Consider the following 106,733-nt stretch of genomic DNA (forward strand, 5'->3'; position numbering starts at 1 on the left):
GGAAACGTAAAATGATTGGCTAGAAGTGTATCACAGCTCAGGAAAAAAAAGCACCGAAATAAAGCACCGAAATGTGCGCTGCTTTTCGGTCTGGTTACTACCGTTTATGTCAGAACACCGGTACCCATCCCTAGTCACATTAGTTGAATGCTTACTTTTCTACTCAACCTGAGGGCTTTATACAGCATTACGCATTCACCCATTCATACAAGCATCTTCTTTCTATGCTTTTTCTACTTTTTCTGTCTAACATCCACATGTATTCATGCTCTGATGGATGCATTCAAGAGCAATTTGGGGTTATTAAAATAAAAATGGAGTGGTGAACCTTCCAACAAGTTGCCAGCCTACCAAAATCGGTCCAAGTTTTCTCCATTTGTTGATAATGAATCTCACTGTTATTCCCTTTTAACCCTTTACAGACTGATGCCAATGCCTTTGTTTTTCATCTTTTCTAGAGCTTCTTTCTGGCATGATGTTTTGCTTCATGATACCATTTATCATACAAATAAGTACCTGGAGTTGAGGAATCATGACTTTATAGACCAAAATGTATTCTAAACTTTTGACTCATCACAATGCAATGAGACATTAAACTACATAATTTTCAACAAAAAACTGGAAGAACTGGGTGTTCTAAAACTTTTGACCGATAGTGTATATTTAATATACAGTCCCAATCAAAAGTTTAAGACCACTTGATAAATGGCAAAAAAAAAAAGAACCAAAAACCCCCAAACATATTTGGCATGGTTGGATCTTAACAAGGTTTCAAGTAGAGCTTCAACATGCAAAAAGAAGAAATGGGAGTGAGACAAAACATTTTTTGAGCATGCAATTTATTAAAAACAATACTTCAACTGAAACAGGCTGTTGTACAGCTGATGAAAAGTTTAGGACAACATGCCTTCAAAAGTCAAATCTGCAAAAATGTGGAGTCATGATAATTTTAAGTAAGGTGGTCACACTGTCACGATGTTCTGATCGCAAATGCAAAAAAAGCTTTCCCTTTTTTAAACATGGTCGGATTGTTAAACTCCATAAGCAGGGTCTCTTGCAGCGCACAATTCTCCACCATGAAAAAATACGGTGTCTCATTAACGGATGCCTGTATGAAAATGGGCTGAACCTGGAATCAAGCTTCCTCTTTAATAATTACCATAGATCATTTGCAGAGAATTTCTCTTAGTGCTTTCTTCCCCCTATACTCTATGTGTTTCTGTCTAACATTTACAAGAATTTACAAGTAGTCTTGAGCAGACCAGACAGGGATTAAACCACCAACCTTCCGCTGAGTAGGTGCCCTCTTCTACCACTGGAGATACAGCCACCCCCAGAATGTGAATGCTACTGATTACTACCGAATGTGTGCTGGTATCTAGGCTGCCTTGATATCCCAGGTTCTGTACAAGGCGATGGTTAATGAAACTGTACTTATAAGAACAGCATTATTAAATGAACGGATTATTCTTATACCTCTGAGCCAGGGTAAAGGCCTGTGGTAGACTAGCAGTTAAGCATGCAGGAAAACATCCAGGTGAGGGATTACCAATCTTCCTTATTGCACTTGCATATACGCTTTCATCTTTGGGATATGTTTGACAGATTAAAGACCAAAAAGTCATTTTTAACAGCTTAAACACAGGCAGACAATCACTCTTGGCACCACACCAGAACCCTCAAATGATTATACTGGAGGTACTGTAACTCAGACAGCATTGGTAGTTTCCATAAAAAGGTCCTTGATTGATTTACTTTAGAAAGAGGACACTGTGCTACCTGTCAAAGATCCTTTATTTTTTGTTAAGAGAAGAGGATTCACTCTGGGTCTCCCATGGCAAATTGGTCCTGGGTGAGGGAAAAGACAACGAGCAATTCAGGAGACCCCTGTGGGTGAAAAATCTAGGAAACAGTTCACCCTCCCCGGGATAGGGTTACCGGGGCTCACTCTGGAGCCAGGCTTGGGGAAGGTGCCTGTGCCTATGTGCCAAATGACTGTTTAGAGTACCTTACCTTCATGGAGTTCCCAGGTGGGGTGCTTCAACACTAATGTGGGCAATGACAGTGAGACCTGCAGGGGTGTGATTGGAAGCAACAGCTAAATTGGATCTCTGTTAACACCATGTTCAAAACACACACACACACACACACACACACACACACACACACAGATTAATACATTTCATATATGTATATTTTATTCTTTATATAATTTGATATTTTAATGCCATGTGCTTTTCTTTTTTTTATGTTGTGACACATTGATCCTGGAAGAACATTACTTTATTTCAAGGTGTATTACTGTGGCTCAAATGACACTAAAAAGCAACTTGACTTGAACTAGCATGTTCAAGTCAAGTTCAAGTTCCGTTGCTATCTTCACCAATTAAAACAACACAGGATATCAAAAACAGTCCAAAATTCAACTCACTGCCATGTACTTCAAAGATATGTTTTAAATGAGCAAACAAGCAAGAAAACAAACAATTCGTCAAAAACATTTTACTCTTGACTGTGTCTTCTAACATCCAGGAGCTAACAATATTGGGCTTGGTTAGCCTCTTATATTCATAAGAATGAATAATCACCAAAGTGATATGATATTCCGGCTTTCATATTTTCAACTTAACCACTGGTGTGGCTACTAAAAAAAGAGAAAAGAAAAGAAAAAAAAAATCAAAAAATTTTTTTAATACCCAACACATACTTCTCAAGCATATCACATATCCTGTGATTATTAGTCACAGGTATTACTCGTGGTATTCTTGTTTTATTGTTAGCTTGTGTTTTTGTTAACAGAGAACTTGTGGAGGCCCATTGGTTTTTGAGACCTGACTTTACTTCTTAAGGTCAGGCTGCTCAGGTCTTCCCATTTCTGATGCTTTGCCATCATAGCAATTTTCTTTAGGTGATTATTTAACAGTCTTAGTTGCCTGTTTATGCTTAGCAGCTTCCTTTGGGAACTGCTTGGTGTACAGACGATGTGTGTACTGCAGTTCTGGTAAGATAAATCTCTGACATTTTGTTTTGGTTTGTATATCTAAGTTTGGGTTTAGGTTATAGCCCTGAATGACAGCTGTTCCATACTGAAAAGGCTTCAGCCTAGCATCCTTTACCAGTGATGGGTCAACCGCACATCTATCTTTCAGGCAAGTGTTTGCAAGCTTGACTTGTAGCTTTCTCAGCTGAGCTACTTCCCTCTCCATCTTCTGTCGTCCAACAAGACTATCAACTTTGTGCCAGAAGGTTGTGTTGAAGTGCAGGTAAATCCTCCAGTCTAAAGCATTCCACTTCTTGATTTTTTCTGCAGTGTTCGGTGAAAGTGAATGCCGAGTTTGTTCACTGCGACTATTGAGCCGAAAGGAAACCATATCTTCCAAGGACCAGCAGAGGGAGTACTTGAGCAAGACCATGGACTCATCAAAGTATTCAGAAATTAGTATAAGATTAAAGTCCTGTTCTATGGTTTTAATAGCCACAGTGGTTCTCTCCTCAAAGTCTCCAGCACCAGCTGCAATATTATTCTTAAAGCCAAAGTCAAAAGCCAGAATATTGTGAGCGTAGTGGTTGTTGGCTACCGATGCATTATAGTTTCTCCAGCTGTTGTCTAAGAAGTCCTCCAGGCTAAATGTCTTACGGAAGGCTGGGATGCTCTTATAATAACTAAAGATGGATTCCATCATAGCCACAGGATGTCTCAAGATGGAAAAGTAAAAGGTATCCTGAGGCATCACTTTTGCCACCTGGGAAATACATAGTAAATTGTACAGTCAGACACCTGTTGTTCTGAAGACCAGTAGTGTTATCACTATATTATCCATGTGCTATATATGTTTATTCTTGTCAACCTTAGCAAGTCATAAAAATAGATTAAAAAAAAACAAATTCAGATGAATTTCAAAATATGTCACATTATTTCAATAACAAAATGCAGTGTGTGAAAAAATAATACGTCTTTACTGCTTTCTTTTGAATTTAGAGGGTAAGTTTCAGCCAGGTGCTGCTAATCAAAAGCACTGATTAAATGATCATTAACAAGTGTCAGAACTTCTATAAAAGGAGACATTTTGGTCTCGAGCCTTCAGGTGCATTTTCACGCAATGCCAAAAAGGAAAGAAATTCTGAGTGATATTTGAACTGTTCCTGGCCATTAATCTAGGAAGGGTTAAAAGGCAGTGTTATGAGATGACTTTTAGAGAGAGGCAAGACGTGAAAGACTCCCACCCCTTAAAACTAAAAGTAAATGAATTAAATAAATAAATATTTATTAGTCTTCAATAAGATAAACTAGACCAGATACCATTCTGGAATCCTTCCTGCCTGTAAAATTATTTTTTTAAATGTGTAAAATTGTGACTGGTGAAGGATTTTTATTAGAACCAATTTGCAAAAGCAATGGGAGAAACACCTCTCTTATGAAAAGAGAGGTTTTTCATAAGATACTACAAGACACCTCTCTACACATGTAACTGTATAATAATGATAAAAGTATTTATTCTGCAGAAAAATGTTCCCCATCACTGCTATATGGATTAGTGTTACTGCTGCAGATGTTTAATGCATAATAGTCTATAAAATCACGGGTTTGTAGTACCTGTCCTATAAGGACCACAACAAAATTTAATCATCTCAGAAACACTAGCCTAGATCATAGATTCATAGATTCAGTCTAAAAAGTAACTTTTAAAAAAAAATCACTTCTCTCTGGTCAGTCTGTAACAAATGCAAGTATCACTGTGTTAGATTAATGTCTAAACGTTGCAAAAACTAAGAAGACACATACATGCATGTAGCACAGTAACATGGTAACCTGGTACCATCATATCATAAGATGTCATGATATGATGCTAAATAATGCTTTGTGTTCTCCTACACATTGTGCACACCTGCTGAGCTCTGGTAAATGGTTTGCAGTATGAGTTACCATGCCAATATACCCTTGTGATAATTTTCTTTTCAAACCCAGGGTTAACCTTTAAGGTACCTGTATAAGAATGAATCCTGCTTTGTAGTTTAGATAATTTGTACATTAGATAATATTTCATTAGGTCTTGATATGTGAAACTTTGTAACAGGGTGTACTGCAGCTTTTATTTTGGGCCAATTAACACATTTTGGTACTTAGTCAGGCTGACTGGAATACCAAACCATATCAAATTGATATAATTGCTGTGGTTGCCATGGAACTACATACATTTCTGATGAAACTCACCTCAGATTTTTTAAATCTCATGTGGTTACACATGATGTGGAACTCTTTCACACTTCTGCTGCTAACTCCTTCGACAAAATGTGGAACAAAGAAAAATGGATAAAATAACTGGCTCTGTTTGTTTAGAGGGAGAGCGAAGGTCAAGTTTCTGCTTTCGCCATAGCGATACAGGATGTTTAAGATAGTGCTGCTTGCTGTCTTGTGTGTCTTGAGGAAAACGATGTGAGACTTTGGATGGCAGGTTGCTTGAGTGTGAGTATTGTTCTGAGTCTTCAAAAAACTGGAAGGAGTGGGAGAGCGGGTGAGTCTTTTTTCTGTCCCTAGATTTATGTCTTTCCGGGTACTATGGGAAACCAGAGAAGATGGAAGGTCAACGTTTGGTTTGTTTCGGTCTTTTGGTAGAAGCAGCTTGCCCAGTGTAACTTTTCTCCCCTCCTGTTGAGAGCTTGCAAGCCTGCCGATTAAAGAATATGAAGGCTTTTCATGTTGCTCATGTTGATGATTACCATTTGCAGTTTGTTCCATTTGTTGTAATCTTGTGTCTTCAGGTCTTATGTGAGGAAACTCTTTTTCTTTCTTGATAGAGAACTTCATCTGCTGGAGTTGTACTAGCTTGCCATTCCTGGAAAACGTCATAAACACAATAAAATACCTCACTTTCAAATCTTATATTATTGATTCTAGGTCAGGAACTTTTGACATCACATTTTAATGCACTGGAGGTCCTTTACTGTGGCATTTTAAGGAACATTTCAATTTTGTTTAAACAAAAGTGAGGATGTGACTTTCTATATGCCGAAAACTTCCTGTGAAAGGTAAAGGACCACATGGTCCCAGAAATCAGGCAGCATATCAGCTTCTTAGACCCTTATGTAAAATCAAGCCTTAGAAACCTTGGCGTCATATTCGACAGCTCGATGTCACTCGAGCAGCATTCTAAGCAGCTGGTCCGAAACTGTTTTTATCATTTACGGAATACTTCTAAACTCAGACTAATGGTATCAAAGCTTGAACTTGAGATGATTATTCATGCTTTTATTTCTTCTCGTTTAGATTACTGTAACGGTCTGTTTACTTGTTTTAACAAATCAGCCTTAAATCGTCTTCAGACTGTGCAGAATGCTGCAGCACGACTCTTAACAGGCACCAAGACAAGATCTCATATCACTCCAGTTTTGGCCTCCCTTTACTGGTTGCCTGCAAATTTTAGGTTTCATTTTAAAATTTTAGTTCTAACCTTTTGGGCCCTACATGGTCAAGCTCCTCAATATTTATCTGACCTGCTGAAACCAAATTCATCTTCTCGGGCTTTAAGGTCATTAGATCAGAGACTGCTGGTGGTACAGCACACTCGTTTTAAAACTCGTGGTGATTGGGCCTTTCAGTGTGAACCTAAGGCTATGTTCACACTAGCCCGGATAGATTTGAAAACGGCATCTTTGTCTGAAAACGCTCCGCGTCCACACTATCGTTTTCAGTCATTTTCACAGAGTTGTGCATCCACATTGAAACGGCAGAAAACGCTTACGTTCCAGCACTGCGCATGTGTGAAATGGAAGACGATTCGACCGGCCTCATTTCTGCTCGCTGTTTATTGACTTTCCGGCTCTTTGAAACATTGCGGGAAAATGTCGAGGAAAAGCACCAAGTTTTTTAAATGGACTAACAATGAGGTGGGGTTGTTGCTGTGAGTAACACAAAAGTACAAAGTTGCAAAAGTGAGTGAGAATTAAAGAATTTGAAGAAAAGCTATCTGAAGCATGTACAAACTGATATTAATCTTTAATAAGCCTGTCAAAATTGAGAAACAATCACATGACTAAAATGTGTCATCGTTTTCAAAAAGTCTCCGTTTTTGCTGTCCACACTGCAACACGAAAGCACCGTTTTCAAATGTATGCATTTTCGAGAGCGTTTTCAAAATGCGAAAACGCCGTCCCAGTTTGGATCGGAGGCCAAAACGGAGAGAAAATTTGTGTTTGTGTTTGTGTTTTCAAACGATTGGTTTCCCCAATCTTAGAAAACAGTACATTTGCATGACTGAAACCAGTCCACTGAGGGAACAATGTGCTGGGAGGTCAGTTCCTTCATTATGATGAAGCTGAAACCTGCAGTCAGCTGAGACTGAAGAAGTCACTTGGATGAGTGACGAAACGTTTCTCCCACTGAAAACGCTACGTCCAGATGAACAGAATCAACCTTTGGAGATTTACTTACCTGGATGATTGAGCATGCATCAAGACGATACCATATTATATATTTTAAAGTTTATAATCGTCACATGAGTTATTTTTCACCAATGCTAGATTCAGTAAGAAATGTCCAAAAAAAAAAAATTAACGATAACAAAGTCCACTTGGTTTGAGAAAATTGGTGTTGAGAATAGGACTTTACCTGGCCTGATGGGTGACAAAGGTCTGAATGGCAATACAGACTCCCAGCAAAATGAACAGTATCCACAGAGAGTGATGCCTGCTGTGCAGCAATCTCTTCCTCTTCACAAACCTACAAAAACATATACACACACAGACACACACAAACACACTTTTAAATGGATAAAGTGACTGTTGCCACGTTGTATTGAGACTGGGTTATGAGAAAAAACTAAGTGACAGAAATTTTTTGCTGAAATGTGAAAAGCAAAAAAATTCTACTGAAAGGGGTAAAGACGGAGAAATTTTTGCTGAAAAGTGGTGGAAAAAAAAACGTTGTCCTGAGCAGGATTCGAACGTGGCCCTCCTGGTCTCAAGGCAGATACTCATCTCACTGAGCTAAACTTATTCTCACAAAGAAGAGGTGGAGAGACTGACAATTCTACTGAAATGAGCAGACGCTGCTGAGAATTGTGCTGATAAGAGGTGAAAAGGCAGAAAATTCTGCAGAAATAGGTGAATCAGCAGAATTTCCGCTGAAAAGAGACGAATCTTACTAAAGTATTGATATTTTAATGTGAGAATCGATTCTAGAACATAAATGACTGGTATCAGAGGAATCGATATTTCAGTATCGATCCGCACATCACTATCAATCAAGTCAAACTTCTGTTATTGCGAAGCTAGCCGCTCACAATGGCGAAGAGAAAAGTTGAATCTGAAAGCAGAGCCTTTCAGCGCCATGCAGTGGGTGACTGAATATATGTTTACAGACATTGCTGGTAATCCCGTGTGTCTTATTGGTGGAGCTAATGTGGCTGTAATTAAGGAATTTCATTTAAGACGGCACTTCGAGACAAAAAGTCAGGATAAGCTGAAAAACCTAAGTGCAGAGCAGAAACTAAAGAAAGTAGAAGAGCTAGAGAAGAATGTGACATTTCAGCAGACCTTTTTCACCAGAGCAAAATCACAAAGGGAAGCTGTTGTGAAAGCAAGTTTTATTGTAGCAGAGGAGAAAGCCAAATCAGCCCGGTACCACTCTGAAGAGCTGCATGATGAAGGTGTGCGACATCTTGTGTCCAGACAAAACGCAGATTTTGGCAAATGTGAGCCTGAGCAGAAATACGATTGCTGATCGGGTTTGTGAGATGGCCACTGATTTAAGAACACAGTTGTGTGAAAGAAGCAAAAACTGTCATGGTCCAGAGTCTGAGGATTTTTCTTTATGGCAACAGTAAACTTGTGCTTCATACCTGTTGTGTCCACACATACTATTGCATTTGTTCTGTAGATGCATTTACCAGAAGCGCTAGAGGGCGCTAGTGAGTATGTTGTTCTGGTTGTGGTTTTGAAGAAGAAAAAAAGAAAAATAAAGAAAGGAGTCAACTCCGGTAATCCTCTGTTCCTACCTGCGTGTGTGTGTAATGCTTGCTGAACTAACACCACACAACAAGTGGCGACGAGAGTAGTGGTGATTAAGTTATGGCTCTGCTCTCTTTGCAACCCCCGGCTGTGTTCCTGGATTGCCCGGGCGAACCGAAAATTCCATTTGCTGCGTGGAAAAAGTTGTTCGATAACTACTTGCTGGCGATCGGGGGTAATGACTTTGCTACGGAGAGGAAGAGGGCCCTGCTCATTCACTGCTTGGGAACGGAGGGACAACGAATCTACAGCGCCTTACCACTCGCTACGGATGATTACGAGGGATCCGTAAAGGCTTTGGAAACGTACTTTCATCCTAAAGTCAATGTTGTCGCCGAGAGATACCGTTTCAGGCAACGAGCCCAAGCTGTCGGTGAGTCTACAGATCACTACGTTGCAGCACTGCGTGAGCTCGTGAAACAATGTAAGTTCGGGGCTATGGAGAATGAAATGTTGCGGGATCAACTTGTAGAGAAGACAAATAATGCTCGTATACGTGAAAGACTGCTAATGGAGGAGGATTTGACGCTCGATCGAGCTTTGGAAATTGCTAGGCGTACAGAGGCTGCAATAGCTGATGCAAAGGCCATTGCTGTCGGTGAAACAAAGCCTGTTGCCGCTGTTCAAGTACAAAAGAAGATGCGCAAGCCAAAATACAAAGCAGCTAAAAAAACGGATACAGCTCCGACGTGCTACGGTTGTGGTTCAGCTGATCACAAAGCCAATGATAAATCCTGCCCCGCAAAAGACTGCAAATGTAATACGTGTGGGAAAATCGGACATTTTTCGAGAGTGTGTAAATCTTCTCATAAGCTTGTTAATGAAGTGACTGTTCCTGAAATGTGTGTTTTAACTGTTGACAATTGTGTCAGTGGTGATCCGGCTAAATTGATGTGCACTGTTGCTGTCACTGTACCAAATACTGCACAGGCATGCACTGTTAAGCTACTAGTAGACACAGGGTCTGGTGTTTCCATACTGCCTGAACATGTTTACAGCACAAATTTTGGCTCAGTTAAGTTAAGTAATCCAGCTGTTCAGCTTATTACATATTCAAAAGAGAAACTGGATGTATTAGGGTGTCTTAGAGCTGACATTACTTACAATGGCAAGAGTGCCTCCACAGATCTCTACATTGTGAGAACAGGAACACCCATACTGGGAATGGACTTGGTGACTGCCCTCCAGCTACACATAAAAGGGGGACAATTAGTTCTTAACAGTCCCAAGGTGTGTGCTGCACTCCAGCAAACCTCGGCTCTGCCCACTCAATGTAAACAGGAATGTGAGTCTCCAGTTGCATTCGGATGTGCAAAGGACTTTGTACATAAAGTGAAGGTGCGACCTGAAGTGAAGCCAATACAGCAGAAACTTCGACGCTTACCCCTGTCAGTCCGTGATGCTGTTTCCGCAGAACTTAAGAACCTTGAGGAACATGGCATCATAGAGAAAATTGATGCATCTGAATGGGTCTCCCCGATTGTAGTCACTAGAAGGAAGACTGGTGGCATACGCATGTGCGTTGATTTGAGAGAACCTAACAAAGCGGTGGTCGCTGACAGTCATCCCTTGCCACTGATAGAGGACATACTGTCTGAGCTGCATGGGGCTGTCATGTTCTCCACCCTGGATCTAAAATCCGCCTACCATCAGCTGAAACTACATGAAGAGAGTAGAGGGCTCACTGCTTTCATTACACATGAAGGACTGTACCAGTACTGCAGAGTTCCCTATGGGTTGAGTTCAGCACCTGCAGCCTTCCAAAAGATGATGACACAAATCCTACGCGGCCAGAAAGGGGTGCAATGCTACCTTGATGATGTCATCATATACGGAACGTCAGAAGCTGAACATGAGGCCAACTTGCGTGCTGTGTTACTCAGAATCAACAATGCAGGACTGAAACTCAATGTTGACAAATGTCAACTCCGTCAAACTACTCTGAGCTTTTTGGGTCAAAAGATCGGTCCAGAAGGTCTGCTGCCAGATGACTCTCATGTCACTGCCATCCTGCATGCTCCGCCCCCTACTGATCCTGCAACCCTGCGCTCATTTCTTGGCTTGAGTGCATGGTACAGCAAGTTTGTGCCAAATTACGCGACTGTTGTTGAACCTATGAGAGCTCTTCTGCGTAAGGACTGTTCATTCCACTGGAACGAAGCAGCTCAAGCAGCGTTTGATCAAGTCAAGCGGTTAATCGTGCACAGCCCTGCCCTGGTGATGTTCGACCCCAGTAAGCCAACCATAGTCTCAACAGATGCCTCAGACTACGGTGTAGGTGCTGTTTTGACTCAACTTGAAGGTAATGATGCAGAACATACTGTTGCATTTGCATCTCGCAGCTTGTCTGATGCAGAGAGGAAATACTCAATCGTTGAGAAGGAAGCTCTAGCTTGCGTCTGGGCTGCTGAAAAATGGCGCACATGGCTCTGGGGCAGAAAATTCCTCCTACGAACAGATCACCAAGCACTTACAACACTGCTGACTACTAAGGGCAATAACAGAGCTGGTCTACGCATAGCCAGATGGTCAGCTCGCCTGTTGGAGTTTGATTATGAAGTGGAATATAGAACTGGGTCACTGAACCATGTTGCTGATTGTCTTTCTAGGCTTCCACTTTCCGAGACAGACATGGCATGTGCAGAGGATGTGGAGTCAGTTGCAGCCATCCTCACTGATCTGAGTGCTGTGTCTGAGGATGACTTCCAGTCAGGGTGCAAAGACTGTCCAGTGTTCACAAAGCTCCGTGTGCAGATACAGAAAGGCTGGCCTGCTAGGAAGACGTCACTGGATCCTGACTTACAGCCGTACTTCCCAATCCGCCATGAACTCGCGGTCTTGAACGAGTGCATCATCAGAGGTACACATCGATTGCTAGTGCCTGAGTCGTTGCAGAAAAAACTCACTGATATAGCTCATGAAACTCACCAAGGCATCGTCCGTACCAAACAACGCCTGAGGGAAATGTACTGGTGGCCCAAAATGGATTGTCATATAGAGACACTGATAAAGAACTGTGCAACGTGCAGACAGAATGACAAGTCCGCTGTCACCCATGATGCTCCACTCCAACCCATTCCTTTACCAGCTGCTGCTTGGGAAAAGGTGTCTGTGGACATCATAGGCCCTTTTGAAATAGCCCCTTCTGACTGTAGATTTGCTATCACATTGGTAGACTACTTTAGCAAGTGGCCTGAAGTAGCTTTTGCTCCCCGAGCTGATGCAGCTACTATCATTCAATTCCTTTCTGTAGTTTTCTCTCGTGAAGGGAATCCAAAGACACTGATAAGTGACAATGGCTCTCAATTTCTCTCTGCTGAGTTCACTGACTTCCTGAAAAGCAGGGGAATCCAACACCTGAGATCCTCAGTGTATTACCCAAGAGCTAATGGGGAAGTTGAGAGATTCAATAGATGCATTAAAGACTGCCTACAGACTGCCTCGATTCAAGGACAACCCTGGAAATCGTTCCTGAGAACTTACCTGATGGACTACAGAGCAACCCCTCATTCAACAACTGGAGTTTCCCCTTCAGAACTGCTCCATGGACGACGAATGAGAACAAAGTTACAGGTAATGGATATGCCTGTTCCTCAGACAGAGAGGCATACCATGTGCGAAAGAGTTAAGAATAAGCAAATGAAAATGAAAGAATACACTGATGCTCGCAGACACGCCAAACCATCCAACTTTCAGCCTGGTGACAAGGTACGGGTTAGGAAGCCGTGGAAGGTAAAGAAAGGCGAGTTAAAGTTTTCCAAACCAAGGACTGTCATGACAAGGAAAGGACCAAACACTTATTTGCTGGATGATGGACGGACCTGGAACGCCTCACACTTATCGGCTCTGTCAGAGCTGAACGCAGGTACTGATTCTGACACAACAATGGACTGTCATAAACCAGGAACTGATCTAGCATCTAACTCTGAGTCTGATAGTAGGCTTAGGCCCACCAGGATGAGGAACCCACCTTGCTGGACCCAAGACTTTGTCATGGGAAAGTGAATGTTACTGAGTAATGTGAAATATGTTAAAAGTGTATTAGGTGACATACATCAGAATGATGAAGTCAGGTTCACATAAGAAATCCTTGTTCAAAGGGGGAGATGTTGTGTCCACACATACTATTGCATTTGTTCTGTAGATGCATTTACCAGAAGCGCTAGAGGGCGCTAGTGAGTATGTTGTTCTGGTTGTGGTTTTGAAGAAGAAAAAAAGAAAAATAAAGAAAGGAGTCAACTCCGGTAATCCTCTGTTCCTACCTGCGTGTGTGTGTGTAATGCTTGCTGAACTAACACCACACAACAATACCTTATTGTGTTTCTTTATATTATTCTTTGTTCTCTGTTATTCTGTTTTGTCTTTTGTTTAGGTTTGCTATGTGTTTGTCACGGACCCGGCTCTGGGGACTCGGGGTCCGTGGGCAGTGGGGACTGTGACTGTTATTGTTATTATTATTATTATTATTATTATTATTTGGTGTGTTGTCTGCACTGCCCCTATGCACATCTGTATGTAGGCAGGTATGTGTGTGTTTTGCCTTTCTGCTGTGGCCAAGTTACAGGCACCTTCAGCCCTGGGGGCGTGGTCTAACTTGAGGGCTGGCCACACCCGAAGTCCTGGCCGCACACCTGCTCCTCATCTGGGCTCGTCGGGGGAGCTATTTAGATGAGCGATGAGCTTCCACCGACGCGGGATTATTGCGTTTGACTACACGTCAGTCTTCAAACAAGTCAAGTGTGAGTGTATGCCTGCTGGGATAAGTGTTAACGGCTGCCTCTATTGTTTTCCCCTCAGGAGGAGTGTGGGACGAGAAGGAGCAGTAAGCACGGGGAGTGCAGGGACACTGGGGCAGAGAGCACTACACGGGGACTTTTGGGAAGAAGACACTACACGGGAGTCTGGGAAACTGGGGATTTATTGTTGTTTACTTCACCACCTTGTAAATAAACACTGTTGCACTGAAGAGTCCGGCGTTTGGGTCCTATTTCCCCATCTCCCCACGGTCTGCCAGCCAGACCGTGACAGTGTTAGTGTTTTTGTTTCATGCCTGCCTGTGTTCTCTCTGTCTGTCCATGGTGTTATTGTGTCTGCTCATGAGTCTGCCTGTCAAGTTCAGTGTCCTGTCTGGTTCTCTGTGTCTGTTAGTTTCCTGTTTTATTCTGAAAGTTCATGTCTCATGTCAGTGTGTTCACTTTTACCTCTCCCCTGTCTCGTTAGCCTAATTGCTCCCAGCTGTGTCTCCCTCCTGTGGCCCATTCCCTGATTACTCCCCGTGTATTTAAGCCTGTGCTCTCTGTTGCGTTGTCTGTTTAACTCCATGTCCGTTTGCATAATTCTGTGTAACCCGGTGTTCAGGCTGCGTCTCTCCGCCAGGTTTCTTTGTGCATTTTGTTCCTCCTCCCGTGCGTGTTTGGTTTAATTTGAGTTCTTTAGTTTTCCCCAGTTTAGGTTTGTTTTCTCCCCGCTCTGCTCCTCCTGTTTTTGTCACCTTATCACCTCTGTAATTAAACATTCACTCGCACCCCAGCCAGTGCCTGCATTTTGGATCCTTTTCTCAATTCACCACACGACTGCTGCGCAGCCGTGACAAAAACTTTATTGCATACTCTCTTGCTGTGGATGAAAGTGCAGACATGATGGACATTGTACAACTGGCCATCTTCATCCGTGGAGAGGAAATATTGAACATTAAATCGATGCACGGGACAACGACAGGAAAAGACATTTTTTAAAACGTACGTCAAAGGGTAACCGACATGAAACTGCCCTGGGACAAACTTGTTGGACTTACAACAGATGGAGCGCTGGTGTTGTGTGGTGAAAAAAGCGGACTAGTCAGCAGGATGCGAGTAAATATGCAGGAGGAAAACTGTACCGGTGAGTTAACAGCATATCACTGCATCATACACCAGGAAACGCTGTGTGGTGAAGTCCTAAAAATGGAGCATGTAATGATCACCGCAATGCAAACCGTAAATTTTATCTGAGCTTATGTGGGAAATATATTCAGAGTTTGCCGACATTCCATATCATACAGAGTTCCGTTGGCTGAGTTGGGGAAAAGTTCTCAATAGTTTTTGAGCTCAGCAAGGAAATCTGTCTGTTCGTGGACATGGCATGTATGATGCGGTGAAGGCATTTCAAGTGAAGCTGTCACAAATGCACCAGTGCAACCTGCCTCACTTTCCCTGTTGCCAAGTAATGTTGAACCAAGTCAGCGGACTTTGCTGAAGTGCACCTGTGCAGATTCAGATGGAGCTGCAGTGTAATGATACACTCAAGGGAAAGTACGACGCTGAATGGCCCGCACAGTTTATTAGTTCCATTCCTGAAGCAATGCCCAGCTCTGTCTACATGCGGCTCCAACCTTTCATTAACCTTTCTGGGGTTTTTGGAAGCTTATTTATATTTCTAACTTGCATAATTTTGACAGGATATATTTTTATGAAGAGCAAAATATTTAAAGTTAAAGTTTTTTTTTTTAAAGTTTATTTAAACTGGAATAATATTCCTGTCTGTTTTTATTTATGTTTAAAAAAACATTGTTTTAGTGTGTTCAATAAATGTTTATCTTGTTTGGCCCACGACCTAAAGTGTGCCTTGAGTTTTGGCCCCCTATGCAATTCTGTTTGACACCCCTGACCTACAGTAACATCAACTATACCTACCAACTATATAAGTTACTAATCTTAAGTTCATTGTTGTTATAGCAGCTAAAAAAAGAGAAAGAAATCTTCTCTACGCCTCATTTACATGGAGCTTAAAATGTTTTTTTGTATACTGGATATCCCCATGACATTCAAAGCACTGATGTAGTTAAACCGTACAGCAACTTTTTCCTGACTATCTTTATTGTGTGTACACACACACACACACACGGCACCACTCTGACTCTAGAATCTAATTCTAGTAAAATTTTACAGTTGAGCTAAGATCCTAATATTTTTAATCTGGATGTTAATTACAAAAACAAAGACGCTCATATCAAAACACATACATTATATTACATAATTTTTTTTTACCATTCTCCCAGAAGCACATTTGTGAAGTCAGACACTGATCTTTGATGAGAAGGCCTGACTTGCAGTACCTGCACTAATTCATCCCAAAGGTGTTGGTTTTTTTTAATGGTAGAATGAGAGGCAGAGCCTTTAACTTTCAGGTCTGTCTTCCTGTGGAACCATTTTGCTTTCTACTTTTAAGATCAGGTGTTTTTTCGTCACTTGCCTTTTTACTCATTATATGTTTATATTCCATTCTAATCATTAGCTGTTATAATTTTTTTCTCTCTTCCACAGGGTGTTCATTGTCCTCTCTTAGTAGCCAGTGCCCCAGGATGAGAGACTGGTGATTGGAGTAGACTTCCATGGGCATGTAAGTAAAGTAAACAGATGCTAGTGTTTTACAAAAAGGGGCGGAACTTGTTGTGCTGAACGTGTACTTTAAGAAGAGGGGGATGAAATAGTTTTTGTTCTGGGCCTGGTTCTGCTGGAGTTTTCTACTTGTTAAAAGGGAGTATTTTCCCTTTTTTCCCCCTTCCCACTGATTGTTTGGATTTTCTGTTTTCCCCGCATTATTGTAAGGTCTTTGTCTTACAATATAAAGCATGTTGTGATTTGGTGCTATATAAATAAAACTGAACAGAACTGAATAGGGTAACATATGTATGTGGAGGAAGGTACTCAACCACCCTAGTGTTCATTTCTTGTAGTACAATCCCCTCCGTTCTGACTACCTCCCTCTCTTTTTTACCATTCAACTACATGTCTTCAGTCCAAATATCATTGCTTCTAGTGGTTTAGATCAGTGAATCAATGTCTCATTCACTCTTGGCATACAGCTTCATGTCATCCTTATAGAGTAGGTGGCTGACGATTGCTGCATTTCGTACTTGGTATCTGCAGGGGGTTCAGGCCTATGCAGAACAGCAGTGGGGACAAGACTTGTGCTATTGGCTTGACGTTGGCCTCTAGTGTTGTTCGCCACGTCTCCATCGAATTTCTGATAAGGCCATTAGGGTCCTGTTTATCTTGTGTTGTTCTCTGCATTCCAGGATCCATGGGTTGAGGCACTGAGTCATAGGCTTGCAGTCAATCCAAGCGGTGTACAAGTTGGTGAGCTTGGTTTTACAGTCTTGGGTGACTGCTCTGTCTGACAGGAGCTGGTGTTTTGCCCCTGTGGTGTTTCTGCCTATTCCTATCTGTGTCCCACTCATATATAAAGCCATATGCCAACACTATTTATTTTTTTCCGATACTTACATTTTACATTTGAGTACTGTTCATATGTATATAGTGGCACAGAATTGTGCACATCACCCCCCTTTCTTTCCCACACTGCACTGAGTAGGAGATGCTCTATCTCATTGTACACATGTGTAAAGGCATTCTCTACTCTACTCTCTACTACTACTCTCTACTAACCGGGAGGTTGTTGGTTCGATCTGCTCCAATCTGCATGTCAAATATCCTTGAGCAAGATACTAACCCCAGGTTGCTCACCGATGCATTCATCGATGTGAATGTGAATGGGTATGAATGTTAGTTAGGTAGCACTTAAAACCTAGAGAAGTGTTTGTGTGAATGGGTGTGATTGGGTGAATGAACAAGTTGTATAAAGCGCTTTGAGTGCTCAGAGTAGAAAAGCGCTATATAAGAACCAGTCTATTTACCATGTGATGGTTACTGGATCCTGTTCAGGGAGTTTGCTTTATCCAAGGTCTGCTCTTAGATCCACTAGCAACTGAGCATTGTTTTTATGAGTTGTCCTTCTCCCATATACTCCCAGTATTGCTCTGTCTCCGTCTTGTGGGGCTGTTTTCATATTGTTCACCTCCCACTAGGGGTACACCTTGGATTATTCAGTGGAGTACAGCTGGTTTATTCTCCTGCCTTCTGTCTCTCTACAGAAAAACAAACAGAAAGCTCACAGGCTGTCCCAGCCAAGAGCAGCAGGATCCAGGGCATGTAGGGCCAAAGAGGGGCCACCAGGCTCAACCTCACCTCCTTGGTGTGGACTTAACAGAGGATCAACTGGAGGAGAGAGAATTGAGGGAAGGCATAGAGGAGACACTGGGGGCAGGGGTGCACAAGGGCAAAAGGTCGACCTCTGCCCTTCCAAATTTGCACCAGATCTGGTTGGCCACCTGAAATGGAGTCTCCACCCTCCTGGACTTGGTCGCTTACTTGACAGTGTCTGCCACCATTTTCAATGGCCCTAGCACATGAACTACTCTGAGCAAGCAGAGCAGGCGTTAGCCAGAGAGAAGCCAGAGAGCCAGAGAAAAACTCTTGCTCACTGGGCTAACAGCATCAGCGACAGTAAGAACCAACTGGTTGCATCGGTTGACAAGACCTGTATTCCAGAAGGATACAGCCAGCTGCAGTGACACTAGGTGACTAGGCGAGTGTTCAACTCGCAAGACCCCAAGAAACAGACCAGGTGCCCACAGCATCAGCTACAGCAAGGTTCCACTGGATTCATGAACCTGTGAGACCACAGATAATATACCAGGAGCAATCACAGCCACATATTAGAGTCACTACAAAGGACCTTTCCTTTCTTTTTTTCTCTTTTTAGGGCAACAGCAATTATGGGAACCAACCAACAGGCTTCACAACACAAAGGCAATGGACACACACTGTACCATGCAAAGCACACATGCACACTACATCTGACAGCAAGTGGAGATCAAAGAATCATAGTTTTCATATCTGCACAGATGTTTTATAGGACAAGCCAGAGTGTCTTAAAGAAGTATCCACATGTCCTGATAAAGGGGGTTCCTTCTCCATACATATGGAATATGTAAAGAGTGGAGAGACAGTCTCGATGTATAGTGAGCAAGAGTGTAAGGTTTACTGCCAAGATTCTCCACCCAGAATGTGGAGAAATTGAATAGCATCTCAGTTTGTGCAAATTTTCCCTGCTGTCGTCCTTGTATACAGTTTCTGATATTCTGTGCTGTTCTGTATGGGGATTCTGTACTCACTCAGAGATTAGAGTGTACACTGAATTATTATCACCATGGATTCAAACTATAAATACATAAATATATTAATTCAAGCCAACAGCACCTCCTTTCAGTGTAACAGCCTGGTGACCAGTGATGGGGTTTCCCTGGTGAGGAGGAAACTGGTGACAGCAGTCCATCTTTGGAGGGCCACGACATGGATGGAAGGACCCCTCGGGTGTCTTCCTGGAGGGGTCCTTCATCGCTGACTGAGGCGAGAGGCTACGTCTGGTCACCCTCATCACTGGAGCCTCAGACCGAGGTGGGGCAGCTGTCAAGCCCGATAGCAGCATTGGAGAAATCGGAGTGTGGAGCTGCAGCTGCAGCAGAGAGGATGAGGAAGCAGAGCTGACAGATGCCAAATTTAACCCCTAGTCTCGGTGAAACTGGCAAAATCCAGCAACCAGCATAAACCGAAGTCCATTACTCTAAATATGGGGAAACAGCAGGAAAGAAAATAAGATTACAATATGAAGGACCAGATTGTGACGATCGTCAGATTTGTTATTTTGAATGTGCTTTTTGTAATGAAAATCTATTTGTGTTTTTCCATTTATATGGACTTCACACCCCACTGGCAGTCAACCAGTAAGATCATGTTGATTTTGCGCGTTAGGAGTGTTCAGCTAAGTAATCCGTTTCTTATGTGGTCTAGGAGGAAGAGTTTCGAGTTACCGGGAAAAGTAGCAGCGTGGCAAATCTAGTAAATAAATATTTTAATACAGCTGAATTTGATTGTTATTTTATTTGGATGATTTGTTATTTGGTTGTTGAATTTGTCTGTTATTTTAAAGGTCTAACCCTTTAAAAATAAATCGCAATCTTCTGTGCTGCTATATCTCCATGGCTATCTGTCAGCTATGGCTATCTCTTTCTGCTACTAACATCGCAGAACTATTGCAATGCTCTGGAGTAAATAGAAAACCCATATTCTCAGTTTAAAGGCTCTAGAGTGAAAGAAAATATTTTTCTAGCTTCTAAAACAGCAGTGCTTGCTTTGAATGCTAGTGGGTGATTAATCACCATAAAACACAATTCAAAACCTGAGAAAAAAAGTGGGAAAAGTTCATTATTAACATCAAATATTGAAATCTACAAAGTCACAATGTCTGTTTTTCACAGCAATATATATTTCATCAAAACAAGGGCAAACCTCACAGAATGTTATGTTCAATGTTATTTATTTGACTTCATAACTGTATGTAACTACAATGAAAAAGATTTAGTTTTTGACAAATGTTTTTTATGAAGTTAAATGTTTATATAAGCGGCTCTCACAGACAATCATGAACTTTTAACCTCTCTGTGTAAGGAACAGAATTGCATAGCAGTGGCCCCTGCTATGCAATTCTGCCTTTTTGAAGAATTCTGCGCATTTCTCTGTTAGCAGTCAGCTGAAGCGCAGTCAAATCCATTGCCAATACAAGTGTAGATCAATATGTCCTGTTGGGACCAACATGATCAGCTACCCCTGCAGATAGGATTGTACTTCATGCAAAAGGTAAGTAAGTCAGTAAGGTTCCTTGGCAACTGTTACCCAACTGACATCAGATTGTTAAATTCACAACGAATATCATAATAAATACACAATTCTGATGTATGACTGTATGACAATAAAGGAAGCAAGGCCCCAGCAGGAGTTCAAACCAATAGCCCTCTTGCTGTAAGATACTGCATCACCAATGACCAGACAGTAGGTGATGATTTTGTATTCTTTATTAGGTACATAATAAGGCACAGAGCAGGTTAGGTGTGCAGCTTAATTTGCATGGTGACAAATGCAGGTGAGAAGTGAGAGAACCTTTGTAAAACAAAAAGACCAGGTCCAACCTGAAAAGATCTCAATAAGCACCTAATCCTGCTTCATATTACAGGCTCTGAAACGCTGGAAAGAAAACTCTCTGGGTCAGAATGTTGCCTTCTCTCACCTTGCACTGGGCTGAAAGGTAGTACCACATTCAGACAACCTGGATTACTGTTACACTTCTCAAGTACAATCAGCAGACTGCAATCTGATGCTTAGGCTAGTCCCTTAGATAGGATAGAGTTTCAGTTACAAGCTGTGTAATTTTAGCCAGCACATTCTAATGTGACCTTTAGAAATGGACAGTGTCCATTTTGTGGCGGATTCCTATGGTTTTATTGTGCATTTGAATTTTGTATTTTGAAATTTATCAAGAAGAAAGTAAACCTTGGAGCTGCACCACACTTGAAACAGACCACTTACTGAAGATCTTTTTTTCACAGGAAATGACATTACACTCTAACTATGTTTTATAAAATGGGATTAGAGGATAGTTACAAAATCTACAGGTTGGGTAAGAAAACAAAGTGCATCTAAAAAAAAACGCCAAACAGGACTGTGAACTCTAACCACATCTGAAATTGATTTGACCCAAACATGAAAACAGCTCTCTATCAGCAGCACACCAAATTTTAAACACCTTTCAAAAACACCCAGAAGAAGCATTTTTACTTCGCTATTCATATCTCCTTCATATCTCATCTGCAATGACTGCAGTCATAATGTGGCTGTAGTCAGTCTACTGAAGCCCACTTGATGTGAGTTTAAGTCAAACCCAGTTCCATTCAGAATACAAAGCAGAAATCATAAATTTCAAACTGGAGCTTCCTAAAATCTAAGTATATGTTTGCTAAAGTCACATTAAGCCATGTTCACACACTTCTACAGATAAAACCCATGCTGTAAAATGGCAATAACCACAAAAACAATGTATTTTTTTTCCAATGGTTTTTCAAATGTAAAAGTCTGACCAACTGAAAAATGTATCTCTAGTTAGATTTCTGTCAAAGAGGAATTATGTGAAGTCCTGAGACATAGCACACCATGTTTGCAGCTACGTGTGAAAACAGTTGGGATTAACAAACACACTTATAACTCATGTTAAAAGTGTGTAACAATCAAAACAACAGAAGCACCCTCCGGAACATACAACCAAAATCATATGTAACTGATTTTAGACTAGGCTTCTATTATTCGAATTATTCCGTGGTCACTGTAAAGCATTCACATCCATGATGCCAGGCTCCAGGAGGGCAGAAGTGCATATTGCCTGCTAACTCACTGGCAGGAGTGGACGAGTTAGTGAGACTACGAGTGGACTTACCTGGTCATGGAGCTCAGATGCTGCTCTCTAGTCCAACTTCTTGGTGGGAACAGCATCTTCCTGAAACTGAAACACACACAGCTCAGCTCACACACACCTCTGCTGTCTGTCTCACTCTCTCTCTACTGTCTGTCTCTATTAGTTTGTGTCTGCTTCCTCCAGCTCCTCCTGCCTAACCTACTTTGCCTTCACGTCCACAGAGACAGAGGCTGACAGATGTGAAGCACAAAGAAAGGAGCTGGGAGAATTACGGGCTCGCAACTGAAACTCTGGTGCACACAGAGTAAATTACTGCCTTTTTACCAGATTATATAGATTTTTGAAACTAATATAAGGTAAAAGTTGTGTTTTGGGGGTTTTTTTTGTAACAAAGGTGTGTGAAAGGGTAACCATGTGAACAATTAGAATAGAATAGAATAGAATAGAATAGCATAGAAATTATCTTTCTGTTACAAGAGTTTGGCATCTCGCCGTTGGCAGGATATAGATTTAAATTCCGATTCTTTTAGGGTAGGCGAAGAAGATAAAATAGAATTCAACAATTCAACAGAACACTGATTGCTCATTTTTCTTTATTCTGTAATGCAGAAGCTTTGCTGGACTGTAGATAGTGGTTTCACGTGGTGCAAGCATACAAAAACAGAGAAACTTGTTTACTCTTCAACTTTATTTTGTCTGTTCACGTAAGTATGCAAAGATTTCTGCTTTAGATGGTTGATCCCTCTCAGTTCTAGTTCAAATTCACAGTTTTTAATTTGCCTTCTATGACTTCCATGTCATTGTGGTTATGACTCAGTGATGCCCAAATTACCCCTGTGTGTGTGTGTGTGTGTGTGTGTGTGTGTGTGTGTGTGTGTGTGTGTGTGTGTGTGTGTCAATGTGAGAGAGAGAGAAAGTGCTCTATAGATAGAACAGAGGACTGTATTGTGGCGTGTTGTGGCGATGAGGTGTAGGGGAAGGGGTGGCACGGGGGGTTGAGGGAGCAGGGAGCAGTGCCAGGGAAGCCTCACTGACACAGCTGGCAGACATCAACCAATTATACCTCCCCATTTTAAACAAGTGTACGCTGGAGCCGGTGTATGTGGCAGCAGAATAGAAGCTGACAGCTTCTATTGGGCAAGTAACCGCACAACTATTGCGTAAAGTGAATAATAAAGAGTTATCCTGAGCTGGAAACTCTGCATCCTGTGTGTATGTATCGAGGGATCAGATCAAGACTTATATCACATTGGCACCCACAATTCCCCAACACTGAAAATGTCAGACCAATAACATCGGCCATGCATGACCCTCAAGTGCTGGAAAATCTGGTTTCTCGGCCTGGGTCCGCATTTCTGCCACCTTTGCCACTTCTCTCAGTCATCACGCTGCATAAGATTATTACCACCGCCACCACTTACGTCGGGAAAAGAGATTCCCAGCGGCTCGGGAACACTGCAGCCAGTGCACTTCCCTCATTATCCTTCTGTGTATTTAAGTCCTCTGTCATCCTCTGTTCATTGTTGGGTCGTCTGTTTGTCCCGCTACATGTTTCCATGAGTCTCAGCTCTTCAGGTCTCAGGTTCATGTTCTAATTATCTCACGTAGTAGTTTTTCATGTTCCTGTTCAGCCATGTTAATTTCACAGTTTCCATGTTTTAGTTTTAGTTTTTCTCAGTTTAGGTTTCAGGTTATTTTTTTCTCCAGTTTGCCTTGCTTTGTTTTTGTTTTGACATTAGCCCAAATAAACGGCTCGCTTGTTGTTATGCTTTGTCTGCCCTTGTTATACCCTTGTCTGCGTTTTGGTCCACATCTCAAACACAACGGCCAACCAAGCTGTGACAAATAGAGTTAAGGCCATGGTTATCTCCCTCCTTGTGCACTCCTTAATTCTTGAGACAGATTAGCCTGGTGGGCAATGTTTGGGTATTTGCTGATGACAGATAAGAATATGTACTATGTGTGCACGCAGATGACTAGCACAGATGACATGATGTCGAAAATTTCAGTGAAAAACACTAAACTTCTGAATTAATAGGCAATAATGAAATGCAAAATGCAATAATGGATTCAGTTGATCGTTCAGTTCAAACAGAACAGTTTACAGACAGGTATGAAGGGGTCAATGGCTTTTTCCTTTTCAAGTTCTTGCAGGCAGCACATAGTAAGATCAACTGACCCCCTGATGGACCCATTTCAGTTTGCTTACCGTGCACGCAGAGGCGTCGATGATGCAAAAATCTTCATCTTGGACTCCATCCACAAACATCTGGAGGTCCCTGACTCCTCCGCCAGACTTCTGTTTGCTGATTTTTTATCAGCCTTAAACAGTCTGCAGCCTCATATCCTGGCCACTAAACTTTCCTCCCGATTTCGCCTGGATGATCAGCTAATCCTGTGGATATTGGACCTTTTGACTAACAGGACTCAGAAAGTTCGGGTCAACAACTCTCTTTCTGGTCTCCATTCCACCTCCACTGGCTCCCCCCAGGGCTGTGTGCTCTCACCCTGCTGTTCATTTGTCCCACTCTGCATTTTAACTCCAGCTCTCCAACTCTGATAAGACCATTTCCCACACACATAAACAGAAACTACTCTACACTCTTTTTATACTGCCGACACTTTATTCACTTTTAATTACGTACAGTTATTTACGGGGGGGCACAAACAAAGGGGAGGATGGCACAAACACATCCTCCCCTTTGTATAACAAAGGGGGGCTTACCAAAAAAAGTTTGGGAACCACTGACCTACTGACTGACATTGCCAATATCCCCTATGCACGAGAAAATGCAAACTTCCTGTTTTAAGTCCAGATGTAGAGTTTCCGGTAGCTTTATTTTGCGGTCAATTGCTACTCCGAAGATGGACTCAAAAATCATGTCCAAAATACGAAAACGGAAAGAGCAGAAGGTGGGAACACTCAATAAATTTTGACGCTTGAAGAGTGTAGATCAATTGGTTGTTTACATCACTCAACACAATCAGAACTGCATTACAAAATCAGAAGACACATCATCCACATTCAGCACATCACTGTGTAGTGACAGTTCTCATGATTTAAACAGGCAAATGTCCAGCATTCAAACTACAGGTGAACAATAGTCAAAGGTTTCCACCGTTATGTTGATAGCAGCTAGTCAAGTACACACCTACACAGCATGTCAACAAACTGTGAAAAAGCCACATGATATAAAAAAAATGAATGATTTCCAGTAAGAGTCTCTATATATTAGTATTTATGAAGGGTATGTTCAAAATTACAGTGGTCCCTCGCTACAACATGGTTCACTGCACTGTTTCGCGGATTTTTTAGTGCAACTTTGCGTGGTTTTTTGGGTTTTTTTTTTTACAACGCATTCTGCGTGTCCTGATTGGCTGTGGACCATTGTCGATCTCTGTCCTGTCTCTCCTGTACAGTACAGAATCAATACATTGATCACTAGCAGTGTGTCTCTGAAGTGCTGTACTGTATGTTTGCAAGTTCTCTTCCCAACAAAGGCACCTGCGATAGCACCCAAAAGGCAGAGAAAGATGTTAATCATCACACAAAAAGTTGGACTTCTGATTCACTGATTCATTAATGATTAATTGATGTTGAATTCTCTCACAGCTGCTCTATCGCCATGTTCTGGAAATGAAAACAGGGTTTGATCTTTGGTTTCATTCTGTAATACTGGACTTATTTTTCTACAAAGGTTTGAACTTTGAGAGTGTTTAAAAAAAAGAGAGAAACATGTGAAAATGTTCATGCCTGTATGAGAAAAGTGTGAAGTATGCAGTGAGGGGGTTTACAGCCTTAAAACATTTATGATAATTGTAAAAAATAAAGTTGGCTACTTTGCGGATTTCACCTATCGCTGGTTCATTTTAGAACATAACACCTGTCAACCCGTGGTTGACTTGTTTTGGAAAACCCGACCATAAACAATGCACAAACATCACAGCGGAAACGCAGCGCTCTACAGGAGTCTCCCCACTGGAATTAGCATATGCTAAGGCGCATATAGTCTATTAGAATCAACTCACTAAATTAATCTCTCTCTATAGATAGATAGATAGATAGATAGATTAGTGCTGTCAAAATTAATGCGCAAATTAATCCGCCATCACGGTCAACGCGATTAACGCATCTGGAGTGCAGAATGACTCGAAATCCCTGAAATGTATCCGTCAACGCATTTTGTGCAGTTTGTCCAAGTAGAGTTACCTTCACAGTTGATCTGGTAGTGACGGGCAGCTGAACCAATCAACTCAATGTGGAAGATGAGATTTGAGTATTAAAAAAATAACAAGATGGAACAGTTGACCAACATAAAGTATGATACACATTGTGCAGGAAGAAATTTTATTTGCACCGAAGCACTTCCAGCTTAAAATATCACATTGAAGTGAAGCATATGTTAGCCGGGGATGCTGCTAGGACTTTGGCTAACGCGTCAACCGGTTTGCGACAAACCACTCACGGAGCATCGGGGACTCACTAAGTCTACCTTGGAGAGAATGACTGACACAATTGCCAAGTATATTGCAACAAACTGTAGACCTATAAGAACACGCGCTTTGCATAGCTTTGGTTCCTCGTTTAAAGGACATGAAGTGCCTCCCCAACAATGAAAGCGAGAGAGTGGATAAATGTTTACAGAGTTTTTTGTTAACATGAATGTTCAAGATGTTCAATAAACATGTTAAGTGCGTATATTTTCCCTTTTTTCTTGAGTCTGTTTGCTCATGCAAAATGAAATGTGATTAATATAGAATAAAAATTAATTATTTTTAATTGTGATAAATCAAAATTAATCCACAGTGATGAATCTGATTAAACATTTCAGTTGTTTTTCAGAACTAATATATATATATTATATAGTGTATACGTACCCATTAGTATATAGGTTTTTTAAAAAGTTTTATTGAAGAAAACTATTCAAATTCTTTTTGAATTTAAGCATAAATTATTTGCGTTTATTCTGCATTTACTTCATCATTTTGCATAAATGTCAGTTATAAACTTAAATATAAAGTTTAAAAAAATATAAAAGTATACTTTCTTAATTTAATCTCCTAAAACCCGAAATCTTTCATGGCATGCATTTTTAATTTCTCTTTGCTATTTGGGCTGATTGGGACCTGATGAATGTAAAAACAAAGAATTACATGTACATTTATACATACGGCGTACATTTATATCCGGCCTGCGAGATAATTTTATGTAGATGTACTATTAGTGTTATGCATGGCCCGGTGATATGAGGCGCTAATAATATACTAACTACAGATCCAATAATGCAGCGCTGCACCCTCCTTGCTGAACGCTGGACTAACTGGGAACATTCCCGCGTCAATCAAGTCAAACTTCTGTTATTGCGAAGCTAGCCGCTCACAATGGCGAAGAGAAAAGTTGATTCTGAAAGCAGAGCCTTTCAGCGCCAGTGGGTGACTGAATATATGTTTACAGACATTGCTGGAAATCTCGTGTGTCTTATTGGTGGAGCTAATGTGGCTGTAATTAAGGAATTTCATTTAAGACGCACTACAAGACAAAAAGTCAGGATAAGCTGAAAAACCTAAATGCAGAGCAGAAACTAAAGAAAGTAAGGCAAGGCAAGTTTATTTGTATAGCACAATTCAACAACAAGGTGATTCAAAGTGCTTTACAGAGACATTAGAAACAAGAACAAATAAAAAGCATGATTTAAAATTGATTAAAACAAGCAAATAAACTAACTAACTAATTAACAAACAAACAAACAAACAAACAAAACAGTATATAAAATCAAAACAGATAAAATCAGAACAGTAGATAAAATCAGTAGTTAAATGTAAGTTTTGAAATTTAAGCTTAAAGTGTGGATTTGGTGCTTTATTCAAATGCAGCTGAGAACAGGTGAGTCTTCAACCTGGATTTAAATAAACTGAGTGTTTCAGCTGATCTGAGGCTTTCTGGGAGTTTGTTCCAGATATAAGGAGCATAAAAGCTGAATGCAGCTTCTCCGTGTCTGGTTCTGACTCTGGGAACTGATAAAAGACCGGATCCAGATGACCTGAGGGATCTGGATGGTTCATACTGGGTCAGGAGGTCATTGATGTATTTTGGTCCTAAACCATTCAGAGCTTTATAGGCCAGCATCAGAACTTTAAAGTCTATCCTCTGACGGACAGGCAGCCAGTGTAAGGACCTCAGAGCTGGACTGATGTGGTCCACTTTTTTGGTCTTAGTGAGGACTCGAGCAGCAGAGTTCTGAATGAGCTGTAGTTGTCTGACTGATTTTTTAGGTAGACCTGTAAAGATGCTGTTACAGTAATCAAGCCTACTAAAGATGAATGCATGGACTAGTTTTTCCAGGTCCTGTTGAGACATCAGATCTTTTATCCTTGATATATTCTTGAGGTGATAGTAAGCTGACTTTGTTATTGTCTTAATGTGTTTTTCTAAGTTTAGGTCTGCATCCATCACTACACCCAAATTTCTCGCCTGGTTTGTGGTTTTTAGATGTATAGATTGAAGTTCTCTGGTGACCTGTAATCGTTTTTCTTTGGCGCCAAAGACTATTACCTCAGTTTTGTTTTTGTTTAGCTGGAGAAAATTGTGGCACAACCAGTCATTGATTTCCTCAATGCATTTACCAAGAGCCTGTACAGGGCCTCGGTCTCCTGGTGACATTGTGATATATATTTGTGTGTCATCTGCATAGCTGTGATAGTTTATTTTGTTGTTGTTTATAATCTGTGCCAGTGGGAGCATGTAGATGTTAAACAGAAGGGGTCCCAAGATGGAACCTTGGGGAACTCCACATGTGATACTTGTCTGCTCAGATGTGAAGTTACCTATTGATACAAAGTATTTCCTGTTTTCTACGTATGTTTTGAACCAGTTTAGTACAGTTCCTGAAAGACCTGTCCAGTTCTCCAGTCGTTTGAGTAATATGTTGTGGTCAACTGTATCAAATGCTGCACTGAGATCCAGTAAAACTAGGACTGACATTTTTCCACTGTCTGTATTCAGACATATGTCATTAAACACTTTGGTCAGAGCGGTTTCAGTGCTGTGGTTCTGTCTAAAACCTGACTGGAAGGCATCGTAGCAATTATTCTGTTTTAAGAAGTAACTGAGCTGTTGAGAAACTGCTTTTTCAATGATCTTACTTAAAAACGGGAGATTTGAGATCGGCCTGTAGTTGTTCATTTGTGTCTTGTCAAGATTGTCCTTTTTCAGTATAGGTTTGATTACAGCAGTTTTTAGTGATTCTGGAAACACACCTGATAATAAAGAAAAGTTGACGATCTGTAACAGGTCTGACTCTAAAGTCTTTGAGACCTTTTTGAAAAAACTTGTTGGCAGGACATCTAAACAGCAGGAGGAGGAGTTCAGTTGACCTAAGATGTCCTCCAGGTCTTTGCTGTTAATAGGTTGAAACTGTTTCATGGTGTTTAAACAGTTTTTTGGTGGACACAGTACATATCCTGGATCTGCTGTTGATGTACCAATTGCTTGTCTAATTTTTTGGATTTTTTCAGTGAAGAATTTGGCAAAGTCATTGCAGGCCATGGTCGAATGAAGTTCAGCTGCCACTGACACAGGAGGGTTTGTTAGCCTGTCAACTGTAGAAAATAAGACCCGAGCATTATGGCTGTTTTTAGTGATGATGTCAGAGAAGTAGGACCTCCTTGCATTCCTCAGTTGTAAATTATAATTGTGAAGTTTCTCTTTATAAATGTCATAATGAACCTGGAGGTTTGTTTTTCTCCATCTGCGCTCAGCTTTCCTACACTCTCTTTTTTCTTTTTTCACCAGTGTGGAGTTTCTCCATGGAGACTTTTTCCTTCCAGAGATAACCTTCACCTTAATGGGAGCAATAGTGTCCATTACATTTAACATGTTAGCATTGAAGCTATTGACGAGCTCATTGACTGACCCTCTGGACAGGTCAGGTGTTAATGGGAAGACCTGGTTAAAAATTGCACTACTGTGTTCAGTTATACACCGTTTTGTGATCACTGTTGTTGATATATTTGTGTGGGCTGAGATTTTACTTTCAAAGAAAACACAGTAATGATCAGACACGCCCACATCAGACACAGTAACCTTTGAAATGCTCAGGCCTTTGGAGATCAGTAGGTCAAGAGTGTGTCCTCTGTTATGTGTGGCCTCTGTTACATGCTGAGTCAGCCCAAAGTTGCCCAGAGTGTTACTCAGGTCTTTAGTTCCTTTGTCCTGAGGGTTGTCCACATGAATGTTAAAATCCCCAGCAATAATTACACAGTCAAAATCAACACAAATCACAGACAGCAGTTCACTGAGGTCATTAAAAAAGTCTGTGCAGTATTTGGGAGGCCTGTAAACATTAAGAAACACAACTTTGGATGGGGCCTTCAGCTGTAAAGCCACATATTCAAAAGACTGAAAACTTCCAGGAGATAGCTGCTTACATTGAAATGATTCATTAAATAAGACAGCAACCCCTCCTCCTCTCCTGCTCGCCCTGACCTCACTGATAAAACTGTAGTTAGGAGGGGTCGTCTCGATGAGAACAGCTCCACTGTTACTTTGGTCCAACCAAGTTTCAGTTAAAAACATAAAATCAAGGCTGTGCTCAGTGATTAAATCATTAATTAAAAATGTTTTCCCAGCTAGAGATCTAATGTTTAATAAAGCCAACTTAAGTGTTTTAGAGGTATTACTTGTCCCCTCGTGTTTGGGAGCAGTCTGTGGCACACAAGGTATGTTTACTATGTTTAAAGATCTTTTAGAGTGCAGCTCTCTGTGTTTTGACCAGGCCACATGTCTCCTGTCACCTAAAAGTACAGAAATTTTAAAACCTTCTAGTAAACAGGGTCCCAGCTTCTCCTGGGAAAAGTCATCACTGCCATAATCCTCACAGCCCGGACCCTTCACACATCACGCATCAGACTGCGGAGACAGGGCATGAAGAGGAACTAAGGGGGGCGAGGCTGGGCAATGTGACTTCGATTGCTCTGTTGAGGGTGGGGCTCGATGGCGAACCTTTGGCCGCTCTGGTGGGGGGTTTATGGGGGACAAAAAGGGATTGGGACGGGGGGTAGATCTGAGCCCAGCATTGACCCGCTCCATCATCTCCTCAGTGAATTTCAGGTGTGGGGAGGAGGGAGAAAGGGAGGGGGAGGAGGGTGATGGCCTGTCAGGGGTTTGGGGGACTGGGGAAGGTCGTGGTCCCTTGTCCTGGTCGTTGGTGTTGTTGAGAGAGTTGGAGGCAAATAGGGACCCCTCTTCTTGCCTTAGATGTCTCTCCTTTCTGAGGCTCTTCCCGGGTGGGGGCAAATGGAGCTCCTCCTCAAGGTTTCTGCTGGGCTTTGTCTGTTCTTGGAGTACTGTTTGTTCCTCTTTATGAGATAACTCCTCGTTTATCTCAGCCTTGGCACCAAGCACGGATGGATGACGTATGGAATAAAACAAGTTGGAGGTGAACAGTTTCACCCCTGACTTGTTAAAATTAAATCCATTTGCTTTGAACAGATGCCTGTGTTCCCAAAAAATATTAAAGTTGTCGATAAAGTGCACTGAGTGGTCAGCACATGCTGATATAAGCCATTTATTCAGTGTAAACAACCTGCTGAATCTCTCGTCTCCTCCTCTGACCGGCGGTACAGGTCCACTGATGAATACAGCTGCATTCAGAGAGTTTACAGTATTTAATAATCCAGTAAAGTCCCGTTTCAGAACCTCCGACTGTTGTTTGGACACATCGTTTGACCCTGTATGCAGAACAATGTTTGTCACAGTTGGATATTCATCTGCAATTTGAAGAATTCTCTCCTTCAGGTTGTTGACCATATCGGAAAGCAGAGGACTTTAGTGTTCTTACCGCACATCCTTTGTACATCCTTTACGGCAGAGTCACCCACAATCAGAGTTTCAGGCCTAGCCTTTAGCTTTCCCTGTGGCCTTTCACTTTTCAACAGATTTTCAGACCTTATTTCGCTGCTTTTAGATGGATGGTTGTCCGATATAGATCCAGGGTCCTTTGATAGTGGAGCAAATCTGTTCTGCAGTTTCACATTCAGTTGTTTTGGAGGTTTGTTGTTAACCTTCCTATTCACGGTTGTCCAGTCCTGTTTCCTCCCGTATATAGGGGTAGAAGAGCTTCTCTGTCTCGTAGGAAGTGAAGGCCAGTCGGTTTCAGAGATTTCAGCTCGCTGTGCCCTGCCTGTGATACGTCCTCCCCCTTCCAGGAGACATGATTTATGTCTTGGTTTTGCACCAAGACAGTCTAAGGGGGGATTATCACTTGAGGATTTATAATAATGCACAGAGTCTACTTTCTTGGTCATGTTATCTGTGCTCCTTAGCTGTGTACTAGCTTGCTCATCGCCATTGTTTTGAATCAAAGGCAAGGTTGTTTCATTTCCACACAGTCCATTTACCTCCACGTTTACTTCTAAGCGATGAATTTTTGTCTCCAGTACTGCAATCTTCTGCAGGAGGCTGTGGTAGTCATCTGTGGAGAGGGAAGGCATCTTGTTGCTAGTTAGCCTAGCGGTTAGCACCTTTCCAGGCTATTGAGGCTGCTCGGTGCCCAGACGCTGTAATCAGGCTTCAGCTGTGTCTAGGCCACAGACACACGGAGCGCTGAGGACAAGGTAACCATAAAATGTTGCTGTTTCTGTTAAGAACACTCTAGTCCTAATGATCTACAAGTGTCCAGAAGTCGCAGGTAAGCTCACACGGAAAAAAGGGAAAAAATCAGCATAAAAATCAATAAAAATCAATATAAGAAGCAAAGCATTCAAGAGCAAAGAGATGAAGCGTCCACACTCACAAAGGGGAGGAGCTAAAGAAGAATGTGACATTTCAGCAGACTTTTTTCACCAGAGCAAAATCCCAAAGTGAAGCAGTTGTGAACGCAAGTTTTATTGTAGCAGAGGAGATAGCCAAAATCAGCCCGGTACCACTCTGAAGAGCTGCATGATGAAGGTGTGCGACGTCTTGTGTCCAGACAAAACGCAGATTTTGGCAATTGTGAGCCTGAGCAGAAATACGATTGCTGATCGGGTTTGTGAGATGGCCACTGATTTAAGAACACAGTTGTGTGAAAGAAGCAAAAACTTTATTGCATACTCTCTTGCTGTGGATGAAAGTGCAGACATGATGGACATCTGGCCATCTTCATCCGTGGAGAGGAAATATTGAACATTAAATCGATGCACGGGACAACGACAGGAAAAGACATTTTTTAAAACGTATGTCAAAGGGTAACCGACATGAAACTGCCCTGGGACAAACTTGTTGGACTTACAACAGATGGAGCGCTGGTGTTGTGTGGTGAAAAAAGCGGACTAGTCAGCAGGATGCGAGTAAATATGCAGGAGGAAAACTGTACCGGTGAGTTAACAGCATATCACTGCATCATACACCAGGAAACGCTGTGTGGTGAAGTCCTAAAAATGGAGCATGTAATGATCACCGCAATGCAAACCGTAAATTTTATCTGAGCTTATGTGGGAAATATATTCAGAGTTTGCCGACATTCCATATCATACAGAGTTCCGTTGGCTGAGTTGGGGAAAAGTTCTCAATAGTTTTTGAGCTCAGCAAGGAAATCTGTCTGTTCGTGGACATGGCATGTATGATGCGGTGAAGGCATTTCAAGTGAAGCTGTCACAAATGCACCAGTGCAACCTGCCTCACTTTCCCTGTTGCCAAGTAATGTTGAACCAAGTCAGCGGACTTTGCTGAAGTGCACCTGTGCAGATTCAGATGGAGCTGCAGTGTAATGATACACTCAAGGGAAAGTACGACACTGAATGGCCCGCACAGTTTATTAGTTAGCTGCCAGGCCAGGCCGGGCTCCACCATCAACAGGCGAAGCTAGCTGTCAGAACACGTCAGCCACCAGCACCAGCCAGTGAGGATAATCGCCTGGCCCTCCCAAGCTCAACCACCAACAAACAAAGCTCAGAGGCAGGCCGAGCCACGCTCCACCGACAGCCAGTGAGGCAAACTACCAGGGTGCACAAGGGTGCTTCGCAATGGCGGTCCTAGCCTGTTTGGCGCCCCGGACGAACACTCCCTCTGGCGCCCCCCCCCCCCCCCCACACACACACACAAAACATATTAAGGATTATACATTACCATAAAGCTGTTGTCGGAACCATACTGAATTTCGCCAGACAAACACACACACACACACACACATATGAAGAGAGAGAGAGTATGGATTGTATGCAAAGAGCTACCAAACAGCCATCATTATTCGTCACACAATGAGAACAGGACAAATCAACAATTGACAATAATAATGGATTGGATTTATATAGCGCTTTTCAAGGCACCCAAAGCGCTTTACAATGCCACTATTCATTCACACACTGGTAGAGGCAAGCTACGGTTGTAGCCACAGCTGCCCTGGGGCAGACTGACAGAAGCCAGGCTGCCATATCGCGCCATCGGCCCCTCTGGCCAACACCAGTAGGCGGTAGGGTAAAGTGTCTTGCCCAAGGACACAACGACCAGGACAGAGAGCCCGGGGATCGAACCGGCGACCTTCCGGTTACAGATACGCTTCCCAACCCCCTGAGCCACGGTCGCCCACAATGACTAATTAATATTAAAATCTGTAACATAATATATTGTTTGGAGTTAAGTCTGTTACTGTTACTATTTTTACCATTTCTTTTTGGAGCAACTGTAACCCACATAATTTCCTTAGGGATTAATAAAGTTTTCTGATTCTGATTGTTTCAGGATGACCTGCCATTATCCAATCACACATCTGCTTACCTGCATCTTTTGCTCGTTTCTCCTCCTCTTCTTTTCTATTTTTTCTAAACTGAGCACCTGATGGCTTTGAACTTTTCTTGTCCATCTTACATTGGTTTTAATTTTGCACTCCAGTATGAACACAAATCCCCCAACCCAAGGATCACCACAACATAACCTAATAGACCTACACCTTAGTTCACAGATTCACTTTGTCTAGGGTTTATTTCTGGGATTTCACACAACCCAGGATTCAAATCATGAATGCATAATGGGCTTGGATTTACATCATTATGAATGATATGTGCTCTAGTTGGAAACAGCCCCCCTTGTGTGTGAGACTTTAAATCATCAAACTGTAAATTATAAATTTTAAATTGTTATTGATCCCTTTACCCCGAGTCCTAAAGTGTAGATTTATTTTCTTACTCTTCTTATATTTATTGTTTGTTTACTTGCACTGCTGTAACTGGAGCCTCGTCGTCTCGTCTCTCTATATACTGTACTGTATGTAGTGGAGATGACAATAAAGTTTACTTTGACTTCAGCAGCAAGGAGGCGCACCGAGGGCTCTCGCGCTCACTTTTCGCATATAGAATTTCGAAAAAACATCGGTGCAAATTATAAGTCTCTATCATGATGTCTGGTGTTTTCGTGTTTGTTGTTTTGTTTTTATTTTGTTTTATTGCGAGTTGGCTATTAGATGCTGCTCCAGCCAGCCAGAGAATCCCCCGCCGGCCCGCCCTCTCCTCACTGTGCCGCAAGCAGCAGGCGCACCTCGCAAACGGAGGGCACCCTTACTCCCAGCAAATGGGCGATAGAAAACCGATCGGTGCCTATGCCATTCCCAATATGCGCTGGCTGATGTCGGGCAGCATGAGTACGAGCAATTTTTTATTTTTTGCCGATGCCCGTGATGCCGCCCCCCACCACGATGCCGCCCCGGGCAACCGCTCGTGTCGCCCATATCAAAAATCACTACTGGAGCTTCGCAACTAACGGGCCTTAACACCGACAAGATGCCACCTAAGAGGAGCAACGTCAACGAGGAGGAACTGGAGGACATAAAGAAATCCCTAAACTTTATGTCAGAAGAAATTATTACAACTATTTCAAAACAACAAAAACTGATACTTAATTTAATGGAGGACATTAAAGAACTAAGAAGGCAGATCTAGATTCCTAGCTAGGAAAAAGACACTGCTATGCTGGAGGGAAGGGTGTCAGATCTGTAACAATATTCAAGAGTAAATGATGTGATACTGACTAGACTGGAAACTAGGCATCAGACATATGCATGGGTAGCAGCATCAGAGAGAGGGGAGCCCCCCGAGCAAGAGCTATGCTCCTTGGAAGAGCAGGTAATGGCCTTTTTCAAAAGCAAGGGAATTGAAATGGACAGTAAAGATATTGAGGGATGCCATCTTCTTCCAAGGAAAAACAAAAATCAAATACCTGCCATTATCATACGTTTTGTTAATAGAAAACAAAAAAAAAAAAAACTGCTCAAGCAAGGAAGAAAGCTGAAAGGAACAAATGTTTATTTAAACGAACACCCAATCAAGAAAAATGCAGACATTGCAAGACAAGCAAGAATATTAAGAAAACAGAAGAAAATACAGTCAACTTGGACATCAGATTGTAAAATATTCATGAAATTAAATGGAACACCAGAACAGCCAAAAGTTCTAGTCATTAGAAAGATGACGGAACTAGAAAAATATAACTGATAAATCAGAACACAAAGCAGTGCTAAATATGATGGTACTTGTCAAAGTTGCACAACCAACTCGGATGCCTGACACTTTTCAAGTAACAACTCATTTAGATATTGACAATAGGACATTGGTGTATGACAGCAATATAGATCCTGATTGTAATTTCTTTAAAAATAAGATACATGAATGCAATTATTATACAAATGACCAATTTAAAAAGAAAATAAAGGTAGAAAATGGTATAACAATTGTTCACTTTAATAGTAGAAGCCTATATGCAAACTTTCAATCCATAAACACAGTTTAAAGTAACACAGTTTAAAGAGCCATTCAAGACCATAATAGCCATATAGGACACCTGGATAACTCCTGAAAAAGAAGAAGACTTTGAAATAAATGGATATGAATTCCTTCATTTAGATAGGAGCAACAAAAAAGGAGGTGGGTGGCACTTTACATTGATAAAAACCTAAAGCACAAAAGAGTGGGAAGAATGACGACTGTTATTGATGGAATGTTTAACAGTAGGAATAAATATGGAAAAAAGGAAAAATCTAATTGTCAGTTGTATATACAGAACACCAGGAACAAAGATCGAGGTATTTAAGGATAGTATGGAGAACCTATTTACAAATCTCAATCAGAAAGGAATGTTTATTTGTGGGGACTTTAATATTGATACTGAAAGGAATAGAAGCTCAATGTTTTTAAGAGCAGTGGAAGAGAAAGAGATTTATGACATTGTTAGAGGACTTAAAAACAAAAGCAGTACAGATTGGAATGATATTGATATGGTAAGAGTTAAAAGAGTTATTGAGGGTATAGTAGAACCATTGAAATATATATCCAACTTGTCTTTTCAAAAAGGGTTTTTTCCACAAAAAATGAAAGTTGCTAAAGTTATTCCAATTTACAAAACAGGTGAAAAGTATAATTTTACAAATTATAGACCAGTGTCAATACTCTCCCAGTTCTCTAAGATACTGGAAAAACTTTTCATACAAAGATTTGACAGCTTTGTGGAAAAACATGAATTGCTGACAAATAGTCAGTATGGGTTCAGAAACAACAGATCAACAACTTTGGCATTGATAGACTTAATGGAAGGGATAACAGAATGTATAGATAATAAGAGGTACGCACTCGGAGTTTTCTTAGATCTAAAGAAGGCGTTTGATACTGTTAATCATGAAATTCTATTTAAAAAAATGGAAAGGTACGGGTTTAGGGAAGTGGTTTTGGACTGGTTAAAAAGCTATTTAGGGAATACAATATGTACAATATGTACAAATAAATGAATATAAATTTAATTTGATGCATATTGCTTGTGGAGTACCTCAAGGTTCAGTATTGGGTCCAAAAATGTTTATTATGTACATAAATGATATTTGCAGAGTCTCGCAGATTTTAAAGTTTGTAATATTTGCAGATGACACAAATATATTTTGTTCAGGTGTGGAATTGCCACAGGTTTTGGAGATGATCACACAGGAATTATAAAATATATTAAAGAAGTGGTTTGATATAAATAAATGATCTAGATGAATCTAGATGAAACCAAATTTATGTTGTTTGGAAACCAAAAGAAAAATATCAAAGTAGAAATATGTGTTGACAATGTATATTTAGAAAGGGTAAATGAAATAAAATTTCTTGGTGTGATCTGTTGGAAACCACATATTACTTATGTTCGAGGGAAATTGGCACGGGGGTATTGCTGTCCTGGGGAAACCAAAGCAAATATTGGATCAGAAAGCACTGCATATATTATACTGTGCTTTACTACTGCCGTATATGAGCTACTGTGTAGAGGTCTGGGGAAACACATACAAAAGTAATACACAAACAACAACGATAATACAGAAAAGGGCCATCAGATTAATAAATAATGCAGGTACAGGGATCATACAAATGGACTATTTTTCAAAATGCAAGCTATTAAATTCCAAGACTTGGTGACGTTTAAAACAGCAAACAAATTATGGAACAGTCTAACAGAAGAAATTAAAGAAAGTAACAATATAAACCAGTCTAAAATTAAATATAAAAAACAAATTTTTAACAAATATAAGAATGATGAAAACAGGGTTAACCCAGGGCGGTAATGTTGTTCGTAATAGTGTTTTGATTTGTTTGTCTCAGAATTTGTAAATCTGCAAACGTTACCACTCAGTCCTTATTTATATGAAAGTGACTATACTGTGGTGGAGCTTGTTTATTTGTTTTGTTTATTTGTTTATTTGTTTGTTTTGTCTTTGCTTTTCTTTTGCTTCATATGTTGTTTGTTTAATTTAAGGCTAAAAGAAAATTAAATCCTCTCTTTGCTATTTGAGCTGATTGGGACAAATCAGCCCAAATAGCAAAAACAAAGAATTACCTGATTTTATTTTTTTTTATCTACCTGATTTTTGTTTCTGAGAAAAATGAGATCCACATATGAGGATGTTTTACATTTTGATAGAACAGTGGCAGTATAAGTCAATATCAGGCCCTTGTAGAGCAAAATTTAGGATTTTGGTCTATACAACCCAAAATGTGATGTCCACCTATGTGGATGCAAGGTACTAGGAGGTTAAATAAGTTTACAGAATCAACTGACAAATTAATCCCCCTACACACAAACCATAATTACAGTTAACATATGATCGTTAAGACATTGTTTTGTTGTCTTCTATTTCGTCACTAGACATAGACATGCTTTACTGTCATTCAAATTTATACCTTACACATAAAAATACGATTTGCAGCATATTTTGAACCAATTGTTCAAAATATGAATATTAAAAAATAAAATAAAATAAAATAAAATAAAATAAATAGTACAAAGTCTAAGTGTATATACATCTTAGTAGAGATATAACTATACGAGCAGATCTGTAGTTTTTGCATTTGTTAGTTTGGTTTAAAAAGAAAAGAAAAGAAGAAGGCGTGAATCCAAACAAGACAGCTGTAACAATCAAGGAGTAGATATGGTGAAGTTAAATGACTTTGTTTACCTGGGGTCAACCATCCAAACAGTGTTAAATGGCATACCATTTAAAATAGCACTTTTCTGTCCCACTTGTGTAAGTGAAAGGAAAGGTTTATAAGATGGTAGAGAGACCTAATATGACATAGGGTGTGCAAATGATGGTACTATCAAAAAGAAAGGAGATGGAATTTGAGGTGCCACAGTTGAAGATGGTCAGATCTGGGAATGACCAGAATGAACCTGATTCAAAATGGGTATATCAGAGGGACAGCTCAGATCGAGTGCACTAGAGACAAAGCTAGAAAGGTTGAGGTAGTTTGGATATGTTCCAGGACACAATTGTGGATACAAGGCAGCAGGAAAAGAGGAAAAAATAGAGAGGATTCAGGGATATGCTCAAGAAGGATATAAAGAGTCAGCCTTTGCTGATGCACTGAGCATTTCTCCTTCTCTCACCCCTTCTCACAACTCTGCATTTAATTATGAGTTATTAGTCTCTGGCTCTCTTCCACAGCATGTCTTTTATCTCTCAACTTACCCCCGACTTGTTGTAGCAGAATGCTGCCCCTTCTTGTGCCTGGTTCTGCCGGTTTCTTCCTGTTAAAAGCGAGTTTTTCCTTGCTCAAACGGGGTTGTATGTTCATTCAAATAACTATCTGAATGAACAAAAAAATTATTATGGAAAAAATTTCCATGTTGTTAAATTTTGTTATTTTAGCATTATGCAATTCTGTCATTCCAACCTAATGTACTTGACTTAGAACAACTTAATGAATTAATGACGAACCAACCTTTTCACTGCAGTTGAGTCCAGCTTAATTTTACTGAATTGATCCAACCCATGCAAATTACATTACTCCAACAAAAATACTTAATGCTAATAGATAGCCATTTAGTTTTCAACAAAGTCAAAGTCCGATTAACAACTTGTCATGCACACCTTTTTTTCTTACGATTTAATGAATTTAGGACATAGCTGTCACACCATCCATCCTTTTCCGTTTCTCCTTATCAGGTCGCAAGGGGTGGCAGGAGTCTATTCTACCTGTCATACGGTGAGAGGCGGGGTATACCCTGGGCAGGTCCCCAGTCTATGGCTGTATCCCAATTCAGGGTCTGCAGCCTTAAAGTATGCAGCCTTAACGGTCCACAAGGGCCGCGTACTCAAAGACTGCTAAGGCCGGAAGTGCGAGGCTTGTGTAATGGGAGGGTCTAGCCTCCGTCGCGCTGCCCAGGTTGCCTAGCAACCATGATACTAACAGCTGGAAATGTTTCATACAGCTTTGTTTGACAGAAACGAAGGAGAAAATCTTTTGTTCATTTGTTTGTTTGTTTCTACATGAGCTCATTGTAAGATTAAGGTCAGCTATTGAACGGCGTATATTTTAAAGTAAAGGCTTTAAGTTAGTACAAACGTCATTAATGTCACATAACTTTGCCGACATGTGGCCAACAGTAATGTTTTAATGTTCTTCGTTATTGAACATTTGCACATAAATAAGCGACATAATATTCAGTACTTACTTTTAAAAGTTTACTCTTCGGGCGCCCCTCATCTGCCGTTTTTTTTCGGCAAAATTATCCACACCCACCGCTGCGCTATGCATTCTGGGATATGTTGGGCCACGAAGTCTACACTGCCACGTCCTTAAAATTCAGGGAAATGAAGGACGCATTTGAGGGCCGCATTTCGAGCAGCCTTCGAATTGGGACAGCCTTCGTCTCGTCGCTGTGATGTAATCGCCCTTAAAATGCGGCCTTTAAGGCTGCAGACCCTGAATTGGGATACAGCCACAGGGAGACAGACAACTATTCACACACTCACATTCACACCTGTGGGCAATTTAGAGTCACTAACTGCATGTACGGAAAGAGACACAACCACAGGGAGAACATGCAAACTCCACACAGAAAGGCCCTGGCCAGTTTGTGGATTCGAACTCTTCCTCTGAGGTAGCAGTGCTTTCACTGAACCAACGAGCTGTCACTCCATACTTAAAAAAAAAAAAAAAGTAGAAAAGCTTTGATTACAAGGCTTCATACAGAATTTTCTTTACGTTTTTGTCTTTGCAGAAGATTGCAGTAAATTTAATTACGGAAGGCCCAAACCTAAACATTTACTTCCAGGATCACATTATCAGAAGGGCAGCCACTTTGTAGTCAACAGATATAATTTATTTGAGCATCTACTGTATGTTTTTTTTTATTTTTTTTTATTACAGAGTACTCTGCACCACCATCATCAAAACACCAAATGAGGGAAGAATAGTGCTAATTCCTCCATTAAGAGTTGAGATATAGAAAATCAATTCAAAACATATTTATACATAATTAAGTTACCATAAAATTAATAGATATATAAGCAAAACGTATATTCACAAACAGATATTACAGATACTGGGACATATATGCATATACCTATATGCCCCCCAGCAGAAAACTCAATTTTTCACAGCTGCAGAACATCAGCTAGCACTAAGCAGTTCTTTGAATGAACTGTGACAAGGTGTTGTTCTTTCCCCCTTCCCCCATCTTCTGTCTTCCGGGAACACTAATAGGCTCCATGCAGAGTAATGTGACCAACTGAATCATCCTCACCCCAGAGCTGGAAGCTGCAGATCAGAGGAGCTGTGCTCAGTCCCACTCCCACACTGAAAAACTTCTCTGGAGTGACACTTTCTGCTAAGGATTTCTTGGATAGTAAACCTCATCTTCCAAGGATCTAACAGCACAGTCTCTCTATTTGCTTCAGCCACTTTTCCCACTTGTCAGACCTCAGATCAGCTCTAAGGTGAAAAGGTCATAGGGCCCAGGTGTAGCCCTGACTACAGTAATAGGTAAGTAAAACCTTATGCGTGTGATGCTGACAGACTTGAAACACTGCTACATGGATAGTGAGCAATTAGTTATCAGCTGATCAACCTCATCAGTCCTGCGGAACCTTTGAAGTGCCCTTATTTTAATCTAACTTGTTGACTTTGTAATAAAAAACAGGATTGGTCGGGTAACATCAGTGAAATTTGTGGGCTCTGATAATTGTAATAGATGTAGTAGACTAATGATTGCTACAGTGATGTAGATGATCACTCATCTCATATTTGTATTTAGACTTGCTTGTTCAAATACAAGAAGTGAACAGCTGCAGCCTGATTGTTATATAAACCTAGGTGCACCCCACTGAGCTGGCAATAAGCACTTATTTCCACTAACTAGTCTACTTCCTTTTACATTAACAAAGATACGAAAAAGACTTTTGAGGCACTATCAGGCAAAATTTCTGTTACTTAGAGTAAATAACTTCCATTAGTTAAAGTAAGTAAAGCAGTTACACAAAGTGTTCATCATACATCATCGTACAAAAACGAGGCTGTAGTATAAATAACAGACATCTCTATGAGGTCAGAAAAACTGAACTCATACAGACTGCATACTGCATTAAACAGCAGTATTTACAAAGTACATTAATGACCTTTACAGAGATAGCTTCATCTAGTGTTTTTACAAACATGATACCACAGCTGCTATGTATAAAATATTCAAGGTAGAGTCTGTTTTGAAAGTTTGGTGGTTCACAGGCAAACTGCATCTGCCAGTCTGTGTCTGTAGTTCTTACAAATTTGTTTTTAAGTGAACACAATGCCCTATGAATAACAGTGTGGAGAAATGGAGAAAAAAACATATCTGCAACATCATAATCACCTAAATTAAGTTATTTAAAATATTTTGCATATAAATACATACAATATATATAAGTACAAAACTGACTTCAGCTGTGGGCCTTATATTTCGTCTCCTAAATGTCTAGAGGAATTCTCTTTTTGACAGAAACATTAACTTTGACAACTGACCATAAATTCTAACATTGAATTCATTCTCAAGTCTAAGTTACCAACTTAGAAAACAGAAAAAAACGCAAACAGAATTATGACCATAAATCACTGATTATTCAACATCATAGCATAAAATGAGTAAGAGACATTGTGGCAGTATTGCACTCGGAGCAGTGACACTAAGCTTTGGTGCCTACCTATTGAATTCTTTCATGAACTCTGACTCTAATTTTGCTGTAGGACTAATTGATGGATGCATATAAGATTCTAATACTTAATATTAATATTTTTCTTTTTCAAAATATTCAAGAACCAAGTATTCACATTTTTTAACACCAGAAAAATGTGAAAAGAGACACTTTCATATGTAAATCATTTTATCATGTTTACTTCTACGTTGCTTCTACCATTCCACGCCTTGATTGAGTTCTTATGAAGCAGGCAACTGGCTTTTGGGGATACAGTTGTATATGGCATAGATCTACCATTTTGGCAATATAGAACTTTCCATAGATTTGTGGTTAGGGATTTTTAGGTGGTTCATCTATAATTTATAACATCTCTGACTAAACAAACGATATAGAACACTACTACTTAGCTACTTATTTGCTAGACAGGATAGAGCCAGCATACTCGTTTGGAACTGCTCTTAGTCTTTATACTAAGCTAGGTTAACTACATGCTGACTCCAGATCTGTACTGAACACACAGAAATGTGACTGATACTTATGTTTTGCCTCAGTTCTGCTTTTTCCAATGGCTCACGTGATCACAAGCTGATCCAGTGACAGCTTACAGACTGAAATTACAAGGAAAATACAAGGAAACAAGCACATGGCTCTCATGTAAATGCTTGGCTTCATTTAATCAGACTGATGTTTCCCCAGCAGCCGAAGACAAACTACAAAATGATCAGCAGTCGATTCACCACTCCACTTATTACCTCAATTTGTCAGTAACTGACAACCCACACCATATATTTATTTTCCTCTTTGTGTTTTAAATAGTTATGAAATGTATGAGAGAATTAAGTATTTAAATATTTTTGCATTATCTTTTTGATGTGTTTATGTGTAAAAGGGAGTTGCTTAATAAATGCGTAAAAGGGTGGTAAATGTATATTGTAACTGGTGAACAAGACAAGTGGAGAGCCATGTAGTGCAGTAAGTTTAAAGCTCCCTGCAGATGAAAGATGCATTCCTACTCTGCATGTTGCTGTGTTCCTCAGACAGATTCCCAGCTGGGACCTGCTCTAATCTCCTGGCAACAATATTGACATAGAAATAGAAACTCTGGAGAGGACAGGACTAGCTCTCTGCCTGTGAGGATTGCCTGCAAATATATCTGCTATAGTTAATATTAATCACAAAGTTGTGCATTATTGCATTAAAGACAGACAGACAGAAAGTTAGATGTTCTTTCTTCCCACCATTCTGGTACAAGTAAATCATTTGCCAGAAAACATCTAAAAGAGTCTTCTTGTTTCCAGACAGAAAAGTCTTATGCCTACTCTGGCAAACCAGTGGTTTAAATTGTTATAAACCCTCTGTATTTCCATTCCAAGTTGTGAAACAGAGTTGATATTGTCCCTGAGTTGTGACATTGTAAAAATGCCTTACCAGTTTGTTTAGCAGCTGACTCTCTGCATCTGTAGCTGCATCTCAGGTGGTTCCTGTAGTCTGCCATCTTATGTTTGTTCATACTCATGTACCAACTTTAGGCAGTCCTTTCCTAAACCCTTTGGTTCAGGTATGTGAATGACACCTGGGAGAAAATCAGGACGTGCCACAATTCAATAATCACATTAACTTAATAGACAAACACCAGAGAGGATATGAAAGGAGTTAGACTGTGAAAATTCCATCATTAATGGGAAACATTTGAAAGTGTACAGTAGACACTGACTTTTTTTAAACCAGTGTATCCAGATCCTAGTAGCACTTTTCTACTCTGCCTGAGTACTCAGAGCAGTTTATACAACTTGGCTCATTCACCCATTCATACAAGCACTTCTTCTATGCTGAAGTTCTTTCTATCTAGCATTCACACACATTTATACTCCAGTGCATGCAGACAGCAGAGGATAAGTTGGGGTTAGTATCTTGCCCAAGGATATTTGACTTGCAGATTGGAGCAGCCTGGAATCAAACCACTAACCTTCCGATTAGTAGACAATCAATATTTAAGATTTGATTCTTATCACTTATCCACTGGAGAACACACTACGTGTCATAAGGATGCCACAACAGATAGTGAACACCATCCAAACAGACACAGCTGCCAAGGAAGCAGAACAACAACATCTCAAAAAGGCCCTGAGTAAATGTAGTTATCCAAGCTGGAGATTTGTCAAAGCTGGGAAGACACCTTAAGAATGCTTCAAGCAATCCAGGAGAGAAGGACAATCGCCTCCTAAGCAGTCTTTTGTGATTCCTTATGTGTCAGGAGTAACAGAACATCTGAGACGTATTTTCTCTGTCTGCCTAAACACACTACACCAAAATTGGTCCCCCTTAAGAACTGGGTCTCCGGTAAAAACAGAGTAATAGTGTACAGGTTTAAGTACCAGGAGGATTGTTGTGGGAAAACAAACAAACTCCACCTAAGTGGACGGCACAACTGTCCTGAAGTTTATTTACACCTGGTTCTAGTTTCGGTACTATTTATAAGGCAGGCGAAACCTGAACTCAGCTGAGACTGAAGAAGTCACTTGCACACTTCCTGGGATCTCACTGATAGGTTTATTTTGTTTTTTCAGTTTAATGATAGCTTGCCACACTTGCATCAAGTGAGAGTTCCAGTGAAAATGTATTTGACACACAAACAGATAGATAGATAGATAGATAGATAGATAGATAGATAGATAGATAGATAGATAGATAGATAGATAGATAGATAGATAGATAGATAGATAGATAGATAGATAGATAGATAGATAGATAGATAGATAGATAGATAGATAGATAGATAGATAGATAGATAGATTTAGCATTTGGTTAGCTTAGCATAACTAAAAGAATCCACCAACTTACAGGCAGCAGTGCATCAAGACCTTTTTTCAACTAAATTCTAATTACAGTTATAATCTTTAGATAGTAGGAACTGCTCTCTGTGCTCATTTACTGGAGAAAAGAGACAGGAGTGAATAACCTGAACTTATTGTCCTTTTAACCAAGCTGAAATTATTCAGCAAAATGATGCGATTCAAAACAGCAGTCACAAGAAGTATGTAGAGAGAAAACAGGAACTTGAGAAGCTATTGCGAGCTCTCTAATAATTTACCCACAGATCACAAAGCCCCCATCCCCACCTCTTTTCCATACATGGGCAAATTTCATACCACAGTGTGACTAACTTCTAGCTCTTTTTTTTCTTTACATCTATTTTTGTATGGGAAAAATGCTGATAAAAGTTGTATGGATAATTACTGATCATCTATGTTAGTCAGCTCCCCTGTTATTTCATTTCAGGATCATCATCACCTTCACTTTGCCCATAAGCATGACAACCAAATCGAACAGCAGTGTTCTGGGTGGCAAGGCTTCCTCATCACCTCTCCTGTCCGCTCCACCTCACCAGCGTCTGATCACCAAAGATGGACACTGTGCACTTCGCCCCACTGTGTGTTCTTCGGGCTCATGGCATGAGACTTTACGCAGAGCCTGGCTGTTGGCCCTGCAGGATGTGTGGGGATTGTTGGTGAGTCTGCGCTGGAGATGGGTCCTCCTGGCCTTCTGCACCTCCTTCCTGGCCCACTGGCTGTTGTTTGCCTGTCTGTGGTACTTGCTGGCACACCTAAATGGGGACCTTGCTGTGCAGGATCATGATGCGCCCCCACAGGGGCATGTGCTCTGTGTAAAGCACATTACAAGCTTCACTGCTGCATTTTCCTTCTCCCTGGAGACTCAGCTAACCATCGGCTATGGCACTATGTTCCCCAGTGGAGACTGCCCCAGTGCTATAGCACTGTTGGCTGTACAGATGCTGCTTGGGCTCATGCTGGAAGCATTTATCACAGGTACATCTCTCCATCAAAACATCAATTATTCTAAGACAATTCTCAGTCTTAAGTTTAATTTACTATTTGGGAAACATAACAGAAAATAACTACCACACTGAGTTGACATTTACATATTCACAATAGAAGGTGTTTTAGTGGTAGCCCAAAGTCTAAAGGAAAACGTGTAAATCATACTAAATGAATCATACTATCATTTCTTTGTGAAATTGCTCATGTTGACATTTTTCTCATAGGCTGGAACCTTTCACAGCAGACTTTGTGAATCTGGGCAAGAGACAAAATACACCCCAGACAGGTTGCCAGTCTCAGTCAGTGCTTAAATCAAACCAGTAATCTCCAAAACACCTATCCACATCCTAATCATAAACATTTGAAGTGGAAAACTAGATCTTATGGCACAACAAAAGATCTAAAGATTAATTAAACAAATATCTTATAATACAACATGTTACAAGATCTGTTTCATTAATCCTGAGATAAGAAAAAAAGCTATAGGATTCCAACCTCATGAGGCAGAACAGAGATTGCAGTTTTAAAGCTTCTGAGGCTAAAAAAATGTGACACCTGCTGGAATACTCCAGGTATTGCACTTCCAGAGATAAATCCCATGAATATATTTCTAGGTAGCCAGAAAATTAGATATGTAATATTGTTGACTTCATCCCATAGAAATGCTATTCTATCTTGGACACTGGCATCTTTTGTCTGAACCTTTTTCAAGCTTTATTCAAACATTACGCTGCTCCTCACAAAAATTCACAGATCAAACCACACTTTACTTTACCGATGTGTGAGTGTTACCAGGTCCAACCCAGTAACACTGCTCCAACTTTTCATTGAAAAATGACCAGTTTACCATTAATAAATGAACCAAAAGCAGTGCACAGTGTAAGAGGCTTAAGAAATAGACATATATTTTAAGTTATTCTCCTGTGATTTGAGACACATTTAGTACAGTAATGTAAAAATCGGGCACTTTAAGAATACAGTTGTGCTTCTAACATTTTAAAAGATATTTTGAAGTTTAAACATCATTCTTTGGTCTAAAATTGTTTCCACTATCATGATCACTGCCTTTGCTATATAGAAATCAGAAATGTGCATTTATCTGATGACAATGCACACCATCAGAACAAGTGAGGAAAGTAATGATGTTTATCCAAGTGCTTGTATTTTACTTTTAGTCTTTCCATTGTCTATTACCTTTTGTTTCTGTTTTACTACTGAAAAAAAAGCAGAAATATTATATGTTTTTCAAAAGTCTAAACATTTTCTATCAGACATACAATTCCCCAATTTCTATATGAACTTGCTGTAGTTGTCTGCCTCTCCATACAGTTAGGACCATAACATTTTGGACATTACATATTTTTACATTTTTGCTTCTTCAGCCTAACGGTTCCCTTCACCATCTGGTTCGGGGGTTACCACCACGGCAGGCACCAACCACCTTGTGGCCACAGCTCAGTGCAGCAGTTTCAGCAATTGAGGTGCTGAGTGCATTTGGACTCACTGTCGAAGCTCTGCTGGAGGTGGGAGTTGAAGGACTGGGACAGGTGTTCCCTGTGAACCCTCACTATAGGTTTAGGCACACCAGATCTGTCCAGCATCCTGCCCTGCCACCTGATCCAACTCACCACCAGGTGGTGATCAGTTGACACTTCAGCACCTCTCTTTACCGAGTGTCCAGAACATAAGGCCACACATCTGATGATATGATTACAAAATTAATCATCAACATGTTGCTTAGAGAGTCCTGGTGCCAAGTGCACTTATGGACACCTGTATGTTCAAACATGGTGTTTGTTATGGACAAACTGTGGTTTGTACAGAAGTCCAGTAACACAACACCACTTTGTTTCAGATATGGCAGGTCATTCCTGCCACTCACGCCCCTCCAGATCTCACTGTCATTGCCCACATGAGCGTTGGAGTCTCCCAGTAGGACGACAGAGCCCCCAGATAGAGCACACCCTCAAGCACCCTGTCCAGGGACTCCAAGAAGGCCGTCATTCTTATAAGAACAGACGATACACATTAACTCAGGCTCGTTCCCCACCAGAGAGGTGACATTCCATGTTCCAGTTGCTAGTCTTGGTAGCCTGGGATTGGTCTCTGACCTTGGCCTCTACCTAGCACACATTGCACCCGAGCCCTGCAGCGCAATGTGGGGATGGTATGCCTACAGGAAGGTGGGCCCATGTTTATTTTTTGGGCTGTGCCCAAATGAGCTCCATGGACTAAGGCCCGGCCATCAGACGCTCGCCCTCGGACACCCTCCCCGGGGCTGGCTCCAGGGCAGGGTCTTGGTTAACCCTATCCTGCACAGGGTAAATGGTTCCCTCAATCTTCTGCTCATAGGGTTTTTTTTAATTGGTCTTTGTCTGGTCCATCACCCAGGACCAATTTTCATTGGGAGACCCTACCAGGGGACAAAAAGCCTCAGACAACATAGCCCCTGGTATCCCTGGGACACAAAAACCCCTCCACCATAATAAGGTAGCGATTTGTGGAGAGGTTTAAAGCATTTAGCAAAAGTATTACATTAGGTGTTTAGGAATTATAATCCTTTTTATATGCAGAGGTTTAAAATAATTTCATAATAATTTGAGAAAAAGTTTTCAGCTTAATGGCACTTCATGTTTTCATGTTCTTTGGTCATATGCTGCAACCATTACTATTAACTACTCATTTTGTGGGGGTTTTTCCATGATGCTTGAGAAAAATATTTCCTGTGCTATGGTTTAGTACAAAGAAACATTACTAAAAAAATGTGATTAACTGGCTAAAAAAACAACATGAACAAGACTTCGTCTTAACTTTCAGGTGCATTTGTAGCCAAGATTGCCCGCCCCCAGAAGCGAGCAGGAGCCATACAATTCAGCCACCAGGCAGTGGTGGGCCAACACCTGGGTCAGACGTGCCTCATGCTTCGAGTCACCAATCTGCTGCAGCGGCCTCTGGTGGATGTAAAGGTGAGTGCTGTGCTATACGAGGAGCATGAAGGCCAAGCTCTGCACCAGACTTCATTGGACTTCTATTTGGACCATTTGGGCCAGCAGCCATGCCCCTTCTTCATTTTCCCACTCACCTTTTACCACCCCCTGGACCGTCGGAGCCCCCTCTATCCTGTCCTGTGTGAGGGTTCATCAACCCACTTTGAGTTAGTTGTCTTCCTATCAGCCTTGCAGGAGGGAACTGGCGACACTTGCCAGAAGAGGACCTCTTATCTGCGCCAAGAAATCCAGTTTGACCGCCGCTTTGTCCCTGCTTTGGGTTTGGATGCCTGTGGAAGGTACACAGTGAGCAACCAGCACTTTGATACAGCCCATTCAAAAGAGCCTATGAACAAGGACTGTGTGGTGCAGATCAACGGTGATGGAAATGAGAGGATGGAGTAAGAATGCTGAAGGGAAGATTCTCAAAGAGACCGAGAGAATATGCAAGTGGAGGCAGATATATTTGTTGTCAGGAGGTATTTGATTGAATTTGGTAAATTTGAATTTATGATTCAACATTATAAAAATTCAAATGTATGCCAGATATATATAAGTACTGCTGCAGGCTCCCTCACCTCCTCCCTCAAATCACTTCAAGTCCTCAGTGCTCAAAGCAGGGGAACCAGTAACTACTGGCAGTTGTATTAGTTAAAATGACTGACTAGCAAGGATGGAAGAATGTGCGCGGAGTGGGGTATAGGGAGATGTGTGTGTGTTTGAACATTTAATACTTAAGGAAAAGTAATTCAAGATGATGAAAATGCAAGGATCATAGAAGAATTTACATGACTGAATAAGAACAGTCTAAACTGTTCTCTTATCACACTTCAAACTTACAAGGTACGATCAAAAAGTTTGGTCACTCAGCTCATGAAAATACACAATTTATATTTAGGCATCACCTTATCGACAGCACTTGAGTGCTACTGCAGTTTCACTGTCATGCTTGCCCCATTACTGTATTTTTAACCACACTAACAGACAGTTGCTACTCACCAACTGCACATCTTGCCAGATTTGGTTAATTCTTTTCTCCAAAATCAAATGAAAATTGCAGAATTGCTGTGTTTAAAGAATGATTGTGAAAAATCCATGGTTAGAAGTACACAGGAGCCAAAATTTAAATCTATTCTAGGTTTTTATTTTTATTTTGGGGAGCCATGGAGCAGTTTGATTGCATTTTGTATCAACTAAATTTTCACGCTTCTCATACAAGGATAAGATATTTATTGAATTCCAAGTAAGCAATTTACTGTGTAGAAATTCAGATGTACCTTGTTCAAATGTAATACCTGCTTTGAGAACTTACTGACTTAAGCTAGCTAAAGGGTAGGTTCCGATAGACTTAACAGGAATAACGTATGAATATTACTTGACTGGGACCAGACATAAACAGTTGCAGGCCAGAATAAACTTACAGTTCCCAGCTACAACAAGCAATACAGTACATGACAACTGAATGATCCAGAACGTGACACAGTGGTGGAGTGGCCAGTAGGAATATTCTGGGTTTGAATCAAGAGTTTGCATGTTGTCATCCTTGCCTGTGAGTGCCCAGTGGCAACACTACATTACCTATTTATAGAGGTTATAGAATTTCTTATTTACCTTTATTATCAAATTAAATAGAATTAGTTTTCTAGCAAAAATACATTTGAGAGCAAAGCTATAAAAGCAGCACTCACAAAATGTACATGTTATTAAAAAGTGAAAAGGTCAGGATAACAATAAGTACAGTGATCTGCATTAACATTTGCAAGCATGCTCACAGTGACAATGACAAATTTAGACTCATCTCTCTTTCTTCCATAGAGTTATCCTGCCAACAGGCTAAGTCTGTGTGATCTTGTAAAGCCGTGGGCTGTGAAACAGGGTAGATGGTGTAACAGTGACTGAAGAAAAATGATGAGAAAAAGAGGGTAATGTTTGACAGCTTTTCCTATCCTTAACCTATGTGAGTATTCAAAGTTCAGATTCAACTTTGGTGACTGTTAACTTTATTTATATATGACAGAAAAAAAATAGCAAAAGGAGCAAAAAAAAAAAAAAAAAAAAAAAAAAAAGGGAGATGACTAGCAATATAAAATTCATAGGTGCAGCAGCAGTACTGGAAGTGCAGACAGTAAAGCAAGGGACAAAATTAAGAAACTCTTCTCTGGCATTCATGTTGTTAATTCTTATGGTCTAGCAACAGAACTGACGGTACTGCAGACTAGCAGCATGAGCTGACAATCACAACATAACATCAGATGGTTGTTATGGTAAGCTGCTATGGATAATCTCTGGAATCCCATTAGAACAAAGACACTCATGATGTAAAGTGAACTGTGTAACATTAGACTTACCTGCTTGGCATATGGCTCAGTAGTAATTGATAGAATGATACTGACTGCTGATTGGTCTATGGATTAAACCTTTTATTTTGAAAGATAATTGTCTCAATCATTATGCAAATACAAAATGAATAATTTTCATTTTTTCCAATATTAAATGTTTTTATATTAAGCAAAGAAAGCTAGTAGGTAGAATAGCAAAATTTTGCATTTAGAATAGTTTTCTCTTTTAAGGCTGTTCATTGAATGAGAATCTATGTGTTATCTATATGGTATATTATAAAAGAAATCATGTAGTGACTTCAGACTAAAGTGAAGAAATGTTCCTTCAAATGTGTATGTGCCTTTGTACAGTGTACATTACAGGAAATAAATATTTTCTAAACAAACTGAAGTTCAGACTTCTTAAATTTAGCTTCTAGATTAACATGCCCATGACAACTGCAGATTGCTTTGGCAATGCTACTCCCTGGAAGATCGTAGTAAGGTCTTTTTGTGACAAAAAACAAAGTGTTGAAGAACCAAACATTGCAACAGAAACCTACATGTTTGTTTGGTGTTATTTCCCTTGTTCAAAGATAAAAAAGAAGACTGTCAAGACATGGTACCAAATTCCTACACTCCCCACAGCACACAGCAGCAAGATGTAAGATGCTGGGACAGCGTACACTGAGCAGCTGGAACACTGTGAATGAACAGGATCATGTGGGACTTTGGGAGTTGTAGCCCAGGTGTGACTATGAGGTCATTATACCTCTTTCATAGTCACACCTGTTTTCTGTTCCTTGTTAACTACAATTTTGTGTAATAGTTAGTCAACAGCTGCTAATCAGTCTGGAACTCAAACTAGAAAAGCAATTTCATTCTGAGACAGAGAGAAATATATGGAGAGAGGGTAGGAACAAGTCCCCAAAGAAAGTAAGCCAATGCTACAAGCAAAATGATTCACAATGTTTACCATTCTATTTATCATTTATTGCAGTTAAGTTTAACATTACCATTCTGACAGAGACAGCAGAAATACAATATCTATACAGTGCTGAAAAATATATTTTGCTGACTTTAATATTTGGCAACTTTTCTAATAAAACAAAAGACAATTTATTCATCAAAAAATACTCTGTCCATTTCTACAACAAATCACTGATAAAGTATGCAATCCATACACTGGTTGGTTATATGTCGACAATAACATGCTACAACTTAGTACATTAATAGAGACTAAATAAAATGATCAGGAACATAAAATGCGCTTTACACTGTTTAGGTTAGAGCCTCTCTGCTTCATTGGGCTTGTGGATCTATTTGATCTTCTAGAATTTCTTTTATTATCTATGTATCAGAAAATAATAATTCTTTTACTGTTTTCTACATCCGTATAGCAACCCAAAATGTACTTCTGCCCTTCAAAGCTGACAAATTAAAGGCAATGACCTCACTCAGAACAGAGCAGGTTCTGCACATATGCAATATTTACTTATTTACTAATTTTTAAAAACTAATTTTTACTAGTGTGATTTCAGTATGTTGCAGGTATGGTGCTAACAGATGACATTACAGTCATTCCACAGGTAGTGACACTGCATATTGTTTAAAAAAGATGAGAGGACTGCATCTTCCACAACAGCCAAACTGCTGCCCATGTGTCAGTGTTTCTGTAAAGGATTTCTTAAATTTTGTTTTAGATATAGATCAACATCATTGGGAAAAAAGTACTTTCTTTCCAAAAGTGAGACTACAAGAGGAAATAGATGCATTAGCACTGTGAAGTATACTGGCTAATACATTTTTCAAAAACACTTTTTAGTTTCAGGTCCTGGAAGATCTGAATCTATTTATCAATCTACGTAACACTTTGGTGCTAACATTTTGGTCATTTCTACTATTTAATGCCATTTCAAAGTAGTATCATTTATGATTTCGTGAGAGGCGGTTTCATAAACTATTAGAATAGTATACTAGTCAAGCTGAAGATATAATGCTTGAACAATTTTGTCCAAATTCTCCATGTGTGACATGCTAAATACATTTTAATGAAATTTGGTCCAGTTTTTTTTTAAGTATTCCATTTATTATTTATTTTAAATGTACTCAATTTAACCATAAATATATGCATAACGTTGTTTTATTTTATTTTATTAATTTTGTCCGCAAGGTGACATCACACCAGTGAATACTTGCCTCACCGTTTGCTTAACCAGTGAGAGGACGTGATTTTGTTCATTGAATGAAATGGCCCAATTATTTGTAATTCTTCCTGTTCAATGAAAATTTAATCCTGTAAAGGTTTAAAAGTTTCTAACATCTATCAGATAAAAACAAAACAAAACATAGTAATAATCACTAATAACCATTTTGTAAATGAAATGTATAATCCGATAATAACATTAACTTGAAGAAGTTGCATTTTTCAAATTCAACATTTTAAATGCATATTGTTAAAACATTTATAATCATAAATAAAATAAAATCCTGCCAGTGTACTGTGCAATTATTATCACTTAAACACAATTTTTAATATTCTTTGTAGTCTCCTTTTCCATATACAGTCTGACTGCACGACATATTTGGGGTTTAGATACCAAACTATGAAAAAAGAATTAGATAAATTAGGTTAAAAATTACTAAAAACATTGTATAGATTAAACTTTGAATGTCATCCTGTGAATAAATTAAAAACACACAATGATATGCATTTCATGTCAATAACTATTCTGCCTAGTACTATAACAGGAAAGATGTTTTATCCTTAAGTGAGTAACTATTACTCATGTTTATCAAACCTATGATCAAAATTACAAATAATATCAGTTTATACTGGAAATAATTTTAAAATTTTGAACTCATATTGGTAACTTAACTTAAACAAAGGTGACATGGGGATGCGGCATTTTAGGCTAAGACAAGATTTGGAAAAATAGCTACTGGCCCATTATTATACAAAATACACTTAGTTCTGATATGTGGACTCAAATGGTACCAAATACTAGAAATGACCTGAACCCACATAAAACATAATTGGGAGCCTTAAGGCTATTGCTATATCTATGTTTGGACAGAACTAGGCTAGTTGCTAACCATGCTTCCAGTCTTTACGCTAAGCAAAGTGAAAGTGCAACCCCGAGATTACCGAAGTGAAAATCCTAGTATTTCCCAAAGTATTCAGCTATTTCTTCAAGTATCAGTCTCTTTTCTAGACCAATGCTACCAACATAGCTGCATAGCAAAGCTAATGATAAAGCTAAGACTACATGATGAAGTAACACATACATCTCTTTTCTATGCAGATGTGCTGAATGAAGGAACTGCAGGACTATCCTGTACAGCCTGTCTCTGATCTCAAAGTACTGCCGTGAGACTTTTCCCATTGGACATGTATACAGTGCTGAGAGTCTTGAGCCACCCTCAGGTCTTTATATTTTGGTAGGAAAAAGGTACAGTGATTTACTGAAACACACGCAAACAAACATGGAAATATAGTATATAATACAAAAACATTATAACATCCCTGTCAGTACTGACAGGGACTAGAAAGAAAATTTATAGTTTTCCTATATTGGCTTTTAATTCATTGCCTCCCTGTTAAATCCAGAATTGAATGCAAAATCCTGCTTCTCACATACAAGGTCTTGAATAATCAGGCCCCATCTGATTAAGTACACAGACTGTTGATTAACTTGTGGTTGATGGGTAATTGAGTAGTATGGGAGGCAGAGCTTTCAGCTTTCAGACACCTCTTCTGTGGAACCAGCTCCCAGCTTGGATTCAGGAGGCAAACACACTTTCTACTTTTAAGATTAGGCTTAAAACTTTCCTTTTTGACAAAGCTTATAGTTAGGGATGGATCAGGTAACGTAGCTCTCTTCCACAGCATGTCTTTTGTCCTGTCTCTCTAACTCTAATCAAACTCCATCAATTTGAAAATCGCTCTGTTGGAATTAAATCAGAGTAAATTATGCATTTTTGTGACAGGCCGCTAATAATAAAAATACTGTATCTAAAGGAATAACTTGAATTGGTTCTTAACAAGTAAGTGACAGACATTCAAGTACAGCTTGTGCAAAGTCAAAATGGTTTTTACATGAACCAGTAAAACACCACAGTATGCAAAAACATTAGCTAAGTGCCTGTCTTTAAGCTGTTTTAAAGAATGTCACAGGGTTAAGAGTGTAAAAAGAGAGGATTAAGCTGTTCCAGTATTTTGGAGCAAAGGATTGAAACACCCAATTGTTCTTTGTTTTCAGACTAACACGTGAGATAGCAAGAAGACCCCTACCTGGGCTTAAGAACCCAGCTTGGAGAATCAGGGAATTACTGCAGGTCTTTATTACTATTTTAGGGTTTTTACCTTAAAATATAAAGAAACTGTTGTTTTGATTTGGTGTTACATAAATAAAATGGACATTACAGATGGGGCATACATTTTTAACTAAAATCTGAACCTGACAGGAAGCCAGTGTAAAGATGTTTCGAGAAGATTTAACATCAGTTAAACGCCTTCCAGCAGCATTTTAGATGGACTAGAAGCAATTACTACATGCTTTAGACAAGAAAACAGCGTATTACAATAATTTGAACTAGTAGAGATCAAAGCATGGATGAGAATCTCCAGTTCACATTTTGAGACAACAGTCCTGAGGTTACCCCTATTTCTGAAATGGGAAAAACAAGACCAGGTCAGACACCTGATGTGAGCATGAAATGCCACAGAAAATAGGTTGTTTGCCAAGTTTTCTGTTACAGTGCCTCTAAAGGTACTCACTTGTTCCACATTTTGTCAGCTTACATCTTTTTTCCAAAATAGATTCATTTTTCACCTCAAATACTACACATTTTACCTAAGTTTAAAGAAATGAACGATGGCCCAAGACTTAGTCGTACTGAATAGTACTGTAATTCACAGTCACAACATAAAAAACAGCATTTGTCCTATTTGGAAATGAAGCTGAATTTCAGCGGTCTCTGAAGTCAGTTAAAAACCTATAGGTAATGGCTCATTGGCAAAAAAAAAAACAGTAGTGAGGTTACCAGTGTATATTGACTGAACTCTCCCTAACATTTTGTTTCTTACACCAAAACACCACAGTGCATTTGAAAATAACACATGAAGATTTTACTTTTCTGGAGCTACAAAAAAAAAAAAAAAAGAACTGAATGTTTTCTATCTTGTTCTGGGTCATCTTTTCGGTGTAATCGGGCACTGAAGTGACAGCTTGTACTTTTTTTGTTATCCCGTAGTCTACAGACACCAGACCTTTCACATCTTAATTTGTGATATGTCACTCTTTTTACAGGAGGGAACCTGTAAAATCAAATTAGATGGGCACATTTCTCCTGGGACCTTGTAACTTGCATGTACTTGAGATGCTGCTCACAAACATACTGTTTGGTCACAGTAAAGGTGCTTGCTACTGCTTTTACACCATATTACTGTGCACAAATCATCACAAAGGAATTATTCAAACAATGGCTCATTGGTCTTTTATACAGATGGTTCCTTACGAAAGAGGATAACTAAAGAGACGCCACTTAGAAAACTGTCTCCTGCCACTATTAGGATTATCATCAGACCTCCACTTGAGAACGTTTTTTTTTTCCTAGGGTCATTAGAAACGAAGTCTTAGCAAAGGCAAAGTTGAGAAATAGTACTGTAACATGCAAGCATGATTAAATGGAAGCCGTCTTCTGTGTGCTTTTAGCAATACGGCTAAACTTCAGTGTACAGTTGTTGTCCTTAGCCTAGGTCTACAACACATCTTTATTTACTCTGTAGGTAAACAGAAACATATTTATGGTTGTTTAGTTGTGGGATTGCAAACTACTGTTCATCAACAAGGTTATAGCACAAAACTCAAAACAAACAAACAGAAAAAAAACCCCAAAGACGGATTTCAAATGGTCTAGAGGTCGAACATACAATATACAAGGTATCAGTTTTGTGCAAGGCTAACCATATCCTGGACTTCACCCTGTGCCTAGTTATGACATGTTTTTTATTTTAGTCAAGATTTAATTTTAATTTAATTAATCAGTTTTTTATTTAAGTGCCACAATTTGAAACGGGTTTGAGTCTAAGTAAGGAGTGTGTTTCTAAAACTTCAGTAACACTGAACTTTGCAATCTGCATCATCTGCTTTCTGTGGTGGGTTATGAGCAGAAGGTGGACTGCAGCTGCTTGAAGGCAGCATGTCGTTGTTTTTTCTCCTCTTCTTGTCTCTTGCGTTCTTCTTTTTCCTCTCGAATTTCAGCCTCAAACTTGCTACCGGCAGACAGAGCCTGCATCTGGTACAACACAAAAACAAATTTCTTAAACCCAAGTAGCCATGCACAGCTGACTGCAGCTTTTCACAAATTTAAGCTTTGGGTACAGTACTTAATGTACTTGATGTACTTGTTTTTTCACCAGTAGTTACATAGCTGTATCCCCAGTTATCAAACATATACTCGGGCACAGAGATAAGTCATATGCCATTTGACTCATTAACATTCTGTGCAAAAAAAAAGAAAAAGTACACATATTGGGGTATAGTATATTAAAGCCCCCCCCCCCCCGAACACTGAAACAGGCTTCAGATAGACATTCACAGGTTAGTTCCAGTAAAGTTAATATTTTCATGTTTTTACTCTGAACACAGGTCATGACAGGCATTGAAGGAGCTAAGGACAAAGTCAAAATCTAGGCGTACGGCTAAAGTACACGGTGTAATGTTATTACATACCTTGGCTTCAAAAAAGTCTTTGGCCCCCATAACACCCTGAGTGGAGACATCGATCTCAGAAAGTCTTGCTAATGCCATTAGACCACTTTCTTCTTGCAGTTCTCCAGCTGCTGCTCTCCGGAAAATCAACAGGAACTGCAGAGAGGTAGACAGTTTAAAGTACACACACACACACACACACACACACACACACACACACACACACACACACACACACTTTTTTTTTTTTAATTATTTGTTTATTTTTTACCCACCACCTGCCTCTCACCAAGCAGGATCTCGGGAGCACGTGAGTTGTTGCCAGAAGAATTCTTGATACAATGTTTCTTCACCAAAACTTTTATCTTACACTGAAGTCAGGTTTTCAACCTTCACCTGAAGACTTCCCAGAAAAGGAGTTTCACAAAAAAACCCAGTGTGTTCAGGCTCTTACAAATCTGTTCTGGTCCCACTGGAACCAGAAATTCCTCCCTTTCCTAAAACAGAGGCAACAATGGGCAGTGACTCACAGGAATTTTCAGGCTGAGTTTAGTTCTGAGATTTGTTTGGTCATTTGAGAATTTTTTTCTTTGTATGAAGAACTTGATCATTATGAAATGGATAAACATGGAATGTTTATTTTTGTTTTAGTTAAAAGTAACTTTATTTGTCTTAGTATCATGTGATGGCATTGCTTCCTGCTCAAAGGTCCTCTTTTGAGAAAAGCATTACAGCCATGTTGGCCATGTGCTGAAGTCTCTTTTCATCTGTGTCAAAGCATCATGGAATCAATGCTGTAAGTTAATTCACTTCACAATGGATATGTTAGGTTAATTCATGAGAGAGAGTTAAGAGTGCAGATGCTGATTGCTTTTGTATTCAGCTTAGTATCCAAGTTTAGCCTAATTTTGTATACATTTTTTTCTTCTTTTTTTTACAGTTTTCACCAGGATGTCCATTGAGATTTACAGCAACACTACAAAAAGTATGTCTTAAAGACAAAATACTGGATGACCTCCAATTTAAATTAATTGTTATGGTACTTTGCCCTAAAAATTTTATAACACATGTTATAAAACATCATATTCTTGCTCTGGATGGCATTACCTTGAGTAATACTGTAAGAAATCTTGGAGTCGTATTTGACCAGGATGTGTTTTACAATGTGCATATTAAACAAATACGTGTGACTGCTTTGGGCAGCATCTCTTAAATTAGAAACATCCTATTCTCAGATGTTGAAAAAGTTCATGCATTTATTACTTTTAGGCTAGACTTTTGTAATTATTACAGCTATTCTAAAAGCTCCCTGAAAAGCCAGTTTATCCAAAGCAGTGTGAGTACTGACAGGAGCTAGAAAGGGAAACAACCATATTTGTCTCACCAGAATTGAATTTAAAATCCTTCTACTCTAATACAAAGTATTTTAAGCTTAAAACTTGACTTTTTCTTTTCTACTTTTTTCACCACATTGGTTGCGCTTAACTTGCTACTGGTAATATGATCACACTACTTCTATTTACACTCGTATTTAAGACACAGATGGTCAATGCAGTATTCCCCCAAACAATAAGTAGAGCCATTCAAACAACACCGCCACATTAGCGATAATATACAGTGGGGCAAAAAAGTATTTAGTCAGCCACCGATTGTGCAAGTTCCCCCACTTAAAATGATGACAGAGGTCAGTAATTTGCACCAGAGGTACACTTCAACTGTGAGAGACAGAATGTGAAAAAAAATCCATGAATTCACATGGTAGGATTTGTAAAGGATTTATTCGTAAATTAGGGTGGAAAATAAGTATTTGGTCACCTCAAACAAGGAAAATCTCTGGCTCTCACAGACCTGTAACGTCTTCTGTAAGAAGCTTTTCTGTCCCCCACTCGTTACCTGTATGAATGGCACCTGTTTGAACTCATCATCTGTATAAAAGACACCTGTCCACAGCCTCAAACAGTCAGACTCCAAACTCCGCCATGGCCAAGACCAAAGAGCTTTCGAAGGACACCAGGAAAAGTATTGTAGACCTGCACCAGACTGGGAAGAGTGAATCTACAATAGGCAAGCAGCTTGGTGTGAAAAAATCAACTGTGGGAGCAATCATCAGAAAATGGAAGACATACAAGACCACTGATAATCTCCCTCGATCTGGGGCTCCACGCAAGATCTCATCCCATGGGGTCAAAATGATCATGAGAACGGTGAGCAAAGATCCCAGAACCACACGGGGGGACCTGGTGAATGACCTGCAGAGAGCTGGGACCAAAGTAACAAAGGTCACCATCAGTAACACACTACAACGGCAGGGAATCAAATCCCGCAGTGCCAGACGTGTTCCGCTGCTGAAGCCAGTGCATGTCCAGGCCCGTCTGAAGTTTGCCAGAGAGCACATGGATGATACAGCAGAGGATTGGGAGAATGTCATGTGGTCAGATGAAACCAAAGTAGAACTTTTTGGTATAAACTCAACTCGTCGTGTTTGGAGGAAGAAGAATACTGAGTTGCATCCCAAGAACACCATACCTACTGTGAAGCATGGGGGTGGAAACATCATGCTATGGGGCTGTTTTTCTGCCAAGGGGACAGGACGACTGATCCGTGTTAAGGACAGAATGAATGGGGCCATGTATCGTGAGATTTTGAGCCAAAACCTCCTTCCATCAGTGAGAACTTTGAAGATGAGACGAGGCTGGGTCTTCCAACATGACAATGATCCAAAACACACCGCCCGGGCAACAAAGGAGTGGCTCCGTAAGAAGCATTTGAAAGTCCTGGAGTGGCCTAGCCAGTCTCCAGACCTCAACCTCATAGAAAATCTGTGGCGGGAGTTGAAAGTCCGTGTTGCTCGGCGACAGCCCCAAAACATCACTGCTCTCGAGAAGATCTGCATGGAGGAATGGGCCAAAATACCAGCTACTGTGTGTGCAAACCTGGGGCCCGTTCTTCGTACCTCGCTAAGTAGGTTAGCCGGATTAGATTGTTGACGATTTCGCGTGATCCTGGATCAGTCGGTTCCCCGAAGCTCATCCGGGACTTGCTGTCATAGCAACAGAGCCATAAGCGTAAACCTGCTCGGGAGCAGGTTTACTTTATGTAAACAGGATTAGATCGCGGCCACGCAGGTATGTCCGCTTCATTTATACGAAAGCAACAGCGATAAATAAATAACATCAATGTAACTGAAGATAATGCAGCACTTGATCCTTTTATTGATGTCACACAGATACATACAGGTCATTTCCTAAAAAAGGGAAATGTACTATTAACATTCTATTACATGTATGTGATTATTACAGATGTAATTCATATTTCAGAGTAGTAATTGTAAATTACTTCGTGTAATCAAGATGAGAGACCACGGCTATAAAAGCCAAGGTGGATTTGGGAAGCCTGTCGCAGCCATGTCCTGTCCGTTTACGCGAGCAACCCATTGCGGAAGGTGCAAGATTGATAAGGAGAGTCCTCAGAATTCAGCGTATATTGCGGGACAGACAGGATCCTTTAGCTCAGCGCGACAGTGTGCTCATTGAGAGATATCGATTTTCCCGTGAGGATATTATTTACTTAACCAACTTGTTGACGAGGGGGTGCAGGACCACCACCTGTCTTTTTTTGCTCTGCCCTTTTCTTGGTTGCTGTTATAAACAAACAAACAGATTATTTCAGGCTCTCTTTCCAAGAGACGAAAAGCAATATAAGTGATCAATATTACCATTCTGTAGAATATTCTTATATTTCACTTTTACTTGTTCCCATGTTCTAGTGGGTCCTGTTGTGGCTCTAATGTGAAAGAGGATATAATATAACAATATAATATAATGTAATATAATATTGGATAATATAGTGTAATATAATAAATCTACCCTACCGCCTACTGGTGTTGGCCAGAGGGGCCGATGGCGCAATATGGCAGCCTCGCTTCTGTCAGTCTGCCCCAGGGCAGCTGTGGCTACAACCGTAGCTGCCTCCACCAGTGTGTGAATGTGAGAGTGAATGAATAGTGGCAATGTAAAGCGCTTTGGGTGCCTTGAAAAGCGCTATATAAATCCAATATATTATTATTATTATTATTAAATTACTTACGAGTTTAATTTGTCAGCAACTTTCTGCCAGCCCTCTCTCCTTGCTTTTGCAGCCTTTGCAGTGTTCCCTTGCGTTCTGATTAAACTCTGAAACTCCTGAAATCCCTCACTCAGGAGTTCTTGCTCTGCTGCCGAAAAATACCGAGCCGAGCGCGCTCCTTCGACATTTTCGCCGACCAATCAGAGGGTTGCCGATCAATGTTTCTACTATCGATGCGTAGCCCCTTTTATGACACCCAGTGATGTCACATTACTGCGTCCAGCTGTACTAATCGTCAACAGCAGGTGTGTTCGGGGAACCGGATTAGCGAGCTCACGGTTAGCGCGATGATTTGATCTTGGATGTGTCATTTGATCTTGGATGTAGTAAGCGACGTACGAAGAACGGGCCCCTGGTAAAGACCTATAGTAAACGTTTGACCTCTGTTATTGCCAACAAAGGTTATGTTACAAAGTATTGAGTTGTATTTTTGTTATTGACCAAATACTTATTTTCCACCCTGATTTACGAATAAATTCTTTACAAATCCTACCATGTGAATTCATGGATTTTTTTTTTCACATTCTGTCTCTCACAGTTGAAGTGTACCTCTGGTGCAAATTACTGACCTCTGTCATCATTTTAGGTGGGGGAACTTGCACAATCGGTGGCTGACTAAATACTTTTTTGCCCCACTGTAGCAGTAGTCAAAACTAGAAGCCTAAGTGTTTTTCCACCAAGTGTCGCCTTTTCAAATTGCTGCAACTGCATCTCCCTCTGAATAATCTATGAATCTCTGAGCCTTTCTATTGATATTTGTAATATTGATATTACAAAAATCGAGGTGTAAACTGCAACTAACAACAGTGGGCATGACAGCAATTTGATGTCAATGTAAAATCAACTTTGTCATCCAGTGTCATTCACAAGGCACCTGGCAGATATAAAACTCACCCTTACCCCTGATTCTCCTACCCCTCGACCAGCTGTAACAGCTGGATGCTGCTGCCTTAGCCTGGTTCTAACAGACGTATCCCCTTGTTGACATGGGGGGGGGGGGGGGGGGGGGTCTTGACCTTATAATGTAAAGTTCCTTTAGGCGACTGTTGTTGTTGTGCTGTGGTGCTGTGTAAATAGAATGTCACATGGATTCTTATATTTAAGAATATTTTTTTTTCCTCGCCTAATTTATTTTGGGATTTTATTGCCTATAACCACTTATATGCTTCATTAGACATTGAACTCCACAACACCAGTAATCAACATTATCTGTGCAAAGACTGGTGTTTCTAAAGTGAAACACAGAAATGTTACAGTGGGTTTAATAAACTCATAATCAGGTGTTTTGCCATTTGGCATATTTTGGCGCATTTTGGCACCATCTGTAAATGTAAATGGTAAATGGCCTGTGTTTGTATAGCGCTTTACTTAGTCCCTATGGACCTCAAAGCGCTTCACACTACATTCAGTCATCCACCCATTCACAAACAAACAGAGGTGAGGCTGCCGGACACTGGCGCCACCGGGCCCTCTGACCACCACCAGTAGGCAACGGGTGAAGTGTCTTGCCCAAGGACACAACAACCAAGACTGTCGGAGCCGGGGCTCGAACAGGCAACCTTCCGATTACAAGACGAACTGCCAACTCGTGAGCCACGATCGTAAGTTGAACTTTATTTTTATTTATTTTTTTTAACACTTTCTCTTTATTGATTTTCATCTTATTTTACATACAGAACTAAAGAGGGCAAGGGAAACCAACACATTCACATATGTTCACATATTCCAAAATACACAACGCCTTGTTTTACTTACACATATTACATATTACACAGGTGCATGTTTCATTCAAACAAATTTGCAGCTGTCCCTCTGCATCACAGAGGTATCAGTTTCTAGTCTCTTGACGTATAACGATCCCATCTTTCCCAAAGTCTCTCTCCTTTCTCCTTCTGTAGCCGCAGTGAGAGGGTAATCAGTTCCATATGATGAATTGTGTTAATAATGTCTATGACCAGCTTCCGTGTGGGGGGGCTTGTCTGTAACCAACACTTAGTAATTGCCTTTTTGCATGCAACCATAATTATTTTCAGTAAGTATGAGTCTCTGTTATTTATATCCTCAGGGATATTCCCAAGGTACATGGTACTAAAGGAGAAGTCCAGTGGTACTTCCAGCACATCCATCACCATTTGTTTAATCTCCTCACAAAAGGTCTTCAGTTTAGGACATGACCAGAAGACATGGAAGCAACCTGCAGCGACCTCCCCGCACTCCCTCCAGCATGAATCTAATTAAATTCTTCCATCCAAAAATCTCGTCATGTTAAAGAATTTGTGGTAGATAACACATTCTTCCACATCCGCAACCAACCTTCCTCTGAGATAGTTATACCTGCTTCTTTTTCCCATCGATGACTGACATATCTTGTTGAGGTCTTTTTCATAGCAGTAAAACTTCTGTACATTTTGCCTATAGTACCCCTTATAATGTTCTCACCATAAGCATCCATAAATATTTGGATCACCCCACTAGCATCTGCGTCAAGCATTCTAATTTCCTTCTGGAAGAAGCTCTGAACCTGTAGGTAACGATAAAAATCTTCCCTGCCGATCTCGTAAATCTGACACGTCCTCAAAATTTATCAGCTCCCCATGCTTCACTATCTTACAGATCGCAGCGATTCCATGCCTGGACCACTCCCTGAATTTATGGTCTAACAATGCTGGAAGGAAGCGTGGGAGATACGCTGGCCATCCCAGCAACCCTATTTCCCTATTAAGACCAAAAAATTTAATTTTAAATTTAAAATTTGCATCTGATATGCCTGTGGTAAACTCTCAAGAGACCCCAGAACAGACTGTATTGGGAAATCCATCAAAGAAAGCTCAATGTCCTTCCATTTTGCCTCAAACTTAGAGTTACACCAGCACACTAGAGGTCTGATCTGGGCTGCCAGATAGTAATCCTTAAAGCACGGTAGAGCCATGCCCCCCCGCTCACCAGGCAGCTGCATTGTTGCATATTTCACTCTTGGCCTTTTATTTCCCCATATGAATCTTGAGCAATGCATATCCCACTCCCTAAATTGTTTTGCTGGAACCTCCACTGGAAGCGCTGCAAACAAATATAGCAGCTTTGGGAGGATATTTATCTTTATTAACTCTGCTGCCCAGATGGAGGTGGAGCAGACCCCACCTCTCCAGATCTTCATATATCTTCTTGTCCACCCGATTATAATTAACTTCATATAACAATGCAAGGTCTTTTGTCAGCAGGATCCCCAAATACTCCATTTGAGATTGATGCCATCCGAATCTATATCTTGCTACCAATTGTCTTGAGGGGTTAAAAAAAAGAATGTCAAGATTTGAGTTTTTTGAATGTTTAGTCTATAACCAGACAGTCTGCCATATTCTTCCAGTATTTCCATAAGCAGAGGAATTCCCTCTTCCGGGTTTCTTAGCGCTACCAGCACGTCGTCTGCATACAAGCAAATTTTATTTTCCACATTCCCCGTTGTAACCCCCGCCAATCAAGTCTCTTCTCTGATGCATTGAGCCGTTGGCTCAATGAAAAGGTTAAAGAGCAGTGGGCTCAACGGGCAGCCCTGCCTACAGCCACGTTGTAGTGTTATCCGATTTGAGAGGCTTCCATTAACTTTGATCCTCGCTGTTGGAGACATATAAATCATTCTTATACATTGGATAAACCTGTCACATAGCCCAAATCTCTTCAACACATGAAACAGAAATTCCCACCCGACCGTATCGTATGCCTTTTCCACATGAAGCCCAATGAGAACTGTTCCAGTTTTCCCTTTAAGTATCTGGTCAATAATATGAATGGCCCTTCTGATATTATCGTGTGTTTGTCTGTTACCAATGAAGCCTGTTTGATCCTCCTCTATCAGTGTGGGCATCAATGTACTCAACCTCCTAGCCAAAATTGCGGCAAATAGTTTATAGTCTATATTTAACACGCTAATAGGTCTATAACCTCTGGGGTCAGTTTTATCCTTCCCTGCTTTTGGTATGACAGAGATATACGCCTCCCGCCACGATGGTGGGAGCGCCCCCCCCACTCAGAGTGTAATTAAAAGAGGCCTTTAGTAGCGGGATTAAGGGTTCCCTCATTTGCCTATACCACTCTGGTGGAAATCCATCACATCCTGGGGCTTTAAAAGCCTTGAGTTTTGAGATCCCAATGTTAATCTCTTCTGCTGATATTTTTGACGGGTTTTTCATTCTGCTGCTTACCTATAAATGGTAGATCTAGGCTGGATAAGAAATTCTGAATCTTATGCTCATCTGCTTTATCCGGTTGTGTGTATACCTCAGCGTAATATTCTTCAAATGCTCTCTGAATTTCTTCGAGTTTATTAGTTATCTTATTTGTTTTTAAATTTCGAACTTTATGAATAGTGTTCTCCTGTTGTTGCCTCCTGAGACTCCATGATAATAGCCTAGCAGCTTTGGGTCCTGCGTCATACCACCGTTGTCTATTATATTTTAATTTTTTTTCAATTTCCTCACTTAAAATTTTGTGTATCTCCTGTTTAACCGGCCTCATCTGCTCCAATACCTGGGGGCACCTTGTAACGGTGTGCAGTTGTTCCAATTTTTCCATATTTTCCTGCAAATCTGACAGCTTTTTTGCTCCTCACCTTCTTTAGGACTGCACATTTTGCAATAATTTTACCCCTAAGCCTTAGCCGCATCCCATAAAATTGTAGGATTAACTGCTCCATTGTCATTGAGTTCTAAATATGTTTTTAACTCCTGTCCCATTTCTCTTTTAAATGAGTCATTATTTAACAGACCTGTGTTAAGCCTCCATAAGGTGTTTTTGGGGCTAGCTTTAAACCCAATCTTCATAGTTAGTCCCGAATGATCAGATAAATCTCTCTGTCCTATTATACAATCCTTCACTCTGTGGAGATCTTTACTAAAAGTAAAGAAGTAATCAATCCTCGAGTACATATCATGTCTCGCTGAATAAAATGTAAATTTGCGTTCATTTTTGTGTAAATATCTCCATATATCTATAAGCCCCAACTCAGATAACATTGTTTTTACTTGTTTCTTTAATTTAGTTCCCCTCCGGTCTCGGCTAGTTTTATCCCATTTTGGATGGAGAAGTAAATTGAAATCTCCTGCACATATACATGTACCAACACTTTCTGCGGCAATAAGACTGAATATCTCTTTAAAGAACCCTGTACTACTACTACCAGGGGGTGCATATATATTACACAGCGTGACGTCTTCCTGTTCCATTTTCCCTTTCACCAACACAAATCTTCCCTCTTTATCTTTATGTTCTCCAGTAAACTCAAAACCAACCTTGTTCGGTATCAGAATGCCCACTCCTCTTTTTTTGCCAGATCTATGTGAGGCATAATAAAAAAATTTTGAATCCCATTCTCTTCCACTTCTCATATTCTTCCTTTGATACTGTAGATGCATTTCTTGTAGAAACGCAATCTTAATGGGATTCTTTATACCATTTACATTCAAAGACAATACCTTATAATACCGCATATGTTCTATGTATTTCCAACTTATTTTCCTGCACCAACATAACAATACTCCCAGCCCTCAGAACACATAATAAACACACATGAACAAAGACAGAACTTGTCTTAACCAAATAAACCAGGTCTTCCATAAGAGAGGTTTTTTCTCTCCTCTCAGTCTGGGGGAAATGCCACAGTGTGGGGCCCCTCTCGTTTCCTATTTTAAAAGAAAAAGGGAAACCAAAAAACAAAAACAAAAAACATGTGAGTCACCTGCATCGGACCCTCACCACTCCATGATCAAAGGGGGATCGACGTGCCATATTCCATCATGGCCAGGGGAGGAGGCCATCCAGCCATATACCCCCCTGTAATGATCAGCAGCCCGGTGCACCTGTTGTTCCGTTGGTCTTATGTTCGTCTTAACAGCGAAACGGGGCCGGTGGGGCACAGGTGTTATTCCTCCGTACCGACGTTCTCCGTGCACTGGAAAACCTTCAGCTTTTCCCGTGCGCTCCTGCGTAGATCAGCTGTATTCCCGGCGCGTCGCGGCCCAACCACACTCGTCGGTAGCATACTACTGATCATCTCCGCTGTAATGCCTTTGGGCTTTCTTGTGGCCACCGTGTATCCGCGTCTTCTTAGATATTGTATAAGACCATTCCCGAGTCAAAATGAACCCGCATTTTAGCAAGCGGGGTCTGGAACCGGATGGCGTTTTCTTTAAGTACTTTTTTAACCGGGCCATACTCTTTTCTCTTCATTTGTATGTTTTTGGCATAGTCGTGATCAAAGAAAATCCGTTTCTCCTTTATATATACATGCTTCTTCCATGCAGCGCGTAGGATTTGTTCTTTAATATTGAACTTTAAGAAGCGCACCACCGTTGATCGAGGGGGCGCCCCCGGCGGCGGCTGCACTCCCAGCGCCCGGTGAGCTCTCTCTATCCCTAGGTTCTTCTCGCTGCCCAAGTCCACGCCTCCCCCAACTCCGATATCATCATGCTTTCCACATACCTTAGCATGGAGGTGCCTTCTATGTTCTCAGGGATGCCATATATCCGTATGTTATTACAGCGCAAGCGCCCCTCCAAATCCGTAGCCTTCTCTTGGAGCTGGTTATCCAGCAGCTGAACAATGGCATCCCTCACTCCAATGTCCCATTTCTCCTTCCCTACCATGTTTCTTTCCATTTCTTCCAGACGTTTCCCCACCTCCTCGATCCTGCTTGTGGCGGCGGTAACCTGTTGATTTATCTTGTGTGTTAACTCGCTCATTTGGGTTTTCATGTCCTCTTTCAAACTTGTTCTCACGAGCGATAGCTCCTTCTTCATCTCTGCCTTAAGGTCTTGCATGCCCTCCGCCACTACTTCACTCACCACCTGTCTGAAGGGGCCTAGCACTGATGTTGTGGCCTCCGCCGCCATCTTCTCGCCCTCTTGCTTGGAGCATGTTTCATTTGTCTTACTCTCAAGTCGCATTTCTAAGCTTCGGCCTGGGGCTTGTCCCTTCTTATTTTTATCTCCACTCATTATTCTTGAGGGGAAAGTCGCTTTTAATGGATTATATTCTTGAATTGTGGATTATTTTAGCTATCGATGCAGGAGCTCCTGTTTATGCTGCTACTCTCGCCACCATGACACCGGAAGTCGTAAGTTGAACTTTCTGAGGTATTGAACAGCAAAAATAATTTAACTTTATTTACATGCCTAAAAATGATTGTTTTTTGATTTTTTTTGAAGAATTACCCACACAATCGACTATACAGCTAATCGTACTGGTGTCACTAGTCATTTCCAGACAAACCAGTCGTTTAATCTAGATATGGCGCCAGTGAGGCTGTCGCTTCCTGGGTAAGGTGTTCCGGCAGGGCATGTCCTACTGGTAGGAGAACCTGGGGTAGACCCAGAACATGCAGGTAAGATTACATCTACCAGATGGCCTGGAAACTGCTTAGTTTTATAGATAAGTGCAATTTTAGTAATGCACAGCACAATGTGCCACACCTTTCAGTTGTGCTTTATTTATTTAGATGCTCATTTGTCATATTTCAGTACCGTATTTTCACGACCATAAGACGCACTGTATTAAAAGGCACAGTCTCAGTTATGTGTGCCATTACTGTATTTAACACACACATAAGGCGCACTGGATTATAGGGCGCATACAAGTACCGTATGCGTATTTAAAAATAAAGCGGGAGCAAAACAAAGTTTGGTACTCACATTTTTATCATCAAACCCATGGAAGTCCTCATCCTCTGTGTCTGAATTGAACAGCTGCGCTAAATCTCCATCAAACATGCCAGGTTCACTTTCTTCACTGTCAGAGTCACTTTCCGTGCCGTGCGGCTCCTCGGAAATGATGCCGGCTTTTGCGAAAGCTCGAACAACAGTGCCAGCAGACATGTTAGCCCAAGCATCTACAATCCATTGGCAAATTGTGGCGTAACTCGGCCGGCGCTGCCTTCCACTCTTGGTGAAACTGTGGTCTCCATTGGTCATCCATCGCTCCCAGGCCGCTCGCAGCCTTACTTTGAACGGGCGGTTCACACCGATGTCCAGCGGTTGGAGTTCCTTTGTCAGGCCTCCTGAATGACAGCAAGCTCACAGTTCATTTGTTTCACTAGTTTTTTCACATCGGCTGTGAGATGGGCACGCATAGAGTCACAGATTAAGAGCGATGGTGATGCGTGGAAAAAAAAACCACCTGGCCTCCTTACATACACCTCCCTCAGCCACTCTTTCATCATTTCCTCATCCATCCAGCCCTTTTCATTTGCCTTAATGATGATTCCTGCTGGAAACTTCTCTTTAGGCAAAGTCTTTCGCTTAAAAATCACCATAGGCGGCAGTTTCTGTCCATTAGCATGGCAGCCAAGCACAACAGTAAAAGAAGATTTTTCGTGCCCCGTTGTGCGTATCGCTACCGTGCTGGTCCCCTTCTTCTCCACAGTGTGACTCACCGGGATGTCAAAAGTGAGCGGGACCTCGTCCATGTTTGTGATGTGGCTGGGCTGGATGTGTTTGTCGCCGATGTGTTTACTGCAGTAGGAGCGGAAGATGGCCAGCTTTTCCTTATAATCCGCTGGAAGTTGCTGCGCTACCGTAGTCCTGGTCCGGATGGAAAAATGGCACCGTTTCATAAAAAGTGAAAGTGAAACTGCTTTTAGCCGAATGGTGACCGTCGAAACGCTTCTCCCGCTCGTTCTTTGCTCGATGATCCACCGCTCGAGTCTTTCCTCCAACTCGGGCCACCTCGCCTTATGTCCGCGGAAACTCAGCTGCTCAAAGAAGTCCTGCCATTAATTAATGCTTCAATCTCTAATAATCAGCTATGTACCACAGGCCTTCAGGCCGGCAGTAGTTAAACCCTTACTTAAAAAGCCATCCCTAGACCCAACTGTCTTAGCTAATTATAGGCCCGTCTCTAGCCTTCCTTTCATATCAAAAATTCTTGAAAGAGTAGTTGTCAAACAGCTAACAGATCATCTGCAGAGGAATGGCTTATTTGAAGAGTTTCAGTCAGGTTTCAGAGCTCATCACAGCACAGAAACAGCTTTAGTGAAGGTTACAAATGATCTTCTTATGGCCTCTGACAGTGGACTCATCTCTGTGCTTGTCCTGCTAGACCTCAGTGCAGCGTTAAATACTGTTGACCATAATATTCTATTAGAGCGATTAGAACATGCTGTAGGTATTACAGGTACTGTGCTGCAGTGGTTTGTATCATATCTACATAATAGACCCCAATTTGTACATGTAAATGGAGAGTCCTCTTCACACACTGAGGTTAATTATGGTGTTCCACAGGGTTCAGTGCTAGGACCAATTCTGTTTACATTATACAAGCTTCCCTTAGGCAGTATCATCAGAAGACATAGTATACATTTTCACTGCTATGCTGATGACACCCAGCTCTATCTGTCCATGAAGTAAGATAACACACACCAATTAGTTAAATTGCAGGAATGTCTTAAAGACATAAAGACCTGGATGGCCGCTAACTTTTTGCTTCTTAATTCAAATAAAACTGAGATTATTGTACTCGGCCCTGAAAATCTTAGAAATATGGTCTCTAACCAGATTCTTACTCTGGATGGCATTACCTTGGCCTCCAGTAACGCTGTGAGGAACCTTGGAGTCATTTTTGACCAGGACATGTCCTTCAATGGACATATTAAACAAATATGTAGGACTGCTTTCTTCCATTTGCGCAACATCTCTATAAGTAGAAATATCCTATCTCAGAATGACGCTGACGAACTAGGTAATGCATTTAGTACTTCTAGGCTGGACTACTGTAATTCATTATTATCAGGATGTCCAAAAAACTCACTGAAAAGCCTTCAGCTAATCCAAAATGCTGCAGCAAGAGTGCTGACAGGGACTAGAAAGAGAGAGCATATTTCTCCTCTACTGGCTTCCCTTCATTGGCTTCCTATTAAATCCAGAATTGAATTCAAAATCCTGCTCCTCACATACAAGGTCTTAAATAATCAGGCCCCATCTTATCTTAATGACCTTGTAGTACCATATCACCCTATTAGAGCACTTCGCTCTCACACTGCAGGCTTACTTGTTGTTCCTAGAGTATTTAAAAGTAGAATGGGAGGGAGAGCCTTCAGTTTTCAGGCCCCTCTTCTGTGGAACCAGCTTCCAGTTTGGATTCGGGAGACAGACACTATCTCTACTTTTAAGATTAAGCTTAAATCTTTCCTTTTTGCTAAAGCAAAAAGGGCTGGACCAGGTGACCTTGAATCCTCCCTTAGTTATGCTGCAATAGGCGTAGGCTGCTGGGGGACTCCCCATGATGCATTGAGTTTTTCCTTTCCAGTCTCCTTTCTCACTCACTATGTGTTAATAGACCTCTGCATTGAATGAAACTTGTTATTAATCTCTGTTTCTCTTCCACAGCATGTCTTCTATCCTGTCTTCCTTCTCTCACCCCTACCGGTCGCAGCAGATGGTCCGCCCCTCCCTGAGCCTGGTTCTGCCGGAGGTTTCTTCCTGTTAAAAGGGAGTTTTTCCTTCCCACTGTGGCCAAAGTGCTTGCTCATAGGGGGTCATTTGATTGTTTGGTTTCCTCTGTATGTATTATTGTAGGGTCTACCTTACAATATGAAGCGCCTTGAGGAGACTGTTGTTGTGATTTGGCGCTATATAAATAAAATTGAATTGAGTATAAGGTGCAATGTTCATAATGCACGATACGAGGTATCACACACTTAAGAAGAATTTGATTAACGATTTTAAATGCCTTTGCTATTAGTTTTTGGCATTGTCCATTAAAATCTGAGTGTTTCTTAGTTTTAAACTACTTTTAAACTTTTCCCCCCCTTGTTTATTCTACTAAGAAATTAGTAGAAAAAAAAGAAATTCCTAGTTAAATGGTAAATGGCCTGTATTTATATAGCGCTTTACTAGTCCCTAAGGACCCCAAAGCGCTTTACATATCCAGTCATCCACCCATTCACACACTGGTGATGACAAGCTACATTGTAGCCACAGCCACCCTGGGGCGCACTGACAGAGGCGAGGCTGCCGGACACTGGCGCCACCGGGCCCTCTGACCACCACCAGTAGGCAACGGGTGAAGTGTCTTGCCCAAGGACACAACAACCAAGACTAGTTGCTACATCTCTTTGTGATGGGTCAGCTTTTCTATCTGAAATGTGGCTGTTTGGAGCAATTCCCAAAGTGTTTGCACTACTTCCTCACCTCCCTGAAGCTTAGTTTGCCATCAAAGTCTTCATCCACTTCTTTGATCATATTTTTCAGGCCCAGGTGAGTCTGTGGAGCTCCCAGCTTCTCCATCATCAGCTTTAGCTCCATCAGGTCGATGAAGCCATCTTTCCCAGTGTCATACCTACAAGCCATGAAACCCACACAATGTCAGATTCAGTCAGCTGGGAGTATGAAGGCACCACATTTAATTCACACAGTCATTATGTTTCCATATGTAAAAATGTTCAATGCAATCAGCTTAAAACATATCTGCACCTAACGTTTAACAATTTTTGAAAAGGAAAATTAAAAAGAAAATCCTCAAAGTCAGTCAACTAGTAACAGCACTGGTGAATAAAAGCAGCAGTATGTTAGGGATGCACCAACCACAGATTTTATAAAGCTGTGAATATATTGTTTGATCTCTTTAATCCAGTGTTTACTTTGTTATGTGACAGCAGTCTCATTCTCATTGTAAAGAATACAGCTTAAAAATTGTTTAAAAATAAACATTTAACAAGCTACTGTAATGGTACTTGAAAAACACCTGCCTATAATTTCTTCATCTATGCTCAATCCTCCAGGTAAGGAAATCCCAAAAAGTTGATTCCGTTGATTCTACGCTACATCCAGATGAACAAAATCAACTTTTTGGGGCCTACCTATAATATACTTACCTCTAAATAGCAATTTTCCAGCCTTATTGACCACAAGTCACATTTGTACCACAGCCAGTTTAGAGTCACAAGTGCATGTCTTCAGAGTTTGAGAGGTAGCCGGTGTACCTGAAGCAAACCCATGCAGGTACAGGAGCCTCAGCTTTAGTTCAAACCAGGATGGCATTTCTAACATCTGCATCACCATGCTGCCTAGCACCAAGAGCTTCTCCAGATGCTGCTCTGCTCATACAGTGCATCATCAGCAGTAGCTCTGTTTGGGATTGAGGCCATCTGATCCAAGACAATATCAACAGTTAATTATTCTAAAAATGCCGTATCCATTCTACCACTGGTGCTGCAAGCTAAAGTGCAAGCTTGAAGGATAAAAAGGAGCAATGTCCTTACACTTTCTCAAAAGCGTATCCTTACATTGGCATCTGTGTAAATCTGTAGAAAAATCTGCATCTGTAAAATGTATGAGACAAACTTAATATGAATTATATAAAATTTCAGGTTTCTAATGTTATCACTTTTCTTGAATGACAGTGTGTAAAATCTCCCTGTTACATCTGTTACATCAGTAGATTACAGTTAACTGAGTTCTGTTATCTTACCCTTCCTAATTCAAGTGTATGAACCAAGCTGCAGTGGCTGCTATGGGACAAATGTGTTTTAGTCATGAGAGACCAGTAATATTAAATTATTTGAATTAATATCAATGCTTAGCAATAAATCCAGATAAAACTAATATGTGCCAGTTAAATATTTTTGCATTATTTTAGGTTTTTTGAGTCACCTCAAAAACTCTGGCTGCTGTTCATCTGTAGTGAGTGTAGCCTGTTTACTTTAGCTATCAATATGCCAGGTATCCAGGGTTTTTGTTTTTTAACTCTGGAAGAGGCTGTAAAACTAAGAATCGATGAATCAGTGAAGATTACTTCTGTCTGATGAAAGTGATAGTGACGGTTGGTTGCTGAGGATATCTTGAATTTTTCTGTCTGTAAGTGCTGCTATTTTTGCTGCTGTTGGCCAGCATTAATGGAACTGAAGTGCATTGAACATTGATAGACTCACACAGTATGACAATGTAATTAAACTGTTTGTCAGAGAAAAAGTGTGACTTTTAGGACACTTTACCTTAACATCAGCTGCATAAGCTGCTAGCTTATACAAGCGGTTGTTGAAAATTGAAAATTTATCTTCATGTATTTTTGGGACACTGCAACCGTTTCTGCTTGTGAGCATTGGTTGCACAATTGCAAGCCTCTGGAGGATCCTACACCTTGAGGTTCATGGGACTCCAAAAGGCACTAGCAGCTTTAAATATCTGTTTGCTGCTTTGTAATGACATTTTAACAGCTGCTCTCTTAATCTGATGAATTTGTCTGGCAAAAACCTTCCTCATTATGCCTTTATCTATGCAAACTCATCTGTGCTCTGAATCACCCACAAATTTCTTCACAGTAAGATGATCATGCTTACATTTTTGTGAAATATCTCATGTTTTCATACCTTCTCCAAGGCATTGCACTATTTGACACTTTTCTGGAACAGACAGGTTCTTTTTCTATTCCCATATTTTTTTTAAACCTGTGGCATGCTTAATAACATGAAACATCTTAACAGCTTAATAATGTGATTTTTTCCTTTAATTGGGCTCACATGACAAACTAATTATGGCAGGTGTCTGAGATTGATATCAGTGATTCAAGGAGCCCTGTGTGTATACACAATATGAGTTTAACTGAAAACAAAAAATGTAAAGTTTATATAAAGTTTATAACACTAAAATCCTATTTGCATAATAATTTGGTAAAATAAATGGTAAATGGCCTGTATTTGTATAGCGCTTTACTTAGCCCCTAAGGACCCCAAATTATTTGAGGGGTGGTGGCTTCGCTGGATCCACTGTCCAGCCGCCGTGTGATGACCCTCCTCCCGGATCCCCCCAACCAAGGAAATTACACCACTTTCAAGGCACTGCTACTGCAGTGCTACTTCCTCTCCGATGCAGAGGGCTGAGAAACTCCTCTCTCTCTCTGGCCTGGGTGATGGCACTTCTCTCGAGCTCATGGAGAGCATTCTGTCCTTGCTAGAAACGGATGACGGCGGATTCCTCTTCACTCATCTCTTCCTCTGACAGTTGCCAGCTCCAGTGCCAACTCCCCGCTGCTGGCCACGGATTACCGCTCACTCGCAGAAGAAGGGGATCACATTCTCCAGGCTAATAGGAGCTTTGGCATCCAGGCGATAGTCCCCAACTCACCGACGGCATCTCCGTGCCCCCACTGATTCTCCTGGGGGCCCCCGACTCATCGATGGTGGCTGGGATCGAGGCATGGCGGCACCACGGAAAAGGACTGTATTTTTACCAGCGTTTTGGTGCTGCAGCACAGCGCTGTCTGCCACCTTGCAGTTTTAATGCCCAGGGAAACAAAGGAATAAGGAAAGGCTGCCCGACTCACACTCGGGAGATGTTTTCTGGTCGACTCCGGCTCCCAGAAGAGCCTCGGGAATTCTCGTGTCGTCTTTGCATACCTTTTTGTATGTTATTTAATTTTAAATAAAACAAATTAAGATTTCCCGCATACCACTACAGGTAGCCCAAGTACAACGAGTGATACGCGTACCAAAGTTTGAGAACCACTGGCCTAGGCTATAAGAATATTGCCAACCCCCTGAAACTGAGCTGCAGCACAGTGGCCAAGAACTCGCCATGGTTAACCAAAGAAGTTGAGTGCACGTGCTCAATGTCATATCCAGAGGTAGTCTTTTGAAAATAGATGTATGAGTGCTGCCAGCATTGCTGCAGAGGTTGAAGGCATGGAGGGTCAGCCTGTCAGTGCTCAGACCATATGCTGCACACTGCATCAAAGCGCTGTCGTCCCAGAAGGTAGCCTCTTCTAAAGCTAATGCACTAAAGCCCGCGAACAGTTTGCTTGAGACAAGCAGACTAAGGACATGGATTACCTGTGTTCTGATGAGACCAAGACAAACGTATTTGGTTCAGATGGTGTCAAGGATGTGTGGCGGCAACCAGGTGAGGAGTACAAAGACAAGTGTGTCTTGCCTACAGTCAAGCATAGTGGTGGGATGTCATTGTTTGGGGCTGCATGAGTGCTGCCGGCACTTGGGACCTACAGTTAATTGAGGGAACCATGAATGCCAACATGTACTGTGACATACTGAAGCAGAGCATGATCCCCCTCCCCTCAGAAACTGAGCCACAGGGCAGTATTCCAATATGATAACAACCCCAAACACACCTTCAAAAAGACCAGTTCCTTACTAAATAAACTTCGGGTAAAGGTACTTGACTGGCCAAGCATGTCTCCATACTTAAACCCTACTGAGCATCTGTGCGGTATCCTCAAATGGAAGGTAGAGGAGTGCAAGGTCTCTAACCATCCACTAGCTCCATCATGTCAACATGGAGGAGTGAAAGAGGATTCCAGTGGCAACCTGTGAAGCTCTAGTGAACTCCATGCCCAACAGAGTTAAGGCAGTGTTAGAAAATATTGGTGAACACACAAAATATTGATACTTTGATACAGTTTGGACATTTTCATTTAGGGGTGTACTCACTTTTGTTGCCAGTGGTTTAGACATTAATAGCTGTATGTTGAGTTATTTTAAGGTGATATCAAATTTACACTGTTATACAAGCTGTACACTGACTACTTTACATTGTATCAAAGTGTCATATATTCAATGTTGTCCCATGAAAAGATATAGTAAAATATTTACAAAAATGTGAGGGGTGTACTCACTTTTGTGAGATACTGTAGGTTCTTGCTCTCACCATAGCAATGATGCTGGCAGTTCAAAACTTGGAGTATCCCTTACACTTGTATGGAGGAAGAAAAATCACATGAATAACAGCCATACACCGCTCCACTGTGGCGTGCAGAAAACATCTCAGGTGGGATCTGCTTGTCATGCCAGTAATGTTGGAAACCACCAGGTTTATCAATGTTAAATTTTTTCCCCATTAGAGAAAACATATCTGGTCGGGTGTTTCGGGAGTGTGCTGACCAGCTTGCAGGCATCTTCATGGACATCCTAAATACATCACTGGACTCAGCTGTGGTACCTGCATGCCTTAAAACCATGAAAATCATCCCAGTGCCAAAGAAGTCCACTGTGTCCTGCCTCAATGACTACCGGCCGATGGCACTTACGCCTATCATCACAAAGTGCTTTGAGAGGCTGGTATTGAGGCACATGAAAATTCAGCTTCCACCGAATCTGTACCCGCTACAGTTTGCTTACTGCCCAAACCGCTCCATATATGATGCCATCTCGTCTGCTCTTCACCTTTCTCTCTCCCATCTCGACAAAAAGGACAGTTATGTCAGAATGCTGTTTATTGACTTCAGCTCAACATTCAACACAGTCATTCCCCAGAAGCAGTGTTGGAAAGGTTACTTTTAAAATGTATTCCACTACAGATTACAGAATACATGCCGCAAAATGTATTTTGTAACGTATTCTGTTACGTAATGTATTCTGAATACTTTGGATTACTTAATATATTATCAAGCTTTTTACAACTACATGAATGTACTATTGCTTTGTGATTTATTACTATTACTGAAGGATACTCGCCATACCAATACCAGCTAGATTAAATCTTAATATAAATGAGTAACAGTAGGGTGGACATTAGGTAAGGCTGCACTTTTTGCAGTGATCTCGTACAGAAAACTATTCCACACGTATATAAAACAGGTCCGCAGCTCCAAACCTTAGTAAAGACCTCTGGCTAATATGTCGGGTTCCATGTCGGCTCATAGCTGAAAAGTAGCTTTACTTTGTTGTCTGGCTCAACTTTGCTAGCGAGAGACAGAGAGCGGCATTGAAAGGCTGCTCCAATGGAACTTATTGTTTCAGAGGAAAACACAAACACAGTGTACAGTCGAGTCTTAATAGCTTACTTGCAACTGGGCTCATCAGGCACTCTTTTTGGCTGCAGTGGCTGTTATTATATTTACATGCTTCCCTCTCCTGTTTCTGGTCAGTGACAACTTGTACTCATTTCGACTCTCCTTTTTCTCCCTCCCTCGCGCTCACAGACACATAACAGGTATGGCAGTCCATTCTCTCTGCAGCAGGGACTACACTGCCCACGAGGCTACATTTTTTAGGGCTATGCCTGTAACACTCTGCCTATTGCCTTCATATTAAATAATTTTTCAAATTAATAAAAATATTTATTTATTTTATTTTAAAAATATTTCTTCACGTCATTTATGTGGGCCGCAGTAGAGGTGACGTGGGTCGCGAGATTGAGACACAGGCATTAGAGCCTCTTAATGCGTGTTTTGTTTGGGTTTCCATCGGCGGTGAATTACCAAAAATAGAGAGGGGACAGCCTAACATATGAAACAGGAAAGACCGCCGTGTAATCCATTTATTTCAACAAAGTAACTGTATTCTGAATACTACCCTTTTAAACTGTAACTGTACCAGAATACAGTTACTCATATTTTGTATTTTAAATACGTAACACCGGTACATGTATTCCGTTACTCCCCAACATTGCCCAGAAGCTGGTAAAGAAGTTGGACCTACTAGGAATAAACACCACTCTCTGCAATTGGATCTTGGACTTCCTAACTGACAGGCCACTGAAGAAGGCCAGTCTCCCTGATCTCACATCATTTTACCAGGAAACCATTGAGAAACCATCTGCTGCTACATCACTATCTGGTACGGGAACTGCACCCTCACTGAAAAGCAGTCTCTGCAGCGGATAGTGAGGACAGCAGAGAGGATCACTGGAGGCCCTCTCCCACCCAACTCTACGACAAACACATCATCCGACGTGCGAACAGCATAGAAAGGGACACTTTCCACCCCCTCACATGTTCTCCCTCTTTCCATCTGACAGACAGTTTCGCAGCATTTAAACCATAACGACCAGACACTGCAAGAGCATCTTCCCCCAAGCAGTCAGAGCCCTCAACTCACTACCACCAAAGGACTGATATACACATACACCTTTACAAAAACCTTAAAATACTCACCAAAAGACTCACAAATCCACTATAAACTGGACCTGGGAACAATATGCTTATTTGCACACTCAGTCACATAGTTACTGAACACACATCTAAATTATACTATATTTGCACATTTTGCATTGTCTATGCATTGTCTACAATATCCTGAAAATAACTTGAACCTGGTATTCAATACTTATTGCACAACCCACTTTGTCTTGTCTTTGTTTATTGTACAGTAAGTACTGTATAGTTATCACGGTCAGATTTTGCCCATTCCTTTCTTCTTTAAATGTGAAGTGGTGTCGGAATTTTAAAGTAAGAAATGCATTCCTGCCCGTGCACTGATAGCTCTGTTGTGCTGGCTCTGGGTCCATTGTGTAACTGATACCACCAACATTAACAGAACGCTTACATTAGTGCCTCTTATTGCGTGTTTTGTTTGGGTTTTCAGCAATGCATGGAATTACAAAAATTAGAGAGGGGATAAAGAGGCGATAACCTAACATATGAAACAGGAAAAGACCCCTGTGTATTCAGTTTATTTCAACATAGTAACTGTATTCCGTTACAGTTACCGCTTAAATACAATTTAAATATTTAAGCGGTAAATGTAACAGAATACAGTTACTCATATTTTGTATTTTAAATACGTAACACCGGTACATGTATTCTATTACTCCCCAACACTGACCATACAAAATATGATTTCTTTGCCATTTTTCAAATGGTCTTAAACCTTTGATCGGGACTGTACATGTAGTTAGCGGGGTTATATTAATTGGTGGTTCTGCCTCTTTGTGTTAAGAATAAGACAGACTGACAACCTGTCTAGGACAATTCATGCCTCTTGCCCTATAGCAGTTGGCTCATGACCCTGAACTGGGAGAAAATATATGGATAAACCACTAAATGACTATAGTCACAACCACTAAATGCAAACTGCCTTGTCAGTCATGGGTCGTTTGTAATGTAAGTGTGAGGCTTCATAGACAGATCCACTCCTTTATTGTTTTCAAAACATAATGACACTGCAGAAATACCAACTTCTAAACTTTAGAACAACAGTTTACAAACTAATAGGTGACAATTATTGTCATTTGCCATCTATGGGGAACAAAGGAGAAAAGTAGCATGAGCAGAATGAATCGCATTTTTAATATAAAATAAACAAGACTCTACAGACAATACTGCACGAACCTTTAGTTTATTTAATATACTTTGATAATTTGTTATTGAAGAAGAATGAGACAGTTACACCAATTTTAGGTGCTGCCCTATATGATTATCAGGGCACAAATTAATAAAGTAACCCAAAGAAAGCGGGGGGAAACAACCGAATCCACCCCCAGGCTAGGGGTAGGCCAGGCTAGATTCATAAAAACAGGTAAAATACGTTTTTTAATAGGAGTTAAATTATACAGGATGATAACACACAGCGAGCCATCTGTGTCATTTTAAGATGTCAAAAAATCCGAAGGGTCCACACACTAAATGATCCCCTGTCATTTTGTCTAATTCGGGCTTTTAGCTCCATTGCGTTAATTTTTCTGGCATACTGTGTTTGTGCCTAAAGCGCATTGTTTATTTATGTCATCTTTGGAGATGTTCGGCGTCAGTGTGTCGTCTCCCGAGGGAGCGGCACTGACCTTAAGAAGTCCTCCATCTGAGCACGATACATCACTACAAAGACACCGGTTTAACGTGCAGAGTGTTTGCACAGAGGCGCTAAATCAGTCGACACGATGACAGCCAGCCTGCACCTTGGCTAATCTCATGATCCAGCCGTGCACGCTCGTTCGCCCCCATTCTCTGCGACTGAGAACAACAGCCGTGACTGCCATGTTTAAAGAGACAAAACAAACAATTGGTGCAGTCTTACCGCTTGAACATTCCCTCCATATCCTTAATCTGCTTGCGGGAGAACTCTTTGAACTCGGTGTAAGGGTTGAAGACCCGGGTCGCTCGTGGTGCAGCGTTGCCCTCGTTGATGTCCAGCCTACGCGTCAGTTTGGCGGATAGCTCGGATGATGAATCTCCACAGGCAGCATCTGACCCCTGCGGTTTGGGTCGGACAGGGCTCTGTTCGGGCTCGGGCCTCGGTACGGCCTCCTGTGTAGCAGAAAGCCGCGATTGCAGCTTTCGTGCGAGCTCTTCAGATGCCATGACGAGGATGGAACCCTACTTTGTGAGGCTGTCAGAGAGGATGGAGCGCGAGTGCTACCACCGTTAAAGTGCGTGCACCCGTTAACGAGATACACAAAAGTGTTTCCGGTTGAACTTCAGAATAATTTTTTCTGCGTTTGTACATGTTTGCAAAATGAGCCGATTACTCGCTCCCTAAATGAATGCTAGCAAATGTCTAGGCTGGCTGCTATGTCTTGCTTTAGCAAACACAAGGAGACAACTCAAAATTATGCTGGTTTAAACTGAAGTAATTCAGAAGACGCTAATATCCGGGAAAGCCGCTTTATTGTTTAAGTGCGTGGGCAACGTTAGGTGAACAGTTTCCCGTTATGTCTGATCTAGACTTCTGGGGGAGCCTTTGTACAGTCTTCTCTACGTCGCTGCCCACCAGAGGCGGTCCTAGCCTGTTTGGTGCCCTGGGCTAATGCGCCGTCTCGACGGGGGCACATTGCCAACTGTGACTTGTGAAAATAATCTGTTTATATTTGTTATTAAACTTAGTTATGTTTGGTTAATGTTTTATATGGAATCATACCTATGTGACAAATACATAATACTACATAATACTTTGAACTTGTGCTACTCTCACCTTGATTAACAACACTAAAGACAATGCATCATTAGAATACAAAGAGACTGCACCAATCACTGACAGAAACCTTTCCTCTAGTCATGCAATTTATTGTTCACAAATTTGCAAAGTTATGTGTTGATGTACTTTTTCTTAACTTCATCTGCACAATTGTTACACTAGTTCCAGTGGCTGTAATGCTATGATATATTTTATTAGTCCTTACTATCAGCTTGCTAAACATAGGGATACCTCACAGGTCCTGATGATTTGGTCTTGTTGAACAAGTTATGAATATTGTGGGGCATTTGTTTGCTTTTTAAAAAAAAAAATATTTGTACAGTTCTGAGGTAAAATGAGTATTTAAATATAAGAATGTTTAGTTTAATAAAAAGGTGATTTAATGGTTTACTTGAAGGGGATTTCTGATTCCTATTGCTCTTTTTTCCAGAATATATATGTCGCGACTGGGGCAGCAGTCGTGCGGAGGTGAGAAGGAGGATCCAAATAGCAGACTGGTGCAAGACCAGGACCAGGACCAAAAACGGAGGCCCCAGAGTCCCAAACAAAACGTCCACAACATACACTCAGGTGGCCGGCCCGGGGGCCGATAGCACAGAAGGCCAGGATGAGACAGTCCAGAGGGCCAGCCGTGAAGAAGTCATGGTGGCGCCCAAACAGTTCAGGAGGCCAGCCACGCGGGAGGCGGTGGCGGCACGCAAACAGTTTAGGAGGCCGGCCACGCGGAAGGCGGTGGCGGCAACAGAAGTCCGGAGGCCGGCCACACGGAAGGCACGGACCGTCTGTGCTTTTGTTCTGATCACAGTCCTGCTGTATGCCGTTTTCACAATGATTGGCCGAGACCACAGACATCAGCTAGTTGGCTACGGCTTTGACTTTCACTGTGGCCACATCAAAAGCAAAATGGTGTGCCCTGTTTAGCAATTTCTGCTATCTACGCCTTATTTTTAGCCCAGGGTTGGCTGAAAAGATGTGAATAATGTTGAATTTCTCTAATATGCTGAAAACTCTCAAACACATACAGAGAAAAGTGCAGCCAAACACTGAAGCATTGTCCCTAGTGTAAGGATATGTTTGACACACTATTTCTGTTTTGAATTATAATTGATCGATCTGATTCAGGTGGGAGTTTTACTAGACACATCAACTCTTGCGGCGAGGAAGCCTTTTTTAAAGCTTTACTCGGTCTGCACTGCAGTATTACACAAAATGTGCAATTTTTAAGCAAGTGGTAACCTGAGGTGAAAGGCTAAATTGTCAAAAGTCGTTTAGCTGCTAGTCCCAGAGGTCAGTCAGTCTCCACCTTGCTAAAATGCTCCATTTTACATTATTAAAAAACATGTTTACAGCCTTGTTAAAGTGATCAGAACAAAAGCACAGACGGTCACTAAAGGACTTCAGTCAGTCAGTCATCAATTACCCAGAAGACTATGTGGGAAGTACAAAAGCCACCTAATTACATTTAATCTCAACTCTAGATGTAAAACAGGAGGTTAACATAATATCACTTAACCATCTTCATGGTTCAGTGATGCCAAATGACTACACTAATGAAAGCCAGTGTGCCTCACTAACACCCTCTGACTGGTCATTTTTTGCGAGACAAGGCACTCTTGAAAATCCAATTTTCTGTGTGCTTGGTTTCTTTTTTATGTCTGTTCACTTGTCGTGTCCTGCGTCAAAGAGATTATTATTTTATTTTTTGTGCAGTTTTTCTCCCTCTCTCTAAATCTATCATTTACAGCAGGTACAATACTTGGATAGGGCAAATCCTTTCTGCATGAGCTCCCCTTATGTGGCAAGGACTTGAAAGGGGATGGAAACTGTTGAGCAGAAGGAATGAGTTCTGCGGTTTTGAATATGTCATTGGCTTTATAATCTCAGGAGGTAGGGCCACGCTGTATAGGGGGGGAAAAAAAATCTCAGACATTAAGAATTTAAGTCTTTGGGGGTTTAAGCAGGAAAACACTCTACAAACTGAACCTTAAAGAAGGAAAATAAACAAAGCTTTAAAACCCACAGTGGGAACATATACATAAGCATAAAGCTAACACGCCTGCACACGTTTCACGTGTCTCATTGGTTGCTATCTAACTGTCATAGATCACGAGGCGTTACTGCACTTGTAGCTTGTAATGGGTCTGTACAAGTAATGGGAGAATGGCTCGAATGTGACTGACAAATTGCCAATTTTCTTCCCAAACGCAGAGGGCCTCTAATACTCCCCCCGTATAGTTTGTGCTCTCATAAGACACATTGCAGGACTCATTCTAGGCAGAAAACTTCTAGTAAAAAGCACCAGAAAAAGGAAGACGTATCAAGAAAAAAAAAAAAAAAAAAAAAAAAAAGGAAGGCACGGACAGGATGGCGGCATGCCAGCGGCAGTACCAGGCGAGGATGAGGAGGAGGATGAGGCTGAAGCTGCATCTGAGGCTGAAGCCGGACCAGGTGAAGCTGCAGACGAGGCCGAAGTTGACGCTGAAGCTGCAGGCGGGGATGACGCTGATGATGATACTGCTGCCGGCGAGGATGATGCTGATGATGATGCTGCTTCCGGCGAGGAAGATGCTGCTGCTGATGATGCTGCAGGCGAGGATGATGTGGATGAGGGTGATTTTTCTTTCTTTTTCTTGCTTTTTCTCTCTTTTTTTTTTTGCCTGTCCCGTTTGGCTCTTTTGCCATCAGAATTATTGTCTAAAGGCAAAGAAAGATGCCCAACGGATTTACTTTACCAAATGGACCATCCCAGCCTTGCCGTAATGGTCTATTTGATTCACCTTTTATTGTTTATTTTATTTTTTATTTTCATTTGCTAGATACGGGACAGACTTGAATGAGGAAAAGAAAAGGGAGAAAGAAAGAGGGAAAAAAAACAGCAGAGAAGAGGGACGGGGATAAAGGGCAAAAAACAAAAACCAACAAAATAAGCAGACAAAAATACATATATCAATCACCTGGATCACCTGTTGAGAAAGAAAAAAGAAAACAAGCATTTAACAAGGGATAAACAACATCATGCTGATCTATGGGAATATAACAGTAAATACTAAGTGTTAAACATTATTGTGCAGCACGTAAGATCGACAGCGCACAGTGTGCTTTAAGGTAGGAGCTAAAAAGGGTGTAGTTTGTGTGTGTGAGCACCCGTGTGTACACCTGTGAGGGATGAGGCTGACGCTGTGGATGAGGCTGCAGGCGTGGATGAGGCTGACGCTGCAGGCTGGGGGGATTGAGGAGCCTGTCCAGCCACCACATGCGCTGCAGGCGGCGATGAGGCTGACGCTGCAGGCGTGGATGTGGATGAAGGCGCGGAGGCTGGACCAGACGAGGATGAAGGCACGGAGGCTGGACCAGGCGTGCGAGCCGCAGGTGGTGGCGCTGCAGGCAACAGCGTGGGAGCCGCAGGTGGTGGCTGGACGGGCTCCTCGGCCCCCCCAGCAAAAGCAGCAGGCTGAGGCAGTTCCTCGGACCCCTCAGAGAAAACAGTCACAGAACCAGCAGGCACGTGGGCCTCTGGTACACACGAAACAAAACCAGCAGGCTTGTGGGTCTCTGGCACACACAGAGCAAAACCAGTAGGCACGTGGGCCCCTGGCACACATAAGGAAGACTGCAGTTGCGCGGAGCACTGACCCTGCTCAGGCAGCGACAGCCAGGTGCAGTCCTCAACTGGCTTCTTAGCCTCCAGGGGTCCAGAGTCAGGTGAGGGCTGCAATTCAGCCTCTGGGGAGGCCCTGGAGCAAGTAACAGTCTGAAAACTAGCCAGTTCATGAGGAAATATGTCAGTATTAATATGTTTGTCTCTCTGCTCAAGGTGAGCACTAGAAAAACAGTCCAAAATGGGCGGGGTAGGCACAGCCTCCTGAAGAGGGGCAAGCGACGACTGTGACTGAGCAATTAACTGTGCTACTGACTGCTCTATGGACTGCCATAGAGGTTGTAATGATGCTAGTTGTGATGGTGGCTGAGAGGCTGACTGAGCTAATGGCTGCTGAGCAGCTAACTGAATTGATGGCTGAACAGGTTGTACTGACAGACATGGAGCAGGTAAAGTGGGGAAATCACTGGGAGTGCCATCCCCTGTCACGAAACACTCAGCCCCAGAGTACAAAGTCAGAAATAACACGATCAGTTTCCTGTATACTCACCACAGCCAGGCGCGCTGAAGTGCCAAACTCCGGGATGACAGTGGCGGAGGTGCAAGTGAGTTTTATTTACGGTGAATAATAACCAAGGTGCGTGCAGAACTGAACATAAACCTAAACTGGGAAAACTAACACAAAAGGAGGACACGGTGAAACACAAAATAATGCTGAGTACACAGAAGATTCACGGAGAAACACAGAGGATGAATACAGACGACGCGACAAGGAACACAGGCACACACAGGTGGGAGACACAGCTGGACCTGATTAGCCTGACGAGACAGGGGAACACTAATACCAGGGACCAACAGAGGGAGCACCAACCCAGAAACCCAGCATTCAAAACACAAATAATAATGGATTGGATTTATATAGCGCTTTTCAAGGCACCCAAAGCGCTTTACAATTCCACTATTCATTCACTCTCGCATTCACACACACTGGTGGAGGTAGCTACAGTTGTAGCCACAGCTGTCCTGGGGCAGACTGACATTCTGGCCGATGGTGTGTGTCTTGCCCAAGGCCAGAGAGCAAGGGGATCGAACCAGCGACCTTCCGGTTACAGATACGCTTCCCAACCCCCTAAGCCACGGTTTAACAAACTGTTTTTGCGCAGTTTGTCACACTCTGCGTTTGCTAGCTCGGGTAGAGCTGCTTCCTAGAGAGAGAAAAAGAGTACAAGATAACTTCACTCAGAGATGGAGAAAGATGGAAGAGGAGAGGAGTGGTAATATTTAAAGGAAGGACTGCTCAGTGGTAATTAATAAACTGGAAATTTAAAGTTTGTAAGTTCTCATTTTTAAATCAGATATTGGATCTGACTATGAAGTTTAGTTATGTTTTTTCATATTTTGAAAATCATGTTCAGTTTGAACATGATTTGGGATAAACAGGTTAGGTTGTTGTGATGGATTTAAAGTAAAGAATAGTGTGCTGGGTTGGTGTACAGCAGCAGCTATAGTGTTCCTGTTGTTCTTGTTGCAAAAAGGGTATCAAAGATTGATTTGATGATGCTTAGATCCATTCACTCAATTCCACCTTCATACCAACTTTATATGTCTAGTATAAAGACAGCAACAGTGTAGTGTCAGTGTAGGGGAGGGAAATCAGCCAAGACAGCTCATGAAACATCTTCTTACACCTCTTTAAATTCAGACATCCAAGTCCACAATGAACAGCAGCAGCACAAATCAGTTGATCACAGCCTGTACAAAAAGGAAACCTACTGGAGCTCAAAATAGAAATTCTTGTCAGCTGGCGTTCTTTTCCCCATGCTTAGCCAACCAATACAACCAATTTTAGGGTTTCTCCACCTCCTGAATCCCATTGTAACCCCTGACCGTACTCATTTGCTGTTTCAATTAGGAGGCAAAGTCAGCATCTACAATATAGGCAACAGAAAACAGAGCCCTTTTTTCTCCTTATTTTTCACTACTCCTGTTCTATATAATTGATTGAAGCTAAATGACTTCATTAGAATTAAAATTTAGACTTAATTTTTTGGGTTTTGCTTACCTGGATGATTGAACATGCATGTTTTCATTAAGAGAAATAAAGTTAGTGCTTTAATCACTTAGTGATTTGCTCAACTGTATGAAGCCTGTTGACATAGTGAAAGATTTTTTTTAATGTTAGAAGACAACTAATAATGGTCATGAATATGAATAATGGCAAGGAGGTTTTCTAAAGACAAGATATATAGATATATAGAGAAATAGCTATCTATCTATGAATGTTTTTAAATACTTCTAGTAGTTACCCGTGTTTCCATTGTAACTCCAGCCACTCCAATAAATCGCTGGAGCTGAGCTGTGATGTCATCACGCCCGCGTCCTCCCATGGAAGTCTAGACTCCCGAGTGAACTTACTAAGTACAAACTAGCAAATAGGGAAATTGCGTACTTTAGTTGGTCAGATTTTTATTACGTTGCACTTCTTAGCCCTCGTGATTTTTCCGACACACATTTCCTCGACCTTGATCTTCCTTGATGTTTTCGATCGAGGTTATGGAAAGGTGGATAAGAGTTACGTTTTGGACTGCTTGTCGTCAGCACTACCGGAAGTTGAAACATGAAACTCATCGACGGTGAAGCGGAAGAATGACAGTCGGTGTGATACATATGTTTCTGTGTGTCAAGTCCTTAATGATACTGGACAAATTTGAAAATTTGAAAACCTAAAAGGAAACGGCATACTGCATGCGTTAAGCTACTTTCCTGGACAACGTGTGGTCGGGAGACGAACGATAAGACGGTGGTATGTCTTATTGTATTTTATGTGTAGTTTGCATGATTGTTAGCTATGAGACAGTGGCATTTGCAGAAGAGACGCAGACGCTATATGTAGTCTAAGCAGAGTTATTATATTCTTAGAAATACCAAAATATGTCTAAATAAATATGAAGGCTATCACAAAGGGGGCTGGTGACGTGTTAAATAAAGACATCTTGTGGAATTTGGTGAGAAACAGTATTTCGTTTCAGGCTGGGTAACACCATACGAAATGACAATAAACGTCTTGAGTCTTAAGAAAACAAATGCATGCAGATGTATGCAGATGTAAGATTGTTTTTGCATCAGTTGTGTGACTTTATGCTTTAACTGTTAACAGAAAACTTCCCGAGACAAAGAAGCAGCAGAAAAGGATGAATCTCCTCCCCCACAGGTTGGTGATTAACTGAACCTTGATGCCTAGTGACTTAAAGGCCCTGGCATAGTAGTGGGGATGTACGATATATCGAATATACTCGATATATTTCTATGTACGACGGTTAAAAGGGCATATCTTAAGCTGTCCTGCAGATAATTCACTGTGAGTTATTTTTCTCCCACACAGCGCAAATGCATCATTAATTCCACCCTCCCAACTGGAAAATTTTTCTACCCAGCACACTGTTTATATACTATGTCTTTTTATATACTACCATATAGGGAAAAATATGGCGATAGCGGGAGTTTCAGAGCGAGGGAATGAGACTCACTGTCATTTGGATTCACTGCTAAATGTAACAGTACAGTCAATTTAGAACAGGTCACTTACTAACCGGAAGGTTGGTCGTCCATTCCCAGTCTGCCCAGTCTGCATGTCCCAGATAATCTGGGACTCCCCACCATTTGACCTTAGAACTGAAGAAGCTTCTCGGATGAGAGGTGAAATGTCTTCAAGTAACTTAAAGAAGTCCAGACGCTTTTCTTTGCAAGCTCCTTTGACTACTTCTATAAACTGTATTTATTATAACTGTATTTATTATAGTAGCAACAGCACCCCCCTTAGTCAGTGTGCAATATCACCGATCAAACGGCACCTCACTCTGTGTGTGTGTGTGTATGTGTGTGTGTGCATGCGTGCGTGTTGCCAAAAGAGGATCAACAAGCTACTGAATCATGGAGTGTACTTATGTACTTACTGATTTACACACTGCTTCTGCATTTCGGCTTGTTAAATAAGTAGTGGAAGGTGTGTAAACTGCTAGGACATGTCATAACTTAGGACCAGTGACTACATGTGTAGTCACTGGAAAGTTAGTTTCATCTTTATGTCAGCACTCATAGAAACAGGCTTTGCTCAATGTTTCTGTTGAGTGTGTGAAAAATGTGCAAGAAGTTGAGGTATGTTAGGCTGTGTAGAGACATTGTCCATACAATAGTTGATGTGACTATTTTCCACAATGGGATGTAGTAAAGAACCACCATCTACTTGTGGCAAATGTTAATGCAAATGCAAAGTATTATGCAGAATAATATTAATATGCTGTTAATCGTTTTATGAATTTCACTTTTTTGTAAACGACGACTGGTGTCATTCATTTAAACTGGTTCATATTTCCATTGTTTTCTTTGTTTGTAATAAAGACCCAACAGAATTCTTAGGAACCTTGCAGGAAGTTTCTCAGAGCAAAAGTAGACAGGTTTCATTTGTGTTTATATTAATTGTGTGCAGTTGCGTAAAAGTCAGTGCTTTGGAGGTGTAATAACTTATATCTGCTGCAATATGCAAACAACAGCTTGTTCCTACATGTTATTCCTTAGCGTGATTATCAGATTAAGTAAGCAGCAAAGTAATGAAAGCAAGTTGTGCTTGAAATGTTGTTCTCTGTGCATTTGTATTTTATTAAGGTTGTAAGCAACAGCTGAACTAATTGGCATGATGCATTATTTTTTCCAGACAGATGAGTCATCTACTCAAAACATGGAGGATGTGGCAGATGGGAATGGAGGCTGCACCCTGGCCAGTCTCTGGTTTTTACTGCAGGAAGTTTACTACCTCAAACTCTTTAGAACCAGGTCCACACTTCAGTTCATTTTCTCAGTTATTGTCTCTTAAATGCAATATCAGTCAATTGTTTGGTAGTAATGTCACAGTACTTTGTAGAACAGTACAATGATGGTATTTCCTTGTTACAAAATAAGGCCTGCAATATGGGCCTTTTGCCCTTTCATTTTTTACAAAGTTGTTTTACATTGTACATTGTTGTTGTACATCACTTAGCCGTAATAGACTGGGGTGTTCTTGTTACCCTACTGGGTGGGAGGGCGACATGAACACCCAAGTTTATGAATACAATAACTCGGGTGGAGTTTCAAATGGATACCCTAGGTATACAGCACTGTGCAAAAGTTTTAGGCTGGTGAGAAAAAATGCTGTAAACAAAGAATGCTTTCAAAAATGAAAGTGTTAATCAAAAGTGCCGATGCTTCCATCCAGCAGACGCTTTCACAGCATCGGGTCCCGATCCTCCAGACTGCGAAATAGCTTTTTCCCGCAAGCCATCAATCTCACTACCGGCTCTCCCACCACACACACACACACACACACAAACAAACAAACAAACAAACAAACAAACAAACAAACAAACAAACAAACAAACAAACAAACAAACAAACAAACAAACAAACAAACAAACAAACAAACAAACAAACAAACAAACAAACAAACAAACTGTTAACTGACTCTATTGCACTCCCCGTACACTGCCTTTGTAATGGAGATGCTGCTTATGGACAGTCATTACTCTCAAGAATTCTGCTCATGTTTACAAGTTGCTACACTGGTCACTTTAAATCACTTCAAGGTGACCTTAAGCGTCAAACTGTAAATTGTAAATTTCAAATAAATTGTTACTGATCCCTTTGCCCCTAGTCCTGAATTGTATATTTATTTTCTACTCTTGTTATATTTGTTTGTTTTTACACTGATGCACCTGGAGCCTTGTCATCTCGTCTCTCTATATACTGTACTGTATATAGCGGAGATGACAATAAAGTGTAATTTGACTTTGACTAATCAACAAAATGCAGTGAATGTACAAAAGCGAAATTGAAATCAAATCAAGATTTGGTGTGACCACCCTTTGCCTTCAAAACAGCATCAATTCTTCTAGGTACACTTGCAAACAGTTTTTGAAGGAACTCGGCTGGTAGGTTGTTCCAAACATCTTGGAAAACTAAGCACAGATCTTCTGTGGATGTTTCCTCGCACCTTTCTGTCTCTCCCAGACACACTCAATGATGTTGAGATCAGGGCTCTGTGGGGGCCATACCATCACTTCCAGTACTTTTTGTTCTTCTTCACACTGAAGATAGCTCTTAATGACTTTGGCTGTATGTTTGGGGTCATTGTCCTGCTACAAGAATACATTTGGGGCGAATAAACAATCATTTATATTTCTGAAAGCATTCATTGTTTACAGCATTTTTTCACGCCTGCTTTAAACTTTTGCACAGTACTGTGTATACTAAAACATTTGAGTAGTGTGGATCTCAGTGATCTCAAACTCAAGGTCAGAGTCCAAAAAGGAAGGAGGAAAAGACTTTTTCACAGCACTGTACATCAGGATAAAACAGATTCAATTTGATCATTGTATTAAATTAATTATTGCATTACCACTTTAATAAGGTTTCATCACATCTGAGAAAATCCACCACTTAAAGAATAAAAACACCTTCTTTTTCTTTCTCTCTATAGACCCAATAGAGATCCACAAGAGAAAGCTCCTCCTATGGTTTAGCCACCTTCCTCAGGAGGAAAAACAGTTTGGAGGTTTCTTCAGCCCTGAGACCATGCATGTCGACCCACTGATCCTTGAAACTGATGCTGAGGAGAGGGCAGGACTACTCGGCTCTCCATTCCAAACCCAAACACACTGTAATCGCTCTGTAACTGTGGAACAGCTGTTTCAGCACACTGATACCTGGAGTGATGGCCGGGGGCTCAATGTCCTCATCTATGGTGCTGTGGGAACAGGGAAAAGTACAGTGGTCCGAAAGCTGGTGCTAGATTGGTGTGCTGGCACCACTCTGAGCCACTTTCAGCTGCTGATTCCTTTCTCTTGTGAGGACCTCAGTCAACTGTCAAAGTAAGATGGTTCTCTTACTTTTTATCACATGTAGAAAATTTATAGAGGCACAACTTTATTGATTGGGATTTAATGTACTGGTTGTTATACTTATCATTTTTATTTTCTTAGGTCCTAATATACATTTTAAATCTCTGACAAACAGTGTTTTAGTTTGCACATTACATCTATTTTCTTTTATTTAGTTTAACATTATGAATGCTTTTAACTCTGCCTTAATCGCCTTTCAGTTAAAGTGCAGGAGAACTCAGCAGGAAAAAGGTAGTTCTCTATCCACTATTAGCTTTCCATGTAATCATATTTGGGACAAGCCAGCATCAGCAAATTTATGGTTTTAGACTCATTTAAAGTTGTTGCAAAGATTGCATTCATAGCAGGCTAACAAATAACCACCAAATTGTTTCTTTGTTAACCCTCGTGCATTATTCTGAATTATCCTCCACACTCCTGTACACACGCACACATACACATTGACTTCAGGAGATCAAAATTACAACAAACATAGTACAATTACTAGGGTTGTCAGTAAAATTGATACCTGTATACTGATGCATATTACAAATTACTATGAGATTAAATACAGACCGTCTGTATGAGAGATGCAGCCACACAGCTCATACCCTTGCTAGCAGATGAAGTAGTTCACAACACTGAACACTTTATAAGGAATGTAAGTACATTTTCATTTATATATATTTTTTTCATTCTGTCCTGTCTGGCAGCTTTTGCAATCAGAATTATGATCTGAATGCACTGTGCCAAATGCATTTTGGTTTTCCAAGATATATAAGTGTTAGCCTACCTTCTGCTACTATTTAATCAGTAAATACCAAGTCACAGCAAGCATAGCACGACCTCAAGAATCCTTTTTGTTTTTATTTTTTTCTTGTATTACCTAAGATAATATTAAACGGGTTGTCATCATTGGCGGAGCGGGGGGGGGGCTTACTGGGCTTAAGCCCGGGTTGTTTTGTCAGAAGCCCGGGGTCTTTTGGAGTGTAATTTTTCATAGTTAGATGCCTTTCTGACAACTGTATAAAACAAAAACTACACACAATATTCGAAGCACATAGCGCACACTGTGGGAATTTACGACTGTGCATAAATCCCCCCTAATATTGGTATGATCCGAGCTCAGACACTAAGTGACTGAGCGAGGGGGCGGGGGCAGCTGCTGCCTGTTGGAGAAACGGAGCCAGGCAGACAGAGGAGAACTGAAGTTCGACCAGGTACCAAAGCAAATCATTCGTACTGTACAAATAATGTAAATATGACGGTGTATCACAAAAGATTGATGTCAAACTGATCACTTGACCCATATTACGTTACTTCTCTTCAAGTGAATCAACAAATGGCGAAATGAAAAGCCGAACAACAACAATGCTGTTTCTTTAGAGAGTCTTAGCTTACATGTGTGTTTATTTCATATTTTCAGTTGTTACCCTCCACGGCTAAATAAATCGGTTTCAGTAATGTACTGATATACAAGAATGGACATAAGGGGCTTCTTTCAAAGAAAAAACTCTGGTAGATGTTATTTTATACATTATGCTTTGTATTTTGTTCAGTATATTCCTATGCAAAACAAGCAAAACACAAGAACATTTTTTTACTGTACAACATCAATTTAGAGTAAACTTGTTTTGTTTTGGGCAAATAAATATTGAAATATCTTTTGAATTAATTAAATGTCAGAATAAAGAGAGACAGAGCTTCTATTTTTTATCACTTTCATCAAATTTAGGAGTACATATACACTAAGTTTATTGTTAATTAATAAGAAAACTGCAGACGATTCCATTCTGAGCTGAAGAAGCTTCTGATAGGTTAGCAGAGTCCATGTGAGTAAATTGGTGGCACACCTGCAGATGCATATAAGGCAAAACACAGAGCCTGTTTCTGTGACATGGGAAAATCAAGAGATGTCAACCAAAACACCAGGAAAAGAATTGTGGAGCTCCATAAGTGTGGCTCAGTTTGGAATACAATTTGGTGCCATTTACAATTAAGAAATACAGATAGTTTCTCTCTTTACTCTTAAAGTTAACAAATATGTTTTTTATATTTATCAATCTAAAAAAAAATAAACATTTAGTCTGATTTGATGTTACAATTAAAAAAGTGTTTTTATCTGAAGAGTGTTTAAATATCTGGTTTCAACTGTATATTTGATGATGTTGGTGTTTGGTTTGATTGTCAGCACAAAGAGAGAGAGAGGAACAGAGAGGGAGAGAGAGGAGCAGGGAGAGAGAGAGGAACAGAGAGGGAGAGAGAGGAACAGAGAGGGAGAGAGAGAGGAGAATGAGGACAGAACAGAGAGGGAACAAGAGCAGGTGAGACAGACATCAATCAATCAATCTTTATTTATAAAGCACTTTTCATACAGAAATGTAGCACAAAGTGCTTTACATGGTTAAAAGTAGAGATGGACCGATCCGATATTACGTATCGGTATCGGTCCGATACTGACCTAAATTACTGGATCGGATATCGGAGAAAAATAAAAAATGTAATCCGATCCATTAAATATCACGAAAGCACCTCACAAAACTTGCAACACGCCGTAACTCGCCTCAGAACGTTAGCACGTCGGAGCAGTATGCATCACGTGATAGAGCGGCTGTGGCATGCGGGACCTGTCGGTGGTCTGGATAGCATGTGGAGCTTCGCTAGCAACCCGGCATTTCATCTCCGACAAAGTTATCCCCGAGAGAAGTAAAGCAAGTGTGTAAGTCCATCTCTGAATGTTTGTAAAGCATTCCTGCGTTAAGCTTAACAAGCAATATATGGAGCGACTGCCTCTTCTTGCTGCTACTTCAATCATGAAACTGCTTAACGATCAGCTGATCGGCTTTTCTGTCGCGAGTCCGTGTCTCTTCTTTGTTTTTGGCCCACTTTGCACCAGAAAGAGGAAACCAGCAGCTGAACAACAGCAGCACGTTTAAGCTTGATCAGCTGTTGTTAGAATTTATTTAATATTACTTTCTACTCCAGGATCTTTTTCTACGTAGCTGACGCTGGTAACTGTGCAGGGGCGGATCTAGCAAAGTTTAGCCAGGGGGGCCGATAGGGCATGAACAGGGAAAAGGGGGCACAAAGACATACTTTTCTTTCTTATTCTCATTTAAAATGTCTAGCTTTTAATAAATAATTATCTGAATCTTACACCCAAAGTTTTAATTTGATGCAAAATTAATAGAAGTCCATTACTGTATATAGTAACTATTAAGTCTAATATATATACCCTAGTAAGCTATAGTACTTTTTCCTTTGGGAAGGTACCATCTGTGCAGTCTGCAATTTTGTTGAAGAAAGATGTTGAATCTATTTAATATTTCTTGAAAAATAATTGATTTCTGTGCATTTTTTTTCACACTGCATCAAATTAAGGTTGATTACGTCGATTAAGCATCATGAGGTGGAGCGTGAGGGGTGGTTCCCTATTTTTTATTTATTTATTTTTGTTGTTGCTGGGAGTTGGAACCCTATTAGTTAGGTTGCTTAATATTTACGCTAAGTACTCTTTAAAATACCAGAATAGGGAGGATGGTGTAGGTTTAAGTTTATTAGATTGATCAGTATTGCTGAACTATGAAATTTTTTTTTTTTGCATACAGGTATAACAGAATAGCATTTAGTGTAGTTGTTGTTTTAAACTTGAGTATGAACTTATATAAAATGCAGCAAGATATTTAAAAAACAGTTTTGTTGATTAAAAAACACTATATCGGATTCATATCAGTATCGGCAGATATCCAAATTTATGATATCGGTATCGGACATAACAAAAGTGGTATCGTGCCATCTCTAGTTAAAAGCAGCCTACCCCACCCCATCCCGCCCTCCAATTCACTCCCCACACTCTCATTAACATAAGCGGTCATGGATACATACCCCCCCCCCCCCCCCCACACACACACACACACACACACACACACACACACACACACACACACACTTGAAAAGTAAAATTGGGCTGGGCACACATGAACCAGGTGAGGGAACACTATCACGCGGAGCCGGTCACAGACCGCAGCCTCCAGGCCGGGCACACAGCTGGAGGGAGGCAAAGAAGCCCCCCAACCAGGCTGAGAAGACCCACAGAGCCGCAGCAGCCACGGTCGATCACAACCCCGGTGCAGAGAGCCCCCTCCGAGGAAACACTGGAGATATGACCTAATAAGAGTATATACAGAATAAAAAGATAAAATACAATAAATATTATGTAGGACCTAATTTAATAATATAAATAGAATAACAGGATAACATCGAATAAATAAACATTAAGTAAAAGCTAAATTAAAAAGGTGGTCTTGAGCCTGTTCTTAAAAACATGTACGTTCTCTGCGGCATTGAGCTCCTCCGGCAGGCTGTTCCACAGACGAGGACCATACCACTGAAAAGCTGCCTCTCCGTGAGTATGTGTCCTGACTTTAGGAACGATCAAAAGGCCAGTACCAGAGGACCTCAGGGTCTGCGAGGGTTCATATGATAGAAGCAGATCTGAAAGATAAGAAGGCCCAAGACCATTAAGACATTTAAAACCAATAAAAGAACTTTAAAATCGATCCTGAAACACACGGGGAGCCAGTGCAGCGATTCTAAAACCGGTGTAATGTGGGTCCGCCCTCTGGTCTTCGTCAGCACACGAGCTGCAGAGTTTTGTAAAAGTTGTAAAGGAGAAATATTCTTTTTGGGAAGACCAGAGAGCAGGGCATTACAGTAATCAATGCGACTGGTAATAAAAGCATGCATCAACATCTCCATGTTGGCCTGAGAGAGAGTAGGGCGGACTCTGGCTATATTTTTTTAGATGATAAAATCCAATTTTGGTTACATGTTTAATATGTGGGATAAAACCAAGCTCAGAGTCGAAAATAACACCCAGGTTTTTCACTTGTAGCGAAGGACATAGTGAAAATGCCTGTAATTTAGACAAGAGTTTCTCTCTCTGAGCCTCAGGACCGACGATTAAAACTTCAGTTTTGTTCTGGTTAAGCTGTAAAACGTTTTCTGCCATCCAAGATTTTATATCTAGAATACAGTTAAAAAGGGCATCCATTGGTCTGGTGTCATCAGGAGACACGGAGATGTACAGCTGAGTATCATCAGCGTAACTGTGGAAGTTCACTCCATGCCTCCTGATGACACCGCCAAGAGGGAGCTTATACAAATTAAAAAGTACAGGGCCTAAAACCGACGCTCGGGGCACACCACAAGTCATTTTATGGATCTTAGAGGAGCATGTATCCATACTCACCATAAAAGTTCTGTCTGAGAGATGGGAAGTGAACCAGTTGTGTACAGCACCAGAGAGGCCCACCATGTGTTTCAGTCTGTTTAAAAGAATAGCGTGGTCTACTGTATCAAAGGCTGCGCTTAGATCCAGTAGCACCAGGACTGAGAGCTTTTGGGCGTCCCAGTTATATCTAAGATCATTTAAAACCTTTAGGAGAGCAGTCTCTGTGCTGTGGTTCACCCTAAATCCAGACTGGAATATCTCCAGGATCTGTCTATCATTTAGAAAATCATTAATCTGAATAAAAACAAGTTTTTCTAAAATTTGACTTAAAAATGGTAAGTTGGATACAGGTCTGTAGTTATTAAAATCATTACAATCCAAATTGCTCTTCTTCAGAAGGGGCCTCACCACTGCCGTTTTAAAGGCAGCAGGGAAGACACCCAACTGAAGAGAGCAATTCATCAAGCTCAACTTCAAAAAATCCATAAAGTGTTTTAAAAAGTAAAGAGGGGATTGGATCTAAAAGACATGTGGTGGGTCTCACTTTGAACTTTCTTAAGGTTCTCAGCATTAACCACGACAAACCTGTCCAGTGTCTCCTCAGATACAATAGAGCCCTCAGATATGTTTAAAATCATATTGCGAGAAGATAAAATATCAGATCTGATGGCGCTGATTTTTCCCCTGAAGTGGTCTGCAAACTGCTCACAGAGCGAGTCTGTGGGGTTCTTTGGGAGCTGTTAAAACCTGGGTTAAATAAATAATCTATGGTAGAAAAGAGGACCTTGGGATTATTTTTGTTATTACTAATTATTTTGGAAAAGTATGAATTTCTTGAATTCCTTAGTGTATTATTGTACATTTTAAGTTGCTCGCAAAGTATTTGATGGTTGATTGCATTTTAATTTTTCCTCCATCTCCTCTCTGCTGCCCTTAAGTTTTTTGACTTCTTCGTTTCTCCATGGTGATGCATGTTCTTTTTGGTGGTGAGTGGAGCAACGGAGTCAAGGCTTTTCTTCAATTTGCTGTTAAAATGATTAAAAATAAAATCGCAGGGTTCAGGTAAAATCACAGGGGGGGCATTCATCTAAAACCCTGGTATAATTTGCAGCCACTTCAGAGGTTAGATAGCGCCTCCTCACAGTTCGCACCGAACATGTTAGTCAAATGGTTGTTTACCAAAAGTATCACCGTATCATAGGTCCTCATGTATCTCGTACCTAGTGTTTCTTTTTAGGTTTGTTATTTTTCAAATTCTATATTTATTAAGTTATGCAGGATTGTTTGCACAACAAGGCTAAATAATTATATAAATGTTTCTGAATCTAAATAGTGGACTTTGGTAGAATTAAAAAATAAGTGTAGTGCAGGTCTATGATGATTTTAGTGCTACTATCATCTAGTTTTGATTCTGGTTCTGTCTTGGTTAAATCCTGCTCTGGGTCTGGTTGAATTGGGGTTTAGTTCTTGTGTCTTGATGCAGCCCCGACTTTGTTCTGCCTTGCTGCTTATTTAAAAAAACTAGTTTAAGGTGTCCTGCATATGTGATATATATTTTTCCCTATATGAAGTCATTCCTTTTTGAACAAAACTCAAAACAGAGCCTATTAATCTTTCAGTCATTTCTGACACCCCCCCACACACACACACACACACAATCCCACATAGGGCTGTGTGATATGACCAAAATCTCATATAAGACATCTATCGTCCCGATAACGATATAAATCACAAAAATGTAAAATTTTCTGTAAATTCTGTGAATCTCGGGCAGCTCGACTTGCTTTGAAGTGTTTCCAGCTGCGCGTCCTTTACCCGGAGTCGAGTGTTTTAACCGATGCATGAAACTATACATTTTTAGACATAAGTTGTAACGGCCGCCGTTTTCTTTGTATTTATTACACGGCGTGCTGTGGGGAAAAGCCTGTTCTAACGTTTGAGTCTAAGGTTTATTTTTTAGCACCTGGTGGCTCTTTTTTACTTCTCATCTGTAAATAATCTGCTCGTTCACGTGATTCAGTTCATTTTGAAAAGTCTTAACAGGATCTTGAGCTTTATTGTGAAAGGTTTATGTGGAAAATAAACAAGCGGACACGCGATGGTTTTACCGTCGTTGTTGCTAACGACAATGCATAAAAACAGGCGCTTGTCCGTCCGTAGTGTGGCTATATTAAATATAAGAGAAAGAGAAATGAATATAGCCACTACAGTGACCATCAAAACGATGAAAAAATATTGCCGTAAACAGTTTATTTTGCGACACCACGAAACAAACGATAGCATAAAATGAAACGATAGACGTTTTTATATCGTTATCCGATATATATCGTTATATCGAACAGCCCTACTCTGTTGTACAGGAGCTGCTGATGTTACTGGGCCTGGAGCACGTTTTCTCATGATAACCTCCCCAATGTGCGTAGCTTTGCACTCAGGTCCAAAACGTGAATTTAGTTGAATTGAATTCTTCCCTGGGTTTAGACTATTATTTCATGTCACTGAGCGTTCAAACGTTAAAGTAATTTGCCCGAATCAACAGTAACACATGAAAGTCGGTCCTACTGAAGAGGAACAACTATATACAAGTATCATTTACTTTTAAGTGGCAGAAAAATTCCAAAAGCAAAATTTCTATGAGCTTAACAAGTATCTGTTAAGGTCATTTATCTACAGTTTGCCAGATAAACTGTAAGTTCTCATTTGTTAAATTAGATATTGGATCTGAATATAATTTGAAGTTTTGCTTTTTGATATTGAGAAACGTCCTGCAAAATGAACTGAATTATACTAACTTTGTGTTTTTCATATGCTAACTGAAAATATTCTTCAGTTTAGTGCAGGACAAACACGTTGGCTTACTGTACTCTAACAGATTTACAGTGAAGCACTGTGTTGGACTGGTGCACAGTGCAGTGTTTATGTTAAGACTTAAGTTAAATCAACTGTGGTAGAGAGTAATTTGAATTTAAGCTGATAATGCTCAGATTCATTCACAGTATAATGTCAGTGTAGTCGTGGATAGAAATAAGCCAGCACAACTCATTAAACATCTTATGTTGAATTCAGGTTTTTAAAACCACAAAAAGTAAACCTCAGAGCACTACAAGCAGAAGCAGGCTAGATGATCACAGACACTACACTAATCTATTCTTAGTGATTTTTGCACAAATGCTCAACAGAAGCAATTGTCCAACAACCTTCTAATTAGTGGATGACCTGGCCTAAATGCCTTTTCATCCAGGCCTGCTGGATAGGCCTTTGTGGGTGGACTTCATCTAAATAATGTGTGGCAAAATGTTTCTTCCGCCTGTAAACCCTATGTTGAGATAAACTTCAACAACAAATTCAACTTCAAAATCAGCTGAATGATTGTGCTTGCATGTTAAAGCAGTTTTGCTGCATGATTTCAAGTGTCAACTTTTATGAGAAGGCAGTCATTTCTGCAAAAGAAGCAAAATGTTGGCCTTTACCATCTCTAACCTTGAATTAAAAGAATGCTTTTTTTAAATTTTCCAACAGCGTTACTGGGAGTGTGCTAGTTCCGAAATAATCTGAAAATATTGCAAAATCAATCTTTTTTTTTGTATTCTTCTATAATTTCATTTGATTGATAAATTTGGCAACCCAAAGTGTCACATTGTTATTTTATGATTCTAAAGACTCACATTCTCTTTTACACAGGGTTACGTCTCTAAGAGACCTGGTGAGCAGGAAGTACCTACACCTGAAAAAACACCCCCTTCTAAGTGGGGAGGGAAAACAGGCCAAGGATGTGCTCTTCCTTTTCAATGGAATGGAAAAGATGCAACTGGATTTCCGAATTGGAGCCTCAGAGCTTTGCAGTGATCCTAATGAGGGACTGCCTCCAAGTGTAGTTGTTGTAAACCTGCTAAGAAAGTATCTGTTGCCTGAGGTAAGAAAAAACCAAAAGGGGTTAACTAAAGGTAGTGATTAAACAAAAAATGGCTAAAGCTAATATGTACCCCCACTCCAGGTTTTTGTTTCATTTCAAATCTGACCAGGTTCTTGTCTTTTATTTAAAACTACAAGCAAAATGAATAAAAGTAACATTTAGCAAAAGAGTGAGTTTAGAAAAGTATGCTAATAATTAAAAAAAATCGTATTATTTTTAATATTACACATATTACACTGAACACATGCAGTTTTTAATGCAGTACGTTAGTTAATCCCAGGAGAGATTTGTTCTACTACGTTTTACATCCTTTGATCATTCTCTTAGTTTTTAGGTGTGAACACAAAATAAAGATGAAAACAAGCGCAAAGCGACTTTAAACCGATTACCAGAGTAATTCTACTTTAGAAACATGAACAGGTAGACACGGAGGCTGCACCCTGACTGTTCATCCGTTTGGTACCTTTATGACCTATACTTGAGATGTTATGTTACTGGCGGCATGTGTCTGTTTGGATTAATCAAACAGTTAGGATTGGAAAATTTGACCAGTCGTGGCCTTAAGTCCAACTTTGACTTAAAAAGTTAATCACTTCTGTCTAGTACTGGAATATAGAAGCGCGGGATTATTAGGCAGAGGATTATGATTTTAAACCCGTTGAAAATAAAAACTAAAAACACTTCAAATACATCATGTTCTTAAGAAAGTATAACGAGTAATTTAGATCCAGATAGCTTTGTCGTTCCAAATGCCTTGAGGCAACTATTGTGATTTCGGCGCTGTATAAATAAAATTTAATTGAACTGAAGTGTAGTATGAATTTTCAGCCTTGTTTGTTAGATTGTAAGTCCCACTGTTTGTAAATGGCACTTATTGTTTACTTTATATGTTTCACAGGCCAGCATCTTGATTACGGCAAGACTGTCTGCTTTGGACTGTATCCCTCAGAAGTATGTTACTCGTTACGCACAGATACGTGGTTTTAATGACCCATCACGCCAGCGGGCGTACTTCACCAGTCGCCTTCTAAAGCAGAGTGACACTGCACATAACCAAGAGGCCCAGGATCTTGTAGAACTGCTTTACCTCAACCTCCAGAGAGAAAGCCAACTTGCTGCTGCATGTTTCCTTCCATCGTACTGCTGGCTCACTTGTGCAACCTTACACTTTCTGCGTTTTACCAATACCAAAGCCCCCATCCGCACTCTAACTGGCATATACACAAGTTTCCTCAGGCTCAATTTTGGGGGTGAAGTGCTCGGTACAGGAGCAGGGACGGACATGCCCATTCAGGAACACCAAAGTTCTCTGATGTTATATGTTGTCCGTACAGTAGGTAAGCTTGCATTTGAAGGTGTGACATACAAACGCACATCCTTCTCAGAAGCAGAACTAGAGCAGTGGATAGGAGGGAAGACAAAGACAGATGAGGAGCTTCATCAGCTGGCCATGTTCCGCACCGATGTACTAGACTTCTTTTTGGCTCCTTCCATAGAAAGTGGTAAATCTATATCACAAGACCTAAGGGAAAACAATGAGAAGCAGTATGTGTTTGCTGTCCCAGCCATGCAAGAATACCTGGCAGCACTCTATGTAGTTCTAGGAGAGAACAAATCCGCTCTTGAGAAGCTCACCAAGAAAGTATCTGTGGCCATTGGTCAGGCAAGTGAGGATGTCAATGCCCTTGTTAACATCTTTTCTAAGTTAATTCCCCTCCGAATTTTTGCAGTATTCAATCTTCTTAAGCTTTTTCCAAAGCTCTATGAGAAAATCAGCAGTCTCAACAAAGGCAGTATAGCCAGAACCATGGCAGCTGAGCTGTTCCACACTGAGGATAGCTACAACGAGGATGTCCTTGACCAGGTAGAGCAAAACCTTGTAGGAGTCCATGGCCCACAGCAACAGCAGTACAGTGAACGTCAACCTTTTGAGCTGTACCCTATCTTCATGGGTGGGCTATTGCACTATGGTAACCGTGTGCTTCTCCAACAACTTGGCTGCAGCATTCAAAGCACCACTGTGGCCCAGATCACCCATGCCATTAGGAAATACCTTGTTAGAGGTAAAAAAACAACAACAACAACAACAACAACAACAAAAAAAGTTCTCTTGTGAAACAAAGTACTTAATCTGCCTACAGAGTAATGTTCTGTAATTGCTAAAGCTTTAACAGTTACAAAACATATATTTATCGTTAGAACTTTACAAAAGTATTAGAAAACAAGAAACTGAACATAAAACTCAGATTTACTTGTAAACATTTATGTGATATGAGATAAATGAACTAGATAGAAATTGTGTCTGTAATTGGTGTATGGCAACCCATATTGCATATTTTCATGTAGTATGTGTTCTTTTGATACTAGAGCTTAACAAGCCACAACCACCAGAAGAGCTGATGGATCTGTTGGTCCTTCTATATGAGTTCCAGAACCCCAGACTGACTGCAGAGGTTGTAACTTCAATCAGAGCTATCCGCCTCACCAACATTCGTATGACTTCACTTAAATGTTTCATACTGAGTTCTGTGCTTTCCTGCACCCCTGCAAGGTAAATTATTATTTGAAGGAACTGGATTAGAGATCGACTGACTGTGTATGTGTATGTTATGTCAAAAGAGGTGGAAATACATCTTTTACATCCGAGAGATGGTAAAAGAATCAGAATCAGAAAGGGTTTTATTGCCAAATGTTGAGAAGGTATACAATATTAGGAAATTGCTTTGGTACTTAGTGCGAAACATACTGTAAAACAAACACTTAAATGAACATAAAAATTCAAAGTAAAAGTGCTAGGCAGATAGATGTATACATAAATACAGGTGAAATGCAGGCAAAAGGTCTCTATTTGTGCTTTTGCTAACAGTAAATAATTTGTGTTGTTAATCAAAGATAT

General features: G+C 40.7%; 6 protein-coding genes and 1 long non-coding RNA gene across 9 annotated transcripts in view; 3 read left to right on the forward strand and 4 right to left on the reverse strand.

Moving 5' to 3' along the window:
* Positions 1-2,912: 2,912 nt before the first annotated feature.
* Positions 2,913-22,251, reverse strand: LOC308401602 (galactose-3-O-sulfotransferase 2-like; the record flags this gene model as incomplete). The annotated part of the gene is made up of 4 exons (XM_080889872.1): positions 22,150-22,251; positions 7,607-7,717; positions 5,213-5,834; positions 2,913-3,743 (listed from the first exon to the last, which is right to left on the reverse strand). Exons 1-4 carry the CDS (start codon positions 22,203-22,205, stop codon positions 2,913-2,915), a joined length of 1,620 nt encoding a protein of 539 aa, XP_080745998.1. The 5' UTR covers positions 22,206-22,251.
* Positions 14,722-18,425, forward strand: LOC308401754. Its single transcript, XR_013972601.1, has 3 exons — positions 14,722-14,886; positions 16,308-16,383; positions 17,918-18,425. It is a non-coding gene; the product is annotated as an uncharacterized lncRNA (long non-coding RNA).
* An 86-nt stretch (positions 22,252-22,337) lies between the features above and the next one.
* Positions 22,338-32,811, reverse strand: LOC308401603 (uncharacterized protein; the record flags this gene model as incomplete). The annotated part of the gene is made up of 3 exons (XM_080889873.1): positions 31,968-32,811; positions 31,130-31,857; positions 22,338-22,358 (listed from the first exon to the last, which is right to left on the reverse strand). Exons 1-3 carry the CDS (start codon positions 32,617-32,619, stop codon positions 22,338-22,340), a joined length of 1,401 nt encoding a protein of 466 aa, XP_080745999.1. The 5' UTR covers positions 32,620-32,811.
* Positions 32,812-42,161: 9,350 nt separating this feature from the next.
* kcnj13 (potassium inwardly rectifying channel subfamily J member 13) lies at positions 42,162-53,124 on the forward strand. The gene is made up of 3 exons (XM_080889472.1): positions 42,162-42,387; positions 46,851-47,398; positions 50,228-53,124. Exons 2-3 carry the CDS (start codon positions 46,882-46,884, stop codon positions 50,800-50,802), a joined length of 1,092 nt encoding a protein of 363 aa, XP_080745598.1. The 5' UTR covers positions 42,162-42,387; positions 46,851-46,881; the 3' UTR covers positions 50,803-53,124.
* Positions 53,125-53,704: 580 nt separating this feature from the next.
* efhd1 (EF-hand domain family, member D1) lies at positions 53,705-86,847 on the reverse strand. Of its 2 annotated transcripts, none has more exons than XM_080889221.1 (4): positions 86,544-86,847; positions 74,734-74,881; positions 59,453-59,587; positions 53,705-59,015 (listed from the first exon to the last, which is right to left on the reverse strand). In XM_080889221.1, exons 2-4 carry the CDS (start codon positions 74,845-74,847, stop codon positions 58,881-58,883), a joined length of 384 nt encoding a protein of 127 aa, XP_080745347.1. In that variant the 5' UTR covers positions 74,848-74,881; positions 86,544-86,847; the 3' UTR covers positions 53,705-58,880. The 2 variants fall into 2 exon arrangements, with proteins under 2 accessions (XP_080745347.1, XP_080745346.1); XM_080889220.1 differs by lacking the exon at positions 86,544-86,847 and adding an exon at positions 83,286-83,637.
* On the reverse strand, positions 86,716-88,437 carry LOC308401604 (uncharacterized protein; the record flags this gene model as incomplete). The annotated part of the gene is made up of 3 exons (XM_080889874.1): positions 86,716-87,695; positions 87,816-88,325; positions 88,431-88,437. The coding sequence occupies 3 exons, from the start codon at positions 88,435-88,437 to the stop codon at positions 87,295-87,297; spliced, it is 918 nt and encodes a 305-aa protein (XP_080746000.1). The 3' UTR covers positions 86,716-87,294.
* Positions 88,438-90,193: 1,756 nt separating this feature from the next.
* The window catches only part of nlrx1 (NLR family member X1), a 28,876-nt gene continuing 12,336 nt past the window's right edge, over positions 90,194-106,733 (forward strand). The window contains exons 1-7 of one of the 2 annotated variants that reach the window (XM_080889217.1): positions 90,194-90,583; positions 90,938-90,991; positions 92,492-92,610; positions 94,292-94,682; positions 103,606-103,837; positions 104,736-105,900; positions 106,205-106,388. In XM_080889217.1, the coding sequence (XP_080745343.1) occupies positions 90,972-90,991; positions 92,492-92,610; positions 94,292-94,682; positions 103,606-103,837; positions 104,736-105,900; positions 106,205-106,388 (2,111 nt within the window). In that variant the 5' untranslated portion in view covers positions 90,194-90,583; positions 90,938-90,971. The remainder of the gene's footprint in view (positions 90,584-90,937; positions 90,992-92,491; positions 92,611-94,291; positions 94,683-103,605; positions 103,838-104,735; positions 105,901-106,204; positions 106,389-106,733) is intronic. The other variant, XM_080889218.1, reaches the window with a different exon arrangement.

This window comes from Rhamphochromis sp. 'chilingali' (genome assembly GCF_963969265.1).
Source record: "Rhamphochromis sp. 'chilingali' genome assembly, chromosome: 8".
Classification (NCBI taxonomy): domain Eukaryota; kingdom Metazoa; phylum Chordata; class Actinopteri; order Cichliformes; family Cichlidae; genus Rhamphochromis; species Rhamphochromis sp. 'chilingali'.

Bases quoted from the DNA above. Each gene is read 5' to 3' on its own strand.
- kcnj13 (XM_080889472.1), top strand. From the start codon at position 46,882: ATGACAACCAAATCGAACAGCAGTGTTCTGGGTGGCAAGGCTTCCTCA. The intron at 47,399-50,227 runs GTACATCTCTCC...CTTAACTTTCAG, and splicing joins GCTGGAAGCATTTATCACAG to GTGCATTTGTAGCCAAGATT.
- efhd1 (XM_080889220.1), bottom strand. From the start codon at position 83,569: ATGGCATCTGAAGAGCTCGCACGAAAGCTGCAATCGCGGCTTTCTGCT. The intron at 59,588-74,733 runs GTGAGGAAGTAG...ACCTCTCTGCAG, and splicing joins GCAAACTAAGCTTCAGGGAG to TTCCTGTTGATTTTCCGGAG. The intron at 59,016-59,452 runs GTATGTAATAAC...GTGTTGTACCAG, and splicing joins AAGACTTTTTTGAAGCCAAG to ATGCAGGCTCTGTCTGCCGG.